At 43.8% G+C, this 144,179-nt stretch overlaps 4 protein-coding genes across 4 annotated transcripts; 2 read left to right on the top strand and 2 right to left on the bottom strand.

The window, feature by feature from the left end:
- Positions 1 to 46,471: 46,471 nt before the first annotated feature.
- On the top strand, positions 46,472 to 52,317 carry zfp36l1b (zinc finger protein 36, C3H type-like 1b). The gene is made up of 2 exons (XM_084151329.1): positions 46,472 to 46,637; positions 50,314 to 52,317. Exons 1-2 carry the CDS (start codon positions 46,587 to 46,589, stop codon positions 51,367 to 51,369), a joined length of 1,107 nt encoding a protein of 368 aa, XP_084007455.1. The 5' UTR covers positions 46,472 to 46,586; the 3' UTR covers positions 51,370 to 52,317.
- A 7,969-nt stretch (positions 52,318 to 60,286) lies between these two features.
- On the bottom strand, positions 60,287 to 120,300 carry rad51b (RAD51 paralog B). The gene is made up of 10 exons (XM_084150685.1): positions 119,866 to 120,300; positions 119,593 to 119,706; positions 119,411 to 119,515; positions 119,162 to 119,298; positions 118,860 to 118,979; positions 118,501 to 118,684; positions 112,170 to 112,242; positions 106,079 to 106,188; positions 97,420 to 97,498; positions 60,287 to 61,399 (listed from the first exon to the last, which is right to left on the bottom strand). The coding sequence occupies exons 1-10, from the start codon at positions 119,947 to 119,949 to the stop codon at positions 61,266 to 61,268; spliced, it is 1,140 nt and encodes a 379-aa protein (XP_084006811.1). The 5' UTR covers positions 119,950 to 120,300; the 3' UTR covers positions 60,287 to 61,265.
- A 7,890-nt stretch (positions 120,301 to 128,190) lies between these two features.
- Positions 128,191 to 128,646, bottom strand: LOC311108242 (translation machinery-associated protein 7). The gene has a single exon (XM_084150858.1). The coding sequence runs from the start codon at positions 128,578 to 128,580 to the stop codon at positions 128,386 to 128,388; it is 195 nt and encodes a 64-aa protein (XP_084006984.1). The 5' UTR covers positions 128,581 to 128,646; the 3' UTR covers positions 128,191 to 128,385.
- A 3,804-nt stretch (positions 128,647 to 132,450) lies between these two features.
- On the top strand, positions 132,451 to 141,087 carry crip2l (cysteine-rich protein 2-like; the record flags this gene model as incomplete). Its single annotated transcript, XM_084150918.1, has 8 exons — positions 132,451 to 132,607; positions 137,141 to 137,235; positions 137,778 to 137,835; positions 138,062 to 138,190; positions 138,355 to 138,423; positions 138,619 to 138,713; positions 140,814 to 140,871; positions 141,011 to 141,087. The coding sequence occupies exons 1-8, from the start codon at positions 132,565 to 132,567 to the stop codon at positions 141,085 to 141,087; spliced, it is 624 nt and encodes a 207-aa protein (XP_084007044.1). The 5' UTR covers positions 132,451 to 132,564.
- Between the last annotated feature and the right edge of the window lie 3,092 nt (positions 141,088 to 144,179).

The following is a 144,179-nucleotide window of genomic DNA, read 5'->3' as shown; positions in this document are numbered from 1 at the left end:
AGCCATATTTAAACTGTCTGTGTTCACCTTGTGTTTGTGGGTTTTTGTTCCATGTTCTGTCAGTGTTACAGAGGACTTCACGTATCGTTCTTTATTTGTTGTTTTGTTCCAGGCTTTAATTAAATAAAGTCATGTTCGCTCAACGCGCTGCGCTTTGGTCTACTCATTCGTCAGACGATCGTGACAGAAAAACCCACCGTACAAGGACCAAGCAGCGTGTCCAGGAGCAGGCAGCCTGGTCATGGGAGGAAGCGCCAGGAAAGGAGATAGAGAGGCTGGCGATGGCCCAGGTGGGCAAAGTGTGGTCCTGGGAGGACATGCTCGGGGGCAAGGGGCCTTGGGGTAGGATCAAGGCCCTGGCGAGAGAGGAGCAGCGGCGTCAGCAGTGCCATCGTCGGACAGACGAGAGGCACCCCCAATAATTTTTTAGGGGGGGGCACACGGCATGGGCGACTGGGCAGCAGGAGGCTGCCACAGGGCGAAGTAGGAGAAGAGGAGAGAAGGCCACCGGGTTACGGGAGCCATTGGCGAGAGGAGGGAAGGAGTTCGTAGAGGCACGGCGAGAGGGACTGAGGTGGATTGCCAGTCCGGTCCGGCCCATTCCTGATCCCCGTTTAAAGCCAGTGGTGTGTGTTCCCAGTACGGTCCGGCCTGTCACTGCTCCACGCACCAAACCTACGGTGTGCGTCGCCAGCCCAGCCCGGCCTGTCCCTGCTCCACGCATCAAACCTACGGTGTGCGTCGCCAGCCCTGCCCGGCCTGTTCCTGCTCCACGCACCAAGTCTACGGTGTGCGTCGACAGCCCTGCCCGGCCTGTTCCTGCTCCACGCACCAAACCTACGGTGTGCGTCGACAGCCCTGCCCGGCCTGTTCCTGCTCCACGCACCAAGTCTACGGTGTGCGTCGACAGCCCTGCCCGGCCTGTTCCTGCTCCACGCACCAAGTCTACGGTGTGCGTCGACAGCCCTGCCCGGCCTGTTCCTGCTCCACGCACCAAGTCTACGGTGTGCGTCGACAGCCCTGCCCGGCCTGTTCCTGCTCCACGCACCAAGTCTACGGTGTGCGTCGTCAGCCCGGCCCGGCCTGTCCCTGCTCCACGCACCAAACCTACGGTGTGCGTCGCCAGCCCTGCCCGGCCTGTTCCTGCTCCACGCACTAAGCCTACGGTGTGCGTCGCCAGCCCAGCCCGGCCTGTTCCTGCTCCACGCACCAAGCCTACGGGGTGCGTCGTCGGCCTGGTCCAGCTCGTTCCTGCTACTCGCACCAAGCCAAGGGTGCGAGTCGTCAGCCTGATCCAGCCCATTCCTGCTACTCGCACCAAGCCAAGGATGCGAGTCGTCAGCCTGGTGAGGTCCGTTCCGGCTCCACGCACCAAGCCAAGGGTGCGTATCGTCAGCCAGGTCCGGTCCGTTCCTGCCTCACGCGCCAAGCCAGGGGTGCGCGTCGTCAGTCCGGTGCCTGGTCAGGTCAGCTACTCCACTACGGAGTTTGAGCAATCCGCTCCGTCTATGTCCGGTCCAGATCCAGCCAGCGGGGTCAGACCGGACCGGGGGCGCTACGGGGGGATTGTGGAAGGGTGGTGGTCAAGCCCGGAGCCGGAGCCGCCTCCGAGGAGCAACACCCACCCAGCCCTCCCCTATTTGGGGTTTTGAGGCGCGGTCGCAGTCCGCGCCTTTAGGGGGGGGTACTGTCACGCTCTGGCTCCGGGACTTTGTATTTTGAGCCAGGGTGTGTTCGTTTTGGTTGTGTTTTGTTTGGTTGGGTTGTCATTGGTTGTGTTTTCCTTGTTTGGTCAAATGACTCCCAATCGGAGGTAACGAGTGTCAGCTGTCGGCTCGTTATCTCTGATTGGGAGCCATATTTAAACTGTCTGTGTTCACCTTGTGTTTGTGGGTTTTTGTTCCATGTTCTGTCAGTGTTACAGAGGACTTCACGTATCGTTCTTTATTTGTTGTTTTGTTCCAGGCTTTAATTAAATAAAGTCATGTTCGCTCAACGCGCTGCGCTTTGGTCTACTCATTCGTCAGACGATCGTGACAAATGCCTAAGGAAATTAATTTCCATGTGCCCTATCTGTGCTTGGAGTTAAACAAAAGTTAACCCCAAAAAAGCTAGCAGTGATATTAAAAGTCTGATTGAAAAATTCAGTAAAAAACCTCCAAATAGCCTAGAATCTTCTTTCTCAGAGCGTTAACAAAACCTCCCAGGAAAACTTTAAAGGAACCAGAGTAAAACGTTCTCAGAACCTCCCTGTAACCTAAAAGAAGAAGCATTCCCAGAACAGGCAAAACGTTCACTTCTGTTCTCAGAGCGTTTCACAAAAATATCAGTTTTACAGGTCAGGAAACATGACTTCATTCCCACAACCAATGTGAAACCAAAAACATACGTTCCCATAACTTCCAAGGAACCAAATGTGCTGGATGTAAAGTGGAACGGAGTTAAGTGCGATATCCTAAACTCACTCCACAGCTAGCTTGAAATGTTGTCTATGGAGATATCCAATTAGATATTTTTTGATAGCTCAAAGGTTGGTACATTGTCAAGGAGTGCAGTCACGTGTGTTTGCAAGCAGAAGATCACTCGTTCGATCCTGGTATGGGGACATGGAGGAATAAATACTATTAGCAGCACACTGACGTCCGTAAAAAAAGCACAGCACCATGAGGGTTATCCAAGTGGTGAAAGTGAACTAATGGGGTTTGGCTGGAGTGTGAAACCTCCAGGTTTAACTTCCTATGACTGTGATATGGGGTTTTCTTACTTAACTACCTTAAAATGAATACACAAACTGTACGTCGCTCTGGATAAGGGAAGGGAGAGGGAAAGGAGATACCTAGTCAGTTGCACAACTGAATGCGTCTGTTAAATGACTAAAATGTAATTAAGGGAGTATCCCATCAACCCACCTCACATGTTACATAACCCTTCTGGACTTTGTCTCTGACCATGTCATGGCTGATGGTCTGTTCTCTGCTGGAGCCATGATTGGATAACCCCATGAGAGTTCATCATACCGCTCCACCCTCCTCCTCTCCTCGCCACCCTCCTCTCCTCTAAAGCTTACATAACATGGAGGAGATGGGAGGAGGAGGATGGTGGAGAATCAGACACCATGTTGAAGAGTAATGGGTGTCCAAGAACACTAGGCATTAGACTTAATCTAGCAACACAAATTACACAATCTGTTTCCCCTCTCAACCAGATAGTGTGGTTAAGTCTGAAATGGCACCCTATTTCCTATATAGTGCACTACTTTTGACCAGGGTTCATAGGACCATAGGGCTCCTGTTGATACCTGGAGTGTTGATACTGTGTACTTTAAATGTTATGTACTGTATCTCTGAGAACCATAACACTGAGAGTGATTGTCTATTTGCTTTGGCCCTAGTGTGGACACTTTTCAATGACATTGTGTTTGGCATGGCACACATCTATTTTGTTTGAGTCCAAACTTCTGTTCCATTCTGTCGGAGTAAGCAGACCAGTTGTAGAGTTGGATATCTACTTCGTACAGTTTGGGGACTTTGGACAGGAGGACTGGAGCTGAAACATGTAAGGAGGACGGGAGGAGGGGAGGAAGAGGAGAGGGGGAGGTAGGACTTCAGAGGTGAGGGGGTTTACTCTGCTAAACTCATCAGGGGTCTTGGAGGTTTGGGAGATGTCACCCATAGGGGCCCACTTTACGTGATTTCACAGAGGCTGCACGGATTCTGCCCTGATTATATCATCGTTATGAGAGCCCACCTGTATAATGTCAAACATACACTGCAATTCTGTCTTTTCACAAGCAATTGGTGCACTTTCCCCAGTGGCTGAAGAACAATTTACTATTTTGTTTTATTGGTTGTAATGGGAGCAAACTATGTCAATACCTCTCTTTTCTCTTTTCATGAAATCACATTGACCCTTGATTGGAATAAAACTGGAAAGGCTATTGACTCATTTTAGTTGTATTCATCTGTGTGTATTTGCACCCGTTAACCCCTTGTAAAGTACTTTTTCCCAGTACTACAAACTCTGTGATTGTGTATTACATAAGGGGGTGCTGTTAAAGACTTATGATATGACTCAAAGTTGAAAGCAGAGCTCTGTTTATCAGGAGTGCAGTGGAGTAGTGTGGCAATGACTGTCTGCTCATATCTGTGCCAGACAAGGTTGTCATGCTGTGTGTGATATAATAAAAAAGGAGGGGCCGAGAGAGTGTATGGGGGAGGAGAGAGTGTGTGTGTGTGGTGTGTGTGTGTGTGTGTGTGTGTGTGTGTCACAGGAGGTTGGTGGCACCTTAATTGGGGAGGACGGGCTCATGGTAATGGCTGGAGTGTCAGTGGAATGGTATCAAATATATCAAACACATGGTTTTCATACATTTGATGCCATTCCATTTGTTCCGTTCCAGCTATTATTATAGCAGGTTAATGTTTTGGATGGAAGCGGTAAATCCACGGTAAAGCTCTTCTAGTATTGGACTGGTACCAGTTTGAGAAACGGAGCTGGAGTTACAAGAGATTTTGTTCCAATTAGCATTAGCATGACATTAGCAGTCTGTCTGTCTGTCCTCTGTCTGCGTTTATGTACTGTATGTCTGTGTACAATTGTCTGTTTACCATGGGGCAAATCCCAAATCCCCTTCCTCAAATTGACTTAATGACAGGTCTTGACTGGGGTTTTGGGGCTGCAGGCTTTAGGGAGTTATGGGAGTTGTGGTGGTGGAAGCATGATGGGAACCAAGGCTCCTATCACCATCTCTCTTATTGGAACCAGGCCTTCACTATCTCCCGGAGAGGAACTGTCAACATGAGCCCCCCATCCTCTGATGACTCCCCACAAAACCTCTACAGAGCTCCCCCAAACCAACCCCACTCACCCCCTGGAGCCCCACACTCCTTCCCCTCATCCCCTCTTCCTTCCCCAGTCAGAACAACAGATCAGTGCAACCGAAGCCTGCAGTGTCTCTCTCCTGTGACAGGAAGCCACATGAGAGAGAGACACTGCCAGGGAGAGCAGAGAGAGGCACTTATGGCTGTAAGAGAATCTCCCTCTCTCTGTTCCTCCACTGGAAAAGAGAATGAGAAGTTCCCAGTCCCATGGTGATCCACTTAACCTCTCTCTCTCTCTCTCTCTCTCTCTCTCTCGCTCTCTCACAAACCAAGCACGTCAACCCCAATAAGGCTCACAAACTCCATATCTCGATCAACCTCATCATTAGACCAAAGCTCTACTCATAACATCCTAAAATCCTACATGAACTGAACTTGGTGTCCAGCTAAGTCAAAACGGCCCTAAAATCATTCCATCATACTGATTGCTTGAGCGAAAAACAACACCAAATAAAGCATATCTTTAAATCCCAATCAACATTGTTTGCATGACTTAAGACCTGTTTGTTGAAAAACAAAACAACATTAAATATCATATAAATCATCCGTTTTGTCTGTATGATTAAGACAGATGAAAACTATATGGCATTCATTAAAATAATCTTGAAGCCAGAGCACTCTGGTTCTGGTGGGGTATTAAAACTCTTTCCTGTCTAACGGTTTCTCTCTGGCTCTGCAGGATTAAGTTGCATCCTGGGAAAGTGGTGAATGACACACACAAACACACCAATGACAGTCTTTCCTGACCCTCCCCCTCCTCCTTGTCTCTGATTAGTGCTGGACACTTGGCTCTGATGCAGCCTGCTTGTTAATTGGTCCGTTCTCGGTCGGATCCTGGAGAGGCTCCAGAGCGTGTTATGTGTCTGCAATTAAACTCTGGCCCACAGAGAGGAGGCTTGTGTGGGGAGGGCACAGTGTCTGTGTGTCGTGGGGGATCTTGTGGGTTGGTGTGTGTGTGTGTGTGTGTGTGTGTGTGTGTGTGTGTGTGTGAGAGAGAGAGAGAGAGAGAGAGAGAGAGAGAGAGAGAGAGAGAGAGAGAGAGAGAGAGAGAGAGAGAGGGGGGGGGGGGGGGGGGGGGGGGGGGGAGTTCACGTCATGGCTCCTCTTGAGACGACTGCACTCTACACATCTCAGTTAGGACCAATGGAATCAAACTGTTTTTCATTCATGTTCTTGACTCACTTGTTGAGTTGAGTTGCTGTCATATTCAGTAACCGTGAGAAAATATGCAACAGTCAGTCATAGAAAGGGTGTTTCTCCATACATGTATTTTTCTAATAACCATGAGCAAGAGCAATGGAAACAGGGTTGGACTAGTGTAGTTTGAACATTTGGATGGCACTGTCCCAAAGAGAAACATTTGAACAGTGTACTGTCTGTCTACTCTGGCAGAGGTCCCAACCTCTGCTAATGTCATGCTAATGCTAATTGGAACCAAATCTCCTGTAACTCCAGCTCCATTTCTCAAACTGGTACCAGTCCAATAGTAGAAGAGCTTTACCGTGGATTTACCTCTTCCATCCAAAACATTAACCTGCTATTATTAAATGTCACCCCTGGCCTGGCGTGTCACTTCCCTTGACATTGGTTGAATCCCTGGACGATGTTGGGGCTCCAGCGAGCCGTGTCTCCTCCCCACATGTGGAAACCATCGAAACCCAGGCCGGAGACACGGGACTGGGCTTGGAAAGGAACACTGCTCCCTCGGAACACGCTCTGGACCGTGCTTTCAGAGAGCGGTTAGGGCCAGGGCGGGTATGTGTGTTTGGTTAGAGCCAGCACCAAGGCAAAAGAGCAAGCCTGCGTGCGTGTCTATGTGTGTGTGTGTGTGTGTGTGTGTGTGTTAGCATGTGTGTGTATCTATGTGTATTGGCACGCTCTGTCTCCAAGGCAGGGTCTGTCTCAGCCTCAGGGCTCACCGATGGGGCCGTTTCATTGACAGGAAACTCCCCACATTCCCTCTTCTCCCTCTTCCCACTACAACCAGGCAATTGGGAACGACAGCTGATTCCGGGAAACTGGCTCGCTGCACCGTCAAAAGTTTATGATTAACAAACAGCCGGAGGAACTCAAACACTATGTAATGTTAGTGTGCTCTCTGAAACTGGGGGCTTTTGTTTGCAACTTAACAGCTAATACATTCTAGGTGGATGGAAGTAGTTAGACTGGTTTGATCCGGATCCAAAACAGAGGGAACATTTCTGACAGAGAAGGAAACTGTGGCCTACTACGGTCTGTGTCTTACACTTACTAGAAGTAGAAATCCCATTACTGTACATGCAAGTCATTTTCCAGAATTTATATTGGACACATCCTTCTGTAAATCTGTTTTACGTCATACCTTGCTGCACTCCCTGTAGAGATCGTTGAAGTGATTATGGAGGAGAGAAAGGTTGATTTGTAATGCAGTTAGATGTGGTGGGTGGGGTGGACCCCCACTCTCAGGAAGGTAAATGTATCCTGAACAGGTCCATAAATCCACAGGTATTTCAGGAGGAGGACAGATCTAGGCCTAGGGAAATGGGCGACTTTTCAACATCTCTCCAGACCTGACAACACAGCCCTCCAGGCCCCAAGCTCTCCCAGCCTGCCTACCCCCAACTAGCATCCTAATACAGTCGAAGTTGAGTATTGAATCTGTGGCACAGCAACTACAGTATGATATGAACACGACTGTAAACATACACACACACACACACAACCCCAAAACAGTCCCAATCCTCAATTTCCTCCATTACGTTTTTATCAATTTGACATTTAAAAGACAAAAACCCAGATCCCCATCTGAAAAGTACAAACATTTGATACAAAAGAGCTATTGTGTTATCTGACGTCATATGCAATGAACAGGAAGGATACAGATAACACACCAGGAATCCATACAGGATGTTTTCATATACTTCAAATTGTGCATTACTCTGGACACTTTGTTTCCCCATGCTTCATTCACTTGGCAGTTGTTTTCATGAAAAGAAACCCTGGAACCTGCAGAAGAATTGAGAGAAGACTATCTAGAACTGGCAGAAACCAGGCCGCAAAAACAACAAAGTGGAAAAATGAGCACAACCTCTGGAGGATGTTTACTGTAAAACATACAGTAACTGTTCAAATTTTACATGTGTAACTGCCAAAATAAAGGAAACACCAACATAGTGTATTAATAAGGTGTTGGGCCACCACGTCCCAGAACAGCTTCAATGCACCTTGGCATAGATTCTACAAGTGTCTGGAACTCTATTGGAGGGATGCGACACCATTCTTCCACGAAAAATTCCAACATTTGTTGTTTTGTTGATGGTGGTGGAAAATGCTGTCTCAGGCTACGCTCCAGAATCTCCCATAAGTGTTCAATTGGGTTGAGACCTGGAGACACCACACACACACACACACACACACACACACACACACACACACACACACACACACACACACACACACACACACACACACACACACACACACACACACACACACACACACACACACACACACACACACACACACACACACACACACACACACTTTAAACCCTCTGTGCTCCTTTGTGACCCCTTTTAAAGTTACTGAGATCTCTTCTTCCAGCCATGGTAGCCAAAATAATTGGCAGCTGGGCATTTTTATACATGATCCTAAGCATGATGGGATGTTAATTGCTTAATTAACTCAGGAACCACACCTGTCTGGAAGCACCTGCTTTCAATATACTTTGTATCCCTCATTTACTCAAGTGTTTCCTTATTTTGGCAGTTACCTGTACGTAAATAGGTAGGGCCTGGAGTTTTTCCCGCCCATGTGGCCTGGTCACGATCATACTCAGACCTAGTTATAGGCTACCGGTACATGTAGGGGCCAGAGATTTTCCTTCTCATTGCTCAGGTCACCTAATCCTAGCGACTGACAGTTAATGATCTTGGGAGTTCTAGTCCTCAGGGCCCGTATTCCTAAAGCATCTCAGGGTAGGAGTGCTGATCTAGAAGGCTAATGCTATTCATTATGATCTAGAAGGCTAATGCTATTCATTATGATCTAGAAGGCTAATGCTATTCATTATGATCTAGAAGGCTAATGCTATTCATTATGATCTAGAAGGCTAATGCTATTCATTATGATCTAGAAGGCTAATGCTATTCATTATGATCTAGAAGGCTAATGCTATTCATTATGATCTAGAAGGCTAATGCTATTCATTATGATCTAGAAGGCTAATGCTATTCATTATGATCTAGAAGGCTAATGCTATTCATTATGATCTAGAAGGCTAAAGCTATTCATTATGATCTAAATGGCTAAACTGATCCTAGATCAGCACTCCTAGTCTGAGATGCTTTAGGAATATGGGCCCTGTACATGGCTGTTTGTAGGAAGGGTTCATTAGACTACGAAGTAAATGAGAGGCTTAACAGACCAGCTCCCTGAAGCCCTGCACTTTGTGACCTGCTCTCCTGCTATAATTTACAGCCCTTTGCAATCTGTGTGCTGTTGTCTGCTGTCTTTAGGTGTGGTGACATGCTGATGGATTTGTAATCAGCCCTCTGTTTGTTTGTCAGGTCTCAATCGCTAATAGTTTGTCTGACCTTGCAGACAGAGTGTGTGATCGTTCTCAGGTAGCCTACACAGACGTGACATCAAGAGTTGTAAAAGCTGCTCTTTCTGGCCTCTTTTCTGGCATTGAGGGAGGGAGGAATTCAGTGTGTGTGTGTCTTACTCGAGAACTTAGAACAAAAGCATGTGGGACAGGTGTTGTGCGCAGGAAAACACTCCCTCCCCATACACACTGACCCATTTCGGTTCTTTCTAGGGAAAGAGACTGGCAACACTGCTGCCACGTGCAGGTAGGTTAGACACACACACAAACATACACAAACACATACACACACACACACACATACAGTGGGGAAAAAAAGTATTTAGTCAGCCACCAATTGTGCAAGTTCTCCCACTTAAAAAGATGAGAGAGGCCTGTAATTTTCATCATAGGTACACGTCAACTATGACAGACAAATTGACAAAAAAAATCCAGAAAATCACATTGTAGGATTTTTAATGAATTTATTTGCAAATTATGGTGGAAAATAAGTATTTGGTCACCTACAAACAAGCAAGATTTCTGGCTCTCACAGACCTGTAACTTCTTCTTTAAGAGGCTCCTCTGTCCTCCACTCGTTACCTGTATTAATGGCACCTGTTTGAACTTGTTATCAGTATAAAATACACCTGTCCACAACCTCAAACAGTCACACTCCAAACTCCACTATGGCCAAGACCAAAGAGCTGTCAAAGGACACCAGAAACAAAATTGTAGACCTGCACCAGGCTGGGAAGACTGAATCTGCAATAGGTAAGCAGCTTGGTTTGAAGAAATCAACTGTGGGAGCAATTATTAGGAAATGGAAGACATACAAGACCACTGATAATCTCCCTCGATCTGGGGCTCCACGCAAGATCTCACCCCGTGGGGTCAAAATGATCACAAGAACGGTGAGCAAAAATCCCAGAACCACACGGGGGGACCTAGTGAATGACCTGCAGAGAGCTGGGACCAAAGTAACAAAGCCTACCATCAGTAACACACTACGCCGCCAGGGACTCAAATCCTGCAGTGCCAGACGTGTCCCCCTGCTTAAGCCAGTACATGTCCAGGCCCGTCTGAAGTTTGCTAGAGTGCATTTGGATGATCCAGAAGAGGATTAGGAGAATGTCAGACGAAACCAAAATATAACTTTTTGGTAAAAACTCAACTCGTCGTGTTTGGAGGACAAAGAATGCTGAGTTGCATCCAAAGAACACCATACCTATTGTGAAGCATGGGGGTGGAAACATCATGCTTTGGGGCTGTTTTTCTGCAAAGGGACCAGGACGACTGATCCGTGTAAAGGAAAGAATGAATGGGGCCATGTATCGTGAGATTTTGAGTGAAAACCTCCTTCCATCAGCAAGGGCATTGAAGATGAAACGTGGCTGGGTCTTTCAGCATGACAATGATCCCAAACACACCGCCCGGGCAACGAAGGAGTGGCTTCGTAAGAAGCATTTCAAGGTCCTGGAGTGGCCTAGCCAGTCTCCAGATTTCAACCCCATAGAAAATCTTTGGAGGGAGTTGAAAGTCCGTGTTGCCCAGCGACAGCCCCAAAACATCACTGCTCTAGAGGAGATCTGCATGGAGGAATGGGCCAAAATACCAGCAACAGTGTTTGAAAACCTTGTGAAGACTTACAGAAAACGTTTGACCTGTGTCATTGCCAACAAAGGGTATATAACAAAGTATTGAGAAACTTTTGTTATTGACCAAATACTTATTTTCCACCATAATTTGCAAATAAATTCATAAAAAATCCTACAATGTGATTTTCTGGATTTTTTTTTCTCATTTTGTCTGTCATAGTTGACGTGTACCTATGATGAAAATTACAGGCCTCTCTCATCTTTTTAAGTGGGAGAACTTGCACAATTGGTGGCTGACTAAATACTTTTTTCCCCCACTGTACATACACCAGAGGCATCACCATTATTCATTACAAATCAAAGACCTTGAATAAAATCCAGGCTGCTACAACTAAACATTAAGGAATTCATGATCTATAGAGTGCTGCTGCATATGTGCACAAAATATCGAAAGCTTCAGAGGCTGAAATATGTGTCTCCCTAATGTTCTAGCTCTGAAATGGTCTGTGACGTGATTTAAGGCAACAGCATTCCTCGGAACCCCTGAGATAATATAAAGCAGTGGAAAGGAGGGAAGAAAGAGAGAAACAAACAAAGGAAGGAAGGAAGGATGAGTGAAAGAAGGTCCATTTGTGTTTGTGCATTCACTCTGTACTAACAGCACTAAGCACCTCTTCCATTGTAACTCACATGACACCTCCTCAAGTCTCTACGGCAACCGTCCATAATGACCAATGTGTAACTTGGTATGATGACCTCATCACTACTCGCCTCAGGTTGAGCAGAAAGTACAGGAATTTTAGATTGAGGTCATATGTGATCTCAGTGAGGTGGGATAACATCAGCAAAACCACACAGTGACATGGAGTTGACACTTGACACAAGCGCTGCCCATTGCCTTTAGGGCTTTGAACACTTATGAGAGAACAATTTAATGGACACATGCTGGATGAGACGGTCGAGTCAGCTTCCAGCCGTATGGTTTGACTTCACCTCCAGTTTCACCCTCTAGACAGTGATGCAGGGGGGACAATAATAGCGACAGATAATATATAACTTTTCCTCAAGTCCCCAGAATGTCACATCTCTTCCTGTCCATCCTAAGGCTATGGGCCAGTGACTTCAAAATACAAACCCTGGGGGTGGACAGGTATCATATGGCATGTAGAGGAGACCCTGTGCTGGTAGTAGCAGACGCACAAGCTATTCTCTCAGGGAAGTGGAGGGAACAATAAAACGGCACCCTGAGGTGCTGTGCACTTCATTTGCAGTCAGCGACACACTGTGATCAAATAGAGAGTAGCCTGGTCCCAGATCTGTTTGTGCTGCTGTATAGCCAACTTGTTTGGCATGATATTGACCATAACAGTTGGCAAGACAGCACAAACAGATCTGAGATCAGGCTACATATAGAGAGCTTAACAGGAAAACCTTATAACCATTCACCAACAGTCTGGGTTGGAGGTTGAAAAAATATCCCTATGTCAGATCAAGACAATCAGATAAACATTATGTAATTCACATCAGGTGACTAGCAGGGCTCTGAGCCAAGTATGACATCATCACCACAGACCACAGAGCTCAAAACATAGCTTGCCTTACTTCCTCACAAATCCTAAAAGCAATGTTAGCTCTCTTCAAGATGCCCTAGGAGGCCTCACCACGGGTTTAGTTTCATAGCTAACTCTTTAGCAATGGTAACCTCTGATCTTTCCCTCTCGACAGCTTTATTAATACGTTATCTGTGTGTGTGAGTGTGTGTGCTTGTGCGTGTGTGTACAAGCATGTTCCTCATAAATATCTGCCCCGTTTCACTTCACTATGTGAGGCAACGGGTGGGGAATGTGGACCAGGGGCTATTTCTGGTTATTGGATATTTACCCATTACTATGAACGGATATACATTTATTATACAACAGGTGGGTCTAACCCTGAATGCTGATTGGTTAAAACCGCATGTTTTGTGTCTATTCCACAAGTTACCACCGGCTAAATCTATGACGTTAAAATGCCTTTTTACTCTGTTCCATCTGACTGCGCAATTCACTGTCTCATCAGCCCAGCCAGGCAATTTATAAACTTGATTTCCACTATAAAAAGCATCTAGACATTGTCTCACATTTCTTTTAGACTAACATTTCGTTTTCAACATCGGAGATTTGTATAAACCTTGCTGTCTGTCTCTCCGACATTTGCAACATTGTTTCAATATTCAAATTCGATCTCCAGCTGTCCCATATTAAGTTATTATTGCGTCCCAAATGGCACGCTATTCCTTATACAGCATAGTGTACTACTTTTGACCAGAGCCCTATGGAGCCCGGTCAAATTTAGTGCATTAAATAGGGAACAGGGTGCAATTTGGGACACAGCTAGAAAAAGTGGGCCATTATTGTTTTTCAACTCTACATTTTCTTCACGTGTTCGGATGTCGGTCTTACGTCAGTTGGAGATTGCGCTGTTTGATAGCCAGCAAGCAAAGGGTTATGACAGAAATGTACACAGTAATGATACCTGGTTAGAGCACGTGCGCTATTCAAGATGGTACTCTGTTTTCGTATAGATAATAGGTATATATGGTCATCGAAGCAAGAAAGATCAAATTGAACTGAAACTGAATGATTACATAAATAAGAGATGCTATGGCATCCTTATATTCTCATAAGACTCATTCTAATATTATTCGCTAACATTTTTATCAAAACTGTCTTATATAATATAGGATTGTATAGTATATATTTCATTACATAATAGTACACATATCATCACTCTTTCTCTTTATCATGTATCCCTTAGTAATAGCCTGATTATTATCTTATCATTTTGACAGTGTTCTGATTCAGTATGAAACCTAATGGTGATGTTCCTTCCCAGATGTAATTCTAGATGATGAGACCCATGAGTCAAACGCTCTTGGCTTTGCCAGAGGAACAATGTGGCTTATGTAATATCGCTGACCCTCATCCAAACATCTGCTCGCAAACTCGAGGTGATCAGTCACACCAATGACAGTCACAAGTGTGCAGGTGAGGGGGGCTGTCTCAGTCCAAAATACTAACTACCCCCCATCCTCCGGAAAGGCCCAACTCTTCCATATGTCATTCAGTTGTCAGATAAATATGTTACAGAAAAACGAGGAGGCGTGAGAACAGAGCAGACAGGGGAGAGAGAGAGAGGTCCACCTCAGGCCCAGTGTTGATTCTTCCAGAATGCATTGCTCAGGGGAATGCAGGGGTCAAGACTATATTTCAGCAGGCCTGTAAATCCTCAGAGCTTGTTTACAACTCCTTTCTGACTTGGAGAGACAGAGGGAGAGGGAGAGAGAAAGAGAGAGAGAGAGAGAGAGAGAGAGAGAGAGGAATGAAAACTGGGTCTACATGTGACCCCTCCTTTCCTCCCCCCTTCCCTATCCTCTGCTATCTTCCTCCATCCCTACCTCCTCCTCCCATCTCCCAGGCTCAACCATGCAGGACACGCTGCCAACACACGGACGGCTTCCTCAGATTACTGCTGTGAAAAATAGTTTAGTCACACCAGAGAGCGCCCCCACAACATTCCTGAGACATGACCGAGCATTTTCTCCCCACACACTCTCTCTCTCTACAACTCTCTTTCTCTCGTTACAACTCTCTCTTTTTCTCTGACTCACTGCACTCCAGTCAAGACCTTCTCTTTCACTTTCTCCTTTTTTCGTTTTGCACCGCTGGTCTCGGAATTTGGGGGGGGGGGGGGGGTTGGAAGAGGAAGCATCTAAACATGAGTGGTCAGAGGCATGCTATCCCAGCTTACGTGCCCACAAACTGCCTTCGGTGGTGGAAAAGGCCTCCGTGGAGAACAGCCCGCCTTCTGTGATTGTTGTTTATTATTTAGAGCTTTCAAATCGTTGCATGTGTCATCTTCCTCAGGGGGTGGAAAGCTCTGTTTTTGGTTGAGTGGTCTGAGCTTAAGCAAACAGAACCAACAGTGACACAGACCACACAACTCCAGATGTGTCCGTTCGTCTGAGGCTCTGAGCCTCCTGTCAGGCCTTCTTCCCAGCTGTGGTGGGGCCTCTCCTTACGGAAATATTGCTTTTGTAGAGCATTCAATGTCAGTCAACCCGACAATAAGAAAGTTCTTATTATTAGGCTAAGACTTGACACCAAGAAAAAACGTCCTTGCTTAATCATTTAACAGGCTCTTTCCTTCCTTTCAATCATCTCTCCTTCATTTGGTGGGAAAAACCAGAGTCAACAAAGAAAAGAAAACACTCTGCATGCAAGGAAAGGTTGTCTCAAAGGCTAAGCGAATGCTTTGCATCCAATCCAGTAAACATGATGGTGGAGACACTTGATCAACCATGGATTTGAATAGGGAGCTCTTATCTTGCCATGAGCCTCTTGTGAAATAACATACCATGTACGAACTCAAATAAATCACAGATGTGTTCTTCAAACAGATAACCCACCACTTTCCTCTCCTCCCCTCTCTCCTTCTCTCGCTTTCTCTCCCTCTCCCTCAATCAACAGCACATAGACGTTAATCCACCATAACAATAACAAAGAACGAAATTGGGAAAATGAGTTGCAACATGGTAGAAACAAATTATTTTTTCAGAAAATAAACCACAGTCCACTTTGTATTGCAAAACAGCACCGTGTCAACAGTGTTAGGCGTCCAACACTCTGCGCCAAGGTCTTTGGGCTCTGGTGGAGCAAAACACGTTGGTTGGAAGATTGCCATGGGAGATTGGAACAGAGACTGTAAGGAGAAATGGAGAGAAGTAGGGAGAGGAGAGAGAGAGAGAGAGAGAGAGAGAGAGAGAGAGAGAGAGAGAGAAAGATAGTTTACTCTGAATGTGGTTTTGTACAATTGGATTACTGCTCCCAAATCTGCACATTGAAAACTTTGTGGAACAGTGACCAGATACTGTGGGACACTGTAGCTAAAGCTGTTCCCATATATTCCTCAGCTACCAGAACAGCAACATTAAACACATTGCTTATGCTTTCTACCTCCTTTGTCCCTCCCTTGCTCCCTCTCGTTATATAATCTGTTCATCCTGTTTTGGGGGCTCTCTGTTACTTTTATCTTGTGCCGTAACTCTATTGGTATTTTTTAAACACTGTCATCCTCATGGAGGAGAAAGTGCCGGTCCTACATTCAATTCTCTGAAAGTAATTACATAACTTCATCCGAATTGACATAATGTCTTTTTCTGATGAAGACCAGTTAACTCAGGGCTAAGTTCACCACCATAACTAGCCAAGTCCATTGGGTCGTCCAACTAAAGAGCATACATTGATCCATTTGACTTGGCCGTCACGTTCTAGATCAGTCCATGCATGATTTTGGATCATTGGTCAGTGAATCCTTGATCCTTTGTACCATAAATGTAAACACCCTTCTGACCCAGAAATCAATATATTTCTTCCACACCACCATCTCTACATCAGATCTTCTTTGCCTTCCTATGTTCTGGACAGTGTTTTATTTTTACAAAACCGAGTCTAAATAGTGGAAGGAGTCAGTCGCCCACATTGTGTGAGAATGACTCTCTCCCTCTGAGCGTACCCTCCACCCAGCGCCGATGAGAAAACAAACGTTGTTGTTTGTGTTTGTGTGTGTGTGTGTGTGTGTGTGCTTGTGTGTGTGTGTGTGTGTCAATACATACAGGTCATTCCATGAAATAGGTGCCTTTGATAGTTTAAGTAGAAATTGTGTGGCAATATTGAATTTTAAAAGCCTGTTATATTAAATGAAGTGCCATTTAATGGAGAATTCAATCAATCATATTTTTTATATGAATAAAGACTTGCTAAAGTGCATTTTGACGTGTCCATCCGTGCACCCTCTGTGACTTCTAGGAAGATTTTAACACACTTAACCCCAAGATTTCATTATCATTATAAAGCCCTAGTTATTTTGTTGCTTTGACAGTCATTACTGAAGATTATTATTTATTTCATGTGATTAGTAATTCACATACGTCTGTCCCTCATTTTAAGATCAACCCTTTACGTGAACTGAACTCTTGTTTTAATATGGTGAAACGATTTATTTGTAAATCTTTTTTTCAAAAGAAACATTTAACATCTAATAGTGAAATCATAGTGTAAAAGCAGGTGAGCTGGTTCTAATCTTTTTCTCAATTTCCTGGTGTTTAGTGGTGGAAATGTTTTAACAATTTAAATGTTTTTGTGAAGTTTGCATTCAATTGCCACTCCCTGTTGCACACAACAAGCTTCCATTACCCCTGTCACACAGGGATGTATTGCTGATTTAAGATGAAAACATGTTTTTTATGGAGTTGAACATGTGCTCTTTATAACAGAATGCTGAAATAGGTGAAATCACTTCTCAAAAGGCACAGAATTGGTGAAACCACCCATACATTGGTCTCTCTGGCTCCAGTCTCACCCGGAGAGAGATAATGAAATGGCAGTGGAAAAAGGAAGTAGCACATTACATTACATATTTCCTCAGGGCCCCGAGCAAACCAACACTGTCCACACGAAGCTAGCTTCCTCCATCATGACCTGATGGTCATCTCTGTGTTTTGTCACAGCTAGTTTTCATCCATTTACTATTCTTTCTAACGAATCACTTTGAATGTCAGTTAAACGTTCTTTGGATGGAAACTTAGTTTGTATAATCACTTGATTACTCATACTACTTTGGATGTTAGGAAACATTTTGAACAGGCTTTCCCACTGGGCACAGATGTCAATTCAACGTCTATTCCACGTTGGTTCAAGGTAATTTTATTGAAATGACGTGGAAACAACGTTGATTCAACCAGTGTCTGTTGAGTGGGTTATAATGTACAAGGCCTTAAAGGGGAATTTCACCCTAGCTCTGCCACGGCATATAGTCATTACTATATTAATAACATCAAATTTTTATCATAATCATCACAATTATCCAGACCACAAGCTAGAACTACCACATTTTCATTTCCCTGGTAAAATCGGGAAGTTTCGACTCCCTGTGTATTCATCTGCTTTTAGTGAACAACAAAGTCTGGCATTCATAGCGAATTGTAAGGTTCTGTATTTATTTTCTTAGTCAACCTTGTGTTCTTGAACGTAGCCCTGTTTCTTTGTGTTCTTGAACGTAGCCCTGTCTTTCATTTTTGTTCATTGATTTACATTTTAGTCATTTAGCAGACGCTCTTATCCAGAGCGACTTACAATTAGTGCATATATATATATATTTTTTATACCCCCCGTGGGAATCGAACACACAACCCTGGCGTTGCAAACGCCATGCTTTACGAACTGAGCTACATCCCTGCCGGCCATTCCCTCCCCTACACGACGCTGGCCAATTGTGCGCCGCCCCATGGGTCTCCCGGTCACGGCCGGCTACGACAGAGCCTGGATTCGAACCAGGATCTCTAGTGGCACAGCTAGCACTGCCATGCAGTGCCTTAGACCACTGCGCCACTCGGTGTTAGTTACTCACCTGGTCTCATCATCTCCTTATTTAGTTCAGTTCTTTCTGTTTGTGCCTTGTGAGGTATTATTCGTTTTGACTCTACTAAGCCTTTTCCTAGCTAATTTGTGAGAACCAGTTTTAACCTTCAGTCCTAGTTTTGTTTCACCTGCCTGTTTGCCTACCTGTGAATGACCATTGCCTGCCTGTGACCACGATTCCTGCCTTCTGCGAAGGCGAAATAAACACCTGCCGCGCCCTGCGCGTGAAGCTACACATTTTTCTCCCTGAGTATTCATTACAAGAATGCTCATACCGCCTGCTAGGTAGAGGGGGCGTGCCCCCAAACTTGAATAATGGCGTTGTTTACTTCGAACGACCAACACACAGTAATCTCAGAACTTCTCTAGGCAAGATGTTTTTTTTAAATGTTTGTTTTTCACTGTTTGTCATCATCCCATGTGGTTTTCTGGGCCTGGCTGTGCTAATTAAAAACAAGCGCAAAAATGAGTTATCTTTCACCATTCTACCTACCAGAGATTCACCCCGATTCTGCCAGTGCCTTAAATTGCGGCTATCAACAATAATGCAGTGACCAAAGATTATCAGAGGGATTTTCTGGCTAAACTAATGGGGAATCCATTTCGACGACAGCTGAGAAGTGATGAAATAACAAACAAAAAAAGGTCTTCTTCACAACATAATGGAAGATTCTCAATTAGAGGTAAATAGCTAGCTTGTTAGCCTAGCAGGGTAAGTTAGCTAGCTAACGTTAAGTCCTGTATTGAACTCTGAAAGCCATCAGCTAAATCATATATAACTATCTTTTGGTATACACACTGTCAATCAATTTCACCTATGCCATGGTAGTCACTGCTAGACTGGTAGCAACCTTCAGCAGAGTAAACATGTTTGTTCTATCTTTGACTGACGTTAGCTAACGTAAGATAGCTAATGTTACCTAATAAAGTGTATCTTAATTTGGTAGCCATCTATTCCACCCTTGTCTGGAAAACACTCTGTTACTAGAATTGTTTATATACAGTGAGGGAAAAAAGTATTTGATCCCCTGCTGATGTTGTATGTTTGCCCACTGACAAAGACATGATCAGTCTATAATTTGGTAGGTTTATTTGAACAGTGAGCGGCAGAATAACAACAAAAAAATCCAGAAAAATGCATGTCAAAAATGTTATAAATTGATTTGCATTTTAATGAGGGAAATAAGTATTTGACCCCTCTGCAAAACATGACTTAGTACTTGTTGGCAATCATGGAGGTCAGACGTTTCTTGTAGTTGGCCACCAGGTTTGCACACATCTCAGGAGGGATTTTGTCCCACTCCTCTTTGCAGATCTTCTCCAAGTCATTAAGGTTTCGAGACTGACGTTTGGCAACTGAAACCTTAATGTGCTTCTTCTTGAGCCACTCCTTTGTTGCCTTGGCCATGTGTTTTGGGTCATTGTCATGCTGGAATACCCATCCATGACCCATTTTCAATGCCCTGGCTGAGCGAAGGAGGTTCTCACCTAAGATTTGATGGTACATGGCCCCGTTCATCGTCCCTTTGATGCGTTGAAGTTGTCCTGTCCCCTTAGCAGAAAAACACCCCAAAGCATAATGTTTCCACCTCCATGTTTGACGGTGGGGATGGTGTTCTTGGGGTCGTAGGCAGCATTCCTCCTCCTCCAAACACGTTGAGTTGATGGCAAAGAGCTCGATTTTGGTCTCATCTGACCACCACTTTCACCCAGTTCTCCTCTGACTCATTCAGATGTTCATTGGCAAACTTCAGACGGCCCTGTATATGTGCTTTCTGGAGCAGGGGGACCTTGCGGGCGCTGCAGGATTTCAGTCCCAGCTGCCTTGAGATCATTGATAAGATCCTCCCGTGTAGTTCTGGGCTTCCTCACCGTTCTCATGTTCATTGCAACTCCACGAGGTGAGATCTTGCATGGAGCCCCAGGCTGAGGGAGATTGACAGTTCTTTTGTGTTTCTTCCATTTGCAAATAGTCGCACCAACTGTTGTCACATTACGTCACCTTCTCACCAAGCTGCTTGGCGATGGTCTTGTAGCCCATTCCAGCCTTGTGTAGGTCTACAATCTTGTCCCTGACATCCTTGGAGAGCTCTTTGGTCTTGGCCATGGTGGAGAGTTTGGAATCGGATTGATTGCTTCTGTGGATAGGTGTCTTTTATACAGGTAACAAACTGAGATTAGGAGCACTCCCTTTAAGAGTGTGCTCCTAATCTCAGCTCGTTACCTGTATAAAAGACACCTGGGAGCCAGAAATCTTTTTGATTGAGGGGGGGTCAAATACTTATTTCCCTCATTAAAATGCAAATCAATTTATAACATTTTTGACATGTGTTTTTCTGGATTTTTTTGTTGTTATTCTGTCTCTCACAGTTCAAATAAACCTACCATTAAAATTATAGACTGATCATGTCGTTGTCAGTGGGCAAACGTACAAAATCAGTAGGGGATCAAATACTTTTTTCCCTCACTGTAGGTAACTCACTATCTGTGTGGTGGTAGCAATGATGAATGTGTATAAATCATCTACGGTTGGTTCGTTCTCAGCTGGTTAGCAATCATGCTGCCAATGTAGTGATGCTAGTTAGCTAACAGCAAGCTAACAATATTGAAATGTCCATGTAAGGTATGCTTAGCTAGCCATCCTAATATTTTACATTTTAGTCATTTAGCAGAGCGACTTACAGTTAGTGAGTGCATACATTTTTCATACTGCCCCCCGTGGGAATCGAACCCACAACCCTGGTGTTGCAAGCGCCATGCTCTACCAACTGAGCTACAGGAGGGCTTATAGAGATCAATACAATTAGTGGGGTGGTTAAATTGTGTATTTTGTTGTAGGTGGTACAGAATCTGATTCTTCCAACCCCAAGCTCTGCACAAGATGATGTTAAGTTGGCCAAATATTTACAAGCTGATGGCGAAGAGAGCTCAATTTACATGGTATGAACATGAATTGGGTATTGTTTGTTTTATGGGGTTATAGGTGGTTAGTGGTAGTCACAGAGTACCTTCCAGACTATGTAATCAATTTAGTCTACCCCTCTTCTATTTATACCTTTTTCTTTTTGTTAAAGTCAGGTTATCCTGAGTCATTCCACAGTGCCCTGCTGAGAAATAGCCCAAAGCGGGGGCATTTTGAGTACAAAAGCATGAAGGAGTGGACACACCTTGCGGTTATGGAGCACAATGGGACAGAAACCAGTAAGGGACACTGAAAGGTATAAAAGACTACAACAGTAATGGCACAACCACCTCCATTATTCTCTCTGCAGATTCTCAAAACACGATACAAAAACATGTCTACAAAATTCCACTGCGAAGGGCTATTATTGACAAGAATGATCTGTCAAAGTCAATTGGCTGGAGAAGGTTTACAGACAGCATTTTGAGATGAGGAAGGGTTTTTTGGTTGTGCTTAGACAGTAAATGTATTGTTGTATATGAGAACAATTGAAGTGCCATGCCTCCTCAATCTCCCATACACAACAATTCATACTGTGTAAGAACTGCCTTTCTAAGACTTTTAATACCTTCTTTACCCCCCAGCCCATTAACTTTGTTGACTGATCTTTCCTCTCAAAAGCAGCTCCCAATGTCCCCTCATTGTCCCTAAACAATACGCGAGCCGGTCCCATTCGGTTGATACCTTTAACAACAAAGGTGTGTTGCCCTATGTCCCTTCCACAAAAAGTGTAAAATGCTAAGACCACAACCTAGGACTTGACATAGATTAAGTAGATTAATCAAATCTCAAATTGTTATCAATTTCTGCTCAATCTGCATGCCTTCTCAATCAGCTTTAACTGTATGTGCACTCGTAAATCAAGTTATTTCTCGAGTTGGGCTCTGGGATATAACAGCTGTTGAGTATCTGATTTTATGGTGGATTGTGGAGGAGGGGGGTTGAGTGTGTTGGAGTATGTGAGTATGTGCGTGTGTGCTTGTCTGGCATCTGTTGTATGTGGGTGGGGATGTTGGGGGGGAGGGTATGGGATGGACCGCGGGGATTATTTGCTAGGATAATAATTGCTTGTCAATGAATTAAGTGTAATACAATGGCAATCCGGGTTATATGTTGGAATCCTACGTGTGAACTGCCGACATTATTACGCATATTAATTGATAATGATGGAAAATAGGATATGCATAATAAATAAAATAAAATATATATATATATAGAGGTGAAAGCATTGGAAATGCTTTTGGCGGTTAATCTGCTTCTGTTTTGTGGGTGCCACTGTGTGCTGTTTTCAATGGATGGGTCCTGGCCTCTCGGGGCCTTAGGGATACGGAGGGACGTGGGTGGGATGCTGATCACTGGGATGACGGCTCAACTTGGGATGGGGAGGGGCTTTAGCGGGGGAATTAGTGGAGAACAATTGAAGGGTTACTCCGTAGCAATGCAAATATCATGGTACAGCTATATGGACACTCAATCATTACGCTATTTTTTATTGGTAAATTTACAAACATATATAATGATAAATAGACTTGAAACTTGTATCTCATTATGGTGTATGGTGAAATAAGTATAGCCAGTTATAATTGTAATGGCTTAGTTGATAATAACAAAAGAAGAACAATATTTACATGGCTCAAAGAGAAGGAATATAATATATATTGTATACAGGAAACTCATTCAACAATTCGAGATTAAGTAGCGTGGAAAAAAGAATGGGGGGGGGAAATATACTTCTCCCATGGGCAAAGAAATTCAAAAGGGGTGATGATATTAATTAATAGTAATTTCGATCCGAATGTGCAAATTGTCCAAATAGATACGCAAGGTAGATGGATTATTTTAAATATGTTATTGGACCATAAACAGATATGGCTCATTAACCTTTACGGACCAAATAATGATGATCCACAATTCTTTGACAATATATATAATAAATTATCAAGCCTGCAAGCAACTCAAGACAATAGTGTTATGGTGGGGGATTATAATACTGTTTTAAATAGCTCAATGGACCGTAAAGGAAATCACACCACAAACAATCACCCACATGCTCTTAAGGAAATTGTGAATGTCATGGATACATTAGAACTAGTAGATATATGGAGGCTTAAATATACTGATCTAGTGAGATATACATGGCGGAGACTGAATCAAGCTAGTCGTCTTGACTTCTTTCTTATCTCATTCTCGTTGGCACCAAAAGTAAAAAAAAGTGTTGATAGGGGACAGAATGCGGTCGGACCATCATATAATAGGCATATACATTACTCTTACTGAATTTCCACATGGGCGAGGATATTGGAAATTTAATCAAAGCCTATTGGATGATAATTTATTCATAATTAGAACAAAGGAATTTATAACTGACTTTTTCCAACATAACATAGGTACAGCGAATCCCCTTATTGTATGGGACACCTTTAAATGTGCCTTTAGAGGCCATGCAATTCAGTACTCATCTCGAAAACAAAAGCAATTTAGGTCAAAAGAGTTTATACTAAGAAAGGAAATAGAAAGTCTAACAGAACAGATAGATGGCAATAAAAACTGTAACATAGAGGCTCAGAATAAATTAGAGGAAAAACAAAAAGAAATGGAGAAACTTATTCAAAAAAGATTAAGTGTAATATATTATAAAAATAAAGCAAACTGGATGGAATATGGGGAAAAATGCACAAAATTCTTTTTTAATCTTCAGCATAGGAATGCTACCAAAAAGAACTTAATGAAACTGATTACAATTGACGGAGTCACCCATAATTCACCAAATTATATTTTGAAGGAAGAAACAAAGTACTTTAAGCATATGTTTTCTTTTCAGTCGCCTCCATCTCCTCTAACTGAAGCTAATTGTAGAGATTTTTTTTCTATTGATAATGTCAAATTAACAGCCACACAGAAAGACTCATGTGAAGGTGAAATTACAGAGGAGGAACTTCTGGATGCAATTAAAGACTTTAAGTCCGGGAAAACTCCAGGGTTGGATGGCATACCAGTCGAGGTATACCAAACCTTTTTTGATATACTAAGCGGACCGTTATTAGCATGTTTTAACCACTCCTATGTAAATGGTAGATTATCTGACACTCAAGAAGAAGGTCTGATCTCATTATTACTGAAACAGGATACAAGTGGAAAATATAAAGATCCAGTCCATTTACAAAATTGGAGGCCCCTTACACTTCAGTGTTGTGATGCAAAAATCCTAGCAAAATGTATAGCGCATAGAATTAAAAAGGTATTGTCGGATATTATTCATTCTAATCAGACAGGTTTTTTACATGGAAGATACATTGGAGATAATATAAGGCAAGTATTGGAAACAATAGAACACTATGGAAAATATGGGAAACCAGGCCTGCTATTCATAGCAGACTTCGAAAAGGCATTTGATAAAGTTCAACTGGGGTTTATATATAAATGCCTGGAGCATTTCAATTTTGGAGAATCTCTTATAAAATGGGTCAAAATCATGTATAGTAACCCTAGGTGTAAAATAGTAAATAATGGCTATTTCTCAGAAAGTTTTAAACTGTCAAGAGGAGTGAAACAAGGATGTCCACTATCGGCATATCTATTTATTGTGGCCATCGAGATGTTAGCTATTAAAATCAGATCCAATAATAATATCAGAGGATTAGAAATACAGGGCTTAAAAACAAAGGTGTCATTGTACGCTGATGATTCATGTTTTCTTTTAAATCCACAACTAGAATCCCTCCACAGCCTCATAGAGGATCTAGATACATTTTCTAACCTCTCTGGATTACAACCAAATTATGACAAATGTACTATATTACGTATTGGATCACTAAAAAATACAATTTTTACATTACCATGTAGTTTACCAATAAAATGGTCTGATGGTGATGTGGATATACTCGGAATACATATCCCAAAGGAAATAAATGATCTCACTTCAATAAATGTTTATAGAAAGTTAGCAAAAATAGACAATATCTTACTACCATGGAAAGGGAAAATACCTGTCAATTTGTGGAAAAATCACCCTGATTAACTCTTTAGTATTATCCCAGTTTACCTATTTGCTTATGGTCTTGCCTATGCCTAGCGAACAGTTTTTTAAATTATATGAGAAAAAAATATTCCATTTTATTTGGAACGGCAAGCCAGACAAAATTAAAAGAGCATATTTATATAATGAATATGAATTCGGAGGACAGAAATTATTAAATATTAAAGCATTAGACCTATCACTAAAAGCTTCAGTCATACAAAAGTTATACTTAAATCCGAACTGGTTCTCAAGCAAATTAGTAAGATTGTCTCACCCAATGTTCAAGAAAGGCCTTTTTCCCTTTATTCAGATTACAACCTCTCACTTTCAGTTATTTGAAAAGGAAATAATCTCCCAAATGTCACTATTTATAAAACAAGCCATAGAAAGTTGGTTGCAATTTCAATTTAATCCTCCAGAAACGACAGAACAAATAATGCAACAAATATTGTGTTTAAATTCAAATATACTAATTGACAAAAAAACTTTATTTTTTGACAGAATGTTTAAAAAAGGTATAATCTTCGTAAATGATATCATCGGTAGGACTGGTGGAGTTATGTCACACATGCAGCTAACAAAAACATATGGAAATGTCTGCTCTACCCAAAATTACAACCAAATAATTGCAGCCTTACCGCAAAAGTGGAAGAGGAAAGTGGAAGGGGGAGAAAGTAAGGAACTTGTCTGTCGGCCTTGCATTAAAGAACATAATTGGTTAAGGAAAACTGTGATAAATAAAAAAGTATATCAGTTTCACTTAAGGACCAAAGGATTGACAGCCGTCCCATATAGATTGCAAAATAGTTGGGAAGAGATCTTTGACGTACCGATCCCATGGCATAGTGTTTATGAACTGACACGCAAAACGACACCGGATTCAAAAATTAGAATCTTTCATTTTAAATTATTATATAAAATTCTTGCTACCAATAGAATGTTATTTATATGGGGGATACAATCTTCCCAGCTCTACAGGTTTTGCTGTGAAGAGACAGAATCATTAGATCATTTGTTTTGGTTCTGTCCATTTGTAGCTTATTTTTGGACACAGGTCCAGGAATAGCTAAAGGATTGCAATATTTACCTGGAACTAACCTTGCAGATAGCATTACTGGGTGATCTGAAAAGTCATAGTCAATCAATCAATAATATAATAATACTTTTAGCAAAAAAAAATATTTTTAATTCACAATCTGTAGAAGCAATGAGAATAGAAAGGTTCAGAATTTTTGTAAAACATCACAGTACGGTTGAAATATATATGGCAAATAGAAATCCTATATGGATGGTGTTAAGAGATAGATGGGAGGTATTGAATAGAGTTGAAGGATGGGACTAATAACAAATAACAACAAATAATAACAAAGATAGCTAATAATGTAAGCATACTGTGTCCATAATAAGTATATAGGTTGTATGTTGGGAGCTTTTGGGAAGGAGCACAGTTAGAAAGATATGCCATATAGAAGCAAACCGGATGGACACCATGAAAATGATCGGAGAGGTTGAGAGTAGAAGAAGTTCAGGAGCAAAAAATAAAAATAAAAATAAATATATATATATATAATAGAATTATTGTAAAATTAACTCTGTCCATAAGGTGTAGATAGTAAGTATAGACCGGAAGTAGAGGCCTGGGCATTGTTGTTCACTAATTTACTCCAAGTAGGGAAAGGATGGTGGGGTTGAAATGTAATAAAGGGGAGTATATATATATAAAAAAAAAAAAACATGGGGGATTGGAAGTGATGCAGACAATTACATTGATAGAAGATACAATCTATCTGCAATATTAAGCTGATCCATTCCCCCCCCCCAAAAAAAAATAAATAAAATAAAATAAAATTTAAAATAAAAAGACCACAACCATGTCTTTCCAGGAGACGTGCACTGCCAGCAAATCTTCTGCAAGAGGACCAAACAGCTGGTGGTTAAGAAGCTGTACACCACTTTAAGCACAAAGTGTCTCAGCGTCCTCAGCCAACCATTGCCAGTGTACCGCAGCCGGATAAAGGACTGTGGCTGCATTTACACAGGCAGCCAATTCTAATAATTTTTTCACTAATTGGTCTTTTGACCAATCAGATCAGTTCTGAAAAAGATCTGATGTGATTAAGACCAATTAGTGGGGAAAATATCAGAATTTGGCTGCCTGTGTAAACGCAGCTAGTGTGGCTCAGCATAAGACCATGAAGAACAGGGGTCTCCAACCCTGTTCCTGGAGAGCTACGTCCTGTAGGTTTTTGCTCCAACACCAGTTGTAACTAACCTGGTTCAGCTTATCAACCAGCTAATTATTAGAATCAGGTGTGCTAGATTAGGGTTGGAGTGAAAAAATACAGGACGGTAGCTCTCTAGGAACAGGGTTGGAGAGCCCTGATGTAGAACCACCATAAAATAAATATGGATATTTTCTATCAATGGTCTAAATGTTATATTTACATAAGCTTTACAGGGCTCTGTGGCATCAAACAGACTTTCAGATACCCAAATAATGTTTGTTTATTTGTCAATCTAAAATACAGGAGAGTGTACACTATTTAATGCGAACTCAAGAGAACTGGGTATTCATCAACAATGTTATATGGAAAAAGTAACATTCACATGTTTTAATGAACAGTGTAGTACAGTTCAGTGTGTCTCAGGTATAGACACACAAGTACAGAGAACTGTAGTTACAGTGGGGGAAAAAAATATTTAGTCAGCCACCAATTGTGCACGTTCTCCCACTTTACACGGATCAGTCGTCCTGGTCCCTTTGCAGAAAAACAGCCCCAAAGCATGATGTTTCCACCCCCATGCTTCACAGTAGGTATGGTGTTCTTTGGATGCAACTCAGCATTCTTTGTCCTCCAAACACAACGAGTTGAGTTTTTACCAAAAAGTTATATTTTGGTTTCATCTGACCATATAACATTCTCCCAATCCTCTTCTGGATCATCCAAATGCACTCTAGCAAACTTCAGACGGCCCTGGACATGTACTGGCTTAAGCAGGGGGACATGTCTGGCACTGCAGGATTTGAGTCCCTGGAGGCGTAGTGTGTTACTGATGGTAGGCTTTGTTACTTTGGTCCCAGCTCTCTGCAGGTCATTCACTAGGTCCCCCCGTGTGGTTCTGGGATTTTTGCTCACCGTTCTTGTGATCATTTTGACCCCACGGGGTGAGATCTTGCATGGAGCCCCAGATCGAGGGAGATTATCAGTGGTCTTGTATGTCTTCCATTTCCTAATAATTGCTCCCACAGTTGATTTCTTCAAACCAAGCTGCTTACCTATTGCAGATGCAGTCTTCCCAGCCTGGTGCAGGTCTACAATTTTGTTTCTGGTGTCCTTTGACAGCTCTTTGGTCTTGGCCATAGTGGAGTTTGGAGTGTGACTGTTTGAGGTTGTGGACAGGTGTCTTTTATACTGATAACAAGTTCAAACAGGTGCCATTAATACAGGTAACGAGTGGAGGACAGAGGAGCCTCTTAAAGAAGAAGTTACAGGTCTGTGAGAGCCAGAAATCTTGCTTGTTTGTAGGTGACCATATACTTATTTTCCACCATAATTTGCAAATAAATTCATTAAAAATCCTACAATGTGATGTCATAGTTGACGTGTACCTATGATGAAAATTACAGGCCTCTCTCATCTTTTTAAGTGGGAGAACTTGCACAATTGGTGTGCATCGATGATGTCGTCCCCACAGTGACCGTACGTACATACCCCAACCAGAAGCCATGGATTACAGGAAACATCCGCACTGAGCTAAAGGGTAGAGCTGCCGCTTTCAAGGAACGGGACTCTAACCCGGACGCTTATAAGAAATCCCGCTATGCCCTCCGACGAAAATCAAACAGGCAAAGAGTCAATACAGGACTAAGATTGAATCGTACTACACTGGCTCTGACGCTCGTCGGATGTGGCAGGGCTTGAAAACTATTACAGACTACAAAGGGAAGCACAGCCGCGAGCTGCCCAGTGACACAAGCCTACCAGACGAGCTAAACCACTTCTATGCTCGCTTCGAGGCAAGCAACACTGAAGCATGCATGAGAGCACCAGCTGTTCCGGATGACTATGTGATCACGCTCTCCGTAGCCGATGTGAGTAAGACTTTTAAGCAGGTCAACATTCACAAGGCCGCAGGGCCAGACGGATTACCAGGACGTGTACTCCGAGCATGTGCTGACCAACTGGCAAGTGTCTTCACTGACATTTTCAACATGTCCCTGACTGAGTCTGTAATACCAACATGTTTCAAGCAGACCACCATAGTCCCCGTGCCCAAGGACTCTAAGATAACCTGCCTAAATGACTACCAACCCATAGCACTGACGTCTGTAGCCATGAAGTGCTTTGAAAGGCTGGTCATGGCTCACATCAACAGCATTATCCCAGAAACCCTAGACCCACACCAATTTGCATACCGCCCCAACAGATCCACAGATGATGCAATCTCTATTGCACTCCACACTGCCCTTTCCCACCTGGACAAGAGGAACACCTACGTGAGAATGCTATTCATTGACTACAGCTCAGCATTCAACACCATAGTGCCCTCTAAGCTCATCACTAAGCTAAGGATCCTGGGACTAAACACCTCCCTCTGCAACTGGATCCTGGACTTCCTGACGGGCCGCCCCCAGGTGGTAAGGGTAGGTAACAACACATCTGCCACACTGATCCTCAACACGGGGGCCCCTCAGGGGTGCGTGCTCAGTCCCCTCCTGTACTCTCTGTTCACCCATGACTGCATGGCCAGGCACGACTCCAACACCATCATTAAGTTTGCCGACGACACAACAGTGGTAGGCCTGATCACCGACAACGATGAGACAGCCTATAGGGAGGAGGTCAGAGACCTGGCCGTGTGGTGCCAGGACAACAACCTCTCCCTCAACGTGACCAAGACAAAGGAGATGATTGTGGAATACAGGAAAAAAAAGAGGACTGAGCACGCCCCCATTCTCATCGACTGGGCTGTAGTGGAACAGGTTGAGAGCTTCAAGTTCCTTGGTGTCCACATCACCAACGAACTATCATGGTCCAAACACACCAAGACAGTCGTGAAGAGTGCACGACAAAGCCTATTCCCCCTCAGGAGACTGAAAAGATTTGGCATGGGTCCTCAGATCCTCAAAAAATTCTACAGCTGCACCATCGAGAGCATCCTGACTGGTTGCATCACCGCCTGGTATGGCAACTGCTTGGCCTCCGACCGCAAGGCACTACAGAGGGTAGTGCGTACGGCCCAGTACATCACTGGGGCCAAGCTTCCTGCCATCCAGGACCTCTATACCAGGCGGTGTCAGAGGAAGGCCCTAAAAATTGTCAAAGACTCCAGCCACCCTAGTCATAGACTGTTCTCTCTGCTACCGCACGGCAAGCGGTACCGGAGTGCCAAGTCTAGGTCCAAAAGACTTCTCAACAGCTTCTACCCCCAAGCCATAAGACACCTGAACAGCTAATCATGGCTACCCGGACTATTTGCACTGCCCCCCCACCCTATCCTTTTTACGCTGCTGCTACTCTGTTAATTATTTATGCATAGTCACTTTAACTCTACCCACATGTACATATTACTTCAACTACCTCAACTAGCCGGTGCCCCCACACATTGACTCTGCACCGGTACCCCCCTGTATATATAGCCTCCCTACTGTTATTTTATTTTACTTCTGCTCTTTTTTTCTCCATTTTTTTGTTGTTTTATTTTTACTTTCTTTGTTAAAAATAAATGCACTGTTGGTTAAGGGCTGTAAGTAAGCATTTCACTGTAATGTCTGCACCTGTTGTATTCGGCGCATGTGACCAATAAAATTTTATTTTATTTTATTTTATTTGACTAAATACTTTTCCCCACTGTACATATTGTTACACCCATGAAAGTATATTTAATTTCTTACTGGTACGAGACACCCAAGTGCACGCAATTTTTTTTTTTACCTCTACAAATATTACAGGGTGGCCTACTCTGCTGACACTGACAAACAGATCAATAAAAACGATGTTGTCTGATTCATATAATGGGCCTACGAAAAGGGGCGACACAAATACAATATGACGTCCATCTACCCTGGAGGAGGAAATTATTGGCCAAAAACAAACAAAAGTGGCACTGACCCAATGATAAAGACGATGTTCTCTGCTTGTACCAATAAGATAGGCTCAATTAAGTTAAGAATTTTGATAACTAAAAGACAGATTGGAGTCTTTTCATTGTCATCTCTTTACAGCAATAGCCATTTGCTTTCCAAACTGTTTTTCCATGATTATATGTTTTAATATTGCGATATGCCTGCTCGGTCTCTGCTTTTCAGGGTCATAATGAAATTGTCATTCTAAAGAAGCATACAGTAAGTTCAGGGAAAACTTGTAAAGCTGTGTGAGGAGTGTTGTCATGATCAAACTGCCATTCAGCTCCTCGTGAGTCATCTGCTTGAAATCCAGCATAATGTCAAATCCCTCGAGAGGGATACAGTTCACAGGATACAGTTCTGCTACAATGACACACACAGGCAAAGGAATTATGTTTCTGTATCTAGAATCAACTGCAGGAAGAAGCCCAGGAACCACATGATATTGTCTTAAAGACAAAAAACTAAATAAATTATACTCTATTGTACAGTTTGAACAACAGTTGAACCGTGCCAGCATAACATCAACATTAGGGTAGACTAGTTGAACATTCATACATGTGCACAGGCACAGAGATTACATTTACAACAATATCTAGCCAAATAGAAAGAAATATGGCATAACCCTCAACATTTGCACAGTTACCAGACCTTAGAAATGAGCCTAGGTAGGCAAACAGTATCTACCTACAGCCATGTCTATCAGGCATGCTTAGGCAAATATGTTTATAGTAAACCAGCTGTAAATTGTTGTATTATTGTTTCTCCTCACTGTTTGCTAGTAAATTTGAATGTTACCATGTAGCTAATAGATGCCCCATCGTCAAATTCGTGTTGATGAAAGGAATCACTTGAAACCATTGCGTCTGGTCAGTTCTTTCAATTTTGCCCAAAGGATTGATGTTGGTGTCCGCCTCATTTTCAAAAAAGCCCACCTTGGGGGAGGGGCGGGGCCAGAGCACGTATTTTTCAGAGACTGGAAAAATGTGTCTGCTTGTATATTTAGCAATGAATCCGCCAATAGGAACATCGCTGAAAGGCGTCCAATGGCTCTATCGAACAAGGACAACCACATCTACACCCACAAAAACATATAGTGTGATCAGTATAACATAGAGCCTTTGCGAAATGCCACAAAACAGGACTACATGTATTTTAGATCTCGACCCCCGCATCAATACACCGGAAGCCGTCATAGGGTGTATCATTCAGCACACGAAGCCCTGACCTGCCTTCCTCCTGGGCAATTATGAAACACTGTTCTAGAAATGCCTCAGACATGTTGAAAACAAGCCCAGATTCCCCCAGAGTGAAATTCACCCTTAAGGCCACATGAGTTGTGCTGATGTAACAGGTGTGAAATGGCTAGCTAGTTAGCAGTGCTAGCTAGTAGTGTTTCAATCAGTGACGTCACTCGCTCTGAGACCTTGAAGTAGATGTTTCCCTTGCTCTGCATTAGCATTAGGTAACGATGCTTCGAGGGTGACTGTTGTCGATGTTTCAGAGGGTCCTTGGTTCAAGCCTAGGTTGGGGCGAGGAGAGGGACGGAATCAATAGTGTTACACTGATATGTATTTAGCTGGGGAAATACAAGCATTGGCTTCCTTGCTCGAAGGAAGTTAAGGATGAAATAATTATGTGGAAACCATACTCTGGTCGTTTTTTAAACGCTGGTCACCGGGAACTGTCGAAGCATGGGAAGTATGTATGTCCCTCTCATACACAATGAGGAGTCAAACTAATAATTGACTAATAATAACTCTCCATCTCTCACTTTTTAAATACTTTATTTGAATCCACACACACACAAACACAGGTTGAAAATAGTCTGGCACAGTGGACACGTCATAATACCCATAAAACCTAGCGGTAAAACCCGGTAATGGTTCCAACAATTTTTTCACCATTCATTTTTGCATCTGGGATTTTAGAACTACTTCATCTGTGTATCGTGTAGGCTTACCCTGGCGTGATGTTTTGATAACCGTGTAATTATTTCTCGGACAAGGTGAGTTTTATCAATATAGTCGCTTCAATTTACTCTAAGAAATTTGAAATTCTAACTAGCCGACACTGTCAGCTACCATTCACCAACGTGACCAGAGACCTTCTGTGTCCAATCCATGAACTTCTTATGTCCCCTTTCTCTGTCTTAGCTAGCCACACACTACACTTTAGCTGGCTAGTTAGCAGAGCAGTAGATCAAAAAAACGTTTTTATTTACTTAGCCTAGATAAGTTTGTACAGTATGCCTGTGTCCAATCATTGAACTTCTTACGTCCCCTTTCTCTGTTTTAGCTAGCCACTGACTACACTTTAGCTAGCTAGTTAGCAGAGCAGTAGATTTTATTTATTTTGTATTACTTAGCCTAGATAATTATTTGTACAGTATGTCAACTTTGATGTCTATTTCAGACCTTATGGCATGTTTCAAGGATGAGCATGTGATGCGTGATTTGAAGGTGTCACACCCTGGCTCTGGGGACTCTATATGTTGAGCCAGGGTGTGTAGTTTCTATGTGTTTTGTTCTATGTTCACAGTCTAGTTCTTGTATTTCTATGTTGGCCAGAGTGGTTCCCAATCAGAGGCAACGAGTGTCAGCTGGTGCTGGTTGTCTCTGATTGGGAGCCATATTTAAACAGTCTGTTTTCCCTTAGTGTTTGTGGGATCTTGTTCCTTTTGGTTTGTTCCGTGTTGGTTGTGTTAAACCTAGGACTTCACGTGTCGTTATCTTTTTGTTGTTTTGTTCTTGTTATCACTAAGATAATAAAGTATGTTCGCTCATCACGCTGCGCCTTGGTCTACTCCGTTCAACGATCGTGACAGAAGATCCCACCATACCAGGACCAAGCAGCGTGTCCAGGAGCAGGCAGCCTGGACGTGGGAGCAGATAATGGACGGGCAGGGGTCCTGGACCTGGGAGGAAATCCAGGCCGGGATGGATCGCCGTCCATGTTCCTGCTCCCCGCACCAAGCCAATGGTGCGCGTCGCCAGCCCGGCCCGGCCTGTTCCTGCCCCTCGCACCAAGCCTACGGTGCGCGTCGCCAGCCCGGCCCGGCCTGTTCCTGCTCCCCGCACCAAGCTAATGGTGCGCGTCGCCAGCCCGGCCCGGCCTGTTCCTGCTCCCCGCACCAAGCTAATGGTGCGCGTCGCCGGCCCGGCCTGTTCCTGCTCCCCGCACCAGGCTAATGGTGCGCGTCACCAACCCGGCCCGGCCTGTTCCTGCTCCCCGCACCAAGCCTACGGTGTGCGTCGCCAGCCCGGCCCGGCCTGTTCCTGCCACTCGCACCAAGCCTACGGTGCGCGTCGCCAGCCCGGCCCGGCCTGTTCCTGCCACTCGCACCAAGCCTACAGTGCGCGTCGCCAGCCCGGCCCGGCCTGTTCCTGCCACTCGCACCAAGCCAGGGGTGCGAGTCGTCAGCCCGGTACGGCCCGTTCCTGCTCCACGCACCAAGCCCGGGGTGTGCGTCGTCAGCCCGGTCCGGCCCGTTCCTGCTCCACGCACCAAGCTAATGGTGCGCGTCACCAGCCCGGCCCGGCCTGTTCCTGCCACTCGCACCAAGCCTACGGTGCGCGTCGCCAGCCCGGCCCGGACTGTTCCTGCTCCACGCACCAAGCCAGTGGTGCGAGTCGTCAGCCCGTTCCGGCCCGTTCCTGCTCCACGCACCAAGCCAGGGGTGCGAGTCGTCAGCCCGGTCCGGCCCGTTCCTGCTCCACGCACCAAGCCAGGGGTGCGCATCGTCAGCCCGGTCCGGCCCGTTCCTGCTCCACGCACCAAGCCAGGGGTGTGCGTCATCAGCCCGGTCCGGCCCGTTCCTGCTCCACGCACCAAGCCAGGGGTGCGAGTCGTCAGCCCGGTCCGGCCCGTTCCTGCTCCACGCACCAAGCCAGGGGTGCACATCGTCAGCCCGGTACAGCCCGTTCCGGCTCCACGCACCAAGCCAGGGGTGCGCATCGTCAGCCCGGTCCGGCCCGTAGCTGCTCCACGCACCAAGCCAGGGGTACGCATCGTCAGCCCGGTCCGGCCCGTTCCTGCTCCACGCACCAAGCCAGGGGTACGCATCGTCAGCCCGGTCCGGCCCGTTGCTGCTCCACGCACCAAGCCAGGGGTGCGCATCGTCAGCCCGGTCCGGCCCGTTTCTGCTCCACGCACCAAGCCAGGGGTGTGCGTCGTCAGTCCGGCACAACCCGTGCCTGGGTCACCGGTGCCTGGTCAGGTACCGGTCAGCTGCTCCACACCGGAGCTGAAGCAATCCGCTCCTACGATGTCCAGTCCAGCTCCAGCCAGCGGGGCCAGACCGGACCAGGGGCGCTACGGGGGGGATGATTGGAAGGTGGTGGGCAAGCCCGGAGCCGGAACCGCCTCCGAGGAGGAATGCCCACCCAGCCCTCCCCTGTTTGGTTTATGTGGAGGCGCGGTCGCAGTCCGCGCCTTTGGGGGGGGGGGTACTGTCACACCCTTGCTCTGGGGACTCTATATGTTGAGCCAGGGTGTGTAGTTTCTATGTGTTTTGTTCTATGTTCACAGTCTAGTTCTTGTATTTCTATGTTGGCCAGAGTGGTTCCCAATCAGAGGCAACGAGTGTCAGCTGGTGCTGGTTGTCTCTGATTGGGAGCCATATTTAAACAGTCTGTTTTCCCTTAGTGTTTGTGGGATCTTGTTCCGTGTTGGTTGTGTTAAACCTAGGACTTCACGTGTCGTTATCGTTTTGTTGTTTTGTTCTTGTTATCACTAAGATAATAAAGTATGTTCGCTCATCACGCTGCGCCTTGGTCTACTCCGTTCAACGATCGTGACAGAAGGAGTCAGGCGCAGGAGGGTAAATCACAGTATACAGAGTTTATTCCGTAATCCAGCGTAACTAGTCCAGTGCGCAAAACAGGCGCACTGGAACAATCATGCACACGGGGAAAATACTGAGCTCAACCGAGCTACTAATCCTCACAATGAACAATCACCCACAAGGACAAGGGGGGCAGAGGGAACACTTAAACACGTACTAATGAGGGAAATATGAACCAGGTGTGTGTAATTGATAAGACAAGACAAATGGAATGATGAGATATGGAGCGGCAGTGGCTAGAAGGCCGGTGACAACGAACGCCGAAGCCTGCCCGAACAAGGAGGGGAGGCAGCTTCGGAGGAAGTCGTGACAGAGCATAAGAGCATTAAAAGGGGAGAAGACCAATATAAGTCTGGCCACGTGAAGAAGTGCAACTATACTGAGGGGCAACTTACCGGTTTGGTCAGCATCAGGGATAAAGTTTATCCTGTGTCAGTGAGTGTAGCTATTAAGTTAAGTTTGAGCATCTTAGCAAAACAATGTGTTCTATACAGCTGTCAACATTCAACAAGAAAGGAGCCACTTAATCAATTATATAATCATTAACCAGATTAACCAGATTATACCAGACTTTGATAAGTGATAACTCAGGTCTAGAATGTTGTCATTGATGAGAATGAATCTAAAAATCTTTTGACATGCAGAATTGACTTTGTTTAGACATCCAGTATGTATTGTAGTTTCATGACCAGAGACTTCAAAGGCACACTATTTATATATTTGGAGCGGTACATGCATTCACACAGTCTTGATTCATAGGATCCTTCCCACTATATGATTGATATGTCAAGTGGTAAAATCCCAAGGTACAAATTTAAAAATTAATAGAAAAAAATGCACTTGTCCTCGTGAAAATTACAGTTAATTAAATATTCTACAGCTGTAATGTCATCAACCAAATCAATCTTTATTTATATAGCGCATTTCTTACAACGAATGCATTTCAAGTTGTTCAAACTCATGCATTGAAAGGCATGTGGCACTTAACATCCTTCCTCTTGGCAGGTCTCTATAGGTGACCAGGGGATTCTCTCTACCACATGTGAATGCCTCCGTGGAGCTCATAAGTGTAGCCATGCAGCCTATTTTGGCGGTTCACAATATCGTCCGTACGTATGTGGAATGCGAGTGGAGGAAGCCAGCCGTGCCCAACCAGGTGCAGTCAGTCAGTGGAGGACCTGCACCCGGTCGAAGACTATAAGCCTCTGTCCCTAGAGCCCAGAGAGGAGGATCTTCAGTGGCTAAGGAACCGTCTCCGGGACAGGTTCAGTGGAATGGCATGTCTCCTTGAACCTGAGCCAGAACAACCGCTACCCTCTCTGTCATCCTTGTCTGTACCGGACATTGTTAAAAAACAAGGGCACCATCCTGGCTGGTATGGTGCTGTCGGTGGAGCAGCAGGAGGCTATAGGGCAGGTAACAGTTGGACAGCGCACCAACCCCAATTGGCACACCATGAGGAGAGGGAGGTTGACGGCCAGCAATTATGGAGCAGTGGTTAGGGCCAAGCGCGTTACTCCATCACTGCTAAAAAGGGTCCTCAGATCAGTCGTTGGATGAGGTGTTGTCTGTAAAGTGGGGCACAGATAATGAAGAGGAGGGCACCAGACCATCCAGTGAGGCATCAAGGCAAATGGCTACAGGGATGGATGTGCAGGAGTCAGGGCTTTGGGTCACGGGGTCTTGGATCCCGGGTGCCTCGCCGGATGGTCTGGTGGGGTTTAAAACATGGGGAAAAGGGGACATAGAGTCAACATTTTTATACATCTACAAATTCAATGTTTTAGAAAATATTGTATCATATTTGATGAGTTACTGGCCTGTCCGTCCACAGGCTCGATCTGCTATATGTCTCCACAACTGGATCACACTGGCACAAGATGTCTATGCACCGGATGGCCTGAGGGATGCACTCCTATTGGACTGGAAAACAAAGAGACATTTGCTGTATCACCATCTTTATCTGGACAGAAAACACATTGTTTATCATACTCAACACCCAATCATCATCCCTCATTGTTTGTTCTTGATTCCCAATCAACAGTTTTGCTCTTCCTCTTCTGCCATGGTGGATGAGCTACCTTTTCTGGTAAATACAGGGCCATTTCTCTTTCCCACCGGAAAATGGCAGCTACAGACCCAAATGTTGTCACTGGGTTTCCGGTCTGCCCATCTGAAAGACAAAAAAAAGTTACTTTTACTAGCTAGCTAAGTTGATTACTAAAATGATAACATCTATATTAAAATATCATAACCCACAGACTTGACTATAGTAACGGTAAAATAGACTGGGCTTTGCTCTATCTGCACATCTAAAATGGTTGGGATTTTCTGCTGGGATGGAGGAATTATCTAGAATGCTCAACTAGATGACCAGGCAGTGGTGGGAAAAGTACCCAATTGTCATACTTGAGTAAAGGTTAAGATACCTTAAAAGAAAATGACTCAAGTAAAAGTGAAAGTCACCCAGTAAAATACTACTTGAGTAAAAGTCTAAAAGCATTTGGTTTTTAATGTATTTAAGTATCAAAAGTAAATGAAATCTCTAAAATATACTATTAATTAATAAATTATTTCAAATTCCTTATATTAAACAAACCAGACGGCACAATATATTTTACGGATAGCCAGGGGCACACTTCAACACCCAGGCATCATTTACAAACGAAGCATTTGTGTTTAGTGAGTCTGCCAGATCAGAGGCAGTAGGGATGACCAGGGACGTTTTCTTGATAAGTGCGTGAATTAGACAATTTTCCTGTCCTGCTAAGCATTCAAAACGTAACAAGTACTTTTGGGTGTCAGGGAAAATGTAAGGAGTAAAAAGTACATTATTTTCTTTAGGAATGTAGTGGAGTAAAATTAAAAGTAGTCAAAAAAATAGCAAAGTAAAGTACAGATACCCCAAAAAACACTTAAGTAGTACTTTAAAGTGTTTTTACTTAAGTACTTTAAACCACTGTGATCAGACAGTCTAGGGTACTATATGCCCGAAGAGGTGAAGTATTTACATTACATTTACATTTTAGTCATTTAGCAGACGCTCTTATCCAGAGCGACTTACAGTTAGTGAGTGCATACATTTTCATACTGACCCCCCGTGGGAAACGAACCCACAACCCAAGTATTGCGATGAGCTATACGACTGCACTTCTTATTCTACACTAATTCTCAAGAGGAAAGTTAAAATCCTCAGCCGTAAATTAGGTCACTGAGGAGGACCAACAGTGATAGGGGATCGTCTGAAAGGGACTGACATGCAGGGATGTAACAAAAGGATGTTGGACAATGGCCAGCAGACCACGACTTCTACATTCAGGTCCTAAATCTGTGGCATGCGATGTTTGCAAAGAGACATTTCACTGGGGTGTCAGGCTAGTTTGGCACATTGTCTACTAGCCAAATCTGAAAAGTACTTGCCTCGGGCTAGCTTAATTTCCATCCCTGCTGACATTTCTAACTGACTTCACAGGTAATTTGATTAGTCATGTACAACAGATGCACTCGTGGAACAAAACCGTTTCTGTGTTTTGTATGGGGAAACATTGAGGCCACAAGTCCTTTGTGAGCTAGCTCACCAACTTTAGCTAATGTAGCTAACTAGCCAACCAAGGTGCCTAACTAGTTAGCCCACCAGTCGATATTTAGCTAGCTAGCAAACATTAGTTAACCGTTTGTGTAGTCAGACACACACACACGCTATCAGAGAGAATATTGTTGAACCAAATCATGCAAACGCTGTTCAGTTTTTCATCAGTTGACTAAAAGTCCCCCGAAGACCATACTGACACACATGGCTTTTCTTTGAGTAGTGTTTGAACCCGCAACAGGTATCCTAAAATGTCAGATTAGAAACCACATATCACAGTATCTGAAATTAGCTGAGGAATTCAGCTATTGGACCTCTTCCATGGTGACGTCACCCTTGAAACAACACCCTCAACAGCGTCCTCCTCAGGTTTCTGACATTCAGGAGTATGCTATGTTTGTGATCCATTCAGATATAGCCTGGCCTTGGTTTGTCATAAACAATTTTCATTAGGAATTTATTGCATATTTTGGAAAGATAGTGTTGAGTCATTGACGGACGCATATAGCCACTTTGTAAATAATATGCACATCATGGATGTTTACCTCTATGCTTATTGAACCAACAGCCAAGACAGCCTAATCACAAGTCCCCTGTAATGAATTCTAAAGCATCAAAAAGGCAAGAGGGCAACAAATCATGAACCAATAAACATACATTTTTACTGGAAGAAAAAAGAAAACTATTTAATAAAATGATGCACCAAAACTCTAAAAGATGTATTGCTACAACAGCCTTTCTCAAACTCTGGTTCAGCGCCTGTCCATGGAGGAATACTTGCTGGTCCGGGGGAAATTTGTCTTGAATATGATTGGTATTTTTGGGGGTCAGCGGCATATTTGAATCAAATAAATACTTGCCATACACTCTAAAAAGTCAAGGTTCCTGGAGGATCCTTTTAGGGGTTCTTCAAATTGAAACTGTGGGGGAACCCCTATAAGTTCTTCGAAGAACTCTTTAAAAGGGTTCTTCAAAGAACCCCTTTTAATGGATCCTCAAATAACCTTTTGAATAACCTTTTGGGGTAAATTTTTGAACTACTCCCCCCTCCCCTATTATTATTTGTATTATTATTATTATTGGTAATACGCTTAACAATAACAACAATAACACAATATTTTAGTTGTCCGTTTTTATTAGGATTTTAGTGGCAAAGCAGAATAAAAGAAATCTAAATATAAGGTAAACTCCCAGCAGAGCCCCGAGTCCAATGGGTATATCCCCTGGCATGTTGATATTGGCATGTTGATGTTAATGTGCTGATGTTCTTTGTATCCATAGCCAGAATGATTTTGCAGTGCATGGTGATCGAACAGGTTTCCTGTTATATCATCTCCCGAGTGGCGCAGTGGTCTAAGGCACTGCATCGCAGTGCTAACTGTGCCACTAGAGATCCTGGTTCGTATCCAGGCTCTGCTGTAGCCGGCCGCAACCGGGAGACCAATGGGGCGGCGCACAATTGGCCCAGCGTCGTCCAGGGTAGGGGAGGGAATGGCCGGCAGGGAGGTAGCTCAGTTGGTAGAGCATGGTGTTTGCAACGCCAGGGTTGTGGGTTCGATTTCCACGGGGGGCCAGTATAAAAATAATAATGTATGCACTAACTGTAAGTCGCTCTGGATAAGAGCGTCTGCTAAATGATGTAAATGTAAATCAGAGCTGTAGGGAGGGTGAAGTCTGCGAATCCAAAAAATAGTAATTATACAGATGATTAACAAAACATGCACACGACAGCTGCAAGTCTCTTGTGGTATGTCTCTATATGCTTGGCACATCTAGCCACTGGGATTTTTGCCCATTCTTTAAGGAAAAACTGCTCCAGCTCCTTCAAGTTGGATAGGTTCCGCTGGTGTACAGCACTCTTTAAGTCATACCACAGATTCTCAATGGGATTGAGGTCTGGGATTTGACTAGGCCATTCCAAGACATTTAAATGTTTCCCCTTAAACCACTCAAGTGTTGCTTTAGCAGTATGCTTAGGGTCATTGTCCTACTGGAAGGTGAACCTCCGTCCCAGTCTCAAATCTCTGGAAGACTGAAACAGGTTTCCCTCAAGAATTTCCCTGTATTTAGCGCCATCCATCATTCCTTCAATTCTGACCAGTTTCCCAGTCACTGCCGATGAAAAACATCCCCACAGCATGATGCTGCCACCACCATGCTTCACTGAGGGGATGGTGTTCTCCAGGTGATGAGAGGTGTTGGGTTTGCGCCAGACATAGCGTTTTCCTTGATGGCCAAAAAGCTCAATTTTAGTCTCATCTGACCAGAGTACCTTCTTCCACATGTTTGGGGAGTCTCCCACATGCCTTTTGGCGAACACCAAACGTGTTTGCTTATTCTTTTCTTTAAGCAATGGCTTTATTCTGGCCACTCTTCTGTAAAGCCCAGCTCTGTGGAGTGTACGGCTTAAAGTGGTCCTATGGACAGATACTCCAATCTCCGCTGTGGTGCTTTGCAGCTCCTTCAGGGTTATCTTTGGTCTCTTTGTTGCCTCTTTGATTAATGTCCTCCTTGCCTGGTCCGTGAGTTTTGGTGGGCGGCCCTCTCTTGGCAGGTTTGTTGTGGTGCCATATTCTTTCCATTTTTTTTAAATAATGGATTTAATGGTGCTCCGTGGGATGTTCAAATTTTCAGATATTTTTTTATAACCCAACCCTGATCTGTACTACTCCACAACTTTGTCCCTGACCTGTTTGGAGAGCTCCTTGGTCTTCATGGTGCCGCTTGCTTGGTGGTGCCTCTTGCTTAGTGGTGTTGCAGACTCTGGGGCCTTTCAGAACAGGTGTACAGTCGTCGTCAAAAGTTTTGAGAATTACACAAGTATTGGTCTTCACAAAGTTCGCTGCTTCAGTGTTATGAGATATTTTTGTCAGATGTTACTATGGTATACTGAAGTATAATTACAAGCATTCCATAAGTGTCAAAGGCTTTTATTGACAATTACATTAAGTTTATGCAAAGAGTCAATATTTTCAGTGTTGACCCTTCTTTTTCAAGACCTCTGCAATCCGCCCTGGCATGCTGTCAATTAACTTCTGGGCCACATCCTGACTGATGGCAGCCCATTCTTGTATAATCAATGCTTGGAGTTTGTCAGAATTTGTGGGTTTTTGTTTGACGACCCGCCTCTTGAGGATCGACCACAAGTTCTCAAAGGGATTAAGGTCTGGGGAGTTTCCTGACCATGGACCCAAAATGTTGATGATTTGTTCCCGAGCCACTTAGTTATCACTTTTGCCTTATGTCAAGGTGCTCCATCATGCTGGAAAAGGCATTGGTCATCACCACACTGTTCTTGGATGGTTGGGAGAAGTTGCTCTCGGAGGATGTGTTGGTACCATTCTTTATTCATGGCTGTGTTCTTAGGCAAAATTGTGAGTGAGCCCACTCCCTTGGCTGAGAAGCAACCCCACACATGAATGGTCTCAGGATGCTTTACTGTTGGCATGACACAGGACTGATGGTAGCGCTCACCTTGTCTTCTCTGGACAAGGTGTTTTCCGGATGCCCCAAACAATTGGAAAGGGGATTCATCAGAGAAAATGACTTTACCCCAGTCCTCAGCAGTCCAATCCCTGTACCTTTTGCAGAATATCAGTCTGTCCCTGATGTTTTTCCTAGAGAGAAGTGGCTTCTTTGATGCCCTTCTTGACACCAGGCCATCCTCCAAAAGTATTCGCCTCACTGTGCGTGCAGATGCACTCACACCTGCCTGCTGCCATTTCTGAGCAAGTTCTGCACTGGTGGTGCCCCGATCCTGCAGCTGAATCAACTTTAGGAGACGGTCCTGGCGCTTGCTGGACTTTCTTGGGCGCCCTGATGCCTTCTTCACAACAATTGAACCTCTCGCCTTGAAGTTCTTGATGATCCGATAAATGGTTGATTTAGGTGTAATCTTACTAGCAGCAATATCCTTGCCTGTGAAACCCTTTTTGTGCAAAGCAATGATGACGGCACGTGTTTCCTTGCAGGTAACCATGGTTAACAGAGGAGGAACAATGATTTCAAGCACAACCCTCCTTTTAAAGCTTCCTGTCTGTTATTCTAACTCAATCAGCATGACAGAGTGATCTCCAGCCTTGTCCTCGTCAACACTCTCACCTGTGTTAACGAGAGAATCACTGACATGATGGCAGCTGGTCCTTTTGTGGCAGGGCTGAAATGCAGTGGAAATGTTTTTTTGGGATTAAGTTCATTTTCATGGCAAAGAGGAACTTTGCAATTAATTGCAATTCAAATTGCCATCATCAAAACTGAGGCAGCAGACTTTGTGAAAATTAGTATTTGTGTCATTCTCAAAACTTTTGACCACGACTGTACATATACTGAAATCATGTGACACTTAGATTGCACACAGGTGGACTATATTTAACTAATTATGTGACTTCTGAAGGTAATTGGTTGCATCAGATCTTATTTAGGGGCTTCATAGCAAAGGGGGTGAATACACATGCATGCACCACTTTTCAGTTATTTATTTTTTTGAATTTTTTGAAACAAGTAATTTTTTTCATTTCACTTCACCAATTTGGACTATTTTGTGTATGTACTTTAGATGAAATCCAAATAAAAATCCATTTAAATTACAGGTTGTTATGCAACAAAATAGGAAAAACGCCAAGGGGGATGAATACTTTTGCAAGGCACCTTGTCCATAATGTACACTCTAAAAGAAAAGGTTCCTGGAGTATCCTTTAGGGTTTCTTCAAATTTAGGGAATTTGGGGGAACCTCTAAGTTCTTCGAAGATCCCTTTAAAATGGTTCTTCAAAGAACCCCTTTTAATGGATCTTCAAAGAACCTTTCGAATAACCTTTTTGGGTACATTTCTGAACTCCCCCCTCCCCTATTATTAATAATAATACACACAACAATAACACAATATTTCAGTTGTCAGTGTTTATTATGATTTTAGTGTCAAACCAGAATATAAAAATCCAAAGATGAGGTAAACTCCCAGCCGAGCCCCAAGTCCAATGGGTATATCCTCTGTCGTGTTGATACTAATGTGTTGATGTTCTCTGTATCCATATCCAGAATGATTTTGCAGTGCATGGTGATCGAACAGGTTTCCTGTTATATTCATCAGAGATGTAGGGAGGGTGAAGTGTGTGAATCCAAAAAAAGTAATTATACAGATCTTTTTAAAAACCATGCTCATGGCAGTATTCATACCTTGGTTTTTGTGGTAAATGTGAATGAAAAAAAACTTCACTTTTGATAATGTTTTTTATACAAATACCTTGTCCATAATGTAGAGGCCTCTGGGATTTTCATTGAAGAGGTAAGGGAGGAGGATGGTAAATGTGATCTGCATAATAACATACCAATACCTATTGACATACCTTTGTATGCCTCCACCTCTGCATACCTGCAGACACAGACACAAAAGTGAGCAGTTCAGTCATCTGCCTTCAACATATTCTTATAGCCTACATAAGGAGGTTCCTCGATGAACCCCACCTCCTATGGGGTTCTTGGAAGAACCTTTTGGGGGCAATTTCCAGTGCCAAGAACCATAAGGTTCTTTGAAGAACTTTGAGGCTCTTAGAAGAACCCTTGTTGAACCCCTAATTTTTTTAGTGTACCCGCAACTCAGCGAGATGGCAGTGAAGACGTTAATCCCTTTTTATTCTACCTACTTATGTGAGACCAGCTTCTCCTCTCTTGCTGCAAAAAAATCCAAATATCGCAGCAGACTGGCTGTTAAAAACACCTTGAGTGTCCCTCTCCTCCTTCCCTCCGTCGTTTGAACGGTTGGTGTCCAAGAGACAGGCACACTCATCTCAATGATTAGGTGAGTCAAACATCTTGTACTATTCCATTTTCTAAATAATGTATATATCGATAGAATGAAAGATGTATTTGTTTATAAAGATTCAGTTGTTACATTGTTTTTATTGACAGCACAGGTAATGTGATTGTGTATAATGACTAAATTATATTTGTATTGTTTTTTATTTATAGACAGACAGCCCCAGAACACAGCCCATACAGACAGACAAACAGACAGCCCCTGAAGACAGCCCATGAAGAAAGCACAGAGAGAGACACTGCCCATGAGTACAACACAGACAGACAGACAGACAGACAGACAGGCAGGCAAACAGATAGACAGACCAACAAAGAAGGAAGCCGAGTAAATACAAAATTCATTAATTTAGTGTAAAGTAAAAATAAAATGAAATAAAATGTGTGTTTTTATAAAGAAAAAGCGAGTTTCAATAATGTTTTACCAAAGCGGTCCCCAGAGGAATAAGCCATGCCTTGCTGGTCCCTGGCCCAAAAAAGTTTGAAAAAGGGCTGCTCTGAAAAGCAAGAAGTAAGTGGTGAGGGCGAGACAGTTACTTATGTCAATCAAACTCAGGCCCCTCCCAGCAGAAATAACCATGCATACCGCCTTTTAAAAAGGAACTGCGCACAACTGTTGCAGGACAGAGGGGGCTCCCTGCAGGGCAGTAATAACACTTCAACCTGGATTTACCACCAGCCCTGTGCTTTAGATAGCTTATTTTATATTTTCTTTACAATATCCACTCAACAAAAATGACAGCAAGTATCGTTTCTCCTTTCTTCGACTACTACGAAATTAACAAGGTAATGAATGTTTATTGCTTGCTTCGAGCCGAGGGCTAGCTAATTTCTAGCTAGTTAACTTGGTTAGTTTAGCATAGTTCATGAATTTTTTCGGGATTGTTCAGCAAACGTCAGCGAGTACTATATGCACGTTTTGGATTGTAGGTGACAAACTGATGACAAAGAATAATGTGTTTACTGTCCGTTAACAATTCAGTACTTTGTAATAATTAGCTAGTTTACCAGGCAACGTACTGCTTCTGTCACGTTGTTTTTTTTTCTGGTCTGGGTCTAGCTTCGAGTAGTTAGCGTCGTGAATTTATAATCTATTTTAAATGTTAGTTTATTATTTAGTAGCTAGCAAAGTGATCGCAAAAATGATTATTTGAAAATGCAGCACGTAGCCATCTAACTATGGGTTCACATCGCATGGCATGCCAGCTATTTGGTTGAGAAGGAGGAACAGGCGGATTCAACCCTAGCTGTTACTAGTTTTCTTGCAACCATTTACGCGTTGTGTGTGCAAGCTGTGCTGTCTCCCACACAATACGAATTGTAAACAGTTGTGCCTAAGTTTTGAAAACATTGGCTGCAAAGGTTACATGTCAGCATTTGAATACTGTGTTTATCTATAAAGCTATGACTTTTGAAGTAGATTACACGATGTTTACTGGTTATCGTTATACTCGATTGTCTTCTCTTAGCTATCTATGTAACAGGCATTGGTGCTTATCACTAGGCAGAACATACCAGTTTTGCTGATTTCTGGTATATCATCAAAATAAATCAATCACAGCACGTTTTTGGACACATATCAGCAGTTATTACCTGATTAAGTACAATTAATGTTGAAAGTTCATTTTATATTAACTTAAATGATGCTCTCTGCTTCCTGTTGACGAGACATTTTGATAAATAGCCCAATGTCAAAACAGTTTTAAAGTGTCCAACTCAATAACCAATATGCAGAAAAAGTTAACATAGTATATTTTATGTTTATCTACACATACATGTGCAACAACAGTAATAATATAATTTGTATTTTTTTAAACGAGCACCTTAAACTGCACATGCACCAAAAGCCCGAACTATTTTTCCATCACTGGTTAGAGACAACCTGCAGAACAGTGAGCTACATTTTGGAATGTTGCATTTTGATACAAACCTTACCTAAAAAGAAACGCAACACTGTTTTGTCAATACTCATCTCGATTATCATGTTAAAATCAATTGCGCGAGAGGGTGGAGATGAGGTTTCACGTCCTGTTAAAACTAACACAGCTCAAAAAGCCACTTGTAATCTGGGAATAATGTGTACATCACTTGTTGTTAATCACTTCCATCGATATTATGCTGAAATCAATAGAACAGGGTCACACGTTTGGGGTGTAGCCTCTTTAAACTAACACTTCAAAGGCCACACGGAAACTTGGAATAACCTATACATGGTTGGTTAGATGAGAACTTTTGGAATGTCAGATGTTGATTTCGGGAGGCTGCCATCATGGAAAAGGGAACAAACCACTTTTTCTGTTAACTTCAACGAATTACTAAACTGGATAGGATATCAACTGTGACAACGGTTGGCTGCTTTTTAAGTGATAGTTTGACTGTCTAATCAGTGTTAGTGTGTGTGTGTGTGGCCAGCGACCTTTAGAGACCTCCTGATTTTTTTTGTGCCATTTCAGAGTTAGAAAATGTAACTCCACGTTCTAAGTCCTGCACACCCCAGAGCATGTCACAAAACCAAAGATATCGATCTGTTTTAAGCAATTGATCTTATGTCATGAGGACTAAACTTTTATACTAACACAACCAATCTGTAGGCTTGGGCGGTATTCAGATTGTCATACCTTCATACTGACCTTGTGCCATACCAGGATATTCGGTAATACTGGCAATTAACACAAGGGGCGCTATTGTAATTCGAAGGTTAGCGATGCGTAACCAGTACATGTAAATTCCCATAGATAATGCTAACGAGTGCATTGCAAACATTTTATATTCTTTGACCTAAAGTATTTGCAGGACAGACATCCCAACTCAAAGTTATACAAGTAACTCAAAAATGCTACACAGTTTACTGCACGCACAAAACAAATATTAGACAGCAAGGCTCTTGATCCAGGAGGGGATTCTCTGCTGTTACCAAGCGAAAATTGATTTTGGAAGAAGCTAACCACTTATCAAGATGGCTAACTAGCTACTAAATTAGCAAACCAAATGCAGAGCATTTAGCACATTTTAGACAGTTAACTTAATAGTTATTTATATATATATATATATATATATAGCTGGTAAACATTTAGTTGTGAATTCCATACTGTAACTAGATCACCTAGATCACCTGGCTGCACAACAGTGAGTGACTCACAAAGCCCCAGTCTCTTGTTGTTTTGTGCTTGTAAACAAACAACACCTGACTGGGGACTACCGGTAAGCTTTATAATGAAAAATTGTGACTGGTGAAATGAACGCATTCTTCTATCTCCTGATGTATTGCACAAGTTGACTGCAGGTATTTACTTAAAAAGTGTGTGTGTGTGTGTGTATACAGTGATCCCTCGCCACTTCGCGGTTCACTTATCGCGGATTCGCTATTTCGCGGATTTTCATAATGCATTTTTTTTTTTTTTTTGGTGCATTGTGCTCTGCATTCTGATTCGCTAAAAACTCACTCCCGCTTCTTGTATCAAAACATGCTACGAATTGTGCTATCATTTTGTCGTCTCGTGCAGTTATGTGTACGTACATAAAACAGCTTGGCAAATTTACATTAAGTTGGCCAAATTATCTTGTAATTTCGAACATCTTCTAAACCCATAATGTCGACGAAACGGCCTACACGTGAGTCACTGTATTTGTATACATGTAATAGTTGCTAATTGTAAAAAAAAAAAAAGTTTTCTATTTCGCGGATTTCACTTATCGCGGGTCATTTTCGGAACGTAACCCCCGCGATAAACGAGGGATTACTGTATATATATATATATATATATATCAAAAACCATCCAGCGGCTATTTTCAAATACCCCGGTATACTGCACAAACCTACCAATCAGAGGTAAAAAGGATGTGTAATTCCACAAAATTTGATGGGGTGAAAATGCAAGGTTGTTTAAGGTAGTAAAACAAACTGTGCTAATTTCCCCTAATGTGGACAATCTAAAATAATTTAATATGGCAAAATAATTCAACATGTCAATTTAAGATGATAGTATATGTTTCCCACTCAAACTCTTGCAACAATTACATATTTTGTCACTCATTTAACCATTTAGAGAGTGAAAGCATTTTTTAAAACACAATTTATCTGGCCGCTTTAGACTAGAGCCTCTATAGCATCGGTGCAGCAGCCTGAACATTTGAGGTCCCTACTGTCACGTGCACATGCTATGGCCATAATTGTTTGGCAGTGCTTTTTATTTGATTGACAGCTAGTTAGAGTAAACGGATTGCGCAATTTTCTTTACCTTGTGACTTTGGAGACCATTATTTCTATAGTGCAGTTGAACTAGCAAGTAAAATGAATATTCTGGATCTGCTTTTGTAATGGGTCTGAATTGTAACCTCAATCCATGCACGACTAGCTCCAAACTTTTTTTGAGAATTGAGAAGGGGTATTTATTTTCCTTTCAGTACTGATTGACATTGATTGACACTTTTATTAAGCGTGACTGTGTTATTTTCTTTGCAGAACAATAAGATGTTTAACTACAACAACAACACTTTCGGTGGGCCCCACTCCACGTCTGTCCCAGTCTGCACTGGTGCCAACAACCCCCCCACTGGTTCCCTGCTGGACAGGAAGGTGGTGGGGGTCCCCTCTGCAGGGGGCAGTGGGCTGTTCCAGCGCCGCCACTCGGTCACCCTCCCCAACGCCAAATTCAACCAGAACCAGTTCATCAACAGTCTCAAGGCAGACCCCTCCTCGCTCCTGAGTGGTGGTGGTGGCAGTAACAACAAGGAGAACCGCTTCCGGGACCGCTCCTTCTCCGAGACCGGGGATCGCCTCAAGCCGGGCAGCCAGCTCCAGTGCCTTGGCGGCGGGCAGAGCCAGGGCCAGCAGCAGCAGCAGGTCAACTCCAGCCGCTACAAGACGGAGCTGTGCCGGCCCTTCGAGGAGAACGGCACCTGCAAGTACGGCGACAAGTGCCAGTTTGCCCACGGCATGCACGAGCTGCGTAGCCTGAGCCGCCACCCCAAGTACAAGACGGAGCTGTGCCGCACATTCCACACCATTGGCTTCTGCCCCTACGGCCCTCGCTGCCACTTCATCCACAACGCCGAGGAGCGCCGCGGCCCGCCACCACCCTTCTCCAGTTTCAACAAGATGGAGCGCCCCCGCCTCCAGCACAGCTTCAGCTTCGCCGGCTTCCCCAGCCAGGGCGGTCTACAGGACAGCCCCACCTCGGTCACCCCGCCGCCCATCTTCACCACAGAGGACCTGAGCGAGTGGCCCAGCAACCCCTTCACCTACTCCAGCCAGGAGTTGGTCAATCTGTTTGGCCCCAGCCTAGTAGGGGGGCCCCCTGTCTTGGAGCCCAACCTGCTGGCTCCGGCGCCCCCCTCCCCCCCTCCCCCCTGCTTCTTCCGGCCCATGTCGGAGTCTCCCCCCAGTCCCCCGGACTCTCTCTCCGACCAGGAGGGCTACCAGAGCAGCCTGGGCAGTCAGAGTGGCTCCGACTCCCCCAGCCTGGACGCCTCACGCCGCCTGCCCATCTTCAGCAGGCTCTCCATCTCTGATGATTAGAGAGCCTACACCCCCACCCAGTGCCTTGGATGGATGGAGTGAGAGTGAAAGTGAGTGCCTGCCTCCCCCACGGTCCTGTCCCCCTCCCTCGTCTCCTGGCCTTGTTTACAACCCAGAAGTGGACATGGTTCTGTTTAGCAGTGTTGTAGCCACTGAGTCCAATCAGAATGCTCAGAAAGTGGCTTGCCTCAGCTGCAGAGGAACCTCAGCTCCCCTATCCCCCACTCACTGAACCCCCCCCTCCCTCATCTCAAATTACTTCAATTAGCCAACAGAGGTGTGTTTTTGTTTTACCCAAACAATCATTCAGCCAAGTGGTCACTCAAGAATCGTGAGTAGCAAGTTGGCCCTGGGTGATGTGCTACAATAACGGTGAACAGTAGAAATCAGAGGGGATGGATAAGGACATGTCTGTGGGAAGTTTCAGTGTGTCCCATGCAGGATTCCCCTGTCGTTTTGTGTGTAGCAGTGCTGCATATCTTCACATTGCCATTGCTCCCTGTGCCACAGCTATCTTCAAACCTCCCATACTTTTACGCCTCGAGAGGACTTGTGACAAATCCGTGCTCCATTTAAAAAGGGTAATCTTTCTCTTCAAATTAAAGCAGCAAAAAATTATTGGACTATCAGTTCCAATGAAGTGCCTTGGTGTTGTCCGATCAATGTGTGCCAAGAAATGTGTGGGACTACAATTGTTACTTTTTCCACGTCTAATGATTGCAAAAAAAAATATGTTCCTCTTTTTTAATTTTATTATGAGGACTGGACAAACACACAGGTGATGGTTTTTGTTTAGAATCAGGGCTGGAATAATTTTTATAATTTTTATTTTGGTGCTACTAAGAACCCTTATAAAATGTCTACTGGTCTTGTTTGGTTTCTCTAGTTATGTGGAAGGAGTAGGACCGTTCATCAGTGTAAACTCTGGTCATTAAATATTTGAGCTTGGCCTATATTCCTTCTCCCAGTCCCCCCCCCCCCCTCCCCCTCTCCTAACCCCCACCCAGCTCAATAGCTGACTGAGATGACAACTCAGTCGCCACTGTCAAATCACATGAGCGACACGCTCTCCCATTGATTCCACCCTGTTCAACTATATTATTATTATTATTATTATTGTCTAGTTTGTTTTGTAAAACCTTCAAAATGAAGGTTTGCTTGTCACTGCTTATTTAACTTATCAAAATGTATTTATTGCTGATCTTAAAGCATTTTTTTTATTTTGTATTTATCTGGATAATGAAACAATAGAATATATTTTCTTTTATGTTAAATTATGATCTTCCGTATTAATCGTAAGATTGTGAAGACTTTTTTTTTTTACAGTTAATATATTATACTGCAATGACATTTTTCGTTTTGTAACTACACTTTGATTTATTTTGAAAGTGAATCTTAATTTAAATACAAAAAATGCAAATGGATTTTTGCGTTTTTATTTATTGTTTTTTCTCTTCCCTGGTATTGGACTGCGGTTTTCAGGTTCTCTATTTTGATGTCTTAATTCCTCATCCAGTTGTGGGCAGCAGCAGCTCTCGAAGGCCCTCTAGAATGTAGACTAAGCGGGGAACAGTCCTCTTCCTGTTATTTCACTGTCCTTTGACCAGGAAAAAATATACATTTTAGTATTTAAGAAGTCACTCTTAGCCTATATAACCAGAATTTATGCTGCAAACGACAAATAGAAAACTATTATTTTAATAAGTTAGTTATGGACGCTCACCTATTCCGCAATACCATGCATACATTTACTAGCACTTTTAGTTGATGATGTTGTTGGACCACCCGTTCCCATAAGTGCCTATCAATACATTCCAGGTATCCCCAAGTGTTGTGCCTTTATCACGTTTTATAATACAGAGCAGATTTTAAGCCTAAACTTGTTCTTGTAGTTAACAGGATTGACACATGACATGAAAAGCAACAGTTGAATGTATTCTTTATAGCAGCTGTTGCTGTTCACTACAGTAATTTCTTTGTTCTCATGTATTTTTTAAATGACAGATTGCAGTTTAAACTTTAAACTAATAAAACCCATATTTCTATTGAACGTCTGTCTTCCTGATTGACAAGGGTCGTTTGTGGCTGAGGTTGGCAACATTTTTCATTGTAATTCTTCCTTATCGCGGTTTATGTAATAATCATATACAGCAACATTCACATCACATGACTAGGGTGAAAATCGTTATCAGTGGAGAAAGCAGCACATGTCTTAGGTGCTGGCTCTATTTGGGCTGGGCATCGAAGGGGAACCATAGAGTTAATGTGGGTGAAGCGGTGCTATTGAAATCTTGAGGAAAAACAGCAATGTTTTGTTATCCTACCGCATATCTTTGACTTATCTCGCTAAAGTCTCTAGACACCAGCAAACTGGAGAACTTTGTTTGAAAGTTCCCAGTGAAAAGCTAGCTAACTCTCACCCCCCCCCCAAATACAGTCAGACCAAAAAATTAGTTAAACAGTTTTCCAGGAAAATATTTCCAAGGCAGGAAATCCAACTTCTGTGCCGTCGCTCTCTCTCACTCTGAAGCAATTGTTGAGGGTTGGAGGGCTGATTTACTGTGTTGAGTTAAAGCAACTGAGGAACAGCAGCCATAACATTCAGTGTTGCTACTTTTTGTCTCGAGGACCTAGATCTGCCTTTCACATGCTGTGTCACCATGGTTACTGTAAGGTAGGAGACTTGAGCTTTTACCGTGTTGACTCTCCCATGTGTTTGGGCCCAGATCTCTCCCAGTCCCTCAGTTAGGCCTGTTAGAGCTGATGAATTGCAGGTTCAGTTCATTTGTTATTCCACACTAGGCAGAGCCAGGGCTGATTCCCCTGAGGCCTGGACTTGTCTCCAATTTCCTCACAGAGACAAGTTAGATGAATGGAGCAGCCGGGTTCCTAAGTCAGTACAAACTTAAAGCAAAACAGTGGGGCTGCATTGATTGGTACTTAGGTTTTCATTGTAGTATGCTGAGCTGCTAAGCAAAAAACATCTCGTTTCATTTACTTCTTACCTCATGATCCAGCTAAGACCTTGTTGGTTCAGTTCTCTAGTACGCTCTCGGCTGCCTTAACCCTTTTGTGAATGTAGCCTAGAAATCAAACCTCTACCTGCTAATGACTGAAACACCCAAGGCGTGAAACTTTACTAGAGAGAAGTGTACTTGTTTCCACAAGTGGGTGGGTGTTGCCTTGAGGTGTAAAATATTCTCAAGTGCTGCAAATCCTTAGCACATCAGTGATTTCTGTTTCCTTAGAGCAGACTCCTGCAGGAGGATCACTGTGCCTTCAAAGGCTCAGTGCAGTCTAAATTGATTTTCCTGTGTTTTACATATACTGAACAAATATAAACACATGTAAAGTGTTGGTCCCATGTGTCATGAGCTGAAATAAAAAATCCCAGAAATGTTCCATATGCACAAAAAGCTAATTTCTCCTTTGCCAAGATAATCCATCCACCTGACAGGTGTGACATATCAAGAAGGTGATTAAACAGCATGATCATTACACAGGTGTACCTTGTGCTGGGGACAATAAAATACCAATCTAATATGTGCCACAGATGTCTCAAGTTTTGAGGGAGTGTGCAATTGGCATGCTGACTGCAGAAATGTCCACCAGAGCTGTTGCCAGATGTTAAGCCGCCTCCAACTTTGTTTTAGAGAATATGGCAGGAAGTCCAACCGACCTCACAGCCGCAGACCACGTGTAACCACGCCAGCTCAGGACCTCCACATCGGCTTCTTCACCTGCGGGATCGTCTGAGACCAGCCACCCAGACAGCTGATGAAACTGAGGAGTATTTCTGTCTGTAATAAAGCCCTTTTGTGGGGAAAAACTCATTCTGATTGGCTGGGCCTGACTCCCCAGTGTGTGGGCCTGGCTCCTAAGTGGCTGCGCCCCTGCCCAGTGATGTGAAATCCATAGATTAGGGCCTAATTTATTTATTTAAATTGACTGATTTCCTTATATGAACTGTAGTAAAATTATTGAAATTGTTGCATGTTTTGTTCAGTATATACACTATATATACAAAAGTATGTGGACACCCCTTATAATTAGTAGATTCTGCTATTTCAACCTCACCCGTTGCTGACAGGTGTACAAAATCAAGCACACAGCCATGCAATCTTCATAGACAAACATTGGCAGTAGAATAGCCTTACTGAAAAGCTCAGTGACTTTCAATGTGGCACCGTCATATGATGCCACCTTTCCAAAGAGTCAGTTTGTCAAATTTCTGCCATTCCAGAGCTTCCCCGGTCAACTGTAAGTGCTATTATTGTGAAGTGGAAACATCTAGGAGCAACAACGGCTCAGCCGTGAAGTGGTAGGCCATACAAGCTCACAGAATCGGACCGGCGAGTGCTAAAAATCGTCTGTCCTTGGTTGCAACACTCACTACCGAGTTCCGAAATGCCTCTGGAAACAACGTCAGCACAATAACTGTTTGTCGGGAGCTTCATGAAATGGGTTTCCATGGACCAGCAGCCACACACAAGCCTAAGATCAACATGCACAATAACAAGCATCGGCTGGAGTGGTGTAAAGCTCGCTGCCATTGGACTCTGGAGCAGTGGAAACGCGTTCTCTGGAGTGATGAATCACGCTTCACCATCTGGCAGTCCGACAGACGAATCTGGGTTTGGCAGAGGCCAGGAGAACGCTACCAGCCCCAATGCATAGTGCCAACTGTAAAGTTTGGTGGAGGAGAAATAATGGTCTGGGGCTGTTTTTCATGGTTCGGGCTAGGCACCTTAGTTCCAGTGAAGGGAAATCTTAACGCTACAGTATACAATAACATAGACAATTCTGTGCTTCCAACTTTGTGGCAACAGTTCGGGGAAGGCCCTTTCCTGTTTCAGCTTGACAATGCCCCCGTGCACAAAGCGAGGTCCATACAGAAATGGTTTGTCGAGATTGGTGTGGAAGAACTTGACTGGCCTGCCTGCACAGAGCCCTGACCCCATCGGAACGCCGCCTAATCCCCCAATATCAGTGCCTGACCTCACTAATGCTCTTGTGGCTGAATGGAAGCAAGTCCCCGCAGCAATGTTCCAACATCTAGTGGAAAATCTTCCCAGAAGAGTGGAGGCCAACTCCGAAAGGGGGACCAACTCCATATTAATAGCCATGATTTTGGAATGAGATGTTCGACGAGCAAGTGTCCACATACTTTTGGTCATTTAGTGTATTAACACACTATGTGGTTGGAATAATACTGTGAAATTGTGAAAATGATGATAATGCCCTTTTAGTGTAAGAGCTGTTTGAAAAGTTCCCCTGACATTTCAGCCTATTTTGGTGAGATGGAGTTTTGGCCTGCCTGGTGACATCACCAGGCAGTTAATTAGTTAATAGACCAATAAAGAAGAGTTCCAAACCTCTCTGCCAATAGCCTATACGGAGTCGTCAGAAAACGCCAACATACGGTTTTCAGGGATACAGTATTTTCAACCTAACTTCCGTTTTCCCTGAAAAACGGAAATGGGAACTCTTCTCAGGCGTCTTTCTACGCCTGCTACGTTAGGTTACTATGCCAATAACAGCTAGTTTTCAGTTTTCCCCTCCCCACTCAGACCACTCCCAGACAGTCCTAGCCAAATTCTTCCTTGAGAAATTGCTCTTTGCTAAGAAGCGATTTGTTTAATTTTTGACTATTTTAATTGAAAACAATCACAGTAATGTACTTAGTTGTTACCCAGAAATGATTTGATACGGAGATAAAAATGGCTGCATTGGACCTTTAAGAAGCGCTGCTGCGGGGAAAAAAGGAGACCAGGCCAGTACTGTAGTTGTTGAGCAAGAATCCTGCTCCTGCTACTGGTATAGACTTTGTAATGCCTCCATCAGCTGTATTTTCCCCTGTGTTTGAAAAAGAGAACAAACAGAGAGAGAGACAGAGAGCTCCATACCTCCTGGGTTCTCCTTATCAGACTAAAGCGTTTGGCTCTGATTTAAAAAGATGTGATGAGCACACATGGGGTAAATTAGGACAAGGGAAGGGGACTTGGGAACATCAACTTGAAGTAACATATGAGTAGGCCTATTTGACTGACATATTTCACCGACAGGCCTATTTGAATGACTGCCAACAGTATTTGACTAAGCTGAGTTTGCCAAAGTAAAGGCATGGATGGAGTTGAACATTGACAAAACTGAGGAAAATTAATTGAATTGCTGGGAGTTGTTTTACTTGACAGCAGCCCTACAGATCCTGATTATAGCACCAATACTAAAAGGGGGAGCCTGACTCAGATACAAATCTTTAGTAAAGGATTATTACACAAGCAGAGAGAATAACAAACTAGAAAACTGAAACAAAAGCAGAGTGAATATGAGAGCAGAGGGGCCATGCAATCTCCATCTCCCATGTTCCATTGTCATTCCGTTTCTCATTGGGCAGGAGACAGCTGTAGCGACAGGGATGAACTGATAGGGACAGACAGAGCGTTTTGCGAACTTCACTCCCTCTCCCAGCCCCGTGACCCTGCTCCAATTTCTCAGCCATTATGACACACTTTTTCCAAGACTCCAGTGCTGTGCTGGCTAAGTCAACCTGCAGGAGCGGAGCCCGAGTCCAGTCACGTGGTGCTCCACCTCCCACAGGTCGTGTCATAAGTAACTCATCGCTCCTGACTGGCTACGAGTCAAGCCTACGACGATGGCGTTTCAAAAAAGCAGGTGCAAGGAGGTACTGTGATTCGAGATTTGAGACGTGTGGTTTTGGCATCGACTAGGGTCCTCTCTAGTTATAGGCGAAGGCGGGGTAGTGTGAGATACTGCTGCGGGGTCTTTCCAACCATCATCAGGGTGTGTGAAGGAAAAAACAAATGCTGACACCTCAGTGAGGGAGTGCTGTCGGTCTGTCCCTGAGGCTGTGCTGGGGCCCTGTGACTGTGGTCCTGTCTGAACACTCTTAGCCAAGACTGAACAGCACTGCTTTCTCCAACAAACAGCTACAGACTGGCATACCTGTCAGCACTGCACACTCATCATAAAGACTAGCTGTGTGTATGTGCATGTGCGTGCGATACCTCACTGCAGTTCTTTCCCTTTCCCTTACAAGTGAAATAGTGGTGTGTTTGGACTTGACAGAACGTTCTTATTCGGTGAGTTGACCAAACACAGAACATAAAACAGCGTGAGGACTACCATTTATCTTTGATTGGCGTGAAAAGAATGGCTCTGGAACAAACCGCATATGACTAAAAATACTGTACTCCCACTATATTACTGTACCTCAATAGAGGATATATCACTGTACTCCCACTATATTACTGTACCTCAATAGAGGATATATCACTGTACTACCACTATATTACTGTACCTCAATAGAGGATATATCACTGTACTCCCACTATATTACTGTACCTCAATAGAGGATATATCACTGTACTACCACTATATTACTGTACCTCAATAGAGGATCTATATGGATACTTTATTACTGTTCCTCCTCTCTTTGGCAGTGAGCTATAACACACACACACACACAAGCAAAAGCATGTGACTACTGTATGATGTATGTAAAAGAATACACACAGAGTGAAAAACAACAGAAAAAGGAGGAACTACCCAAAATAACACCATTGTTCAGCTAATCAGCCAAACTTCCCGTTAAAGAACTAGAGGAGCCATGGGAACAGAAGTCATGGGAATGGGAGGCATGGTAACGGCCTATCAAGTCCCATTTGAGTCAGCAGAAGATTGATGGGTTTTCCTCAAGCTAAAAGCCACTCAAAGGTGTCAATTAGTAGCCGACTTAGAGGCACTTTTCAGTCTCCCGGTAAACTCTCCCAGCCGTGGCTGTGTGTGTGCGGAACCTGTTCAGTCTGCTCTCTCTCCTCTCCCCCAGTGCCTTGTAACCTGCTGAGCCACACAGCAGAGCAATGTTTAACCACAGACGGCCACAGCTATACACAATGAGCCATTACACCACAGCCACAGCACACAGAGCGTCAGTACTTACATACCACCACTCTGCAGGCCAGGCAGAAACATCTGTATATACATTCATGCCTGGTGGTGAACAGTGAAAGTCTGGGATGAGTTAGTGCAATATGTCCTGTACTGTACTATACTGTGGGATGGTGACGGTATACACTGAGTGTACAAAACATTAGGAACACCGTCCTAATATTGAGTTGCACTCCCTTTTGCCCAGAGAACAGCCTCAATTCGTCGTGACATTGACTCTACAAGGTGTCGAAAGCGTTCCACAGGGATGCTGGCCCATGTTGACCCATGTTGGCTGGATGTCTTTTGGGTGGTAGACCAATCTTGATACACACAGGAAACTGTTGAGCGTGAAAAACCCAGCAGTGTTGCAGTTCTTGACACACTCAAACCGGTGCGCCTGGCACCTACTACCATACCCTGTTCAAAGGCACTTAAATATTTTGTCTTGCCCATCTAACCTCTGAATGGCACACACACAATCCATGTCTCAATTGTCTCAAGCCTTAAAAATTATGTTTTAACCTGTCACCTCCCCTTCATCTACACTGATTGAAGATGATTTAACAAGTGACATCAATAAAGGATCATAGCTTTCACCTCGATTCACCTGGTCAGTCTATGTCATGGAAAGAACAGGTGTTCTTAATGTTTTGTATACTCAGTGTAGGGTAGTCTTTGAGTGGTGTCCAGGAGGAAATCCGCCGAGTTGTGTATCTGAGAGGTTCTGTGTTAGGCTTTCACCTGCGTTCCTGACACGGAGTACTACTTCTATAAAACATTGACAGACCTTCCTGGCTGGTACTCCTATCAGTCTCCCACTGAGCAAACTCTGAACTAGCTTCCCCTTATCTTCAGCTCAGAGAAGCCAGCTAGACAGACAGCGGCATTGCAATAGATCTATGACTAATCCTTCTTTCGCCCACACAGGAACTGATAAGGGGTTAATACAACACTGACTTCAGTCTGGTAGGTTGGTGAAGTGTTTTATTTTAATATACAGTATTGTACATGGTATTTTGAGAACATTCTAATTAACAAGGGGAATGTTAAAGACACTAAGACACAAACTTTCACAGACAGACACACATACTGTGAGCAGACATGCACGTGCGTGCGCACACACAAGTTCACACACACACACACACACACACACACACACACACACACACACAGGGCTCTACGTTTTTTTACAAGGAGCACATGTGGTCCTAAGCTGAAAAATGTAGGAGCACAATGACAAATATTTTAGGTATTAAAGCGGCAATCTGCAGTTGAAACGATAACAAAAGGGTTATGTTTCTGTAAAAGGTTGGGGATGGGGAAATGTAACCACACTCAAATGAATAGACAGAGCTATGGATGCAAGGACTGGCCATCCATGACATCAAAATTATAGTTTTTTGTTTTGAGGCTATACAGTCTTTGTTTACATTTACAAACGTTGGGAAAACAAGCTTATATTTTGGCTGCTAAGCTCATGGGGCATTTATAAGTTATGCTCTTCAAGAAACAATGGGTTTGTATCATTCACTTATACGTTACATTTTTTTTTGATGTATTAACTGCAGATTGCCCCTTTTTAATGATAAGAATTGCCAGCAATTACAAAATACAAGGTTTACCACCAGAAAAATAGATTTTTAAGATTGAGATATAACCTACATTGGGCCTATATGAATCCTCTACTTTTGAAGCTCATCTTATGAAAAAGCTCTCTCTTCTACTTTATTTCTGTGCCACCACGTTTGCATACTACTGAGGCTGCGGAGAAATCATTACAACAATTATTACCTGGGTGATTTTTTTTCTAGGGGCACTGGTATGCCCAAATAAAAATTCCTGGTAGCACAGCAAAATATTTAGGAGCATATGCCCCCAAAATGGTAGCACTGTAGAGCCCTGACACACACACACACACACACACACACACACAGTTCCCAGAGTCAAAGACGCTTCAGGTGGCCAACGGCAGCAGGAGTGGCTTGTGTCAGGTTGTAGTTGAATCCTGTCCGCACTCTGATTGGCTGGAGGCCCGGGTCTGTGCCTTGATGCAACGCTTCCTGGTTATCATCATTTCCTAGAAAACACAATACAGGGCCTTTAACATGTAATAGATCTGGGTCCCATTGAAACAACAGAAGCGAGGTATTACATTACCAGTGTATATGGATTTTCTTATTACTCATCCATCTGAGTTTTATTTTGAATGACAAATACCCTCTCATCAAGAGTTCTCTCTGTGACTCCCTTGGGCTTGAGGAAATTGCCAACCATTGGTTTGTTTCAATAGGTTACCATATGGGTAGGGAGTCAGGGACCAATGTGGTCTCATGTTTGAGGTAAACATTTACAGAAAACGTTGATCCAAAACAGACTTTGTAAAACAAAACCTGGCCCAAAGAAAAATAGGGGATGGATTACTTAGATACCTATGGACGTCATCGGGGGTATTTTTATAACATCTCTTTGTTTTGCCATAATCCTTATCCATTCCTCAAGGGGAGAGGAGCTGGGTTCAGAAAGAACAGGGCGGCTACAGACCATGACAAACAGCTGTACGTCCGTTTGACTGCGTTGTGGAACACGTGAAGTGAAATGGGCCCAACTGACCAAATACACATTTAACTTGTCAAAGTGTACTGTATGCAGTTTAGACAGGTGAAGAGTAATCGTGGAGCTAGGCTAACTTTCATTTTCATTCTTTATGCATGGTGTTTCTGTTAGGTATAACTATGGTGTTTCTGGTCGGCAGGGTTCGGTAGGTTACTTTCTAAATGTAATCCGTTAGTTACTAGTTACCTGTCCAAAATTGTAATCAGTAACATCATTTTTGGATTACCAAAACTAACGTAATCTGATGACTTTTCCCTTAAGAGGCATAAGAAGAAGACAAAAAGGACCCATCAAACACATTTGGTGTGTCATCATAGTGGTCTCTGACTTGTGGTCAGACTCGCTCAGATGGAACAAACTTAAACTTGCGCCTTTTTTCAATGCTGAAATGTAATCGAGAAAACAGAAAGGTGTCTTATTAACATCCTTTCTGATTTTAAAAGTAATTCCAGAAGTAAATCTAGTTTTTCAAAAGTATCTGTAATCTGATTACCAAAAAAAATGTCTGCTAACTACTGATTACATTTAGTAATCAGATTACATGTAATCGGTTACTCCCCAACCTTGCTGGTAGGTAACTTCCGAATGGCTGGGAGGAGGTTCAAAAGGTGAACCTGAATGTTTAGACTAGGTGTGGTTACAATGATGAAGGATAGAGATGCTTTTGTTGCAACTCACCAAATTGTTTTATTCTAATCTGTATCTTGAAGCTACTGTACTATATCTAACCAACTTCTACTGTATCTAACCTACTAACGAAGACGCCATGCGACAACACCCTACCCAACCAGAGTCCTGTCACCACAATACCGCCCCGATTCACCCGGCCCACATTTAGCTTTTGATCACAAAATTAACTGCCTTCTTTAATCTCAAAAGAGCATCTTCCTTCAGAAAAGGGCAGAAATCATAATCATTGGTGATTGTCCTGAGAACAAAAAGCCATTGGGGAGAAGTCAATCCTAAAGGGAAGCAGCAGGACTGAGGACAATGCGGAGCCCAGGAGATTATTCTGAACCCTGCCTGGACCCAACTCAGCCGTTCCCCACCTGTTTCTGTTTCCATCACGGACGTCCCCAGACACCAGGAAGTAAGGAGCACTGAACCACTACTGTATCCATGGGAAATCCTGGTTTATAAATGATCGCTCTACTGTATGTCTGCTGATCGCTTTGTATAGTATTCGTCTTGTATAGGTCTTGTATAGCTACAGCCATTGCCATAACTGTGAGATGGTCCAGTTACAGTATGGGTCGTACCAGGCCCCTGGAGAATGCCCCCAGGATGCAAGAAACATACAGAACATTAAACCATATTCAATTAAGGCCTAGAGCTCTTCAACTCCCTCTCACAGCCACACCGTTGAGTGGAAACTGTTGAGATGTGGGGGAAGTGGAGTAGACTGGTCTATGAGGATGGAGTGAAAAGTCGAGGAGGAGGGGGCACGTGATAAGAAGAAGAACGGGAGTGACATTCCGGGAGTGACATTCCAGTTTCCGGAGGAGATTTATTGACTTTGTCCACCGCAGAGGCTGGTTGCACCAGTTGGTTGTAAGTGGGTCGCAACTCTAGGTCCGGCGTAAAATGCGCTCTACGCCGGACCTAAAAATTAGACCCGTTGCACCACCTAGGCGTAGCCCTTCTATGAGCTACACCTGGGTGTAGATTCTACGCCTCGTAGGGAGGAGGCATAGGGTGTTCAATCGGGACTATCTTCTTTCCTGATATGCACAGAAAATAATAGCAATCATTAATTTCAAAAGGATGTGAGTCTCGTGTTCATATTTCATAACCTCCGGGGGCTTTTCGAGTTGCCTATGCACAAGTCAATAATACACTTGATTTACGCTACGTAGCATGCTAAATCTGTCTTATCAGATATTAGCAAACAAATAGTTGAGCTGCCACCTCCAAGTATTTGCCCAGACAGATCAAATAACCAAATATACAGACGGAGATTCAGTGAAACAAAATCGGAAGTCAAGGGCTTTTAGTCGGGATATAGCCTAGGCTAGCAAAATAATCCACCTGTTATACTAGGCTAGCATAGGCTACATAGCTAGCTAACATGCTAGCAAAATGTTCTGATAACACTGTTAGAAGAGCAAACTAGACTAAAAATTATTATCATGAACACACCTCAATTTGGATAACATTTTCCCAGCCTAATTGTAATCAAATATCAAAAGGTATATTCTGTGAAAACACGCTTGACTCAAAGCATTTAAGACCAACTTTCTTACACCCAACTGGTGCAACCGGCCCCAGGAGTATCCATGATATCATTTTCACATGCCCCCTTATTTCAGTCCCCAGAATCTGACCTCTTGACCTTCCAAGACTCAATCATACAGCACGCTGCTATGCCCTCCCTGAGACAAATACACACGCAGCCGAAAGATAAGCAAACAATAAACACATACCAATCTAGTCTGGCGGAACGTGCTTCTCTAAACACCTCTGCGTGTTTCAGGCCTTTTTTTGTACCAAAGCAGAACTGACAGTGCTGTGGGGTGAGGAGGAGGAAATGTTCCGTTTCACTGCCTCTCTCTGTGCTGCTCGGCCTGTTATTACAACCACTGAGTCATAACCGAGGCAGCTAAAATGAGTTTTTACTGCCTTTTAAAGCAACTGTACAATGAAAGTCTCACTTTTAAAAGTTCACATTCTGTTAATTCATACCCAAATATTATTGTTGACTCATCCTATTTGTGGCCAAAGCACTTCAAAAACACCACCTCAAACTTGTATCTCAAACAGACCGTTTAAAAAATGCTTGCTATTTCCTCATAGAGGATGATGTCATCCTCTTGAGGAGGAAGAGCTGGCCAATCAGCAGTCTATTCACATGAATATTTTTAATGACCAGTATACGCCCAAACCAATCCAACACAGAAAAGCTGCTTTTTAACATACATCATTAAACATTTTTTAAAGGAAAACTATTTCCCTCATATTGTAATTAATTATAGATCATATTTCATAGATATCTGGAAACACTGGATAGTTATTTTAACACGACCACACTCATAAACTAGCCCGGAGATGAGTCAAGATAGTTATGGAGGATTTGCTTATGACTGACTTTTCCCCCTTCCAAAAAGAAGCAAAACAAGACAAAATGGGTTAGTCCTAGCGAGACACCAGAGAGAATAACAACTCGGATGGAGGAGGACAGATCCTCTCTTCTCCTCGACAGGGCATTGAGTGGAAGCAGAGATGCCGTATTAGGAGGAAAGAAGAGTGAAATACATGAACAATTTGATGGTGTGTGTGCGTGTGTGTCGGAGGGAGAAGAGCGATAGAAAGCGCTCCGCAGGCAGGGGTCCATGTAAGCGATAGGGGACGGGGAACAGAAGAACAGGAGCTCTGCGTCTGTCTGTCAGAGGGGGCTCCTGTATCCACCCCTCCACCTTTAATTTATGGCCCCTCAGACGGAGACAGTCGGGATCAGGGAAGGAGATAAAGGGGAGTCTTGAAATGAACACCTTGGTGAAACCTGCCGCTGTATAAAGTAACACAGGGCGGTGGGCCCCCTGCTGGAGCTCAGCCAAGCCCACCACCCCAGCTCTCTGCTGGCCAGTCCATTACCAGAGGAAAGGGTAACAACATGGGGCCTATAGGAGCAGGGACCTAACAACACCATCCTCCACGCCACTCTGGTTCTCTGCTGTACGGAGTACACCGCCTGATTGAAGTCTTACATAATAGTTTGTAAATAGCCCCTTCTCTCTCGAAGTTTCACAGGCCCGGCCTCAAGACAAACCTCACCAATAATCAAATCAAACTGCTAAATTACAGAGGGGCTATTACCACTCGGCATGCAGTTCGACTTCTTCTCAGCGCAGAGCCCCAGCCAGTCATGGGAGCTTGACCCTTGCGGAGCTCCAGAACTGCAGCAAGAGAGCAGCTAAAGGGTTCCAGATCCACAGCCTCTGATTGCTAATAATGAGTCAGTGTGCTTGGAGCTTGTATCCCAGGCAGAGACTCTGCTGGGCCGTGCGGTTGTGTTTCTCCCCCTCCCCGGTACTCCCCTACCCCACTCCTCCCACCCTCTACCCCTGTGGACCACTGGAAACATTGAGTCAGCCAAGCCAAGGCCCCTTTTGTTTCATGTTTATCTATGCGCCTCTAATGGGAGGCGTTGGATCACGCTGGGTTACAGAAGAACATTGCAGCTCCGCTCGGCTGTGTTGCTGCTACACTGCTGCCGTCTGTCTGGGCTACTAATAAGCACACCTGGGTTCAAGTACTATTCAAACATCTTTCAAATACGTTGTTTGTTTGCACTAGCCTGCCGGAGTGCCAGATAGGTGGGGTTTGCACTTTAAAGACTGTTCTATTGGTTCCATTGCAACAGGCAAGCTCAATCAAGAATTTGAAATGATTTCAAATAGTATTTGAACCCAGGTCTGCTGCTAATAAGCTCCTCCTAAGCCCGAATTAAATAGGCCATCTTTAGAAAAAAATCTCTCCCTCTCTCCCTTCCGATGTCATGTCGAATCGTTGTTGTGTTGTGGCTCACGGAGCAGCAGGGAGAAGAACAGAACATAAACGTAACGTGGCCTGGCTTTAGTGTACGAGGGCACAGGGCTGAGCTGATGTTATCGCTGTGTGCCAGGCCAACATAATGCTTAGGGTATAGTCATTAGTCACTGTGAAACAGAACAGGGCTGGCTCATCTGATCCAAATTAGAGCTCATCGAATGGGAGCTAGAATGAAACTAGGATGATTCATAAATGCTCCATTTCTCCTGTTAGTTTGGTTGTGTGTGAGTGTGTGTTTTTGGTTTTACCTTCTGGTCCCCACAAGGATAGTAAAACAAGGAAAAGTAGGGACATTTCACCAGCCCCCACAAGGAAAAATGCTATTTTAGGCTTAGGGGTTAGGTTTAGGGTTACAATTAGGGTTAGGGAAAATATGATTTTGAATGGGAATCAATTGTTTGGTCCCCACAAGGACAATAAAACAAATGTGTGTGTGTGTGTGTGTGTGTGTGTGTTTGTGTGTTTGCTAACCCCCAAACACTGTGCCTAAATATGGAGAGAACAAAAGTGGTTGTGTAATTTCATTCCACTTATACACTGAGTATACCATACATTAGGTACACCTTCCTAATATTGAGTTGCCCTCAGAACAGCCTCAATTCTTCGGGTCATGGACTCCACATGGTGTCAAAAGCGTTCCACAGGGATGCTGACCAATGTTGACTCCAATGCTTCCCACAGTTGTGCCAAGTTGGCTGGATGTCCTTTGGGTGGTGGGCCATTCTTGACACACACGGGAAACTGTTGAGAACGAAAAACCCAGCAGCGTTGCAATTCTTAACACACACCGGTGTGACTGGCACCTACTACCATACCCCGTTCAAAGGCACTTAAATATTTTGTCTTGCCCATTCACCCTCTGAATGGCACACATACACAATCCATGTCTCAATGGTCAATTGTTTTGTATACTCAGTGTACAGTCATGGTCAAAAGTTTTGAGAATGACACAAATATTAATTTTCACAAAGTCTGCTGCCTCTGTTTTTATGATGGCAATTTGCATATACTCCAGAATGTTATGAAGAGTGATCAGATGAATTGCAATTAATTGCAAAGTCCCTCTTTGCCATGAAAATGAACTTAATCCCAAAAATAAATTTCCACTGCATTTCAGCCCTGCCACAAAAGGACCAGCTGACATCATGTCAGTGATTCTCTCCTTAACACAGGTGAGAGTGTTGACGAGGACAAGGCTGGAGATCACTCTGTCATGCTGATTGAGTTAGAATAACAGACTGGAAGCTTTAAAAGGAGGGTGGTGCTTGAAATCATTGTTCTTCCTCTGTTAACCATGGTTACCTGCAAGGAAACACGTGCCGTCATCATTGCTTTGCACAAAAAGGGCTTCACAGGCAAGGATATTGCTGCTAGTAAGATTGCACCTAAATCAACCATTTATCGGATCAATAACTTCAGAGAGTGGTTCAATTGTTGTGAAGAAGGCTTCAGGGCACCCAAGAAAGTCCAACAAGCGCCAGGACCGTCTCCTAAAGTTGATTCAGCTGTGGGATCGGGGCACCACCAGTGCAGAACTTGCTCAGAAATGGCAGCAGGCAGGTGTGAGTGCATCTGCACGCACAGTGAGGCGAAGACTTTTGGAGGATGGCCTGGTGTCAAGAAGGGCAGCAAGGAAGCCACTTCTCTCCAGGAAAAACATCAGGGACAGACTGATATTCTGCAAAAGGGACAGGGATTGGACTGCTGAGGACTGGGGTAAAGCCATTTTCTCTGATGAATCCCCTTTCCGATTGTTTGGGGCATCCAGAAAAAAGCTTGTCCGGAGAAGACAAGGTGAGCGGTACCATCAGTCCTGTGTCATGCCAACCGTAAAGCATCCTGAGACCATTCATGTGTGGGGTTGCTTCTCAGCCAAGGGAGTGGGCTCACTCACAATTTTGCGTAAGAACACAGCCATGAATAAAGAATGGTACCAACACATCCTCCGAGAACAACTTCTCCCAACCATCCAAGAACAGTTTGGTGACGAACAATGCCTTTTCCAGCATGATGGAGCACCTTGCCATAAGGCAAAAGTGATAACTAAGTGGCTCGGGGAACAAAACATCGACATTTTGGGTCCATGGCCAGGAAACTCCCCAGACCTTAATCCCATTGAGAACTTGTGGTCAATCTTCAAGAGGCGGGTGGACAAAAACCCACAAATTCTGACAAACTCCAAGCATTGATTATGCAAGAATGGGCTGCCATCAGTCAGGATGTGGCCCAGAAGTTAATTGCAGAGGTCTTGAAAAAGAAGGGTCAACACTGCAAATATTGACTCTTTGCATAAACTTAATGTAATTGTCAATAAAAGCATTTGACACTTATGGAATGCTTGTAATTATACTTCAGTATACCATAGTAACATCTGACAAAAATATCTAAAAAGACTGACGCAGCAAACTTTGTGAAGACCAATACTTGCGTCATTCTCAAAACTTTTGACCATGACTGTACACCAGTGGAGGCTGCTGAGGAGATAACAGCTCATAATAATGGCTGGAATGGAGTAAATGGAATGGTATCAAAAACATGGTTTACATGGGTTTGATACCATTCCATTCACTCAATTCCATCCATTACACTCCATTCCAACCATTATTATGAGCCGTTCTCCCCTCAGCAGCCTCCACTGGTGTATAACCAACGCATTGAAACCATCACCAATATGGTTCTTGTTTGACAGTTGATTGTGCGCGAGTTTGCGCAAAAGACATCCACTTCAGAACTGACACATGCTTTTACTCAATGACAACAACTTCTCATTCTGTTTTGCCCAAGGATGATAGATGACTAGATACTCACACCATTCTCATGTTCATTAGGCACCAAACAGATAAAAAAGTACTGAAACACGGCGGGACGACCTGGATTTGTCTAATAAGAAATGCTCATTTTTGTTTTTTACACTACCCCATGCGCATTTCCCCACATAACCTCTCTTGTGAAAGCGCCAAGATGTTGTGTCCAGGTTCTGAGTCATATTTAACGGAGTAGGTGGTACATTTATTTGTCTTTTACAGCTGTGGTTATTAGTGTGTTAGTGCATGTGATGCACTTGGCTGCCAGGGGAACAGGCTGTCCTGGGAGGGTTGCAGCTGTGATAGAGGGTGACTCATTTTTGGGAGTGGGGTTCCAACTTCCAACACACACACACACACACACACACGTAAGCACATGCATATATAAAAACACACATACACACACATCTGAGGTGTGTGTCTGGGCACAGATAGATATTGACAAAATGTCTGAACACCTGCGTATGGCATAAACCTTGGAGAGCGAGGGGGTTCACTACTCCAGGAATGACTGAGGAGTGAAACGAAGCCATAAAGCCCAATGTGTTTAAACGCTGCTCTTTGTGTTTATAATAAATGTCAGACACACACTCACACGTCTCTCCCTCTACCACACACACACACACTTATGTCCCCATGACTATGTGGAGGGAATACTGAGCAGCAGCTGGAGAAGCCTGAGTCTAGACTGGAGAGCTAGCTAGCTACTGATGTGTAGCGTGTAGCTCAGTTGGTAGAGCATGGCGCTTGCCACGCCATGGTCGTGGGTTCGATTCCCTCTGGATAAGAGCGTCTGCTAAATGTGTAAAATGTAGTGATGAAAAACACCCATTCACATCAGAGTAACTAAATGAACAGCATGTGAGAGGTCACACCCAGGCTATAAAACACTCGTACTGTAAACAGAAGTGGTCAGCAACATACTGGTCGTACTGACCAAAGCAGCCTACAACGCTGTACAAAGATGAGAGAGGCCTGTAATTTTCATCATAGGTACAGGTCAACTATGACAGACAAAATGAGAAAAAAAAAAATCAGGAAAATCACATTGTAGGATTTTTAATGAATTTATTTGCAAATTATGGTGGAAAATAAGTATTTGGTCAATAACAAAAGTTTCTCAATACTTTGTTATATACCCTTCGTTGGCAATGACACAGAGGTCAAACGTTTTCTGTAAGTCTTCACAAGGTTTTCACACACTGTTGCTGGTATTTTGGCCCATTCCTCCATGCAGATCTCCTCTAGAGCAGTGATGTTTTGGGGCTGTCGCTGGGCAACACAGACTTTCAACTCCCTCCAAAGATTTTCTATGGGGTTGAGATCTGGAGACTGGCTAGGCCACTCCAGGACCTTGAAATGCTTCTTACGAAGCCACTCCTTCGTTGCCCGGGTGGTGTGTTTGGGATCATTATCATGCTGAAAGACCCAGCCACGTTTCATCTTCAAGGCCCTTGCTGATGGAAGGAGGTTTTCACTCAAAATCTCACGATACATTGCCCCATTCATTCTTTCCTTTACACGGATCAGTCGTCCTGGTCCCTTTGCAGAAAAACAGCCCCAAAGCATGATGTTTCCACCCCCATGCTTCACAGTAGGTATGGTGTTCTTTGGATGCAACTCAACATTCTTTGTCCTCCAAACACGACGAGTTGAGTTTTTACCAAAAAGTTATATTTTGGTTTCATCTGACCATATGACATTCTCCCAATCCTCTTCTGGATCATCCAAATGCACTCTAGCAAACTTCAGACGGGCCTGGACATGTACTGGCTTAAGCAGGGGGACACGTCTGGCACTGCAGGATTTGAGTCCCTGGCGGCGTAGTGTGTTACTGATGGTAGGCTTTGTTACTTTGGTCCCAGCTCTCTGCAGGTCATTCACTAGGTCCCCCCGTGTGGTTCTGGGATTTTTGCTCACCGTTCTTGTGATCATTTTGACCCCATGGGGTGAGATCTTGCGTGGAGCCCCAGATCGAAGGAGATTATCAGTGGTCTTGTATGTCTTCCATTTCCTAATAATTGCTCCCACAGTTGATTTCTTCAAACCAAGCTGCTTACCTATTGCAGATTCAGTCTTCCCAGCCTGGTGCAGGTCTACAATTTTGTTTCTGGTGTCCTTTGACAGCTCTTTGGTCTTGGCCATAGTGGAGTTTGGAGTGTGACTGTTTGAGGTTGTGGACAGGTGTCTTTTATACTGATAACAAGTTCAAACAGGTGCCATTAATACAGGTAACGAGTGGAGGACAGAGTAGCCTCTTAAAGAAGAAGTTACAGGTATGTGAGAGCCAGAAATCTTGCTTGTTTGTAGGTGACCAAATACTTATTTTCCACCATAATTTGCAAATAAATTCATTAAAAATCCTACAATGTGATTTTCTGGAGAAAAAAAATCTCAATTTGTCTGTCATAGTTGACGTGTACCTATGATGAAAATTACAGGCCTCTCTCATCTTTTTAAGTGGGAGAACTTGCACAATTGGTGGCTGACTAAATACTTTTTTCCCCCACTGTATAACTATCCCTCCCCTTACTCCAATTGCAGTCTTAGATATCCCCTTTCTCCTCAGTACTCATTTTTATGACCCCTCTATTCATGTCAGTGGAGTCTTAACTACCCTGCCCCTCTCCTTCTCTGTCTCTCGCTTTCTCTCTCTCTGTGGATTGTATGCTATTGCTAGGCACAGGAGATTAAAGTCCACCAGATTCTGTGCGCTGCTAGGGGGTCCGAAAATATTTTCTTTCTCTCTTTTTCATTTCCCCTCCCTCACTTTATTTTCTATCCCAAGATAGTATTTCTCAATATGCAGCAGCAGCAACCTTGGGACTATTCAAACCCTCGCGGAAATGAAAAAAGAAAAGGCTTTGGAGAGAAATATGATCTTTTGAAGTGTGAGGAGGAGAGGGGAAAAACTATAGAGGGCTTAGATAGAGAAGACATGGGGGAGCGCCCGATAAAATGAGTATAGAAGTGTAACAGAACGAACGAGACGAGAGCTGAGACCGAGAGAGAGCAGAACCGAGATTGAGAGAGGAGGAAATAAATAAAAAAAGGAGAGAGAGAGAGAGAGAGAGAGAAGGGGGGTGGGGGGGGGGGGGGGGCATTTCTTTATAAGACGAGGAAGAGGAGAACAAAGAGGTCTTTGTGTGGAGTGCTGAGAGAGTGAAGTGGAGCCAGGGCTTAGGGAGTGTTTAACAGTGTACACTGACTGCATTCCTGCAATGTGATTACGAGCCACTTTTAATTTATTCTCCGCCAGGAAACAGACTTAACTCTTCCCTGCCCTCCCTTAGACTTCTTTCTTTCTCAGCAACATAGGCCTAGTCTTACACCATTTTCTCTTTTCTGTTTCACTCTACTTTCTCCATAACCTTTTCTCTTCCTCTCCAACGTTCGTCAGTTCTGCTAATATGTTCAATATTCAATTTCAACGGACAAATACTACACAGTGTATTTAACTCCACAGCACTAAATACATTACAGGTGTGTTGCATTAGAATTCGCATGAGGGCTCAATTGCTAATGGCAACGTCATGTACAGTTTTATAGTATTTACGTTAGAGTGGAGTGGAGACTACCTGTTGGAAATTAGGTGAGCACAGTGAGAAGGACTCATATGTGATTGGAATAAAGCAGAAGACAAGTTGCCAATTGGACATCTGTGTACATTGGACAATAAAGTAATCTTATTATGAACACAGACCAAGTCTCTCTATACCAGGGATCATCAATTAGATTTAGCCGTGGGCCAACTTTTTCTTAAGCGGCTGGTCGGGGGGACAGAAATAATTTGTAGACTGCAAATTGACCGCAAGAAGCCCAAAGAAATATAATATTTGACTAAAACATAATAATTTCAAACCTTGCATACATTTGTATATGATCACGTGTCTCTCTATTATGTGTGGAATTACTTGGGAACAGATTTCCCAAATAGAAATCATTAGGAGGTGATTTCCTGGTGTTTTTAGTATTTTATGTCCAACAATACAAAATAAAAATAAAACAAATCAAGCCACCAGTTGGGGAACCCTGTTCTATACTTCCCACTCTATATATTTCTAGCACACACACACACACACACACACACACACACACACACACACAATACATAACTTGCAGTCCGGATATGGGATCTAAAAGGCATGTATACAAATCTCTTCTTAGTACTCATAATCCCGTGGAGAGGCCACATTGGCAACAGACTTCCTGACAGCCATCTACTGCAGAACTGGAGGCAGGCAGGCAAGGGGAGGAGGGCCATTCATCAAAACAAACAAGACACTGCTTACGGGACAGGGGGAACACAGGTGCTTGTCTGGCCCCTTGTGTGTGTGTGTGTGAGAGAGAGAGCGAGACTACTAGGCCTTAATTAAACCTTCAACACACTCTCCCAGATAAAACAACATGCGTTATTAAAAGTCTGGCCATTGATCTCTGTGCCTCCTGACTGTTGACTCTGGTCTCCGCTCAGTACACAGGAGGGTTTGAAACTCATTCAACTATTGTAAATTAACCACTTTAGCAAACTACAAATAAATCATAGCCTAGTCCCAGATTGGTTAGAGCTGTTTTACGTGACATTGACCACATAGGAGTTGGAAGGACAGCACAAACAGATCTGGGACCAGACTAAGAGAATCATGGCAAATTCAGATAGTCTTGACTTTAACTAACAGTATATAGAGAGCCTTACTAGAGACCTAGAGATCTAGGCCAGTGGTTTTCAAACTCCTCCTCGGAGACCCCCAGACTTTTCACAATTTTGTTGTAGCCCTGAACGAACTCGCCTGATTCAACTAGTCAAGGGCTTGATGATTAGTTGACAAGTTGAATCAGGTGTGCTAGCTCTGAAGTAGTATATGGAACATCTGGGGGTCCCAGAGGAGAGGTTTGAAAACCCCTGATATAGGGCACTCAGTCAGTCTCCCCATTCTAGAGCCAAAAGTAAAGAAACAAAAGAGGGGATTACAACATGAGTACCTCAAGAGAAGCAGAACCGAATCTGTAGGAGGAAGTGAAAGTGTTTTCTTTTCAAAGCGAGACTAGTGTTAATATACTGGTTTCATATCATTTTTATTCTGTTTCTAAATGTCTTGTGTTAATACCACTATACTCAGTGTTCTTCTCTTTTAGTAGCCTGGTGACAGATCTATTTGTGCTGTGTAGCCAACTCCTATGGGTTTGGCATTAACAACGACCATATAGGAGTTGGCTCTACTGCACACACCAGTCTGGGAACAGGCTACTCTTTTAGGGCTAATACGACCAAAGAAGTTGCTTATACTGCACAAACAGATCTGGGACCAGGTTACCCTTTTAATGCTAATGTTACGAGGGGAAAAAAAACGTATTACTGAGTTCCACAGTGAGTCGGCAGAATGAGTGTGAAGTGTAGAATGTGACAGAGATTAGGTGTAATGGCTGCGGTGGCTGCCCCTCCCCCCTCTTTATGACCACCGTCCCTGTTTCAGACATGTTGGTGGACCACACACAGACAGAGAGCGAGGCAGAAACCGCCGTAGCCGAGTAGCCCACATCCCTACAGGCCCTACGCTTGCAAGTCTCACCACACAGGGAGACAGAAAAAGAGGGTGGGAAAAGAAGGGAGAGAGAGAAATAGAGAAAGAGAAAGCAGGGGTGAATCAATGGGCTAACCCGGCCCAACTGCCACAACTACCCCGGTATTCTCTGGCCAGCGCCTTCCTTTCCATCCAGTACCCCTCTCTGGACAACTGCACTGTCACCAGCCAGCTGTTGAGCATGAAGAGAGAGAGCGGTTGGTCGGTGGAATGGAGAGAGAGGGGAGGAGGAGGAGGGGGTGGTGGGCGAAGGAGAGGGCAAGTGAAAGTTGGCCCGAATAAAACCCCCTTCTCAAAGGGATCAAAGCGGGTGCTTGGCAATTTAATTCCGAGAGGATATTGGTGTTCCCATAGGCTTCCCCTGCTTCCTGCCCCCCCCCCCCCCCCGTTGCCCTCGCTGCCCCTGCGCTGTCTTAAGTCGCACAGCCACAGACCAAACAGGGAGACCATTATTCCCCACCCTCTGGCCTGCTTCGCTCCGCTCCTGCTCCTACTCCACTATTAACTCTGAGTCTCTGACATACATGGGCTGAGATTCACGGCCAAAGACTTCTACTATGGGAACTAGGCTGCTGATGCTTATGGGTCAAAGTTCATAGGTCACAGGAACACAAAGCAACTCAGGTGGCCCTCAGAGCCAAACCGTAATCAGTCGCTTACAATGAAATGCAGTAGTGAGAAACAAAGAGGAGATGTCTTTTCCATTGGCTCCCAGCAGAGCCCTACAGCCGTTTCATCACTACGGCCCTCTCAAGTAAATAAATTACATAATTCCCATTGAACGTTGAACTGAGCAAATACTGAGGGAGTTCAAAGGCGGCCGCTGGTGCTATTGTACTGCTGCATCTTTCCTGCCCTGGCGTTTAATAGCTATAGGCTCGTTTCCGCTCTGTGTGGTTGACGGTGGAATTAGGAAGTAGCTGCTGGCTGACCTGTGTAGGTGAGTGTGTGTCGGTGGGTGTGTGTGTGTGGTGTTGTGTCAGTGTGTGTGTGTCTCGTCAGTGTGCATGTGTCCCTGTGCGTGTGTGCTCGTCCTTGCAAGTGTATGTGTTGGCTGGGGGTCCTCCAGAGGATGTGGCCAGGGCAGGCGTGTGGTGTGGGAACGGGGCTGCGTGTCAGCTGTCAGGGCTGGAAAGGTCAGGCCGCAGGAGCAACACAGGGCAGCACTGTCTATGTGGTAGGGCCGAGGGAGGGAGGGAGGGGGGAGAGAGAGAGAGAGAGGGGGGGATACAGAAAGAGACTAAATAAGAGTGGGAGAAGAATCAGCTAGACAGAGCGTGAGTGTGTACATGTGTGTGAGCGAGAGTGTGTATGTATGTGAGTGTGTGACTGTGCGTTCCTACATGTTTGTAAAGGAGAGAACCAGAGAGAGAGAGAGAGAGAGAGAGAGAGAGAGAGAGAGAGAGAGAGAGAGAGAGAGAGAGAGAGAGAGAGAGAGAGAGAGAGAGAGAGAGAGAGAGACAGCTAATCCCAGTGAACAGCTGCTGGCACCTCTGAGACACAACAACAGCACCACTCCAGCCCTCTGTCAGACACCACTACTAAAGGTTAATGAATACGGTCACAATGAGAAGGGGGGACCATTAACCAACCCAACACCCTCCATAGGTACAGTACAGCGTGTGACTGAATGACTGACATAAAACATCAACCACAAACAACACACTGTGTTCTGGTCTCCACAGTGGGAGGCAAGACTAGGGTTGCAAAGTTAGCGGAATCTTCTGTAATTTGGTTAATTAACAAAAAAACTAACGCAATCTATGGTAACTTTAGTAATTTATACTTGAATAACTTTTTAAAAAATGATTTCATATATAGTATTAATTTTGTATATCTGTGTCCATATTGTCCATGAGTTTATAGTGGACAAACCATAGGTTCAAGAGAAAATAGCCTAATTAATGAAAAAAGCATCTAATCAACAATGGCATTATCTGCAACTTTACCAACTACTGACTTTTTTCACAAATGCCACCAGTTTGATGTCAAAACATTGACAACAAATAAATATTGACATAGTAAAATATACTGCACAAAAATATAAACACAACGTGTAAAGTGTTGGTCCATGAGCTGAAATAAAAGATCACAGAAATCTTCCATACGCACAAAAATATTATTTATCTCAATGTTTGTGCACAAATTTGTTTACATCCCTGTTAGTGAATATTTCTCCTTTGCCAAGATAATCCATCCACCTGACAGGTGTGGAATATCAAGAAGCTGATTAAACAGCATAAAATGTGCAGTTTTGTCACACAACGCAATGCCACAGATGTCTCAAGCTGAGGGAGTGTGCAATTGGCATGCTGACAGCAGGAATGTCCACCCAAACTGTTGCCAGAGAATTGAATGTTCATTTCTCTACTATAAACTACCTCCAATGTCGTTTTAGAGAATTTGGCAGTAGATCCAAACGGCCTCACAACCTCAGACCATGTGTATGGCATCGTGTGGGCGAGCGGTTTGCTGATGTCAACATTGTGAACAGAGTGCCCCATTGTGGCAGTGGGGTTATGGTATGGGCAAGCATAAGCTACGGACAACGAACACAATTGCATTTTATCGATGGCAATTTAAATGCACAGAGATACTGTGACGAGATCCTGAGGCCCATTGTCGTGCCATTCATCCGCCACCATCATGATAATGCACGGCCCCATGTCGCAAGGATCTGTTCACAATTCCTGGATGCGGAAAATGTCCCAGTTCTTCCACGGCCTGCATACTCACCAGACATGTCACCCATTGAGCATGTTTGAGATAATCTGGATCGACGTGTACAACAGCATTTTCCAGTTCCTGGCAATATCCAGCAACTTCACACAGCCATTGAAGAGGTGTTGGACAACATTCCACAGGCCACAATCAACAGCCTGATCAACTCTATGCGAAAGAGATGTGTCACGCTGCATGAGGCAAATGATGGTCACACCAGATACTGACTGGTTTTCTGACCACGCCCCTACTTTTTTTTTAAAGGTATCTGTGACCAACAGATGCATATCTATATTCCAAGTCACGCCCAGTTACATGTCCTAATAATTTGAAAAATTGATTAGAAAATCAGGTGTTTTAATCGGCGTATGCTTACTTCGATTTTGACCATACGCCGATTAAGATAAGCAGAGTAAGGCGTTTACATGAATAATGCATAATCTGCCTACTGCCATAATCACTTGAATATCTAATGATTATTGTGCATGTTACCTCAAGCCTCTATTGTCCCACAAACAGATCTGGGACCAGGCCGTTATCATCCCACACTGACTGAACAATGCAGACAACTGACATACCTGCTCAGGCAGTGGGTCCACCATGGTCTGCCCGATATAAACCACTGCTAAAGCTAACTCTCTCTCCTCTGCTCTCGTCCTTCTAGACCTATCTGCTGCCTTTGATACTGTGAACCATCAGATCCTCCTCTCCACCCTCTCCGAGTTGGGCATCTCCGGCGCGGCTCACTCTTGGATTGCGTCCTACCTGACAGGTCGCTCCTACCAGGTGGCGTGGCGAGAATCTGTCTCCGCACCACGTGCTCTCACCACTGGTGTCCCCCAGGGCTCAGTTCTAGGCCCTCTCCTGTTCTCGCTATACACCAAGTCACTTGGCTCTGTCATATCCTCACATGGCCTCTCCTATCATTGCTACGCAGACGACACACAATTAATCTTCTCCTTTCCCCCTTCTGATAACCAGGTGGCGAATCGCATTTCTGCATGTCTGTCAGACATATCAGTGTGGATGACGGATCACCACCTCAAGCTGAACCTCGGCAAGACGGAGCTGCTCTTCCTCCCGGGGAAGGACTGCCCGTTCCATGATCTCGCCATCACGGTTGACAACTCCGTTGTGTCCTCCTCCCAGAGTGCAAAGAGCCTGGACAACACCCTGTCGTTCTCCACTAACATCAAGGCGGTGACCCGATCCTGTAGGTTCATGCTCTACAACATTCGCAGAGTACGACCCTGCCTTACATAGGAAGCGGCACAGGTCCTAATCCAGGCACTTGTCATCTCCCGTCTGGATTACTACAACTCGCTGTTGGCTGGGCTCCCTGCCTGTGCCATTAAAACCCCTACAACTCATCCAGAACGCTGCAGCCCGTCTGGTGTTCAACCTTCCCAAGTCCTCTCACGTCACCCCGCTCCTCCGCACACTCCACTGGCTTCCAGTTGAAGCTCGCATCTGCTACAAGACCATGGTGCTTGCCTACGGAGCTGTGAGGGGAACGGCACCTCCGTACCTTCAGGCTCTGATAAGTCCCTACACCCAAACGAGGGCATTGCGTTCATCCACCTCTGGCCTGCTGGCCCCCCTACCTCTGCGGAAGCACATTTCCCGCTCAGCCCAGTCAAAACGGTTCGCTGCTCTGGCACCCCAATGGTGGAACAAGCTCCCTCACGACGCCAGGACAGCGGAGTCACTCACCACCTTCCGGAGACACTTGAAACCCCACCTCTTTAAGGAATACCTGGGATAGGATAAAGTAATCCTTCTACCCCACCTTACCCCACCCCAAAGGAAAAAAAAAAAATATATATATATATATATATATATATATATATATATATATATATATATATATATATATATATATATATTGTAAAGTGGTTGTCCCACTGACTATCATAAGGTGAATGCACCAATTTGTAAGTCGCTCTGGATAAGAGCATCTGCTAAATGACGAAAATGTAAATGTAAATGAAAACACAACTACTCATAACAGAGAAGTTTGGTAAATTACAAAGAGTGGTTGCCAACAGTGCTCACGTTTCACTCCTCAGACGAGGAGAAATATGTAAACAGTGGATTTCTATGTAAACCGGCCAGGACGGGGCTGGCCGCTGACACAAACACACACACACACACACACAGAGAGAAAATAGAGGGAGAATGGCTTCCCACAGACAAACAGCACTCAAGACTCTGTTATCAAACCATGGATGCCTCCATTCTAAACAGAGGAAGAGCCGAACCAAAACCCAGCATTGGATATCAAACTTGGAGATTAAAATATCTTGGATGCCATCCATCCGGCATTCCAGGGGTTTTTACATGTGTTCGGCAGTTGCTTGGCAACTTTAATGAAAAGCAAAGGAACTCAATGAACTGAACCGCGAGAAATGAAAGAGGGAGAATTGCGGGGGGGGGGGGGGGATCAAGAGAGTTCAGATGAAACTCAGACCTCACAAACAATCCCTTTGGTCATAACTTTGTAACAGAATGACAGGTCTGCGACCAGATCATACAAGAAAAGGACCCAGGCATATTTGCACTGATAATCTGATCAAACAGTCTTTCTGAAAACTCAAACTACAGTAATTATAATATTGCCCAACAAAACCAGCCACGCAGACTTGCGAAGCCTATAATGTTGCAACCCGGCACGTTAACACTCCAACTTTCGCCGCCTCCTCCATCCTCCTGGGTGGACGTTCACAGTAAACCAGGTCTGTGGAGGGTAATATAATGATCAAAGTAGCGGGTACCGACACGTCGTAAACAAGGGCAGGCCCCTATGGCTACCTCATTTGAAGTTGTTATGATAGCGGAGTTTATAGTTTACTGTAGGTGGGCGGAGATTGGAAAAGAGAGAGTACAGGACAGGGACATTGGTCTGGTATCATCTATCAGTAGCGGCCTGGGTCATGTTCAGTAGGGCACACAGTTTCAAAACGTTTTGCAATGGAAAACAAGATCCCGGTTTCACTCCGTTTCGAAAACGCTATCTTCCTGGAACGACCCTGGTCTCATCTATCAGTAGGGGCCCTGTTCAGGCAGTGTGACATCATGAGGTTGTTCAGTATACTGTACCCTATATACCCACTGGGATCCCTCTGGTTACATGGCCTCACATGTTCCACCCGTCCCCAGCAACAGATAACATGCACATTAAATAACACAGACGTTATTCAAGTAAGACCTCTCATTGTCACTGTGATGTAAAACGAGGCCCAGACAATAGGTTGACATGGTGTTGAGTTTACTACGATTACAGGACAACAGTGGGGAATCAGAGAAGCGTGGTTGGGTCTTGGTTGTCTGAAAGGGCGGGGGAGGATAGGGGGTCTGTGTCCTAGGTTGAATCCTTACCTCAGGGCTGGAAGGTGAACGTGAATACGTCTCCGTTGTGTCACACACACACGCACTCGACGACCCATGTCTTTGTCGTTTACACAAGTCTGAACATGTGGATGTCACACCGCTGGGACTGGATCGGCAGAGAGCGGTCTGCTGGGTTACACAATAACTCGTCATCATATATCCAGTCCTACAATATAAGTGTTTATCTTCTAATTAAACCAACACGGAAAAAGCTGGAGACTCTCTTATAAGACTATATTCCATTTTCATCTGGTTTGTGAGTCTCTGAGTGTCTCTCCTGCAGAGACTGACTGCTTAAGCTGTAAAATGGCAGTAACTGCATAGGACCATAGGTGACCACATGGAATGGCACAGACACAGCACAGCGAGCTAGCTAAGATAGGGTCCGTAGCCTTATAGAGTTACACAGTTACTCAGGGTTGTGCAGTGACAGCACTTTTTCGCCCGTAGTGAGCTGCCAGGTTGGCCACTCCAGACGGGCCCATAAATAATCCTGAAGGCAATAACAATAAGTGAATTCCCAGGCATGCAGGATCTTGTGGAGCGAGGAAGGTGCTTTCTCTCGGTCTGATGCGCTTTTCTCTCTCCAATCCCCCTATCCTTCTCTCTTCTCCTTCACTATTCTCTAACCCTCTTTCTGTCAGGCACCTGGCTCTGTCTGGTTCCTCTCTTTCTCTAGAGAGAAGCCCTTTGCTTTTCAAATCATCATCAGACCCGTCAGTGGATTTGCAGTTCCCTCACAATTTCCGATCTCAACTCTTTTCCACCGACTTGAAAACGCACGGTACACAGATAAAGCTAGCAGCTAGCCCAACAGCACCGGTGCCTGAAATATAGCCCTAAGAATTACTCTTCCACACAGGTAGACCACACTTGTGTGTCTGTTCACACTATCTTTGAGCTATGCTGGGAATGGTCTTTTTTGTATTTTGTGGCTCCCAAAGCCCCTGATGTGCAGTATTCTTCAGCGTTAGTTTACCAGATGTTGCCTTGTGTATCTATCAATTCAGACCTGGGCTCAAACACTATTTGAAATCATTTCAACTACTTTAGCTGCATTTGATTGAGTTTGCCTTGCGAAAAGGACCCAATACAATAGTTCCCAAAAAAAATTATCCCACCCCTATGGCTCTCCAGGCAGGCTAGAGAAAACACTCAAAGTATTTGAATGATTTCAAATAGTATTTGTGCACTCTCTCTCTCTCTGTGTGTGTGTGTGTGTGTGTGTGTGAAACAGAAACAGAGAGCCCATCTGACAGGCCAGGCTCGAAGGATGAGGGGGTTGACTTTCTGGCAGGGCTAGTCCCAAACCCCAGTCACGAAACAGTCTCCTGACAAAAGCTGAGGGGAAGGGAAGTGACTTAATGCCCAGGGATAGGATAGCTAGCTGCTGCTGCTCCTAATGAAAGCAATGTGCGATGGATGGAATGGTAATGAGATCATTTAATGAGACACAAGGAGAGGAGGTGAAGGGGAGCCAACCGTCCGCTGCCTGGCTAGGGGTGCAGAGTGTCACATTTAACTTTCACACGCCAGTTGTCGTCCAATTGGATTGGACGGGCAGATGCTCTTTTTTCCAGTAAAGCACACTTTCTCCTCCTTGCGTAACCGTGTTGTACTTAAAAAAAAAGGGAGAACAAAATAAAACAACTATTTGCCAATCTGCTGGAAATGTAACGCAGGTTTCCCACCCAGTTAGGTCTTGGGGTTGGGGTTAAACCAGGTATTATTCATGACAAAATTGTGCAATCGTCCATCATTATCATCATAGGTAAAGCCAACAATCTACAACACAACATGCTGCCATTGAAAACTGCAAACAATCTAAAATTACAGAGAGATCTCATCTCAATCCATGTCAATGTCCTTTCTCAAAGCAGCTTTCCCAAACGATGGTGATTGCGGTGAATACGTGAACAGCTAAACCCGACAGGGTCAGTTGTGTGTGTCAGCTACTTAGTGTGTGCATCAAGGGGACCTGTTGTTGGCATGATGATGCGATGGCAGGGTGAGAGAGAGTGAGCAGCGAACACTGAGGGAGAGTTTGTACCCACCGCATCATAAAAGCCAATCAAAGCCCTGTGTATTCAGTGGGGAAAAAGAAGAAACCACATTCTGGTAGGAGAGTTCTATTTGGAAGCTGGCAGGAAGCAGCGCTCACATCACATCAAAGACACACTTGTGAGGAGAAGGCCAGATTAACACAACCCATTCACTGGAGGAGCGGGAGAGGAGAGAAAGAGAAGAGCCTTTCAAAGAAAGCCATACTGGACTACGACAAGAGGATACTAACGCTAGGGCTGGGAATTGCCAGAGACTTCACGATACAATGTTATCACGATACTTCGGTGCCGATACAATATGTATTGCAATTCTATATGTATTGTGATTCTATATGTATTGCGATTTGACGTTCCAAACATATTGCTCCCCTTGTCTACTGCTGAGGGATAAGAGAGAGCCATGAGAAAACCAGTTTTGATCATTCATGGAAATGAAAGCGCTGAAAACATGTTGGCTAGCTAACATTAACTACCTAGCTATCTTTTTTACATGTACTTTACTTGCATAAAACGATTGGATGGAAACCTGGTTAGAGAAAAAACAATGCACACTTACACTGGGGTCTGAAATGATTCAAGTTTTATTGTCACATGCACAAGTACAGTGAAATCCTTAACGTGCAAGCTCTACCCAACTGTGCAGTAATCAATATCAAAATAGTACAACTAAACTCTGCATTCCACAGTAAGAACATCATACCAAAAGGTCAAGCATGGTGGTGGTGGTGTGATGGTTTGGGGATGCTTTGCTGCCTCAGGACCTGGATGACTTGCCTTAATAGAAGGAACCATGAATTCTGCTCTGTATCAGAGAATTCTACAGGAGAATGTCAGACCATCCGTCTGTGAGCTGAAGCTGAAGCGCAGCTGGGTCATGCAGCAAGACAACGATCCAAAACACACAACCAAGTCTACATGAAAATTGCTAAAAAGCAACAAGTTGGAAGTTTTGGAATGGCCTAGTCAAAGTCCAGACCTAATCCAAATTGAGATGTTGTGGCAGGACTTGAAACGAGCAGTTCATGCTTGAAAACCCACACGTCACTGAGTTAAAGCAGTTCTGCATGGAGTGGGCCAAAATTCCTCCACAGTGACGTGAGAGACTGATCAACAACTACAGGAAGCATTTGGTTGGAGTCATTGCAGCTAAAGGTGGCACAACCAGTTATTGAGTGTAAGGGGGCAATTACTTTTTCACACAGGGGAATTGGGTGTTACGTAACTTTGTTTATGAAATAAATATGTAATTGTTGTGTTATTTGTTCACTTATGTTCCCTTTATCTAATATTAGGTTTTGGTTGAAGATCTGATAACATTCAGTATCACAAATATGCAAAAGTAGAGAAAATTAGAAAGGGGGCAAATACTTTTCATAGCACTGTGTATATTCAGTGGGGAAAAAAAGTATTTAGTCAGCCACCAATTGCGCAAGTTCTCCCACTTAAAAAGATGAGAGAGGCCTGTAATTTTCATCATAGGTACACGTCAACTATGAGAGACAAAATGAGGGAAAAAAATCCAGAAAATCACATTGTAGGATTTTTAATGAATCTATTTGCAAATTATGGTGGAAAACAAGTATTTGGTCAATAACAAAAGTTTCTCAATACTTTGTTATATACCCTTTGTTGGCAATGACACAGGTCAAACGTTTTCTGTAAGTCTTCACAAGGTTTTCACACACTGTTGCTGGTATTTTGGCCCATTCCTCCATGCAGATCTCCTCTAGAGCTGTGATGTTTTGGGGCTGTCGCTGGGCAACACGGACTTTCAACTCCCTCCAAAGATTTTCTATGGGGTTGAGATCTGGAGACTGGCTAGGCCACTCCAGGACCTTGAAATGCTTCTTACGAAGCCACTCCTTCGTTGCCCGGGCGGTGTGTTTGGGATCATTGTCATGCTGAAAGACCCAGCCACGTTTCATCTTCAATGCCCTTGCTGATGGAAGGAGGTTTTCACTCAAAATCTCACGATACATGGCCCCATTCATTCTTTCCTTTACACGGATCAGTTGTCCTGGTCCCTTTGCAGAAAAACAGCCCCAAAGCATGATGTTTCCACCCCCATGGTTCACAGTAGGTATGGTGTTCTTTGGATGCAACTCAGCATTCTTTGTCCTCCAAACACGACGAGTTGAGTTTTTACCAAAAAGTTCTATTTTGGTTTCATCTGACCATATGACATTCTCCCAATCCTCTTCTGGATCATCCAAATGCACTCTAGCAAACTTCAGACGGGCCTGGACATGTACTGGCTTAAGCAGGGGGACACGTCTGGCACTGCAGGATTTGAGTCCCTGGCGGCGTAGTGTGTTACTGATGGTAGGCTTTGTTACTTTGGTCCCAGCTCTCTGCAGGTCATTCACTAGGTCCCCCCATGTGGTTCTGGGATTTTTGCTCACCGTTCTTGTGATCATTTTGACCCAACGGGGTGAGATCTTGCGTGGAGCCCCAGATCGAGGGAGATTATCAGTGGTCTTGTATGTCTTCCATTTCCTAATAATTGCTCCCACAGTTGATTTCTTCAAACCAAGCTGCTTACCTATTGCAGATTCAGTCTTCCCAGCCTGGTGCAGGTCTACAATTTTGTTTCTGGTGTCCTTTGACAGCTCTTTGTTCTTGGCCATAGTGGAGTTTGGAGTGTGACTGTTTGAGGTTGTGGACAGGTGTCTTTTATACTGATAACAAGTTCAAACAGGTGCCATTAATACAGGTAACGAGTGGAGGACAGAGGAGCCTCTTAAAGAAGAAGTTACAGGTCTGTGAGAGCCAGAAATCTTGCTTGTTTGTAGGTGACCAAATACTTATTTTCCACCATAATTTGCAAATAAATTCATTAAAAATCCTACAATGTGAGTTTCTGGATTTTTCTTTCTCAATTTGTCTGTCATAGTTGACGTGTACCTATGATGAAAATTACAGGCCTCTCTCATCTTTTTAAGTGGGAGAACTTGCACAATTGGTGGCTGACTAAATACTTTTTTTCCCCACTGTATATATATATATATATACATATACATATACACACACACACAGTGGGGAGAACAAGTATTTGATACACTGCAAATTTTGCAGGTTTTCCTACTTACAAAGCATGTAGAGGTCTGTAATTTTTATCATAGGTACACTTCAACTATGAGAGACGGAATCTAAAACAAAAAAACAGAAAATCATATTGTATGATTTTTAAGTAATTAATTTGCAATTTATTGCATGACATAAGTATTTGATACATCAGAAAAGCAGAACTTAATATTTGGTACAGAAACCTTTGTTTGCAATTACAGAGATCATACGTTTCCTGTAGGTCTTGACCAGGTTTGCACACACTGCAGCAGGGATTTTGGCCCACTCCTCCATACAAACCATCTCCAGATCCTTCAGGTTTTGGGGCTGTCGCTGGGCAATACAGACTTTCAGCTCCCTCCAAAGATTTTCTATTGGGTTCAGGTCTGGAGACTGGCTAGGCCACGAACTGGCTAGGCCAGGACCTTGAGATGCTTCTTACGGAGCCACTCCTTAGTTGCCCTGGCTGTGTGTTTCGGGTTGTTGTCATGCTGGAAGACCCAGCTACGACCCATCTTCAATGCTCTTACTGAGGGAAGGAGGTTGTTGGCCAAGATCTCGCGATACATGGCCCCATCCATCCTCCCCTCAATACGGTGAAGTCGTCCTGTCCCCTTTGCAGAAAAGCATCCCCAAAGAATGATGTTTCCATCTCCAACATGCTTCACGGTTGGGATGGTGTTCTTGGGGTTGTACTCATCCTTCTTCTTCCTCCAAACACGGCGAGTGGAGTTTAGACCAAAAAGCTCTATTTTTGTCTCATTAGACCACATGACCTTCTCCCATTCCTCCTCTGAATCATCCAGATGGTCATTTGCAAACTTCAGACGGGCCTGAACATGCGCTGGCTTGAGCAGGGGGACCTTGCGTGCGCTGCAGGATTTTAATCCATGACGGCGTAGTGTGTTACTAATGGTTTTCTTTGAGACTGTGGTCCCAGCTCTCTTCAGGTCATTGTCCAGGTCCTGCCGTGTAGTTCTGGGCTGATCCCTCACCTTCCTCATGATCATTGATGCCCCACGAGGTGAGATCTTGCATGGAGCCCCAGACAAAGGGTGATTGACCGTCATCTTGAACTTCTTCCATTTTCTAATAATTGTGCCAACAGTTGTTGCCTTCTCACCAAGCTGCTTGCCTATTGACCTGTAGCCCATCCCAGCCTTGTGCAGGTCTACAATTTTATCCCTGATGTCCTTACACAGCTCTCTGGTCTTGGCCATTGTGGAGAGGTTGGAGTCTGTTTGATTGAGTGTGTGGACAGGTGTCTTTTATACAGGTAACGAGTTCAAACAGGTGCAGTTAATACAGATAATGAGTGGAGAACAGGAGGGCTTCTTGAAGAAAAACTAACAGGTCTGTAAGAGCCGGAATTCTTACTGGTTGGTAGGTGATCAAATACTTATGTCATGCAATAAAATGCAAATTAATTACTTAAAAATCATACAATGTGATTTTCTGGATTTTTGTTTTAGATTCCGTCTCTCACAGTTGAAGTGTACCTATGATAAAAATTACAGACCTCTACATGCTTTGTAAGTAGGAAAACCTGCAAAATCGGCAGTGTATCAAATACTTGTTCTCCCCACTGTGTGTATGTATATATACAGTGGGGAAAACAAGTATTTAGTCAGCCACCAATTGTGCAAGTTCTCCCACTTAAAAAGATGAGAGAGGCCTGTAATTTTCATCATAGGTACACGTCAACTATGACAGACAAATTGAGAGAAAAAAAATCCAGAAAATCACATTGTAGGATTTTTAATGAATTTATTTGCAAATTATGGTGGAAATTAAGTATTTGGTCACCTACAAACAAGCAAAATGTCTGGCTCTCACAGACCTGTAACTTCTTCTTTAAGAGGCTCCTCTGTCCTCCACTCGTTACCTGTATTAATGGCACCTGTTTGAACTTGTTATCAGTATAAAAGACACCTGTCCACAACCTCAAACGGTCACACTCCAAACTCCACTATGGCCAAGACCAAAGAGCTGTCAAAGGACACCAGAAACAAAATTGTAGACCTGCACCAGGCTGGGAAGACTGAATCTGCAATAGGTAAGCAGCTTGGTTTGAAGAAATCAACTGTGGGAGCAATTATTAGGAAATGGAAGACATACAAGACCACTGATAATCTCCCTCGATCTGGGGCTCCACGCAAGATCTCACCCCGTGGGGTCAAAATGATCACAAGAACGGTGAGCAAAAATCCCAGAACCACACGGGGGGACCTAGTGAATGACCTGCAGAGAGCTGGGACCAAAGTAACAAAGCCTACCATCAGTAACACACTACGCCGCCAGGGACTCAAATCCTGCAGTGCCAGACGTGTCCCCCTGCTTAAGCCAGTACATGTCCAGGCCCGTCTGAAGTTTGCTAGAGTGCATTTGGATGATCCAGAAGAGGATTGGGAGAATGTCATGTGGTCAGATGAAACCAAAATATAACTTTTTGGTAAAAACTCAACTCGTCGTGTTTGGAGGACAAAGAATGCTGAGTTGCATCCAAAGAACACCATACCTACTGTGAAGCATGGGGGTGGAAACATCATGCTTTGGGGCTGTTTTTCTGCAAAGGGACCAGGACGACTGATCCGTGTAAAGGAAAGAATGAATGGGGCCATGTATCGTGAGATTCTGAGTGAAAACCTCCTTCCATCAGCAAGGGCATTGAAGATGAAACGTGGCTGGGTCTTTCAGCATGACAATGATCCCAAACACACCGCCTGGGCAACGAAGGAGTGGCTTCGTAAGAAGCATTTCAAGGTCCTGGAGTGGCCTAGCCAGTCTCCAGATCTCAACCCCATAGAAAATCTTTGGAGGGAGTTGAAAGTCCGTGTTGCCCAGCGACAGCCCCAAAACATCACTGCTCTAGAGGAGATCTGCATGGAGGAATGGGCCAAAATAACAGCAACAGTGTGTGAAACCCTTGTGAAGACTTACAGAAAACGTTTGACCTGTGTCATTGCCAACAAAGGGTATATAACAAAGAATTGAGAAACTTTTGTTATTGACCAAATTCTTATTTTCCCACCATAATTTGCAAATAAATTCATTAAAAATTCTACAATGTGATTTTCTGGAGAAAAAAATTCTCATTTTGTCTGTCATAGTTGACGTGTACCTATGATGAAAATTACAGGCCTCTCTCATTTTTAAGTGGGAGAACTTGCACAATTGGTGGCTGACTAAATACTTTTTCCCCCCACTGTATATAATAAATAAATTATCAGTTTCTCTGGTTTTACTATTCATAGGTATGTATTTGGGTAAAAATAACATTTTTGTTTTATTCTATAAACTACTGACAACATTTCTCCCAAATTCCAAATAAAAATATTGTCATTTAGAGCATTTATTTGCAGAAAATGACAACTGGTCAAAATAACAAAAAATATGCAGTGTTGTCAGACCTCGAATAATGCAAAGAAAATAAGTTCATGTTCATTTTTAAACAACATAATAGTAATGTTTTAACTTAGGAAGAGTTCAGAAATCAATATTTGGTGGAATAACCCTGATTTTCAATCACAGCTTTCATGCGTCTTGGCATGCTCTCCACCAGTCTTTCACATTGATGTTGGGTGACTTTATGCCACTCCTGGCGCAAAGATTGAAGCAGCTCGGTTTTGTTTGAAGGCTTGTGACCATCCATCTTCCTCTTCATCACATTCCAGAAGTTTCAATGGGGTTCAGGTCTGGAGATTGGGCTGGCCATGACAGGGTCTTGATCTGGTGGTCCTCCATCCACACCTTGATTGACCTGGCTGTGTGGCATGGCGCATTGTCCTGCTAGAAAAACCAATCCTCAGAATTGGGGAACAAGTTTTCTTCCAGGACAACCTTGTACGTGGATTGATTCATGCGTCCTTCACAAAGACAAATCTGCCCGATTCCAGCCTTGCTGAAGCACCCCCAGATCATCACCGATCCACCACCAAATGTCACAGTGGGTGCGAGACACTGTGGCTTGTAGGCCTCTCCAGGTCTCCGTCTAACCATTAGACGACCAGGTGTTGGGCAAAGCTGAAAAATTGGACTCATCAAAGAAGATGACCTTACTCCAGTCTTCTACGGTCCAATCCTTTTGCAAACCTCAGCCTGGCTCTTCTTTGCTTCTCATTGATGAAGGGGTTTTTTCTAGCTTTGCACGACTTCAGCCCTGCCCCTAGGAGCCTGTTTCGAACTGTCCTCACCATGCACTTCACCCCAGCTGCCGTTTGCCATTCTTTTTGTAGGTCACTTGATGTCATCCTACGGTTGTTGAGTGACATTCGAATTAGTTGGCGGTCATCCCGGTCAGTAGAGAGTTGTTTTCGCCCTCTGCCGGTCTGTAGCTTTGTTGTCCCCAATGTCTGCTGCTTGACCTTTTTCTTATGAACCGCCGTCTTTGAAATTTTAAGGATGGAAGCAACCTGACGCTCACTGTATCCCTCTGCCAGTAAAGCCAGAATTGAACCCTTCTTTTCCTCACTCAAAACTTTCCTTTTCAACTCTTTTGGCATGGTCAATAGTTATTTTTTGATTAATATTACTTTTGAGGTACTATTAGCACTGTTTTTGCATCCAGCTGGTCTTATTGCAAGAGCATAGTGATGACCACAGCAGTGTTTTTTATACTTTTCCTCGTTAAATAAGATTTGGTTCATGTGATCACCTAATCAGTACCTAATTCAGTAGAATGAGGTGTGCCTCTGTTGGAATTCAACAGACACTGGAATGGAATGGCTGTCATACATGTAGAGATGCTGATTTAAGAAACATCTGCAGTGGTCTCTTAATTTTGTTCCACAGCTGTATATATATTAGGGCTGTCAAAGTTAACGCGTTAATAATGCGTTAATGCTGACATTTTCTATGGCGTACATATTTGGGATGCCATTAAAGCATTTTCTTAGTTTGACCCCCTGAACCATCCATAGTTCAAATTCAAACCACGGCAGCCGATGCACTAGTTTGACAACCACTTTACTAGCTAGCTACTTGTATGACTGTATGATGTAGAATGCTAGTAAGGGGCTTTTAAATGGCAAATTCAATTTTAAATCCCTCCAAGATGGCTCTCTGGATAAAACTAAAGTAATTTGCATATACTGCAAGGTTGAATTTGTTTATCACCGAAGTACATTGAGTCTTCGTCATCATTTACAAGCTAAACATACCGTTGACGCCGGCAATACAAGTAACGTTACTAGTAGCAATGGAGGACATCTTCGGCAGGCTAAGCTAGAAGTGTGCGCGCGGGAGGCCTTTGGACAAGTCGTCGAGCAGCAAGCTAACACAAGCAGTAGCCAAGTGGATAGCTACAGCTTGCAGGCCAGTCCACATCACGGAGGATGAAGGCTTGAGGGATATCATTTGGATTGCATCAAACGACTCAACGTATGAGTTACCCTCGAGAGCCACCGTCGTTACAAGACTACACAAGCTGTATGAAAACGAGAGGGCTATGAAAGTGGAGGAGTTGAAACATGCAACAGCTGGAAACTGCATTCACACGCTCTGGCCGTAATGAAGACAGAAGAGAGGCACTATGCTGAAATGCGCCAGAGCATTTCATGGATCTAGCAAAGCAGTGGAACATTGAAAACAAAGTTACCACACTTTGCACAGACAGTGCACAGAACGTGATTGCAGCTGCGAGACATCTGCCTTTTGAACACCTGCACTCCATCACAGAACAGCAGGTTCGACAATGCCCTAGCTAAATGCCGAAAAATGGTTGGGCCCACCAAATGCTGCAGAGCTAGGACAACAGTAAGTTGCAAATGGGCTAAAGAAGGAGTCACTTGCACAACATGTCACAACAAGATGAAATTCCACTCTGGAAATGGTAAAGCGTGTCCACAGAAACCAACAACCACTGAGAGATGCTCTGGCCCAACAGAAAACGAACATCACCATGCCAACCACAGCTGAACTGGAGAAACTGCAGAAACTGGAGGCACTACTGGAGCCCTGCAGGTAATACTCTTTATCTCACTGTTAGCGTTATAATAAGATTTTGTGTGTAAGTGTGAGAGTGCGAGTGTGTAACGTGTGACAGAGAGAGAGAGAGAGAGTTTGTGTATAACAAGTCTCTCACAATTGACTGAAGTGATTTTGAATTATCTTTCACTGCAGGTACCTGACCACTTCTGGGAGGAGAGAAGTACATTTCCTGCTCAGTGGTGTTGCCTGCTTTGTGTCATCTCCCTCGGGTGATGGAGAGCTCCAATGATGACCCTGCCTACATGGTAAGATTCAAGCTGACATTCACAACAGACCTGGAAAAACGCAAGGAAAACACCAACCTCACATGGCTGAAGATCGCAACAGCACTCAACCCAAGGTTTAAGGACCTGAAGTGCCTTCCCAGACCTGAGAGGGGTGAGGTGTGGGCTTTGGTCAGCAACTTACTGAAGGAAGAGAGGCCTGCACAGCAACCTGATAAAGCAACTGAGTCAGAGCCACCAAATAAGAAAGGTCCCCTTTTGTTGGGTTCTTCTGAGTCTGACTCTGATGAAGAGGAGTCCATTGAGAAATGTGTGGAGCGTTACAAATCAGATCCCAGCATCAACATGGAGGACTGTCCACCACAGTGGTGGTCACAGCATGCAGGGGCACACACCAGGCTGGCCTGCATAGCATGAAGGTACCTGGCAACGCCTGCCACATCAGTACCTTGAGAGGTTGTTTTCACTCTCTGGGCATATCGTACAAAAAAAGAGAGCAGCTTTATCATCTGAAAATGTAAACAGGCTTGTTTGTCTTTGAAACTGGCTCAGTGAAAAAAAATAGGAGGTCGACTGAAGTGTATGGTCACAGGTTTATGTTCTGTGGAATTCATGACATTGTTGGACAGGTTTATGCTCTTTCTATCCATTGATCCAGTTCTTTTTTTCTTATAGCCAACCCTCCAAATCAGTAATTGGTAGAACAATCATTTGGAATGGCTGAAGCTTTAACTGTGTGTATGTGTGTGTGTGTGTGTGAGAGAATTTATGAGGGCGCATTAGTAGGCCCACTGGGAGCATTATTAAGTTACAGGACTTTTGTATTGCTTAACTTATTTATGGTGAATATGCCATTAAAAACATTCTGATACAGAATATTTTTGTGTTCAGTCCCTACATGCCTGCAAAATAGAAAAGGAAAAAAACTCTATTTAGCACCAAATTTAATCAAATAAAAAATGTGCGATTAACTACAGAATCTAATGCGATTCCTTATTTTAACCGTTTAACAGCCCTAATATATATCTATCTATCTATCTATCTATCTATCTATAGAAAACACAATAAATAAGAAAGGAAGCTATATACAGGGTCTGTGCCAATACAAAATGTACAATGTGCAGGGATACTGGAGTAGTTTGAGGTAGATATGTACATGTAAGCAGGGGGATTAGAAGAAAGTGACTGGTAGCAGGATAGATACTAATAATAATAGTGAACAGTATGGCAGCAGCATAAGTGGTGGGTGGGTGTGTGTGTGTGTTATTGTGAATGTGTTTGTGTGCAAGAGTGTCAGTGTAGGGGTGATAGGCAGATATACATGTAAACAGGGCTGAAAAGTGACTGGTATCAGGAATATATAAATGCTTATAATATACTTATGGTAATATACCAGTGGTAATAAATACCAGTGCATTCGGAAAGTATTCAGACCCGTTGACTTTTTCCACATTTTGTTACGTTACAGCCTTATTCTAAAATTGATTAAATCATTTTTTCCCCTCATCAATCTACACACAATACCCCATAATGACAAAGCAAAGACAGGTTTTTAGACATTTTTGCACATTTATAAAAAATTAAAAACTGAAATATCACATTTACATAAGTATTCAGACCCTTTACTCAGTACTTTGTTGAAGCACCTTTGGCAGCGATTACAGACTCGAGTCTTCTTGGGTATGACACTACAAGTTTGGCACACCTGTATTTGGGGAATTTCTCCCATTCTTCTCTGCAGATCCTCTCAAGCTCTGTCAGGTTGGATGGGGAGCGTAGCTGCACAGCTATTTTCAGGTCTCTCCGGAGATGTTTGTTTGGGTTCAAGTCCGGGCTCTGGCAGGGCCACTCAAGGACATTCAGAGACTTCTCCTGAAGCCACTCCTGTGTTGTCTTGGCTGTGTGCTTAGGGTAATTGTCCTGTTGGAAGGTGAACCTTCGCTCCAGTCTGAGGTCCTGAGCACTCTGGAGCAGGTTTTCATCAAGGATCTCTCTGTACTTTGCTCCGTTAATCTTTCCCTCGATCCTGACTAGTCTCCCAGTCCCTGCTGCTGAAAAACATCCCCACAGCATGATGCTGCCACCACCATGCTTCACCGTAGGGATGGTGCCAGGTTTCCTCCAGATGTGACGCTTGGCATTCAGGCCAAAGAAGTAAATCTTGGTTTCATCAGACCAGAGAATCTTGTTTCTCATAGTCTGAGAGTCCTTTAGGTGGTTTTTGGCAAACTCCAAGCGGGCTGTCATGTGCCTTTTACTGAGGAGTGGCTTCCGTCTGGCCACTCTACCATAAAGGCCTGATTGGTGGAGTGCTGCAGAGACGGTTGTCCTTCTGGAAGGTTCTCCCATCTCAGCAGAGGATCTCTGGAGCTCTGTCAGAGAGACCATTGGGTTCTTGGTCACCTCCATGACCAAGGCCCTTCTCCCCCGATTGCTCAGTTTGGCCGGGCGGCCAGCTCTAGGAAGAGTCTTGGTGGTTCCAAACTTCTTCCATTTAAGAATGATGGAGGCAACTGTGTTCTTGGGGACCTTCAATGCTGCAGAACTTTTTTGGTACCCTTCCCCAGATCTGTGCCTCGACACAATCCTGTCTCGGAGCTCTACGGACAATTCCTTCGACTTCATGTGTTGGTTTTTGCTCTGACAAGCACTGTCAACTGTGGGACATTATATAGACAGACGTGTGCCTTTCCAAATCATGTCCAATCAATTGAATTTACCACAGGTGGACTCCAATCAAGTTGTAGAAACATCTCAAGGATGATCAATGGAAACAGGATGCACCTGAGCTCAATTTCGAGTCTCATAGCAAAGAGTCTGAATACTTCTGTAAATAAGGTATTTCTATTTTTAATTTTTTATAAATTTGCAAAAAATTCTAAAAACCCATTTTCGCTTCGTCATTATGGGGTATTGTGTGTCGATTGATGAGGATTTTTTAAATTTAAATTTGGCAATTTATCTGGCCTTTCTCAGACACCGCCTGGCATGTATGTCCTGGATGGCTGGGAGCTCTCCCCAAGTGATTCATTGGCCATCTGCACCACCCTCTGTAGGGCCTTCCGCCATACCAGGCGGTGATACAACCAGTAAGGTTGCTCTCGATGGAGCAGCTGTAAAGGTTTGTAAGGATCTGAGTGGCCATGCCTCCTGAGGGAGAAGAGGCACTGCAGAAGCATGACTGTGCTGGTGTGAGAGGACCATTTTAAGTCCTAAGTGATGTGGACACCGAGGAACTTGAAGATCTTGACCCTCTCCACTATAGCCCCGTCGATGTGGATTGGGGTGAGCACACGCCCGTTTCCTGAAGTCTACGATCAGCTTCTTTTTCTTGCTGACATTGAGGGAGGGGTTGTTGTCCTGGCCGACACTGCCAGGTCGCTGACCTCCTCTCTGTAGGCTGTCTCATCGCCGTTGGTGATCAGGCCGAACACCGTTGTGTCGTCAACAAACTTGATGATGGAGTTGGGAGTCGTGCGTGGCCACACAATCGTGAGCTCTATTTTCATATTGACACCCTTAATAAAGATTAGCAAAAATGACTGCATAAAATAAATAATAAAAAAACGTAAGCAATAATGCCTGAGAACCCGGGAATTATCGTGTGACAACTCCCGACAAGGGAGAATTGTCTTGCTGGAAGGTCCACTTGCAGCCAAGTTTCAGCCTCCTGGACAATAAATCCACAAAGAAATGGTTAATTGGCAACAAAACCAACATTTTGCAATGGCCATCTCGGTTTTCGGACTTCAAACCCATTGAAAACCAGTGGTTTAAAATGAAGAGGGCAGTCCATAAGCGCAGATTAAGGATATCAAGGATCTGGAAGGATTCTGTATGGCGGAATGGTTTAAACTCCCTCCCAATGTGTTCTCCAACTCATAAAATGTTTTAGAAAAAGGCTCAGTGCCATTATCCTCACAAGGTGAGGTATTGAAAGGTATTGACCCCTACCTTTGAGGAAAAAAAGGCTACTTGTTAAACAATATATATTTCTCTGTGCAATTATATAATAAAATTATTTCCCAATTTTTTTGAGCATACAATATAGCTCAGTATTTGAATTATTTATTTTATACAGTCATTTTTGCTCATCTTCATCAAGGGTGTCAATCGTTTGGATCCTACTGTACATTCACACATGGATGATGATAGGTAGAAACAAGTCACGAGGAGTACTTCGTAGAGATTCTAAATCTCCTTGTGAAGAATAAGTACAACTAGGCCTATTTTTCCAATGCAATGCTCAATATACTAAAGCGTGGAAAAAACTATATAGTGTACCCCCCTCCCTAAACAGAATGTTATTTTGTGATATTACATTTCCTATAAAACTTTAGCGGTGTCTGGCACACACATAGATCAACAGGGGCCTGAGGGCTTGTGGGTAAATCAAACGGTTCCAACTAATGAACTCTGACAGAGAGGCAGTGGGGGTGCGCAGGTTAAACAGGTTACGACTCCAAAACCCCACACACACACACCAAAATGCACCCACCCCCACCCCTCCAACCGTCACCACACGCTCTTTTAGGCTTTGATTTATGTTACCGTGTTCCAATAAGATTTCAGGTTTCAGATTCGGAGTGAAAACAGCCCAGTGAGTTATGGTGAGCAGCTTGAAGGGCATATCTGTCCTGAGGGGGAATCTATGGTTTATTCAGTGGTCAGATACTACAGATGGGAAAATGGGGGGATGAGAGGGGAGGGGAGGGGGCAGGTGGGAGCAAAGGAGAAGGAGAGCTCCTCTTTCACTCCTCTCTTCCTGTTCACTGAATGTACTATTGGAATATGCAACAGCCAGTCTTTTTATTCCAAGAAAGAACAGAGAGCTGCTCTAAGGTAATATTTCCATAAGGAGAAAACCTGCTCTCAAGTTTCCTAAAATCATAGTCATATGACCATAAAGCCCTGACAGTCGGGTTTTTTGCTCTTTTTAGACCAAACGCAAGACAGGGTCACAGGTTTTGTACATTGGGTGAAGAAGATGTAGTCAACCAGAAAAAGCACCGTTGTATAAAATACAGTAAGTGGCTGGGAAGTCAGCTTCAGTACAGGGAGGCCATCTGCACAGCCAGCTGACTGACTATCCACTCACCCTCTAGACGGATGCCCTCCTTCTGGACGGTGTAGTTTAGAACAGCAAACGGGGCCACAGGTGACTTGGCTATCACAATCTGTGAAAGAGAGAGGGGAGAGAGACAGAGATATTAAGTGTGAGAGAGAAGAGAGGAAGATAGAGATACGAAGGTGGGTTCACTGGGTTGTCAGACAGTCACATTCACACTCACAAGTGAGAGATGTTACGCATAATGGACAGAGATAGGTTCAAGTGTCGTGTTGGAGGTCACTCAGACGACACTCCCCACTAGCTCTCAGACAGAGTGTCACGGCCTATTGTCTTGCAGGCAGTGTGAAAGTTAGGCGTCGTCGAGCGAAACATGACAACACGAGGACAACGGGGCACGTCGCCAATGGGTTTTTGATTGGACACAATGGGATAAGGTTGGGGGGGTGAAAGGTTACTTGGGTTGCCCCGATGCTGCCAAGAATTTGCGTCAAGCCACTTGAAGATGCCAACGTGCCCAGATCTGTCCCTTTTGTCACCTAGCCACAACGCTGATTTTGTTCAGATTCAGTGTTTAATAGTCACATGTACAGGGTTGCAGTATGATTGCAGGGTACAGTGAAAACCTTAGGCTCCGAGCTCCAACATACAGGATTAAGTTAAATAAAACAATGAAAATTATAATAAAAAACAACAATAGAAATACTGTAGCAGTGATGAATAAATAAATGTCCGTTGGGGTGGAGGCAGAGTAAAGATTGTTGAGGGGGTGGGGTAATGACCATAGGAGGAGCAGCAGTCAGACTAAATTACCATTGAGGAGGTGTGGGGACCAAGTGAAAAAAAATAAAAAAAAATATATATATATATATATATACATATACACACATACTGAACAAAAATAAACACAACATGTAAAGTGTTGGTCCCATGTTTCATGAGATCCCAGAAAGATCCCAGAAATTTTCCATACGCACAAAAAGCTTATTTCTCTTGCACATATTTGTTTACATCCCTGTTAGTGAGCATTTCTCCTTTGCCAAAATAATCCATCCACCTGACAGTTGTGGCATATCAAGAAGCTGATTAAACAACATGATCATTACACAGGTGCACCTTGTGCTGGGGACAATAAAAGGCCACTCTAAAATGTGCAGTTTGGTCACAACACAATGCCACTGATGTCTCAAGTTTTGAGGGAGCGTGCAATTGACATGCTGACTGCAGGAATGTCCACCAGAGCTGTTGCCAGAGAATTTAATGTTAATTTCTCTACCATAAGCCGCCTCCAACGTTGTTTTAGAGAATTTGGCATTACGTCCAACCGGCCTCACAACCGCAGACCACATGTTACCACGCCAGGCCAGGACCTCCACATCTTCTTCACCTGCGGGATCATCGGAGACAAGCCACCCGGACAGCTGCTGACACTGAGGAGTATTTAATAAGTCTGTAATAAAGCCCTTTTGTGGGCTAAAACACATTCTGATTGGCTGGGCCTGGCTCCCCAGTGGGTGGGTTTATGCCTTCCCAGGCCCACCCATGGCTGTGCCCCTGCCCAGTCATGTGAAATCCATAGATTAGGGCCTAATTTATTTAAATTGACTGATTTCCTTATATGAACTCTAACTCAGTAATATCGTTGAAATCGTCACGTTGCATTTATATTTTTGTAAATAATAATATACATATTAACAACTGCAAAAGTGATGAATGTCATTTGGGTGCGGTAGAGTAAAATTAAGTTGAGGGGGGTGGGGGGAAAATATCCATAGGGAGAGCAGCAGGGGGGAGCAGGTAGCTGACTAGTGGTGGCTATTCAGCAGCCTGATGGTCTGGGGGTAGAAACTATTTGTTAATCTTCCAGTTTTTCGCCATGATGCTCCTGTACTGCCCGCGTCTGAGTGATGAAAGCAGGGACAGGGCATGGCTCGGGTGGCTGGGGTCCCTGATTATCTTCTTGGCCTTCCTGCGACACCTGGTGTTTTAGGTGTCCTTGAGGGCAGGCAGTGTGCACCCAATGGTGTGTTTGGCTGCGCGTATCACCCTCTTGCGGTCCGCGGCGGTGGAGTTGCCTTACCAGGCTGTGATGCAGCCGACAGTATGCTCTCGATGGTGCTCCTGTAGAACACTGTGAGGGCCCTCGGGGACAGGCCGAATTTCTTCAGCATCCTGAGGTTGAAGAGTTGCTGTCGTGCCTTCTTCACCACGGTGTCTGTGTGGTTTGACCATTTCAGCTTCTCTGTGATGTGTACGCAGAGGAATTTTAAGTTGACCGTCTCCACGGTGGCCCCGAACCAGCCTGGTTCCTCCTGAAGTCCACAATCAGCTCCTTTGTTTTGCTGACGTTGAGGGATGATCTTTTCTTGAACATAATTACTAACCATTTGTAGACTGCAACTTGCCTGCGTGGGAATACTTGGGAACAGATTTCCAAAGTTAAAATCAATTGGAGCTGATTTCCTGGTGTTTTTACAGTCTTTTATGTCCAACAATTAAATGTATAAATTATAAAAATCTGAAAACTTGGGGAGCCAAATAAAACCACCGGTGTCAGTTGTGGAACACTGCTGTAAGCCGTCTCGTCGTTGTTGGTAATCAGGCCTATTACTGTCGTGTCGTAAGCGAACTTGATGATAGAGTTGGAATTGTGTGAGGCCACGCAGTCGTGGGTTACAGGGAATACAGGAGGGGACTGAGTATGCACCCTTATGGGGCCACAGTGTTGAGAATCAGTCTCGAGGAGGTAATGTTGTGAAAATCTGTGCAACTTCCGGCGCATTTACTGTGAACAGTGAGACTGTACCCGCTTTAAGTTCGTTTTAACAGTGGTCAAGTAGGCTACTGCGGCTATTTGATCATACCAGTGGCCTACCATCAAAAACAATGGAGAAAATGCATCATTTCAACATCATCAAAACATTTTAACATGGAAATAGCTGTTCTATAGTTCAGCCTACAGTAGCAGCCAATGTGTGGTGTTCAATGTAGGCCTACATTCCATGAGACTTCTGAAAAAAAATGCAGGGCTTGACATTAACCTGTTTAATGACTGAAAATGTTGTGTTGTTTGATGCAAGAAACCACTTTACAAAATAAATGCATAATTATTCCCATACCATTATGGGAGAGAATCAGACAAATTATGCTACCCTCTGCCTATTGGCTACTTACCTTATTCAAGCCTGTCTCAAAATACAATAATAAAAAAACAAAAAATTGAAACCTGCAATGTTTTATTGGAGCTTGAGTCGAAGCACCCTCCGTCGGCGCCATCTTAGCCATGTGGCATGGTTGGCGTGGTGTTGCTTTAGCGTTAGTCTCTCTAGACAGATGGGTTGCCTCCCACAATGTACACGTCTGTGGAAGTCAGTCAGTTGGGATAGAGAGGACGAGTCGGAAATGGGACACGCGTCACCGGTTACATCACTGCCGTATCCGCTTGTTGCCCTAGCTAAACATGAGCACAATTCCCGCCCACATTTTAAGCTCCGCCTACCCGACCTTCTGATTTCTTTGGAGAGTTGTCTGTCTGAAGAGGACCCACCGCGGAATTATTTTTCTCCCCTTTCGAAAATGTCCAAAAGAATTCAACATCCTCCCCCGACTTTGTGCCGTTGCTCCAAGGTCTGGGATTTCCGAGACTACTTTAGCCTGGTCCCAGATGTCTTTGTGCCATCTTGCCAATTCCAGGTCATTCAGTACAAACATATTTGGGACCAGACTACTGTTGCATGTCCTGGCTCAGTTCAAACCAGCCTGGGCCTATTTGCTACCACCATCTAAACTCAAAGGAAGAACTAATCGAAGCGAAAACAAGACGGTTGAGGTTGCTGCAGCACATATAGCTGCAAACAGTACAGAAATAACGAGTGCAGCGTCAGTGTTTTTGGAGGCGCGTTGAATCACGGCTGTGATAAATGTTGTGAAATCACCCGTCAAAACAAGGAAGTGAAGTTTTCTCAGTGTTCTTGCTTCATCAGGCTTGACATACTGTTGGTGGGTTGAACGAGAGGTAATTCTAGCCATGCTGAATCTCTGTATGAGCTTTAGCCATAGAAAAGCAGAGAGACTGGGAGGCAAAAGTGCAGACATGGAAAAGAGATATAAATCACCTTACATTTTTCCCTCAGTCTCTCCTTTTCATTGGTAAACTTGGCGCCGACTAGCTCTTAAGGTATTTTGTTTCTTTATGTATTATTTTTTACATTATTAGCTCAGAAAGTGTTTTGTATCATTACATACAGCCGGGAAAAACTATTGGATATCAGAGCGGCGGTAACTCACCAGCATTACGACCAGGAATACGACTTTCCAGAAGCAGATCCTTTGTTTGCTCTCCCCAGGGCAATTGAACTGATTCCAGCGGCTGACCCAAAACATCGCCGGCAGAGGAGAGGCACTTGGAGCGGCCTGCTGGTTCGACTTAGGAGGCGCGCACACCACCCACCGCTTCCAAGTATACTACTCGCTGATGTTCAGTCTTTGGATAACAAGGTCGACGAGCTAAGGGCAAAGATTTCTTTCCAGAGAGACATCAAGGCCTGTAACATACTCTGTTTCACGGAAACATGGCTCTCTGGGGATATTCTGTCGGAATCGGTCCAGCCAGATGGGTTCTCAGTTCATCGCGCAGACAGAAATAAATATCTCTCCGGGAAGCAGAAGGGCGGAGGTGTGTGTTTCATGATTAACGACTCATGGTGTAATTGTAGTAACATACAGGAACTCAAGTCTTTCTGTTCACCCTACCAAGAATATCTCACAATCAAATGCCGACCAAATTTTCTCCCAAGATAATTTTCTTTGGTTATAGTCACGGCCGTGTATATCCCCCCTCAAGCCGATACCACGACGACCCTCAAAGAACTTCACTGGACTTCATGCAAACTGGAAACCACATATCCTGAGGCTGCATTTATTGTAGCCGAGGATTTTAACAAAGCAAATTTGAGGACTAGCCTGCCGAAGTTCTATCAACATATCGACTGTTGTACTCGGGCTGCTAAAATCCTCGACCATTGCTATTCGAACTTCCGGGATGGTTATAAGGCCCTCCCCCGCCCTCCTTTCGGCATATCTGACCACGACTCCATTTTGCTCCTCCCTTCCTATAGGCAGAAACTCAAACAGGAAGTACCCGTGCTAAGGACTCTTCAACGCTGGTTTGACCAATCGGAATCCACGCTTCAAAATTGTTTTGATCACGCGGACTGGGATATGTTCCGGGTAGCTTGCGAAAATAAATTTGATGAATACACTGAAACAGTGACTGAGTTTATCAGGAAGTGTATAGGTGATGTTGTGCCCAATGTGACTATTAAAACCTACCCTAACCAGAAACCGTGGATAGATGGCAGCATTCGCGCAAAACTGAAAGCGCGAACCACCGCATTTAACCATGGCAAGGTGACTGGGAATATGCCAGAATACAAACAGTGTAGCTACTCACTCCCAAAGGCAATAAAACTGGCAAAACATCAGTATAGAGACAAAGTGGAGTCCCAATTCAACATCTCAGACACGAGACGTATGTGGCAGGGTCTACAGACAATCACGGACTACAAAAGGAAAACCAGCCACATCTAGCAAGCTAAACACCTTCTTAGCCCGCTTTGAGGACAACACAGTGCCACCGACGAGGCCCACTAGCAAGGACTGTGGCCTCTCCTTCTCTGTGGCCGACGTGAGTAAGACATTTAAGCATGTTAACCCCCGCAAGGCTGCCGGCCGAGACGGCATCCCTAGCCGCGTCCTCCGAGCATGCGCAGACCAACTGGCTAGTGTGTTTAGGACATATTCAATCTCTCCCTTTCCCAGTCTGCTGTCCCCACATGCTTCAAGATGGCCACCATTGTTCCTGTACCCAAGAAAGCAAAGGTAACTGAACTAAATGACTATCGCCCCGTAGCACTCACCTCTGTCATCATGAAGTGCTTTGAGAGACTAGTAAAGGATCATATCACCTCTACCTTACCTGTCACCCTAGACCCACTTCAATTTGCTTACCGCCCCAATAGATTCACAGACGATGCAATCGCCATCACACTGCACACTGCCCAAGAGGAATTCCTATGTAAGAATGCTGTTCATTGACTATAGCTCAGCATTCAACACCATAGTACCCTCCAAGCTCATCATTAAGCTCGAGGCCCTGGGTCTGAACCCTGCCCTGTGCAACTGGGTCCTGGACTTCCTGACGGGCCGCCCCCAGGTGGTGAAGGTAGGAAACAACATCTCCACTTCACTGATCCTCAACACTGGGGCCCCACAAGGGTGCGTGCTCAGCCCCCTCCTGTACTCCCTGTTCAACCATGACTGCGTGGCCAAGCACACCTCCAACTCAATCATCAAATTTGCAGACGACACAACCGTAGTAGGCTTGATTACCAACAATGACGAGACAGCCTACAGGGAGGAGGTGAGGGCTCTGGGAGTGTGGTGCCAGGAAAACAACCTCGACCTCAACAAAACAAAACAAAGGAGATGATCGTGGACTTCAGGAAACAGCAAGGGGTGCACCCCCCTATCCACATCGATGGGACCGCAGTGGAGAAGGTGGAAAGCTTCAAGTTCCTTGGCATACACATCACTGACAAACTGAAATGGTCCACCCACGCAGACAGTGTGGTGAAGAAGGCGCAACAGAGCCTCTTCAACCTCAGGAGGCTGAAGAAATTTGGCTTGGCACCTAAAACCCTCACAAACTTTTACAGATGCACAATTGAGAGCATCCTGTCGGGCTGTATCGCCGCCTGGTACGGCAACTGCACCGCCCACAACCACAGGGCTCTCCAGAGGGTGGTGCGGTCTGCCGAACGCATTACCGGGGGCAAACTACCCGCTCTCCAGGACACCTACAGCACCCGACGATACACGAAGGCCAAAAATATCATAAAGGACATCAACCATCCAAGCCACTGCCTGTTCACCCCGCTATCATCCAGAAGGCGAGGTCAGTACAGGTGCATCAAAACTGGGACCGAGAGAATGAAAAACAGCTTCTATCTCAAGGCCATCAGATTGTTAAATAGCCATCACTAGCACATTAGAGGCTGCTGCTGCCTATTGAAACACTGGCCACTTTAAGAAATGGAACACTAGTCACTTGAATAATGTTTACATATCTTGCACTACTCATCTCATATGTATATATTGTATTGTATTCTAGAATATTCTACTGTATCTTAGTCCATGCCGCTCTGTAATTGCTTGTCCATATATGTATATATTCTTAAATTCCATTCCTTACTTAGATTTGTGTGTATTGGGTATATGTTGTGAAATTGTTAGATATTACTTGTTAGATATTACTGCACTGTCGGAGCTAGAAGCACAAGCATTTCGCTACACCCGCAATAACATCTGCTAAACACGTGTATGTGACAAATAACATTTGATTTGATTTGATTTATGTGCCCTTTGGGACGGCATTAGCTGTGAAGCGCTGTGTCCACATACTTATTCTACAAGCTTTAGCCATAGGCCTACTGATCGTTCTTTACCATCAGTGAGCTCACTCACTGTGCATCCAGTCAGTTAAACATTTACTATGAGGGGGGAAACCTCAGATTTGCACTAGTGGAAGAAACAACCCCAATGGCATCTAAGAATTTAAAAAGTTTGCTTTCCTGAGGTGCAGTTTCAACATTTGAGCATGTATCTCTACTTAGGACCAAACCAGCTACAGATGTCTGCTGTAACTGCTGTTGCTTTATTTCAGTAAAAAATAAACCTGAGTGCTATTTCACCAAGGGGATTAGATTACCTGTGGTCGGTAATCAGTCATTTTCACTAAACCCACTCGAATTAGGACCAGTGTGAATAAATGCAGTCTCAGTGATTTTCACAGGCACGCACTGCTCTGCGGACTGCAGCGACCAGTCAGCTCCCTGTTTTCAAAACCGCCGCGCCCACAATAACATGTCATTAACTCTGACAGAGACAAGTCTCCCTGCATAAAGCCATCTCATGTTTTCGCAAATCAGTTATTTATTTTATTTTATTAACCTTTATTTAAACAGGGAGTCACATTGAGATAAAACTATTTTACAAGAGAGCCTTGTATAAATTCAATCTAGAAGGAAATCGTGGTGGAGATGAACGCTTTGGAGGCTAGATAGATGACTGTCCTGTGTTCAGTTGAGCATTGGCAAACTGACAGAGCAGCCGGAGCATACATACAGACAGGTAGAAAGACAGACAGAGACAGGGGCACACAAACATGCACAGCGTCAGTGAACCAGCCCGAGAACCCAATGGACCCAGGCACCAGACTGAAGCCTTAATGGACCAGCAGTTGTGGACCGCTGCTTTTCCTTTCATGCTGGTTTTCTTTAGGAGGATTTGGATCGTAAAAAGGAAAACACAGAGCCTTTCGTTTGGGCCTCCGAGGCTTTTTGGGAGTTGACTCTGGAATGCACCCGCAGCTCTGAGTCGTGCAGGATGAGACTAAAGGGAGAGTAGTGTGTGTGTGTATGCGTGTCTGACCACACTATTTCCCCAATAGATCATCTAAGCATGGTCATATTTCAGTCGTTTTAACTGTGTGTTGTGTGAAAGTTTGTTAATAACAGTTCTGGATAAAATCACAAAGAACACATAGGCCCAAAGAAGACATAGGAAGACAGATCCTTTCCCATAGCTAGTCAAACTAAAACGTTATCCTCTGTGACATTTCGTATATCACCTGTCGTTGGTGCGCATCTACATACTGGACAATGAGGCGGGTGTTGACGCTATGACTCCATGTGTTGCCCAGTGCCGCCATCACATACTCAGAATCCCTCTCATCGGATGCTGCAACACACAAACACACATTACAGGGGTTGGGTTCAACTTTGAACAGCAGACTCACACTTGTGTGATGTGTTATCTTTATTTCATACAGGGGTCATTCCATGTCATTTCAGCAAGCCATGACACCCACCATCTCAGATTGTTCTGAAATCAAATAAGATTAGTATTCCTGAAACATTTTGTTGAAATATAATTTGATCTCTGAGAAATTAAGCTAATTCATTGCGCCCAAATTGTCCATTATAATTTATAGGATTCATATAATATTCAATAACTATAGTACCTAACTATAGTTTACCCCCTTTTTCGTGGTATCCAATTGGTAGTTACAGTCTTGTCCCATCGCTGCAACTCCCGTACTGACTCGGGAGAGGCGAAGGTTGAGAGCCGTGCGTCCTCCGAAACACAACCCAACCAGCCGCACCAATGTGTCGGAGGAAATGGGACAAGAACTTATCTGCCAGCCAAACCCTCCCCTAACCTGGACAATTGTGCGCCGCCCCATGGGTCTCCCAGTCGCGGCCAGCTGCGACAGAGCCTGGACTCGAACCAGGATCTCTAGTGGCACAGCTAGCACTGCGATGCAGTGCCTTAGACCACTGCGCCACTCGGGTGGCCGGACCATAATTCTTTCTAACAATAAGTAAGACATGACGAATCCAATAAAATTATCAAAAGCCACCCACAAACAACCCACACCCCAACAACCAGTATACAGTATCAGTTCTCTCTGTCTGACAAGTAGTATGGAGCTGCTGCTTGGAGTATTGCATCTTCAACCTTTGTTATGTACTCCCTGTGAATCTGGTGATGTTTTTTTCCCCCCTGTTCAAAGAAATTGGCCATTGAAGCTTGCATTCTATACCATAAATTAGTGTGAAAGAACCAAGTTTTGCCCACTAGATGCCGCTGTACCTGCTACTGCCACACTATACATTTTTCTGGTCTCTTGTGTTTATTAAATGGATTACAACATTTTCTTTGCAACTTTGGGTAGAAAACCAATAGCTTTTGCTCATGATGAAAATAAATTGTGGTATAGAATGCAAGCTACTATAAATTAAAATTGCCAATTTGGGTGCAATCAATTACCTTAATTTCTCAGAGATCAAATTATATTTCAACAAAATAATGTTTCACGAATGCTAATCTTATCTGTTTTTAACCACAGAAACGATTTCAGAACAATCTGAGATGGTGGATGTCGAAATCCTCTTTCTTGTGCTTTTTGAGGTGGAACGACTCACTGACTATACAGAAACTTAGCAAATGGCAATCAATTTGGAAACTGCAAATTCAAAACAAACTGTCGAAATCCTCTTTCTTGTGCTTTGAGGTGGAACGACTCACTGACTATACAGAAACTTAGCAAATGGCAATCAATTTGGAAACTGCAAATTCAAAACAAACTGCCATGAAGCCTGAAAAAAAGTATGACTATAGGTAATTTAAGTATCGTCATTGATTCATCACCATGATTCTCACTTTCCACTGTGTGTGTGTGTGACCCTGCAGGCTGTGTAATGACCATTAACCAGAAGACAGGCCCAGCCCCCTGACACTGTTATTATCGCTTGCTTTTGTGTGACCATGGTTCCCTCTGCTCCCATGACACCAATAAACCTTGGCTGGGCCTGGGAGTGCTAATTCTGTCTGCTGAAGGATGAGCCCTGGCGGGTGGCGATGCGTGTGTGTGTGTGTGTATATGTGTTCGCAAGCGTGCACGTGTGTGTGTATGTCTGCGAGCGTGTGTGTGTGTGCGTTTACGTGCCTGTGTACCCGTGTGTGTGTATATTGCCGTGTCCTTTTTATTCCCTTCCTTGATGTTTTTTCCATGGAGTAAGCAGGGATTCTGCTCGCACAAGTGTCCTATCAGCAACTCTCACTTCCTCAAAACATTTCCTGTGGAAACGTGTGCAAGGCAGAGAAAATAAAATAGGTACACAACCATGTGATGGAAGTTCCCCCTGGCCGGGAGGAGCAGCAGCAGTAGAGAGAGACAATTCATTTTAATATCACAATATACTAGGGAGGAGACATACAGTAGACTAGAGTAGTACTACGAACAAGGAACACTGGTTAAAGGCAATTCAGTTTAATATGACTGAATAAACTACGGGACAAAGACAAGACATACAGTACTATAAGACCAGCAGTTTCAGAGTCAAACCAAAGTGGAATATAACTGAAACTAAAGCATTGGGCCTTAGTGCATCTAGCTAACCATTGGGGCTCTTTAACATAAATCAGTGTACAACTGCCTCATACGTTTGGGAGCTGAGGCAAAAGAGACGAAAAGAGAAGGAAAGAGAAGGAAAGAGAAGGCCGGAGGGACTGAGAGGCAGACTAAACAAACTCCATGTGCTCTGCAGACATTTGCTGTACAGCTCCCTGGAGAAGGATGGGGGGGGGGGGGCTATCAGCCTCTTTGCTTAGCTCCCCCTCTGCCTGTTAGACAGGCCTCTAACACAAACACCCAAACCATAACACACACACACACACACACACACACTCAGACACACAGAAACACACATGCACAAACTCCTTCACTCTATACCCCTAACCCCCATCCTAAGCCTCCCCTGATCCTACAAAGCCAGCAGCCCACACATTTTCCCACAACTGGACAGGAACAGAGAGCAGATAGTGTAGAGTCCAAAATCCTGTCCAGTGTTTCAACACAGTATCTATGTCACGACTTGACCTTGCTGGATGGCTCCTTGAGTGCCACCATAAGTCCAAGTGCAATGAAAGTGTTTTAAAACAACAACATCCAAGTACATGTGTTACTAGTACTAGTATATAGCTAAAAGGCCTTGTCCAGCTCGCAAAGAAAGAAGTGTATGACAGAGAAAACCATACCGCATTTCCCTCTCTATGCTAATAGAGAGAATGGATACCATATGCTGCAGAGAGGATAGCCATCTCTGATAGAGAGAGAGCTCTCTGGAAAGGCTGCCCCGCTGTGCAGAAGAGGAGGAAGTGGCTCCAATATACAGTCCAGTACAGATTTCAACATCCCCCTTTTTCCCCTCTCAACAACTCTCTCTCGCTCAGCATCCCATTCAACTTGTCTCTAGTTGTTTCTCACAATCTGTTTATCTCTCTCGTTCTACAACCCTCTCTCCCCCTCTGCCTTTTGTTTTCCTTTACCCTCTGTCCCTTACTAAACCCTATTGGTCTAGTGGCTGGAGAGCTCTGTGCAGTGTGGCTGTGTGTGACCAAGCCTCGAGGGTAAGACGGGCGTGGTCTAGTGGCTGGAGAGCTCTGTGCAGTGTGGCTGTGTGTGACCAAGCCTCGAGGGTAAGACGGGCGGTCGATTAGGGCGACCAGTTGGGGAGAAGGAAATCACAATCATGTAGATAAAGCCCAGAGTGAGGGCATGGAAAAGTGTCTCAGTGTGTTGCTGGCTGGCTGCACACAGTGGCTCTCCTATCAGAGGCAGTGGAGGAGCTGAGGGGCTTGGATCACTGCATCCTCTGTCACACACAGTCAATGAAGGAGCCCTGCTGTTGACAAAGAGAGGCTGTCTGTATGTCTGTCCGTTCGGCCTTGCTGTTAATAAAGAGAGGATGTCTGGCTGTCTGTATGTCTGTCCGTTGGGACCTGCTGTTGACAAAGAGGCTGTCTGTCTCTCCATTCATTGCAGACCTGGGTTCAAATACTATTTGTCTGCTTTAGCCTGCCTGGAGTGCCAACTGGGTGGGGTTTACATTGCACCAGGCAAGCTCAGTCAAACACAGCTCAAGTATTTGAAATTATTTCAAATAGTATTTTGAACCCAGGTCTGCTGTCCGCTGGGCCCTTCTGTCTGTCTGTCAGTCAGTCTGTCTGCTGGGCCTGGCTGCGTGACAAATAGAGGCCAACTGTCTGTCCGCTGGTCCCTGCTCTCCCACAGTGACTGGCCTATGCCCCCCTCACTCCCATCTAACCCTAGAGGGAGCACGGGGTTAAACCACACCGGATGGCCCAGTTTAGCCTCTATTAAAGGCTATTTTTATTTACACACAAACACCCCACATAGAGGCAGGTGTGCACACGCATACACACACGTAACACTTCACAAGAGCATTCACGAGCATGCACACAGCAACTAGTCCCTCCATGCATGGGGTGGCTGTATCATTACTTACCAGTGTTAAGTAATGAGTTCCCTTCTCACACAACGATTCCCTTAGGTGGTTGATTCCTCCCTAGTCCCTACCCATATTTAGATGATTCATAAGCTTCAACATAATCTTGATTACCCAGAAGTTAAATTCTCATGTCACTTCCATGAGAGATTAGCTTCAACAGTATGTTTACCATTCCTTTATGTTATGACAAAATGAACGCTTATCATGATGACCTCTCCCCAATTACACTAGGAACACCAACCCTCATCCATAACTTTACTTTAGGCTTTACACTTGCTATTGAGAACAGCTAGCACAGCCAGCTAAGGGTTTGTGGGATTTTCTATGCCCTGCCTTGGGCATCGCCTGTCTCAACTGTTGGCACCAAACTACTGTTGGCACTGGGCTGGCTATTGAGTTTTCATCAAAATGAGGTCAGAGAGAGCTTCAGTTGGACAACTTCAGTTTCACTAGATTAAACACAGAGAGCTAGAACAGGCCTCAAAGGCATCAGAGATTGAACTATTTTCATCTCTAATATTACAAATATCTATATAAATAAATCTATCAGACATGCACAAACAAAAACAGATGCTGGCCATTTCTTTCAGGGAGTTTTCAATAATGAAGCAGTAAGTGCTAACCATTCAGCTTCTGGCACATAACACTGAAGACAAGCAAAGGATGACAGCGATAGCAACAATCAGACATATGAATTCAACAATAAATTCTCTCTGTACTGATAGCTGGGCTAGAGCATGTGTACAGGTCAGTCCAGCAACCAACCCATCTCTACCTAGTAGTTTCTCTACGCACTCATCAGGCCTCCGCAGTACCAGAGGCTACCTGAGGCCCACCTGAGTCACAGTACTGATCCTAGATCAGGTAGAAACCAGACTCCCCCTCTCCCTCTCCTCAGACTAGACAGAGGGCCTTTTCAGACCTCTCCCATCACGCGCATCACGCTCGCCGCCCCAGCCACATCCCAGGAGCCCCTCGATGGGAGAAAGACGACGGTGACGGAGCCTGACATTTGACTGGAAACCCGAGATGCAGGGATTTCTGGTTGAAAACAGCATAGGTAGAAACCTGCCTGCAGGAGACAAAAGGGGGAGAAAAAAGGTGCGGGAGAAAGAAAGGGAGGGATGGCGGGGGTAGAGAGGAGTCCGACCCGGGGAGGGGAGATGTGAATCTGATTACATGAGCAGAGAGAGGGGTGAATCGGATACACCCTACTGTTGAACTCTCCCCCGCCTCACCCCTCCATCCAAGGACATATGGAGAGAGAGAAAGAGAGAGAGAGAGAGAGAAAAAATTGAAAGCGAGAGAAAGAGAGAAAAGAGAAAGAGGCAGCCCTTCCTCGAGGGGGAATCACTGTATTTAATGAGAGAGAGTAGTTTGTCAGAGAGAGAAAGAGAGAGTACAGTTACAGGTCAATGCCATGTGTCTATTAGATAACGTAAGAGAACCCGTATCCCTTTACTCAAAGGCTAGCTTCAGCATAATGTTGCCCCAACATTCACCGGTCTGACTACTCCGCTGGGACACGGATACATATCCACACACAGGCTATGCTAAGGGAGTGATGGAGAGGGGGACATTATAACAATACTGGATACAGGTCATAGAATAGCTCTGTTACCAAGGTGATGGTAAACAGTGAGATCAAACAAATCCCTGTGACCCATCAGTGACGCTCCATGTGTTTCAAAGCGTCACACGCAAGGCGACCTGCTACAAACATCCTCGGTGCATCACTACATCAGTATGTGTTGAATCCAATGTTTAATTGGATGGTTAGTATTGTAGTTACATTCAGATGTGATCAGTTAACATGGAGGCTATTTAGTTTGTGTTTTTGTTTACCTCCCCTGAATGACGCAGCGCCTCTCTCTCCTTGATCGCCCACATGTGTCGTGATCTGGTTGGTCAAGACCACCTAGGAGGGAGAAAATAGAGAAGCATGAAGAGAATACCTTCCACAGAGTGCTGGTTTGCCACGCTAAATGTTAATTTCATGGTTTTTAGGCAGTATCTGAAAGCAATATACTTTAGATTATGAACACAAAATATACCAAATCCCTTTTTTCGATAAGTCCTGGTAAATTATGTCTTAAAAATGTTTTTACTTGTCCTCATATGACTGATGGTCAATAGTAGGTTGGAGGTCAACAACATTGAGACAATATGGGTGGTCAATTTGAATCCAAACCCAACCAAGCCGGAGATAAATGTATTCTGAATATCATCTGGTCTAAGTCTGACACAGCAGAATTTTCAGTAAATTCCCTCGAATAATCAGTTTTGGCGCCTCAATGTAGCACTTTGTGAATCAAATTGGCCTTGATGAAATACCAACATGATAAAACTGTTGCCAATACAACAGACTCATAAAAACAGATATAGCTCATGTGACGTAGGCCTAGGGCCTAATTGTCCTTTAGCCTCCAGCCTCTGGCTTGAGAGAGCTACAGTGCCTTGTGAGCCAACTGCGGCTGACATAAGTCAAAGTCCATATGTCAACAATAAGGCTCCAATAATAAACTCATGTTTGGGCAAGCAATGTGCTCCCATGTGTTGTTCTAACTAGTAGAAATCCAGAGAAACAACACAGTTAAACTATGAAACCTCAGCTAGGCAACATATGTAGGATGTTAATTTGATCCAGTTTGCTACAGCATAACCTGCAGCAACAGGAAATGTGAATTATTATGTGGATTATAATTAAATGGACAATTGTGTAGGGGTTTATACATTTTTCATCAAGGAAAATTAAAGTCTGACATTTCAAAGTGGAAATTACAAACTTCAGAAGTCTTTTTAAACCACAAATACTCCACAAGTATTACATGTCCTGAATTGCAGGATCAAATTAAGATCTTACACCTGTACATCTAGTAAACTCACACCAAATCAACAATTCCACACAACCTAGGAGCGGAATGGAAGCAAAGGGCTCCAATCTACCAGTCATCCAGTCTCGCAAAATTTGGCACCGTGTCATACATAAAAACAACAACTAGTAAATGTAACAACCTGGTTGGTTTGGCCCTGGGTGCTAATAACAAAAGTCTTTACTTGTTTAATCATGATAGCCCTTATAAAATAATCAGTGGGCCACTAGCAAGGTAGGCTAACCTCACTGTGGTTTCTTGTCAGGGCACATTTCAGTTAATAATATGGAGGGGGTGAAGGTAACACGCTCTGTCAAGTCCAGACAGCCCTCACATGAACCACAACATGCTTGTATGCCAAAACACGGGTGTGGAAAATAGCATATGACTTAAACCAAAGCCTAATGATCACAAAGGCACACAGACAAAACAAAGAAGACAAGTTAGCTAGCAAATACGTAATGAATGAGCTCAGATGTTTAGTCCCCTGTAGCTCAGTTGGTAGAGCATGGCGCTTGCAACGCCAGGGTTGTGGGTTCGTTTCCCACAGGGGGCCAGTATGAAAAATGTATGCACTCACTAACTGTAAGTCGCTCTGGATAAGAGCGTCTGCTAAATGACTAAAAACTAAAAAAAATAGTATAGGATAGGCTTAGAGCCCTCAAATTGGAAACATGGACCTTCCTTCTCATTATTCCTCTCTAATCAGGGACTGATTTAGACCTAGGACATTTATTATCAGGTAGAACAGAAAACTAGCAGTAGACTGACTCCGGACCTCGCTCGTAGGGTAAGATTTGAATCCCCCTGGCGTAGAATATAGTGTAGTGTGTTATAAACTGGGTGGTTCGGCCCCGAATGCTAATTGGCTGAAAGCCATTGTATTGGCTGAAAGCCACGGGTATGCCACGTTGGCAACCAGTTTATAATAGCAATAAGGCACCTCGGGGGTTTGCGGAATATGGCCAATATACCAGGGCTAAGGGCTGTATTCAGGCACTTCGCGTTGCGTCGTGCATAAGAACAGCCCTTAGCCGTGGTATATTGGCCATATACCGCACCCTCTCATGCCTTATTGCTTAAGTATACGTTTGTCAGAGCAGCTTACCGATCACTGCACCTGAAATTAGCCCACCCAACTACCTCATCCCAATATTGTTATTTATTTTGCTAATTTGCACCCCAGTATCTCTATTTGCACATCATCTTTTGCACATCTACAGTGGGGAAAAAAAAGTATTTAGTCAGCCACCAATTGTGCAAGTTCTCCCACTTAAAAAGATGAGAGAGGCCTGTAATTTTCATCATAGGTACACGTCAACTATGACAGACAAATTGAGGAAAAAAAATCCAGAAAATCACATTGTAGGATTTTTTATGAATTTATTTGCAAATTATGGTGGAAAATAAGTATTTGGTCACCTACAAACAAGCAAGATTTCTGGCTCTCACAGACCTGTAACTTCTTCTTTAAGAGGCTCTTCTGTCCTCCACTCGTTACCTGTATTAATGGCACCTGTTTGAACTTGTTATCAGTATAAAAGACACCTGTCCACAACCTCAAACAGTCACACTCCAAACTCCACTATGGCCAAGACCAAAGAGCTGTCAAAGGACACCAGAAACAAAATTGTAGACCTGCACCAGGCTGGGAAGACTGAATCTGCAATAGGTAAGCAGCTTGGTTTGAAGAAATCAACTGTGGGAGCAATTATTAGGAAATGGAAGACATAAAGGCCACTGATAATCTCCCTCGATCTGGGGCTCCACGCAAGATCTCACCCTGTGGGGTCAAAATGATCACAAGAACGGTGAGCAAAAATCCCAGAACAACACGGGGGGACCTAGTGAATGACCTGCAGAGAGCTGGGACCAAAGTAACAAAGCCTACCATCAGTAACACACTACGCCGCCAGGGACTCAAATCCTGCAGTGCGAGACGTGTCCCCCTGCTTAAGCCAGTACATGTCCAGGCCCGTCTGAAGTTTGCTAGAGTGCATTTGGATGATCCAGAAGAGGATTGGGAGAATGTCATGTGGTCAGATGAAACCAAAATATAACTTTTTGGTAAAAACTCAACTTGTCGTGTTTGGAGGACAAAGAATGCTGAGTTGCATCCAAAGAACACCATACCTACTGTGAAGCATGGGGGTGGAAACATCATGCTTTGGGGCTGTTTTTCTGCAAAGGGACCAGGGCGACTGATCCGTGTAAAGGAAAGAATGAATGGGGCCATGTATCGTGAGATTTTGAGTGAAAACCTCCTTCCATCAGCAAGGGCATTGAAGATGAAACGTGGCTGGGTCTTTCAGCATGACAATGATCCCAAACACACCGCCCGGGCAACGAAGGAGTGGCTTCGTAAGAAACATTTCAAGGTCCTGGAGTGGCCTAGCCAGTCTCCAGATCTCAACCCCGTAGAAAATCTTTGGAGGGAGTTGAAAGTCTGTGTTGCCCAGCGACAACCCCAAAACATCACTGCTCTAGAGGAGATCTGCATGGAGGAATGGGCCAAAATACCAGCAACAGTGTGTGAAAACCTTGTGAAGACTTACAGAAAACATTTGACCAGTGTCATTGCCAACAAAGGGTATATAACAAAGTATTGAGAAACTTTTGTTATTGACCAAATACTTATTTTCCACCATAATTTGCAAATAAATTCATTAAAAATCCTACAATGTGATTTTCTGGATTGTTTTTCTTCTCATTTTGTCTGTCATAGTTGACGTGTACCTATGATGAAAATTACAGGCCTCTCTCATCTTTTTAAGTGGGAGAACTTGCACAATTGGTGGCTGACTAAATACTTATTTTCCCCACTGTATCATTCCAGTGTTAATACGAAATTGTAACTATTTTGCACTATGGCCTATTTATTGCCTTACCTCCATAACTTACTACATTCGCACACACTGTATATATATTTTCTGTTGTATTTTTGACTTTATGTTTTGTTTTACCCCATATGTAACTCTGTGTTGTTGTTTTTAATCGCACTGCTTTGCTTTATCTTGGCCAGGTCGCAGTTGTAAATGAGAACTTGTTTTCAACTGGCTTACCTGGTTAAATAAAGGTGATTTTTTTATTTTATTTTATAGTATTAAGCAGAAGCTTAGTGTTTAGTAACTATCGGGATGATCTTGTTGCTTTGTATAGTCAGGTATGTTAACGTGTAAATACAGTCATGGCATTCTGACGTGGCCACTGCATCCTTTGCAGCCATATAAAAATAGCCACCAATAAATAAGCTGTCCATCACTATTATACAAGGACAAGCGCCAGACTCTAGAGCCCCTGGGCCACAGCTGTGAGAAACGCCACCTGTTCACCTCTGGCTGTCAGAGTCCTGTGTTACTAGTGGGGAAATGGATGTTGGAACTCATACACTCTCCCAGGAGACTGAGGAGGAAAGCTTGAGTAACACAGGCCAGGGAATGAGGGGGTGACTTCAGATTTGTATCTAGTGGAAAGTTCAGGGGTAAGTTGGGTTTTTAGACTACAAACTGATTTCAATCCCCAGTGCTAATAGGCTGGCTAGGCCAGCACTTGTAGTAGGGACCTTCAGTGCTTTCCTGTCCTCTAGTGCGGCGGCATGTAGCTTAGTGGTTAAGAGCGTTGTGCCAGTAACCGAAAGGTCGCTAGTTCTAATCCCCGAGCCGACTAGGTGAAAAATCTGTCGATGTGCCCTTGAGCAAGGCACTTAACCCTAATTGCTCCTGTAAGTCGCTCTGGATAAGAGCGTCTGCTAAAATGTAAATGTAGTGTTGAGCTGTGTTACTGATGAGAACGAGGATGCATTGGGGTCAAATAGGGCACATGTATTATTCCTTGTGAGATATGGATTAGATGTTTTAGATTTCAGGAAAACATTTCCTACAGAGTGCAATGCACTATTGCCTTTCGCCCTTTTCTTCCAAATCCCACACAGAGGGCCGGTTCCTTCTCTTGGATTACTTGATGTATTATGGCTCCGTGTAGCTCAGTTGGTAGAGCATGGCGCTTGCAACACCAGGGTTGTGGGTTCGATTCCCACGGGGGGCCAGTATGGGAAAAAAATAATTATGCACTCACTAACTGTAAGGCGCTCTGGATAAGAGCGTCTGCTAAATGACTAAAATGTAAATGTATTAATGCTGACATCTAGTGGCTGAATGGCCGTTCTGCAAGGGCCTAACGATGTGATGGTTCAATTTTTAAAAAACAGTCTTCACAGTACTTTTTAAATACCCTCACGACCCTCCCTCTCTCTTTCATACACTGGTTAAATTGGGATTTGGGAGCTCCCTAGTTCGGGGGCGTGCCCGAGGGTTGGGGGGGTAATATATACTAGCCTAAGGTTGTGGAGGGACCTAATAAAAAATGTGGAGGGGGAGAATGACTGTGAGAAAGTCAGTTCTGGTTACTTTCTAAAATGACATTATAATGCAAAATGAAGGAAAATAAAATGATGCTGACATCTAAAATATAATGTCCCCCTCCAGAAATTAGCCCAATAACATATTGGTCCATATTATCAGTCAGGTGTGCTACTTAGCAATTAGCATTATCACCTGATATAGCCCATCTGATGCAGCACAGTGGCTATAAATAAATAGGCTGAGGCTTGCCCATCTCCATTTACCCCATTGGTCTAATCATTAGCTAGATCACAAACTCTAAACATTAGGCTATCTTGTTGCTAGTTAGCAACATATTGATGACTTGAATGTCCCAAAAAAAACATTCCACTGGCACTCAGCCAAGGATCATGTACAGTGAATATAATATAATATGTTACACCTGATCCTTGTTACTTTTAGCGCCAGTCTTCCCTATGCATTCAACCCAACGGCGAACGCTAACCGCATAAACCATGCCTCTGCTAAAAACTCTGGTTCAAAAAAGCCTAGTAACACTCGAAAAAAATCGGTTAGCCTCCTCTTTTAACAGTTGCCATCAAACCTGCTTTCAAAAGGTGCGTTTTCCCGCGACTGCATTAAGAATGTTGTACAATGACTGGGCATGCATATTTCTTTCCCTGTGCGGCACTCGCAATTTGAATGTGCCTCGAGATTAATATTATTTTCTCGCAAAGAATGCGACAGGCTGAACAATTGAATAGGTAAACTATTCTACTATGGGGTTGTCTAATTTTGGTGTTGCTTACTCGTATTTTTGGCTGTGGAAAATGAAATGTGGAGAACAATTCAAATAACCAAAGCAGGTACCAGGTCTCAGCTCCACCTGGCTCTCATTTGGATCATAGGTGCCGTGACTCGGACCCGGCCCAATTTAACCCCTGCACACACACACACACTCACAGGGATGTGAAAGGCCTGAGCCAGGTATTTGAGGGTGGCAGCCTCCTTGCCCAGCAGGTTGCTGCGGTGAGTGAGGTTCCCAGGCAGTGTTGTGTCATACTCCTTCCTCACCACTGAGGCCACTGAGTCAAGAATCACCAACCCAGCCTTGGAGGAGATGATGTCCTCCTCCAGCCTCTCCAGTCTGAAAGGAACCAAAACAAAACTTTATCAATACCAATATCAGTATTAGACACAGTACCTTTCAAACAGTTCGCCATGACCCAAAATGCTTCATGGGGCCAGAACGTGCTTGAGGTGAGAGGAGAAGGGTGAATGACACATTTCAGAGAGACTGAAAGCAACATGGCGGCCTGTACCTGTCCAGGACATCCTGACACGTGAGCTCCCAAAAAAGGTGGACACGTCCAGCCATCTCCAACACACGCTCCTTCTTACAGAAGTAGTCTGGAAACCTGCTCTGAGCAATCTCCACTAACCTGGAAGAAGGATGAGCCAAGAACATAACATTTTAGGCCACACAATGCATTTATAAGACAAAGAAGATAACATGATTACAGAAGATATTACATAATAGAAGATTATAAAAGATATGACAAGATAATAAATATGCAGGAGGGGAGAAGAGAAAAGGAGGGTGATGAAAGTAAGTCCCAATCACCTCTCTGCTGAGAAAGCCGACTCTGTATCTATGTAGATGACTCCGCTGTCGAGGCCGCCCATGTACTTTGGCAGAGTGGCCAGCACACTGAGCATCATACACATCTGGCTCTTCCCACAACCTGAGGGGCCAGTCACCTGAAAGAGGGAAAGGAAGTTTGTGATACATTTTCTCTCTCTATCTCCTTCACCATTATAAACCTCATCACCACCACCACCATCTCTATAGCCAGTAAGGAAGGTGTACAACCTCTGTGAGTGTCCCCCGTGGTAGCCCTCCCTGGAGCAGTCTGTCCAGGGCAGGTAGTGATGTGGAGAAACATAGGTCAGCCCTCTGCTTCCACACCTCCAAGGCCTGAAGAAGAAGAACAATTTCATGAGACAGAACAGTGACGTATGACAGTGACACTAGTGATGTTGTTGTTGACTTACCGTGGTCATTGAGGGGGCACAGGCCTGACTGACTGATTGCAGCATCATCAACACCTGTTGGTAACTCTGCCCGGCGAGGCGCATCACCTCTAAAGGTGTGAGGGACAGCAGGTGCTGGTGACAAGGAGCATAGTAGTCACAGTTGCGAAAGGCATCTCGTTTCTACTCCATCTATTCTTTGATATGACAATATTCGATAATGGTAACATTTCACATGATATAAACTTGTAATCCAGAACGTTAGCAGCAACACCGAATGTCACGATCTCTTACCTGGCAAGTTTCGATTTGGTGGCGCTTGAGTCGTTCGCATACTTCGAGTGACACACCTGTTCTTCTGAGCTTTTTACTTGCCATAGTTAACTAGCTAATACCTAGAAAATATATTGTTTTCACAAAATGAAAACAAACTAAAAGATACTGGTTTCCCCTTTTGTCTGTGACAAACTTGTTATGCTAGCTAGCTAGCTAACTTCAGCTGCAATGAGTTGCTAAAGTTCGCCCCTCACGTGGCAAACGCTACAAGCTATTTGCTCTAGCAAGCAAATGATGGCTAAAATATATGACTTTCACATTTTGCAGCATGATTTCATCTATTTTCACTGCCCTGCTAACGTTAGCTAGCTAACTACATGAGTTCCGTTGCCTTGACAGCAGTGTGATATTTTTTTTAAATACCTCTGCTGCTTCTTCTTCTTCTTCTTCTTCTTCTTCTTCAGTGGAGTTTAACGGCGGGTTAGCATCCAATATGTTGCATTACCGCCACCAACTGAACTATAGTATAAATCCATTACACTTTGCGATCAGTGGTGGAAACAGTACCCAATTGTCATACTTGAGTAAAAGTAAAGATACCTTAATAGAAAATGACTCAAGTAAAAGTGAAAGTCACCCAGTAAAACACTACTTGAGTAAAAGTCAAAACATATTTGGGTTTAAATATACTTAAGTATCAAAGTAAAAGTAAAAGTATAAATAATTTAAAATTCCTTAAATTAAGCAAAGCAGACGGCCCTATTTTCTAGTTTTTATTTATTTACAGATAGCCAGGGGCACACTCCAACACGCAGACATAATTTACAAACGAAGCATGTGTTTAGTGAGTCCGCCATTTCAGAGGCAGTAGGGATGACCAGGGATGTTCTCTTGATAAGTGTGTGAAGTAGACCATTTTCCTGTCCTGTTAAGCATTCAAAATGTAACAAGTACTTTTGGGTGTCAGGGAAAATGTATGGAGTAAAAAGTACATAATTGTCTTTAGGAATGTAGTGAAGTAAAAGTAAAATATAAATTGTAGTAAAGTAAAGTACAAATACCCCCAAAAAACTACTTAAGTACTTTACACCACTGTTTGTGATACAAAATGGGAAAGGGGAACCAGGAAAAATAAAAAATATATATACTCTTTAAAACCCACCACCTTATTCCACTACTTTAACCCTTTCTGATCCTACCCCAGGCCAACTGCCTGAGAGGACGGGACACTACCACTCAACACACCCTGTGAAAACTTCTGAAATCTCTGCAGCTGCCACCACAACTTCTATTTTCTGTGACTTACATTCCATCTCTACAGTACAGTTGATAACCATTGCTATGAACACTAAGAAACCAACCTTACTGAAACTTATATCACTCATTGGCCTATCCCTCTGTTCTGGCACAGATCTACTATTCACAGGGATCCTCTCAGAATCCCTCACCCTTAATCCACCCTCCTCTACTTTCTTCACTGCCTCAGCATACGACATCTTCTGCACTACTCTGACACTGGCCACCTCAACCTGCCTCTCTCGCACCGGACACCTCCGATCCACAGCAACATAGGCACCTCTACAGTTGACACACACAACTTTTCCCACCAAAACTACACATTCCATACTGCACACTTTCCACATCTTGGAATCTCCCTCCTACACACTACTGCGACATGCCCATAAAAGTAACACCTATAACACCGCAGTGGATTCGACACAAAAGCTCTAACAGAATAACTCATTTATCGTAACATTACTTTGTCAGGTAAAGACTCTGAATCAAAGCTCACAAATAAACATTACAAGTCCACTTTGGGTTACCTTCACCAACTCAACAGCACCCACCATCTTTTCCACCCAACCTGAAACCACCCATGGATCAGCCAAAAGGCCTGGTTCCACCCTCTTCAAAAATATCACTCCCACTGGACCAAATGTATCTTTATCATAACCATTTCCATCAATACAAGGTTCAGGCATCAAGCTCCTCACAACACCTTCTATTTCACCTCCAGAACTCAAACTGTCATCCGGCTCACTCTGTTTTAACTTGACAGCAATCTTCCTCAAAAAAAATTATGTTTTTTTAAACATTTTAGCAGACGCTCTTATCCAGAGCAACTTACAGTTAGTGAGTGCATACATTTTCATACTGGCCCCCCGTGGGAAACGAACCCACAACCCTGGCGTTGCAAACGCCATGCTCTACCAACTGAGCTACAGGGGACTTACATACCCTCTCTCTTGTTATTGCTAGCTTCAACAGATTCAAACTCTTCCTCTGCCTCCCTCAGTCTTTTCAACCTCCTCTCTCTTTCCCTCCAATCCTCCCTTAACCAATTACCTGACTCCTTCTGAAAATATTCAACTTTTCCAAGCCAAAATCTATTTTTAGCCTCCTCGAGAGACATGCTAAGCCCTGTGCTCCATCCACTTCAAACTCGTCTGACCCATACCTCCACCACTGCACTGGGTCCTGGGTCAGCCTGATGCATTTCTCATGAAGAAATAATAGAAAACAAAAGATATTCTTTCAAATAAAATATATTGAACATTTTGTGCTATTGCGATATGGTGAAACTGTAAAATAGACAGCAGCAGCAACCATCACGACGTGAAGCAGTCTCATAGGGCTGCGTGACGAAATGACAATCCCAAATAAATTATACCTTGCTTATCGTCTCTCTTTTGCACTCTCCCTTTCTCCCTCTGTCTAGACCCCGTCACTCCATCTCCCCCAGCCTGTGTCTGTATCAGTCTGTCTATTGTTTGGAGTGTGACTACTGCAGGATGGAGACCCATGTAAGGCCATAATGGCAGGGTTCTCCCTTATCAACAGAGAGATAAGCACCTCTTCTGCACCCAGAGGTTGGCAGCCATGTCCCTGTCGCTGAAGTGGCCAGTTAAAATAGAGGATGACTAAAGAGTACTGATAAGACTACCGGTACCATTTGCTCTGCCAAGTTATCACTAAGGGAAAGGGCAACACAATGAACTATTGGGACAGTATTTGCAACACATGTAATACCACATAAGGACACTGGGACTGTGAAGGTAGGGTGTAATATAGGGTGCATGGCAGAGGAATAGCTAGAGGCAGATGGGGGACCATGGGAGAGATCAGTCTAGAGACTGGGGAACGGAGCTTGTGTAAGGTCTGATCGTCTGCTATGGAGACAAAAATGTCCCCAACACCAGTTCCATCCATTCTTGGTCACTGAGCCAAAAATTAGGTTCTGGACAGACCATTCTGAAGGTGTTTATTTTAAGATTAGTGCATTCCCAGGCTCCAGAGGGAAAGCAAACAAGCTGTTTCATTTACAATGATTATCTTTATGTGTGTTTATCTTATTATAAAAACACAACATGCATTAGTTGGATTTTAATGGAAGGGTATTTCTCTTGGAATCAAATCAATATTCAAAATGTAAATAATTGTGAAAAATGAGGGGGACTATCTGTCAGAGTATTCTATAAGGCTTGTTGGTCATGCCTCAAATCCTTAGCTTAACTTCTGAACTAAAAATGTTTGAAAGAATCTTTCCCTCAACTCTTTTGAACAAATATTCATTCTTATATTAATATGGCATCATTTAGAAAACAATCAATTTAAATCCCTTCTCTTCTGAACAAATACTAAAGCATGACCATAACAAAGATGGGCGGATTGGCTATCTGGCAATTCTGGCAAATTCAGGCCATCTTTTATTAAGGTGGGCTGGTCGAAATTGACTATATATATATATATATATATTTAAATGGACACGGCCGGCGGCCCATGAGCATGTTTTTTAAATGATTTTTGTGCTATATCTCTGTTGTCATAATCTTCTATACTGAGCATTTGTCTGACCAGGGGGCAATGGCTGACCCACTGCCAAGATGGACCGGTTTTCTGATTGGCTGAGCTGAGGTCGAGCAAATTCACAGCCAAAGTCAAATGCGCATCATCAAAGAGAGTGAGACCCATTCTGACTCTGTCAGTCACTCAGTCAAAACAGAAAAACTGAACTGTGGTGCTGAAAAAGTTAGAGACCAAAAAGGCCGATGCTGCTAAATGTGTGAAAGTAACCAAATGATTTGCTAAAAGTTCTGGTTCTGCTGGTCCAGGTGCTGTGTTTGTGAGGAATGATAGATCAACTGCCATTGTGCAGTGGAGGTAGGAAGAAAACAGAGAAAGACACACACAACACTGACATAGATCTGACAGTTGGGCCTAATATTTTGGCTGTAGATTGTATGAAATATATTTCATTCCTACTATAGGCCTAGTAGACTAATTAGTGAAGCGGTATTCGGGGAACATTAAGACTCTAGGCTACAATACAGCCTAACAAGACATTAGATTGGCTTTTATAACACATAGGTAAGGATACAGCCATCTACTAGACATTTATTTATACAGTGCTTTTTGCTAAACACAAGTCATGATGTATTACAATAAAGGTCAATTTGGGGAGTGTCTGTGTATTTTAATTGTTTTACCAATGTTTATTCGCTTATGAATCTCAGTCTCTTCAGCCCAGCGAGTGAGTTTATAAACTATAGTAACAAGTGAATCTGGTGTCGGATTACATTACATAGCCACTGCACTGAAGGCTGGAAAGTCCTGCCTATCTCCCGCTTATTTCATTCGCTGAAAGGCCTGTCACTTCATGGCAGAAATATACGCATATACGCGGCAGCGCGCAGCACTGTCAAACAAAGCACAACGCTGCAAATCTATCCGCATCCACACAAACTAGTCCGGCATCGTTATTTGACAAACACAGTAGGTTGTACAGTGAGGGAAAAAAGTATTTGATTTTGTTCGTTTGCCCACTGACAAAGAAATGATCAGTCTATAATTTTAATGGTAGGTTTATTTGAACAGTGAGAGACAGAATAACAACAAAAAAATCCAGAAAAACGCATGTCAAAAATGTTACAAATTGATTTGCATTTTAATGAGGGAAATAAATATTTGACCCCCTCTCAATCAGAAAGATTTCTGGCTCCCAGGTGTCTTTTATACAGGTAACGAGCTGAGATTAGGAGCACACTCTTAAAGGGAGTGGTCATAATCTCAGTTTGTTACCTGTATAAAAGACACCTGTCCACAGAAGCAATCAATCAATCAGATTCCAAACTCTCCACCATGGCCAAGACCAAAGAGCTCTCCAAGGATGTCAGGGACAAGATTGTAGACCTACACAAGGCTGGAATGGGCTACAAGACCATCGCCAAGCAGCTTGGTGAGAAGGTGACAACAGTTGGTGCGATTATTCGCAAATGGAAGAAACACAAAATAACTGTCAATCTCCCTCGGCCTGGGGCTCCATGCAAGATCTCACCTCGTGGAGTTGCAATGACATTGAGAACGGTGAGGAATCAGCCCAGAACTACACGGGAGGATCTTGGCAATGATCTCAAGGCAGTTGGGACCATAGTCACCAAGAAAACAATTGGTAACACACTACGCCGTGAAGGACTGAAATCCTGCAGCGCCCGCAAGGTCCCCCTGCTCAAGAAAGCACATATACAGGCCCGTCTGAAGTTTGCCAATAAACATCTGAACGATTCAGAGGAGAACTGGGTGAATGTGTTCTGGTCAGATGAGACCAAAATCGAGCTCTTTGGTATCAACTTAACTCGCCGTGTTTGGAGGAGGAGGAATGCTGCCTATGACCCCAAGAACACCATCCCCACCGTCAAACATGGAGGTGGAAACATTATGCTTTGGGGGTGTTTTCCTGCTAAGGGGACAGGACAACTTCACCGCATCAAAGGGATGATGGACGGGGCCATGTACCGTCAAATCTTGGGTGAGAACCTCCTTCCCTCAGCCAGGGCATTGAAAATGGGTCGTGGATGGGTATTCCAGCATGATAATGACCCAAAACACACGGCCAAGGCAACAAAGGAGTGGCTCAATAAGAAGCACATTAAGGTCCTGGAGTGGCCTAGCCAGTCTCCAGACCTTAATCCCATAGAAACTCTGTGGAGTGAGCTGAAGGTTCGAGTTGCCAAACGTCAGCCTCAAAACCTTAATGACTTGGAGAAGATCTGCAAAGAGGAGTGGAACAAAATCCCTCCTGAGATGTGTGGAAACCTGGTGGCCAACTACAAGAAACATCTGACCTCTGTGATTGCCAACAAGGGTTTTGCCACCAAGTACTAAGTAATGTTTTGCAGAGGGGTCAAATACTTATTTCCCTCATTAAAATGCAAATCAATTTATAACATTTTTTACATGCGTTTTTCTGGATTATTTTGTTGCTATTCTGTCTCTCACTGTTGAAATAAACATACCATAAAAACTATAGACTGATCATGTCTTTGTCAGTGGGCAAACGTACAAAATCAGCAGGGGATCAAATACTTTTTTCCCTCACTGTATATTGAATTCAATAGAAGAGAACAGAGAGAGAGAGGGACAGAGAGAAACTGCCAGTTCCTTAATGTAGTCATTGGCTACAGCCAAAACATGAAGGAACAGGCAGTCTCTTTCTCTCATCTGTCTCTCGCTGTTTTCTTCTATTGAATTATATGTAGCCTAATAATTAAACACTTATCTAAAGTGGGCAGGGGGAACACTTACGTCATTTAGCAGACGCTCTTATCCAGAGCGACTTACAGTTAGTGAGTGCATACATTTTTTTCCTACTGTCCCTCGAGGGAATCGAACACACAACCCTGGCGTTGCAAGCGCCACGCTCTACCAACTGAGCTACACAGGGCCTTGAAATGCACTAATTTGAAATATGTAGTTAGGCTGTTATAAGCAAATTGTAATCTATAAGGCGTTTATTCAGTGATTTTCTTCTTTGTCTGATATATTTGTTTATTCATTCACGGCTAGGATGGGTAGCACTTTATTTAATAAACCATTTATAAGGCATTTATAAATTGTGTGTTCATCATTTATTAATCACCACGCACACATTAATAAACCATTTACTAATCATTAGTCAAGCATTTTTGCAGTCCCTAATCTAAAGTGAGTGCTATTTATACTTTATAAATACTTTATACAAGTTTTGAATTCCTGCTGTACCTGGTAAAAGAACAAACACACAACACAGGCGGTTTAAGGAAATATATATGCTTGTGTGAATAATTAGCTTACTAACATTTACAAATGTGGGAGTAATGAGTAATAAATGGTGCGCAAACATTTTGTAAATGCCTTATAAATGTCTTATAAATTGTTTATTATGGACCGTTAAAATAGTGTTACCCTGCCAGTTTATTGATATTTTGGCTCAATATTATATATGTAATATTAATTAACCCTTAGGATGGGGGGGGGGGGGGGGGGGGCATTTATGACAGCCAGGCACTTATATTTGCAATATACACTGTGTACAAAACATTAGGAATATTTGTCTTTATCTAATAAATGTGTTTATACATTCACAATTGGGATGTGGCTAGGAACATACAGATCACATACACTTACCGGACAGTTTATTAGGTACACCCATCTAGTATCAGGTCGGACCCCCTTTGCCTACTGAAAGGTTGCTGATTTGAATCCCTGAGCTGACTAGGTTAAAAAAAAATCTGTGCCCTTGAGCAAGGCACTTAACCCTAATTGCTCCTGTAAGTCATTCTAGATAAGAGCATCTACTGAATGACGGAAATGTAAAATGTATTTTCACGCATAAAAGAGACACGTGATCATATACAAATGTAAGCAAGGTTTGAAATTATTATGTTTTGTCAAATATTATATCTGTTTGGGCTTCTTGCAGTCAATTTGACTAGGCCATTCCAAGACATTAAATGTTTCCCCTTAAACCACTCAAGTGTTGCTTTAGCAGTATGCTTAGGGTCATTGTCCTGCTGGAAGGTAAACCTCCATCCCAGTCTCAAATCTCTGGAAGACCGAAACAGGTTTCCCTCAAGAATTTCCCTGTATTTAGCGCCATCCATCATTCTTTCAATTCTGACCAGTTTCCCTGTCCCTGCCGATGAAAAACATCCCCACAGCATGATGCTGCCACCACCATGCTTCACTGTGGGGATGGTGTTCTCGGGGTGATGAGAGGTGTTGGGATTGCGCCAGACATAACGTTTTCCTTGATGGCCAAAAAGCTAAATTTTAGTCTCATCTGACCAGAATACCTTCTTCCATATGTTTGGGGAGTCTCCCACATAATAATAATAATAAGCCATTTAGCAGACGCTTTTATCCAAAGCGACTTACAGTCATGCGTGCATACATTTTTGTGTATGGGTGGTCCCGGGGATCGAACCCACTACCCTGGCGTTACAAGAGCCGTGCTCTACCAGCTGAGCTACAGAGGACCACGATGTGTTTCTTGACATAATCTCAAAGATTATGGAGGAGTGTAAATACAGCAGTAGTTACAAGACTTTATTAGTTCAGAACTTCTTTACATAACACATTGGAAATTATTTAAAAAGGGTCATTTCATGTATTTTACTCATTCTACAATAGACCCAAACAGAAAAAAAACAAAGGAGGTGGGGGGGTTGGATTTTCCAGGGGGCTGTGATTCAGCAAATGAGTGCATGATCTAATGCCAAATCACTTCTTTCCAGACTTCTTGATTCCTCCACCAGTTAAAGGTCCCTTTCCTGCTGCTTTCGTCTTCAATGCCTCCAAGGCTTTCTGGTCTTCTTTCTGCTTCTGTTTGAAGGCCATTTCATCATCATCCATTTCCTTAGTGGCTTTCTTGGCAGCTTTTAGGGGCTTCTTTTTACCACCTTCTCTTCCAGACATATTTGCAATTTTTTCAAGAAAATCTCAAGAAAACCACTGAGCTAGCGTGTTAGCAGTTGCGTTGTAATCCGCGCTGTTAGGACCTTACTTACTTACTCACTTACTTACTACATGCCTTTTGGCGAACACCAAACGTGTTTGCTTATTTTATTCTTTAAGCAATGGCTTTTTTCTGGCCACTCTTCCGTAAAGCCCAGCTCTGTGGAGTGTACGGCTTAAAATGGTCCTATGGACAGATACTCCAATCTCCGCTGTGGAGCTTTGCAGCTCCTTCAGGGTTATCTTTGGTCTCTTTGTTGCCTCTCTGATTAATGCCCTCCTTGCCTGGTCTGTGAGTTTTGGTGGGCGGCCCTCTCTTGGCAGGTTTGTTGTGGTGCCATATTCTTTCCATTTTTTAATAATGGATTTAATGGTGCTCCGTGGGATGTTCAAAGTTTCTGATATTTTTTTATAACCCAATCCTGATCTGTACTTCTCCACAACTTTGTCCCTGACCTGTTTGGAGAGCTCCTTGGTCTTCATGGTGCTGCTTGCTTGGTGGTGCCCCTTGCTTAGTGGTGTTGCAGACTCTGGGGCCTTTCAGAACAGGTGTATATATACTGAGATCATGTGACACTTAGATTGCACACAGGTGGACTTTATTTAACTAATTATGTGACTTCTGAAGGTAATTGGTTGCACCAGATCTTATTTAGGGGCTTCATAGCAAAGGGGTGAAAACATATGCAGGCACCACTTTTCCGTTATTTATTTTCTTGCATTTTTTAAAGCAAGTTATTTTTATCATTTCACTTCACCAATTTGGACTATTTTGTGTATGTCCATTACATGAAATCCAAATAAAAATCCATTTAAATTACAGGTTGTAATGCAACAAAATAGGAAAAACGCCAAGGGGGATGAATACTTTTGCAAGGCACTGTATGTTCCTAGAGCACAGGCAGTGTGGTCCCCTGCTCTTCTGGTACCAGTGCTGTAGTAAAGGATGCTAGGCTTAGCAGAGACAGCTCAGAGGTGAGTGCAGTGGAGGTAGGAAGAAAACAGAGAGACACAGATGTATTGCCAGTTCCTTAATATGTTGGCTCTATATGTAATAACAATTAACACTTACAGTGAGGGAAAAAAGTATTTGAGCCCCTGCTGATTTTGTACGTCTGCCAACTGACAAATCATGATCAGTCTATAATTTTAATGGTAGGTTTATTTGAACAGTAAGAGACAGAATAACAACAACAAAATCCAGAAAAACGCATGTCAAAAATGTTGTAAATTGATTTGCATTTTAATGAGGGAAATAAGTATTTGACCCCTCTGCAAAACATGACTTAGTACTTGGTGGCAAAACCCTTGTTGGCAATCACAGAGGTCAGATGTTTCTTGTAGTTGGCAACCAGGTTTGCACACATCTCAGAAGGGATTTTGTCCCACTCCTCTTTGCAGATCTTCTCCGAGTCATTAAGGTTTCGAGCCTGACGTTTGGCAAATCGAACCTTCAGCTCCCTCCACAGATTTTCTATGGGATTAAGGTCTGGAGACTGGCTAGGCCACTCCAGGACCTTAATGTGCTTCTTCTTGAGCCACTCCTTTGTTGCCTTGGCCGTGTGTTTTGGGTCATTGTCATGCTGGAATACCCATCCACGACCCGTTTTCAATGCCCTGGCTGAGGGAAGGAGGTTCTCACCCTAGATTTTACGGTACATGGCCCTGTCCATCGTCACTTTGATGCGGTGAAGTTGTCCTGTCCCCTTAGCAGAAAAACACCCCCAAAGCATAATGTTTCCACCTCCATGTTTGACGGTGGGGATGGTGTTATTGGGGTCATAGGCAGCATTCCTCCTCCTCCAAACACGGTCGAGTTGAGTTGATGCCAAAGAGCTCGATTTTGGTCTCATCTGACCACAACACTTTCACCCAGTTCTCCTCTGAATCATTCAGATGTTCATTGGCAAACTTCAGACGGGCCTGTATACGTGCTTTCTTGAGCAGGGGGACCTTGCGGGCGCTGCAGGATTTCAGTCCTTCACGGCATAGTATGTTACCAATTGTTTTCTTGGTGACTATGGTCCCAGCTGCCTTGAGATCATTGACAAGATCCTCCTGTGTAGTTCTGGGCTGATTCCTTACTGTTCTCATGATCATTGCAACTCCAAGGGGTGAGATCTTGCATGGAGCCCCAGGCAGAGGGAGCTTGACAGTTCTTTTGTGTTTCTTCCATTTGTGAATAATCGCACCAACTGTTGTCACCTTCTCACCAAGCTGCTTCGCGATGGTCTTGTAGCCCATTCCAGCCTTGTGTAGGTCTACAATCTTGTCCCTGACATCCTTGGAGAGCTCTTTGGTCTTGGCCATGGTGGAGAGTTTGGAATCTGATTGATTGATTGCTTCTGTGGACAGGTGTCTTTTATACAGGTAACAAGCTGAGATTAGGATCACTCCCTTTAAGAGTGTGCTCCTAATCTCAGCTCGTTACCTGTATAAAAGACACCTGGGAGCCAGAAATCTTTCTGATTGAGAGGGGGTCAAATACTTATTTCCCTCTTTAAAATGCTAATCAATTTATAACATTTTTGACATGCGTTTTTCTGGATTTTTTTGTTGTTATTCTGTCACTCACTGTTCAAATAAAACTACCATTAAAATTATAGACTGATCATTTCTTTGTCAGTGGGCAAACGTACAAAATCAGCAGGGGATCAAATACTTTTTTCCCTCACTGTAGGAGTGACAGACAGAGTGACAACAGAGGAGTACAAGGAGAAGCAAAGACAGACAGACACAGTGACAGACAGACGGACAGACAGAGACAGAGTGACCGCAGAGAAGATGCAGAGACAGACTGCACAACAGGGGGGCAACAGAGGCACATTTATAGTGGTGAGTTGTCTCGCCATGAGCTGGTTAAAAAGAGCTGATTAAAAAAGGAAAAGGACTATGTTTTTTCAGCAGTCACTGGTACAGTAAAAGTTGAGAAATGATATACTATAATTGCCTATGTTATGTGTCAGTAGCATTACTGACTGTGTGTAAGTAGCGGGGGTGCGCACAGTGCATGCAGTGATGTGGGCTGGTGTGGCTGAAATGCCAGGGCTGAATTTTTGTCCCAGTCCGCCCCTGGTAACAACTCTAACAACTGTAGTGACTGTAAGGACAGGTACAAATCATGTCATAGAGTCAGTCTGAACTTTTAAGGAGACCACAAAAGGATTAGACTGATTAGTCTCTTTGGGATTCAAGATCATTTGTAGCAGATATCTAATGTACATTATATGAATGCCAATAATCTACAGTAGCCTACAATATCTACAGTAACCTACAATATCTACAGTAGCCTACAATATCTACAGTAACCTACAATATCCTTGGGACTTGTAGAGCATCACTTAACATTCTGTCTAAGTAGCACAGGGGTAGGCCTATAAGAGCGTATCCTAAAAACAACATAAAGCTGAAACAAACAGAGATGTCCAGTGTTGAAAGATGAAGTGAGAGAGTAGGGGAACTGTCCCTGTTAGGTTCCAATGTGATTAATCAAGTTCAAATATAGGGACACCTGATATAGAAGTGATGACATCGTCTCTCATGGAAATTATTCACAGTAAGCCTGCTGTAATGTCACATTTAAAATTGGCTCGCAAATAAAAAAACAACCACAGATATACTGCTGCTACTGGGTATAATTTGGTTCAAATGTGTATAACATCTATGTTAAATCTCTGTCCTCATGGATTAGGTTCTAGTCTGCTGTGCAGTAGCCAAGGGAGCCATCAACAGTATTGGGACGGGGCCAGAATCAGCAGCTTAACGTCATCATAGAGGAGGGGCTATGTAAATTTAGCAGAATAATGTAAAGGGATGGTGCCTGCTATTTCCACTTGCCCATCAATAAAATCTAGGGGGGAAATCGTCGACTCAAATTGCTGAATTAAAAAGAAAAAGGATATCATATTCTCTCATCTCTAGGCATTAGTCCAGAATATATGGAACATGGCATCGAAATGTCCTAAATGCGACAAGACGGTTTATTTTGGTAAGTGCATTTTTCATATGATCATATAGCCTATCCTCCCATGTCTGTAGTGTGTGAAAACCCCCCGAGTGAGCTATGTAGGCCTAATTACTTAGGCAATTGTAGACACCGTTACAGCTATTGTTTTCTCAAATATAAGCACACTGTCACGTTATAATTATACAGTAAGCCTAGACAATATTACCCTACAGATTGGGGTAGACCTAATTGGCAATTGTACTGCCTTTGATCTATTTTATTAGAATGAACCAGTAGGCTATTTACTTTAGGTATTGGTCAGCGGCGTCAGCCTAGCGTGCCTATATATAGGTTAAACCAATTAGGCCCTGACTGTAAAGCCTACATCTGTTTATGCAGTATTTGTGTTGCTTAAGCCATGCAAGGAGGTGTGATCATTTCTTCCTTCATGAGGACATATGGGAAACCTATGTCCCACGTGTATTGGCTAGCCTATACATCGGTCAGAACAGTGAAAATATTGGCCCTCACCGCTCTGCAGACGTGTGAAAACATCTGTCCACAAATTAATGACATAAGCAGCCTTTCCCATTGATGGCTATTAGATGGATTTAAAAGCAATATCTTCTCCTTAACCGATACTGTTTACAGTAGGCCTATTCAGGGAATGTGTTCTTAGTTTTAAAAGATTTAAGATACCCAGCCTAGCTGCTTGGCACAATAAAGAGATTGAGATAGCCAATTAATTAGGCATAGGCTAACATGTTGCTGAGCTGATAGATAGGCCCTACCTTCCATATAAATAATTAATTTGTCACATCTGTGTGATGGATTGACTTTGCCCAGGCCTACACTACATGACCAAAAGTATGTGGACACCTGCTTGTTGAAAATCTCATTCCAAAATCATGGGCATTAATATGGAGTTGGTCCCCCCTTTGCTGCTATAACAGCCTCCACTCTTCTTGGAAGGCTTTCCACTAGATGTTGGAACATTACTGCTCACTACACCCGCAATAACATCTGCTAAATATGTGTATGTGACCAATAACATTTTATTTGATTTTATTTGATTGCTGTGGGGACTTGCTTCCATTCAGCCACAAGAGCATTAGTGAGGTCGGGCACTGATGTTGGGCGATTAGGCCTGGCTCGCAGTCGGCGTTCCAATTCATCCCAAAAGTGTTCAATGGGGTTGAGGTCAGGGCTCTGTGCAGGCCAGTCAAGTTCTTCCACACTGATCTCGAAAAACCATTTCTGTATGGACCTCGCTTTGTGCACGGGGGCATTGTCATGCTAAAACAGGAAAGGGCCTTCCCCATAGAATCGTTTAGAATATCATTGTATGCTGTAGGGTTAAGATTTCCTTTCACTGGAACTAAGGGGCTTAGCCCGAACCATGAAAAACAGCCCCAGACCATTATTCCTCCTCCACCAAACTTTACAGAGAACGAGTTTCCACTGCTCCAGAGTCCAATGGTGGGCTTTATACCACTCCAGCTGACGCTTGGCATTGCGCATGGTAATCTTAGGCTTGTGTGCGGCTGCTTGGCCATGGAAATCCATTTAATTAAGCTCCCGATAAACAGTTCTTATACTGACGTTGCTTCCAGAGGCAGTTTGGAACTCGGTAGTGAGTGTTGCAACCGAGGACAGACGATTTTTGCGCGCTTCGCGTTTCAGCACTTGCCGGTCCCGCTCTGTGAGCTTGTGTGGCCTACCACTTTGTTGCTGAGCCGTTGTTGCTCCTAGACATTTCCACTTTACAATAACAGCACTTCCAGTTGACCGGGGCAGGTCTAGTAGGGCAGATATTTGACGAACTGACTTGTTGGAAAGGTGTTATCCTATGACGGTAAGGCCATTCTACTGCCAATGTTTGTCTATGGATATTGCATGGCTGTGTGCTCGATTTTATGCACCTGTCAACAACGGGTGTGGCTGAAATAGCCGAATCCACTAATTTGAAGGGGTGTCAACATACTTTTGTATATATAGTGTATCTCTGGAGAACAATAGGAATCCGATTTCAGCGCTAACTGGCATGGACAGCTCCCTAAGAAGGAAATGGCGCGCGAGCCAGCCGACCGACCAAACCAATGGCAGAGTGTGCATGTGAGTCCAAGACACTGTAAAGGACAAGCCGATTCAACATGTTCTCTCATAATGGCCTACCAGACCTGGCTGCTTATGTCATACATGATTCAATCTAGTGTCAGTTATTTGTTTCCCACTCCCCTGTAAAAAGTAGGCCCCTATACACCATAGTAAAAAAAAACAATGAAAGAAAGAGATTGTTTTGATCGTTCTTCTTAGACTATATTACACTCTTTTTCATGAGTTAAAACAGTAAGTGTGGGCCTATGATTGTCAGTGGCAGTGCGTCAGAATAAAACCTCTGGAAACCTCCTTGCAACACTTTTCACTCATCTTGAAGCATCTGTTTCTTCTTACCTAATTAGCTCCAAATGGGCAATGTCTTGGGCATTCTATCTGGTAATGAATTAATTAATTAATGAATACCGGATATTACTTGAAATCTGCTTACTGTCTAGCATCTTAATACTTTCCCTTATGGAAGGTCCCTTAGAATTTTCCCTCTGACCCGTACTTGTGTAGCGTGTCACCAATAAAGAGGGCAATGCCACTCTCTTTGTGTTTATTCGCATATTCACACACTGCCCCTTAGGCTCCTAGTTCCTTTAGTCCGTGTCTGCTTTGATGCTATCATTGAGGGCTGCTAAATCTGCAGTGTTTACTTCTCTACTCCCACTCTCATTATGAAATACTGCATATTCTCTCTGAGTCCCTTTGCCTCGGGAGTTTAGATGATGTTTGATGTACGTTACGTAACTCCTAGTCTTTGATTTAGCCCCCACAAGTTCTCCTCTCTCATTTTAACACTCTAATCTGGGTCGCGGCATAATCATCATCAGCCATATCTCTGAAACTGTACTGACTTCATGTGTCATTTAGTGTTGCTGTTCCTGTCCATGAAAACTGATAATAATCCTCTATCCTCCCTGACTTTCAGTGATAGGCTGTGTCCCAAACAGCACCCTATTGCCTATGTGGTGCACTAAATAGGGAATACACTCTTAGAAAAAAAGGTGCTATCTAGAACATAAAAGCGTTATTCGGCTGTCCCCTTGGATAACTCTTTGGAGAACCCTTTTTGGTTCCATGTAGAACCCTTTTGGGTTCTAGGTAGAACCCTTTTCACAGAGTGTTTTACGGAACCAAAAAGGGTTCTCCTATGGGGACATCCAAGGAACCCTTTTGGAACCCTTTTTTCTAAGAGTGTAAGGTGCCATTTGGGATCCAGCCATGGAGTCCTGCTCCCACACTGCCACTGGATGGATCTCATCAACAGATACAGGATGAGACGTAATCACATATTGTACCAGAGGGCAAACAAAATCCCTCTAATCAACCTTCATTATTTAGACTGAACAACCCCCACAGCCTTCTCTCACTTTCTCACTCTGTCTTTATCTCTTTCTCGTTTACTCTCTCTGTTTTACTGTGTGTGCGTGCGTGTGTGCGTGTGTGTGTGTTTGTGTGCATGCTTGCATGCCATCCGTGCAGTTGGGAAAGGTAGAGGGGGAGAACAAGAGAGAGAGAAAGAGAGAGACCGACAGAGAGAGAGAGAGAGAGAGAGAGAGAGAGAGGGAGAGAGAACACCCTGCAGGGGCAGACTCTCATGACTCTCAAAGCAAAGTGGCTATTGTCTGTCTGCCGAGTTGACTATGTGGTCACTGCCTCCCACTTAACTGTATCTTACATTAGTGACAGGTCGCCAGATTGGGTGTGCCAGAGGCATGTGGCCTGCCTCGTTATTCTGGGCTATATCTAACAGAGGTTAGAGATAAAAGCCTAATTGAGTAGCTTGTTCTATCATTTATATGGCCTCACTCTCTCCTTGCAATCCCACAGCAGCCAGGGACAGGCATTAGACATTGATTTACAGAAAGCATTTGTAGCATAATGACTGTAGTCTAATTTGTAGGCAGATTGTGAGAGTGCGTGCGTGCCAATGTGTGCGAGTGGGTGTGTGTGCGTGCCTGTGTGTGTATGTTTGAGTGTGTGTCTGACAGAATGATGGCCAGGCGGAACAGACAGAAGTGGGGCAGAGGCTTTGGGATTTGAGATATGAAACAGGCTTTTGAATTACAATGGTGACTCATCCTATGAGTAAGTCTGGCACAGCGGGTGCAAAGCACCAAAAGATACACTGACCAGAAAAGACTGGAGGCACAATGGAGATGTGGAGAAAATGGTGGAATCAATATAACATGATAATCAACATAAAAGAGAATCTACTCCTCTGTACAACGGAGATAACCAGACTTCCGTTCAGAAGGCAATGGACAGGGTGCAGTTGAGGTTGATAAAGAAATGAATGACCAACACAATCCAACCACCAGAGAAATGTTCTTCCCTACCGAACTAGCTCACTCTAGCATCTCATACTCTAAATGTGTAAATGCAACCACATCTAAATGTTTAAATGCAACCACAACATGTCCCTTTCCTGTCCCCCCCCCCCCCCCCCTCTCTCTCTCCTCCCCCCAGCGGAGAAGGTGACATCTCTGGGGAAAGACTGGCACAAGTTCTGTCTGAAATGTGAGCGCTGCAACAAGACCCTGAACCCAGGGGGCCATGCTGAGGTAAGAGGAGTCAGTAGCTTACCCCACACAGAGACAGTCAGAGGACAACCGCAGGGGGCTTTGTGGACAATAGAGAGGAGTAACTAGGCAGACATTTTGGCTCTGTTACCATAGATCTCTGAGAGGGTTAGAGAGGGTTAGGCCATCACGGGGAGAGTATCGGTATTCTGACATAGCCTATTGATCAATATGGGTACTGTACAGTACTATACAGGAGGCTAGGCCAGTTACGAACAGAGAGGATTGGCTTCTATTGAGGTTCATACAGGCTACTAAAGTATGTGGTTTTATGTGTAGTGTTCAGTGCAATCTGAAATCCATTGGGTTCCTCTCTTATTTGTGGCATGTTTGTTTAAAATATCCCCCCAAAGCTACATCAACTATTTTAAACTCAATTCAGTCATGTAGCCCTCAATGCTAGAATGGATGTCAATATGTTATAGGGGTATTTTTACTTGAGTTTATACCACAATTCACCCCAACACAGTCCAATGGATTTGTTCCTAGATACTTTTGCTCATTGTCTTTCTTTCTGTTCACAGCATGATGGAACACCCTACTGCCACAAGCCATGCTATGCTGCCCTCTTTGGACCAAAAGGTGAAATACATCAACTTTATGGCCAGCCATTATTTTGTTTTGTGCTTTATGTGCTTAAACATTTACATTTTTACATTTTTAGTCATTTAGCAGACGCTCTTATCCAGAGCGACTTACAATTAGCTTATAAAATGTTTAATCGCAGTAATCTTCTCCAGAGTCTTATAAAAGGAAACTGCGTTGGTTAATGTGTTCGCACAATATGTAATGAAGCCTCTCGCTGTAGGTGTGAACATTGGAGGTGCTGGCTCTTATGTCTACGAGGCTCCTGTCAACGATACAACTGCCAGTGTTTCCACGGAAACAGAGGCCAAACCTGAGGAGAAGAAAGCTCACGCCAGAGGCCCAGTGAAGGGTAAGGAACATGAGAGAAAAAAACGAAAGATATAGAGAAGGACAAACTCAAAAAAGAGAGATAGAGCTACTGTCATGTGTTATCCCATATGGAGAGGGTATTCAGTGTATTTTGACCACTGGTTGTGTAACAATCCTGTTCTTCTCCATCTCTTTTTGACACAGCTGCAAGCTTCTCAACTTTTTCTGGAGAGCCCAGTAAATGTCCAAGGTGCAGCAAGACAGTGTATTTCGGTAAGCCTGTTATGTTATTGTCCATGTCATTTAGTATGTGCATATGTGGATGTGAGTGGGTGTCTACAATGCACATGGTGGCTGGCCACTGGAAGTACTAGAGGAATGTTGTTTCCATGGTGATACAGTATGTCTGAAATTGTGTGTGTGTGTGCGTGTGCGTGCGTACGCTTCCGTGTGTGCTTGTGTGTGCAGCTGAGAAGGTAACGTCCCTGGGGAAGGACTGGCATCGACCCTGTTTGCGCTGTGAGAGGTGCTGCAAGACCCTGGCCCCGGGAAGCCACGCAGAGGTGAGAGACAGAAGACGGGGAGAAGGGGTAGGGAAGCGGGAGATGTGGGGAGGGGAGAAAGGAGAACAAATAGAAAGATTTAAGGAGATGCCCTGTCTGTGCTCTCTGTGAAGGCAGGAAGCAGAGCCATATACAGTTGAAGTCGGAAGTTTACATACACCTTAGCCAAATACATTTAAACTCAGTTTTTCACAATTCCTGACATTTAATCCTAGTAAAAATTCCCTGTTTTAGGTCAGTTAGGATCACCATGTTATTTTAAGAATGTGAAATGTCAGAATAATAGTAGAGAGAATTATTTATTTCAGCTTTAATTTCTTTCATCACATTCCCAGTGGGTCAGAAGTTTACATACACTCAATTAGTATTTGGTAGCATTGCCTTTAAATTGTTTAACTTGGGTCAAACGTTTTGGGTAGCCTTCCACAAGTTTCCCACAATAACTTGGGTGAATTTTGGCCCATTCCTCCTGACAGAGCTGGTGTAACTGAGTCAGGTTTGTAGGCCTCCTTGCTCGTACACGCTTTTTCAGTTCTGCCCACACATTTTCTATAGGATTGAGGTCAGGGCTTTGTGATGGCCACTCCAATACCTTGACATTGTTGTCCTTAAGCCATTTTGCCACAACTTTGGAAGTATGTTTGGGGTCATTGTCCATTTGGAAGACCCATTTGCGACCAAGCTTTAACTTCCTGACAGATGTCTTGAGATGTTGCTTCAATATATCCACATAATTTTCCTTCCTCATTATGCCATCTATTTTGTGAAGTGCACTAGTCCCTCCTGCAGCAAAGGACCCCCACAGCATGATGCTGCCACCCCCGTGCTTCACGGTTGGGATGGTGTTCTTCGGCTTGCAAGCACCCCCTTTTCCCTCCAAACATAACGATGGTCATTATGGGCAAACAGTTCTATTTTTGTTTCATCAGACCAGAGGACATTTCTCCAAAAAGTACGATCTTTGTCCCCATGTGCAGTTGTAAACCATAGTCTGGCTTTTTTATGGCGGTTTTGGAGCAGTGGCTTCTTCCTTGCTGAGCGGCCTTTCAGGTTATGTCGATATAGGACTCGTTTTACTGTGGATATAGATACTTTTGTACCTGTTTTCTCCAGCATCTTCATAAGGTCCTTTGCTGTTGTTCTGGGATTGATTTGCACTTTTCGCACCAAAGTACGTTCATCTCTAGGAGACAGAACGTGTCTCCTTCCTGAGCGGTATGACGGCTGCGTTTGTACAGATGAACGTGGTACCTTCAGGCATTTGGAAATTGCTCCCAAGGATGAACCAGACTTGTGGAGGTCTACAATTTTTTTCTGAGGTCTTGGCTGATTTCTTTTGATTTTCCCATGATGTCAAGCAAAGAGGCACTGTTTGAAGGTAGGCCTTGAAATACATCCACATGTACACCTCCAATTCAATCAAATGATGTCAATTAGCCTATCAGAAGCTTCTAAAGCCATGGCATAATTTTCTGGAATTTTCCAAGCTGTTTAAAGGCACAGTCAACTTAGTGTATGTAAACTTCTGACCCACTGGAATTGTGATACAGTGAATTATAAGTGAAATAATCTGTCTGTAAACAATTGTTGGAAAGATTACTTGTGTCATGCACAAAGTAGTGTGGTTGAAAAACAAGTTCTAATGACTCCAACCTAAGTGTATGTAAACTTCCGACTTCAACTGTAAATATACTGTTATTAGACCACGGCCGCCGGTCCACCCATCACAGAACGTTTACAGTACTTGAATGGGAATCTGAATGACATTTTCACATACTCTGAATTTGAGAAGGTGCTGCTAGTGATAGACAGCATATAGACAAAAGGATTACACATAATCTACATACAGTACATACAATATAAATACAATAAACAAAGAACAATTACACATGATAGGAGAGTATACAAATGTACAGTTGAAGATGTACAGAGAATGTACTAAGAATATACTTATAAAATGTACAATTTACAGTGGTAGTGCAGCATAGTGCAGTTCTAGTAATTCTATTTCTATGGCCATAGATATATACATAGGCCTATAATGCATGTGGCAGGAAGTGTCTGGGTACAGTAAATTATATTAATTCCATTCTGTTTCAGCATGATGGGCAGCCCTACTGCCACAAACCGTGCTATGCCACCCTGTTTGGGCCCAAAGGTATGCTATACTCACTCAAGACTTTCTTCCTCTTAACCATATGAAAGACCAACCACCCAATTGCTATGCTTTACATGTATTCATATATTTCATAGATATCACCATATTCAGATGTATCTTGTCCATTGCTCCCTTCCAGGGGTGAACACTGGAGGTGTTGGGAGCTACATCTACGATGAACCCAGCGCTGAGGCAGAGACTGAGGCCCAGCCTTGAGTCTACCCATACCCCCCCACCACCTCCACCTCCAGCCAGACCTCTTCAACATTAGCTCACTCACCTCATGCCTTGTTACTATCACCAGTCTTAGATAGACTCACCCTATCTGTATTTCCAACCTGTCCCTACACTTTCTACTCTGCCAGATGAACTATTTATTATAGTCTCCTTTAGGTTATTCAGCATCTACAGAAACCAAGTTTCAAATAATACATGATAAATATTTAGAATGTTCTGTTGTATTTCAATATTGTTTATACCTCTACTTTTTGTATTGAAATGAATCTTTATAGCTAACTTCTCCCCTGTGGAATGTACAGTAGGGTCATCGGTGACTCCTTCCTCATTGTTCATGTCTCTCCAAGATGCCAAATCAACAGAATTGTGTGTAAGATGTACAGTATAATGTGTATTAAATGAAAGCCACCATATGGTTTGACTCGACACAATACAGCACAGACGTAGTGAGGGAAAGATGAGGGGGTGGTAGGCCTACTGTTTTTCATTCCCTGAAAATAATGTAATTTGTCTGTGCACCTATAAAGACATGACATACACAACTGTCATGATGATTTCCAAGCTATCCGCTATAGGCCTATTCAGTATGTTCTTGCCAAGCTCACCCTGTGTCAGGATGACAGTGTAGAGACAAAATAGATAGAGCATACTAGGAATGTGCATTATTGTTAGCCTATTGTTGGTGATTGATTATGTTTTGTACTTTGGGTCTTTGTGCACCAAAGGTGTGTTACTTAAGAACAGGGGTCATCAGAGGTTTTCTACAATAAAGTTGTGAGAACATGAAAGGTTGTTTTGTGTCATATTTGGGGAAAAATGTAAGAAGGGTTATTTACAGGAACCTGTTACATATTGGTAGTTACAGTGTAGGCTACAACTCAGACAAAGATAAATGATATAAAGATAAACAAAGATAAATTATATAAAGAATGATAGTAAAAAGCTTTGGAGCACCTTAAATGAAATGTTGGGCAAAAAGGCAAACTCGGCTCCATCATTCATTGAATCAGATCATTCATCACAAAACCCACTGATATAACTAATGTTTTTTTAATTGGCAAGGTTAGCAAATTTAGGCATGACATTCCAACATTAAATTCTAAACCTACACATCCATGCATAACTGACCAAATTATGAAAGACAAGCATTGTCATTTTGAATTCCGTAAAGTGAGTGTGGAAGAGGAGAAACAATAATTGTTGTCTATCAACAATGACAAGCCACTTGGGTCTGACAACTTGGATGGAAAATTACTGAGGATCATAGCGGACGATATTGCCACTCCTATTTGTCATCTTTTCAATCTAAGCCTCCAGGAAAGTGTGTGCCCTCAGGCCTGGAAGGAAGCAAAAATCATTCAGCTACCTTTACTGAATCAAACAACCGACCAATCAGCCTGTTACCAACCCTTAGTAGTATTTTGGAAAAAATGGTGTTCGACCAGATACAATGCTATTTCACAGTTATAGGGAAAGGCATTCAACATGTATGGCACTTACACAAATGACTGATGATTGGCTGAGAGAAACTGATAATAAAAAGATTGTGGGAGCTGTTTTGTTAGACTTCAGTACAGCTTTTGACATTATCGATCATAATCTGCTGTTGGAAAAACGTGCACTACCAGTCAAAAGTTTGGACACACCTACTCATTCAAAGGTTTTTATTTATTTTTACTATTTTTTACATTGTAGAATAATAGTGAAGACATCAAAATGATGAAATAACACATATGGAATCATGTAGTAACCAAAAAAATTTGTTAAACAAATCAAAATATATTTTATATTTGAGATTCTTCAAATAGCCACCCTTTGCCTTGATGACAGCTTTGCACACTCTTGGCATTCTCTCAACCAGCTTCATGAGGTAGTCACCTGGAATGCATTTTAATTAACAGGTGTGCCTTCTTAAAAGTTAATTAGTGGAATTGATTTCCTTCTTAATGCATTTGAGCCAATCAGTTGTGTTGTGACAAGGTAGGGGGTTATACAGAAGATAGCCCTATTTGGTAAAAGACCAAGTCCATATTATGGCAAGAACAGCTGAAATAAGTAAAGAGAAACGACAGTCCATCATTACTTTAAGACATAAAGGTCAGTCAATCCGGAAAATGTCAAGAACTTTGAACGTTTCTTCAAGTGCAGTCGCAAAAACCATCAAGCGCTATGATGAAACTGGCTCTCATGAGGACCGCCACAGGAGTGGAAGACCCAGAGTTACCTCTGCTGCAGAGGATAAGTTCATTAGAGTTACCAGCCTCAGAAATTGCAGCCCAAATAAATGCTTCTCAGAGTTCAAGTAACAGACACATCTCAACATCAACTGTTCAGAGGGGACTGTGTGAATCAGGCCTTCACCACTACTAAGAAGAGGAGACCTGCTTGGGCCAAGAAACATGAGCAATGGACATTAGATCGGTGGACATTTGTCCTTTGGTCTGGAGTCCAAATTGGAGAATTTTGGTTCCAACTGCCGTGTCTTTGTGAGACACAGTGTGGGTGAACGGATGATCTCCGCAAGTGTAGTTCCCACCGTAAAGCATGAGGAGGAGGTGTTATGGTGTGGGGGTGCTTTGCTGGTGACACTGTCTGTGATTTATTTAGAATTCAAGGCACACTTAACCAGCATGGCTACCACAGCATTCTGCAGCGATACGCCATCCCATCTGGTTTGGGCTTAGTGGGACTATCATTTGTTTTTCAACAGGACAATGACCTAACACACCTCCAGGCTGTGTAAGGGCTATTTTACCAAGGAGAGTGATGGAGTGCTGCATCAGATGACCTGGCCTCCACAATCCCCCGACCTCAACCCAATTGAGATGGTTTGGGATGAGTCGGGCGGCAGAGTGAAGGAAAAGCAGCCAACAAGTGCTCAGCATATGTGGGAACTCCTTCAAGACTGTTGGAAAAGCATTCCAGGTGAAGCTGGTTGAGAAAATGCCAAGAGTGTGCAAAGCTGTCATCAAGGCAAAGGGTGGCTATTTGAAGAATCTCAAATATAAAATATATTTTGATTTGTTTAACACTTCTTTGGTTATTACATGATTCCATATGTGTTATTTCAT

Source organism: Coregonus lavaretus (genome assembly GCF_964263955.1).
Source record: "Coregonus lavaretus genome assembly, chromosome: 33".
NCBI classification, from domain to species: domain Eukaryota; kingdom Metazoa; phylum Chordata; class Actinopteri; order Salmoniformes; family Salmonidae; genus Coregonus; species Coregonus lavaretus.
Note: the sequence above shows the minus strand (reverse complement) of the source record. Positions and strands in the feature narration are given on the sequence as shown.

What these genes read in the sequence shown, in the direction of transcription:
- zfp36l1b (XM_084151329.1), top strand. Translation starts at nt 46,587, where the DNA reads ATGACAGCAAGTATCGTTTCTCCTTTCTTCGACTACTACGAAATTAAC. An exon ending in ACTACTACGAAATTAACAAG is followed by an intron (nt 46,638 to 50,313) that starts GTAATGAATGTT and finishes TTTTCTTTGCAG; the next exon opens with AACAATAAGATGTTTAACTA.
- rad51b (XM_084150685.1), bottom strand. Translation starts at nt 119,949, where the DNA reads ATGGCAAGTAAAAAGCTCAGAAGAACAGGTGTGTCACTCGAAGTATGC. An exon ending in CGCTGCGTCATTCAGGGGAG is followed by an intron (nt 106,189 to 112,169) that starts GTAAACAAAAAC and finishes TGTGTGTTGCAG; the next exon opens with CATCCGATGAGAGGGATTCT. An exon ending in GGAGGGCATCCGTCTAGAGG is followed by an intron (nt 61,400 to 97,419) that starts GTGAGTGGATAG and finishes TGTGTTTTCTAG; the next exon opens with GAAATGATGATAACCAGGAA.
- LOC311108242 (XM_084150858.1), bottom strand. Translation starts at nt 128,580, where the DNA reads ATGTCTGGAAGAGAAGGTGGTAAAAAGAAGCCCCTAAAAGCTGCCAAG.